The 115,609-nt window shown below is 39.2% G+C and overlaps 8 protein-coding genes across 15 annotated transcripts; 3 read left to right on the top strand and 5 right to left on the bottom strand.

The window, feature by feature from the left end:
* Nucleotides 1-3,378: 3,378 nt before the first annotated feature.
* Nucleotides 3,379-8,692, top strand: spon2b (spondin 2b, extracellular matrix protein). The gene is made up of 6 exons (XM_079479373.1): nucleotides 3,379-3,459; nucleotides 3,884-4,111; nucleotides 4,689-4,912; nucleotides 5,655-5,846; nucleotides 6,073-6,256; nucleotides 7,877-8,692. The coding sequence occupies exons 2-6, from the start codon at nucleotides 3,892-3,894 to the stop codon at nucleotides 8,053-8,055; spliced, it is 999 nt and encodes a 332-aa protein (XP_079335499.1). The 5' UTR covers nucleotides 3,379-3,459; nucleotides 3,884-3,891; the 3' UTR covers nucleotides 8,056-8,692.
* Nucleotides 8,693-9,341: 649 nt separating this feature from the next.
* Nucleotides 9,342-11,256, top strand: LOC306907330 (transmembrane emp24 domain-containing protein 11). Its single transcript, XM_079479379.1, has 5 exons — nucleotides 9,342-9,555; nucleotides 9,767-9,855; nucleotides 9,973-10,098; nucleotides 10,616-10,762; nucleotides 10,936-11,256. Exons 1-5 carry the CDS (start codon nucleotides 9,426-9,428, stop codon nucleotides 11,083-11,085), a joined length of 642 nt encoding a protein of 213 aa, XP_079335505.1. The 5' UTR covers nucleotides 9,342-9,425; the 3' UTR covers nucleotides 11,086-11,256.
* A 337-nt stretch (nucleotides 11,257-11,593) lies between these two features.
* rnf212 (ring finger protein 212) lies at nucleotides 11,594-16,116 on the top strand. Of its 3 annotated transcripts, none has more exons than XM_079480542.1 (13): nucleotides 11,594-11,652; nucleotides 12,149-12,261; nucleotides 12,492-12,553; nucleotides 12,646-12,720; nucleotides 13,656-13,712; nucleotides 13,904-13,974; nucleotides 14,070-14,129; nucleotides 14,244-14,290; nucleotides 14,510-14,579; nucleotides 14,763-14,805; nucleotides 14,904-14,958; nucleotides 15,308-15,380; nucleotides 15,482-16,116. In XM_079480542.1, the coding sequence occupies exons 2-13, from the start codon at nucleotides 12,153-12,155 to the stop codon at nucleotides 15,630-15,632; spliced, it is 873 nt and encodes a 290-aa protein (XP_079336668.1). In that variant the 5' UTR covers nucleotides 11,594-11,652; nucleotides 12,149-12,152; the 3' UTR covers nucleotides 15,633-16,116. The 3 variants fall into 3 exon arrangements, with proteins under 3 accessions (XP_079336668.1, XP_079336667.1, XP_079336669.1); XM_079480541.1 differs by having other exon boundaries at nucleotides 12,083-12,261; XM_079480543.1 differs by lacking the exon at nucleotides 12,646-12,720 and having other exon boundaries at nucleotides 12,083-12,261; nucleotides 15,482-15,865.
* An 11,645-nt stretch (nucleotides 16,117-27,761) lies between these two features.
* On the bottom strand, nucleotides 27,762-72,537 carry fgfrl1a (fibroblast growth factor receptor like 1a). Its single transcript, XM_079479476.1, has 7 exons — nucleotides 72,072-72,537; nucleotides 71,762-71,856; nucleotides 53,777-54,049; nucleotides 34,058-34,138; nucleotides 30,084-30,368; nucleotides 28,918-29,271; nucleotides 27,762-28,718 (listed from the first exon to the last, which is right to left on the bottom strand). Exons 2-7 carry the CDS (start codon nucleotides 71,823-71,825, stop codon nucleotides 28,318-28,320), a joined length of 1,458 nt encoding a protein of 485 aa, XP_079335602.1. The 5' UTR covers nucleotides 71,826-71,856; nucleotides 72,072-72,537; the 3' UTR covers nucleotides 27,762-28,317.
* An 852-nt stretch (nucleotides 72,538-73,389) lies between these two features.
* rnf4 (ring finger protein 4) lies at nucleotides 73,390-78,391 on the bottom strand. Of its 6 annotated transcripts, none has more exons than XM_079479567.1 (8): nucleotides 77,840-77,974; nucleotides 77,279-77,391; nucleotides 77,000-77,120; nucleotides 76,738-76,814; nucleotides 76,607-76,619; nucleotides 75,365-75,488; nucleotides 75,083-75,134; nucleotides 73,390-74,431 (listed from the first exon to the last, which is right to left on the bottom strand). In XM_079479567.1, the coding sequence occupies exons 2-8, from the start codon at nucleotides 77,288-77,290 to the stop codon at nucleotides 74,282-74,284; spliced, it is 549 nt and encodes a 182-aa protein (XP_079335693.1). In that variant the 5' UTR covers nucleotides 77,291-77,391; nucleotides 77,840-77,974; the 3' UTR covers nucleotides 73,390-74,281. The 6 variants fall into 6 exon arrangements, with proteins under 6 accessions (XP_079335693.1, XP_079335694.1, XP_079335695.1 ...); XM_079479568.1 differs by having other exon boundaries at nucleotides 77,691-77,841; XM_079479569.1 differs by lacking the exon at nucleotides 76,607-76,619 and having other exon boundaries at nucleotides 76,734-76,814; nucleotides 77,840-78,391.
* A 1,343-nt stretch (nucleotides 78,392-79,734) lies between these two features.
* selenot2 (selenoprotein T, 2) lies at nucleotides 79,735-83,107 on the bottom strand. The gene is made up of 6 exons (XM_079479740.1): nucleotides 82,795-83,107; nucleotides 82,385-82,495; nucleotides 82,159-82,285; nucleotides 81,466-81,553; nucleotides 81,216-81,362; nucleotides 79,735-80,652 (listed from the first exon to the last, which is right to left on the bottom strand). The coding sequence occupies exons 1-5, from the start codon at nucleotides 82,992-82,994 to the stop codon at nucleotides 81,241-81,243; spliced, it is 648 nt and encodes a 215-aa protein (XP_079335866.1). The 5' UTR covers nucleotides 82,995-83,107; the 3' UTR covers nucleotides 79,735-80,652; nucleotides 81,216-81,240.
* A 1,945-nt stretch (nucleotides 83,108-85,052) lies between these two features.
* rab33a (RAB33A, member RAS oncogene family) lies at nucleotides 85,053-87,445 on the bottom strand. The gene is made up of 2 exons (XM_079480133.1): nucleotides 87,064-87,445; nucleotides 85,053-86,385 (listed from the first exon to the last, which is right to left on the bottom strand). The coding sequence occupies exons 1-2, from the start codon at nucleotides 87,325-87,327 to the stop codon at nucleotides 85,939-85,941; spliced, it is 711 nt and encodes a 236-aa protein (XP_079336259.1). The 5' UTR covers nucleotides 87,328-87,445; the 3' UTR covers nucleotides 85,053-85,938.
* Nucleotides 87,446-88,184: 739 nt separating this feature from the next.
* On the bottom strand, nucleotides 88,185-97,815 carry LOC306907956 (matrix-remodeling-associated protein 5; the record flags this gene model as incomplete). The annotated part of the gene is made up of 6 exons (XM_079480498.1): nucleotides 88,185-90,378; nucleotides 91,912-92,815; nucleotides 93,264-96,533; nucleotides 96,744-97,134; nucleotides 97,249-97,378; nucleotides 97,625-97,815. 6 exons carry the CDS (start codon nucleotides 97,813-97,815, stop codon nucleotides 88,470-88,472), a joined length of 6,795 nt encoding a protein of 2,264 aa, XP_079336624.1. The 3' UTR covers nucleotides 88,185-88,469.
* Nucleotides 97,816-115,609: the final 17,794 nt, after the last annotated feature.

Here is a 115,609-nt window from a genome sequence, read left to right as displayed (position 1 = left end):
ATTACACAGCATAGCTGAGGTTGAATATTCCCATTACAGGGGTCATTTAAGAGTCACATCCTCTGCTTCCACAGGGAACTGGACAAATGAAAGATGTAATTTGCTGTATGCATGTAATGTTCTTACGATCTTCTGCAATAATATCAGCGCATTGTAAAGACATGTAAAGATATTCTGTGAAAATATAACATTTACATTTTTTATGTCAATTGAGTAGTCATGTCAAAAATTGTAATTAATGGTTGAAATCAAAGTCATTATGATGAGATAATGATGCTCATTATTTCATACTAAGATTCTGAGACTATTGCTTGGTTTTCACAGACTGGGTCACATACAGTATTAGCCAGCTGGCAAACTTCCAATGAACACCTGTAATCTTCTGGTGTCTGAGGTAACTTTAACACAAACAGCACCAATATTGTCATACATAGTTTATAATCAAAGTCAGTTTATAATCAAAGTCAGTTAAATAGGCAGGCTATTATAAAAAGGACAATGGCTGAGCACGGCTGCATCTCTCAGTATTCCTCCACAGCAGAATTTATTGGCATTGACCCAAGACAAATCTTAAAGGCAGCGAGTATAGAATGACTATTCACAGGAGATACCAGAGCTGGCTTATCATAAAACCTGGAAGTATACAGGTATGTGCATATAAAAAACATTGAAAACTGTGCTAAGCATTATTGCGGATAGCAGGGATTTTTGTGGTTAACCAACATTTTATTAAATAAGAAAACATTTCTAACACTATACATTCTGTTTATTCTGAATAACCTGGAAAATAGATTTTGCACCATAAAAAAATGTAATAAGTCATGTCAAAGATCAAAAAGCAAGACAGGCTTTCTGTTAACGTTAAAATGCCCCTAAGCAAATCTGTCTTTAGGAAGGGCTCAGTAAGTACCTCCGGTCTTGTAGTAGACGGTCACAATGGGAGATGTAAATGGGAATAACAGAAAAGTTTCACTTTTCAGTCAGTTAAGCTCTTAGAAAACTTTTTAATGAATTTACAGTGTATTACTGGCTACTAGTTGCTTTACCTTCACAGTAGCCTACTTTTTACAGTAAGGCAATTCTACAATTTATCATAATATACTTTATACATGTAAAGACTTCAAAGAAACCCACAATTGTAATTATTTTATAATTTATTCACCCGTATGTAACCGTACTTTTTTCTGCAGAACACAAAAGAACATATTTAGTAAAATGTTGCTAACCAAACAACACTTCCTGTCAAGAATTTCACGAAGAGAATGAACCCAAGTGCAGGCAGCTTTGGTGGTGGGAACACGATGACTTTAATAAACAAACACAAAACAAAAACCCACGAGGGGGTAAACACCAAAGAGCAAGGAATACCAATAACGGACACGATAATCTGACAGGACTAAACTAAACCAACACTTGACCTGAACTGGAACTACACAACTAGAACTGAATATGAACCTGTGGCGAGTCACCCCTGGCGCAATCATGGTCGCCATGGGAACAGACGGAGAGAACGAGGCACAGCTGTCGGTCGTCAAGGAATCATCAGAGCCGGCATAAAAGCCTGCTTCACAGGAAGCACAGGGAGCTACGACTCAATGGTAAGAGTGTATCTAACTGTTGTCTCTCCTGTACCTTTTGCCAGGCTCGGACTATTGACGGCCAACAGCAGCCAAGGATTCGAGAACCCACGCACCCAGCCACTGCGCTACGGACACGAGGGAATTCACGGCCACAAGGGAAATCAGGGATACACGGGACTACACAGGCTCCAGGGATATCACGGACACGGGACTACGCCAGGAACACGGCTCACCACCCCACCTCACGGCACGGGATATCGGAGACGGGCACTTGTGTGTTTTCTCACCGGCTGATCGCCACCCCTTTAAAAAATTCCCCTTCGGGGTGTTGAGAAAACAGGACAGACTGCACGTGTTGTTTCTCTACCCGTCACAGAACCCATAGAGCAAATGACCACATACCTGATCATGTCACAAAACCCCAGTGGTCTCAACATCCTCCTCTCCGACTGCTTTAGGCAGCTATCAAAAAGGATCTTTAGTTTGACCTCACCGAACCCGGCCTCTTTCAGCATGTTTCTCAATATGCGCTCTTCAGCGGCCTTGTGTCCTCATGTTCTACGTCATCAATAACCGTTAATGTCCGGTTCCGATACTCAAGAACACAAGAACAGAGAATGCATGAAAGTACCAGGATGTGTTCTCTATATCAAGGATGCATCAAATGCAACCTTGCGCGTGTACTAAAACCGCTTGAAGTCTGAGAAGTCACTGTGGCGTGTCCATCCAAGTTCGTCCACCAAAATAGAAGTCCGTACTTTGCTTTCTTGGAATTGAGAAAGAGCCCTTGTCTGGTCTCATCCAAGCCTACCACAGACCTGTGAAAAAAAGCCACTTATCATACACACCTGGCCATACCTGCACATGCAAAGACTGTTTATTGTTTATACTGACATTCTCTCTGCTGTTGATATTAAATGACACTGTAATTAACCTGTCTTCATTCACTTTTGTTATTGTTTCATGACCTCTAGTGGCAATAATGACATATTGTACCTTTAAGACTGAGTAAGAATTGTTTTTATAATAAGAATTTTGCCCATCAAGGATCTTCTAGTAGGGCATCACTTCATTAAAGTTACCGTCAAACACATCCATTTGTGCATTCATGCTTACTTTGACACACACGATTCTTTCAGAAACTTCAAACATCCTTTCAGTTAGTCCATTGTGATCAGTGTCCACTCCTTGAACAAACAATCACAGATCGAATGAACAATAAGGGAAATTGACAGTTACTGAACCCAGATCGAGCCAGACATAAAACATATGTGAAACTAATCAGATGTTGCAATCCCATTGGACCAAAAACCCAATTTACAACAGCAGAATATTGAAAACCATTAAAGAAAGCTCTCAAAAATTTTACGGGTTCGTAGGAAACCACATCCAAACAGTATTCAGCCAATTAAGTGTCAAGAAGTTGGAGAGAATTGAGAAGGGTGAGGGCTTAAACGTGAGCATGTGGAAGCAATTACAGGCTGCAGGCGGGATCGCTTCGCTCTCGGCTTGCCGGGCGCTACCAGCCAAGTCTGTTTCTACAATCAACCAACCCCACAATATTACTTCCTCATCTGAGTGCGGAAACCTCAGGAGCTAAACAGTGGTGCTCTCTCCATGGAAATCTGTTTGGGAGGGGATCTCGATTCAAATGATGACTCAGTCGCAGACACCAAAGAGGAAATCCCACATGGAGTGCTCAGCACTACATCTGGGAGGGGTCAGGAGGTTATTGATATTGTTAGACTGGTGTGACTGGTGGAAACGCATAAATAGCTGCAAAAAGCTCAGCTATCTTGCAGTCTTTCTCTGGACGCCCAGGGACAGGTGACCTCCACTTAAGTCTTCTGCAGAAAGCCCATCTGTCTCTGCGAACCCGGTAAGTGCTAAGTTCATACTGTTATGTTTGGTTTGAAAACAAACTGGAGTAAAAATTTGCATGATTATGATCAATTCAAATTAAAATGTATTTCGGGCGTTTATAATGTGGCATTTACATAATAAATCTGTGTAAGTTACCTAATCAGTTATATTTGAATACATTTTTATAATAATAGAAAGTAATGTAATGAGGTCATTTTTATTCTTAGGCAACAAATTCAACAAAGAAAACACAGAAAGGGAATTTGCTTGTTCTGACCCACATTCTTTCCACATTAGTCATTGACAATAATAATAAAAGTCATAGCTAATCCATTTTATCCGACATTTAGTTTAGAAAAGGAGTGGTCTAAAGCATTCAGACCTGGTTGTGGCGGGTATCCACATGTCTCCCATGATAACATTATTCTTTATTCCCTCAGAAACGAAAATGGAAAAGATCACATCAACAAATTCCTGGCTGCATTGTGTTACCCTGATGCTGTCTGTGCTGCCTGGAGTCCCTGCATTGCCGGTAGATGTGGACAGTGTGTGCATGGCGCCGTCCACAGCCAAGTATAGACTGACGTTTGCTGGCAAGTGGAGTCAGACTGCCTTCCCCAAGCACTACCCTCTGTACAGGCCTCCTGCTCAGTGGTCCCCCATATTTGGTGAGTATGCTCACAGAAACCATCATCTTTTAAGAAACCGCGATGATTGTTTGCTTTTAATTTTGACTCAAAAACCGATGTGCATGTGCATGTGTTCACCTCAACCTTTCACATTTTTATACGGGATACAAATTAGTTGGTACCCCTAAATACAATTTATGGAGGGCCTCTTAAGTACATGTTCTCCATTAAAGTTATCGTACCTTAACCAAGCTGTGTACCAAGCTTGCTGGTGCTTTTAAATGGGAACATTAGCAAAACATAAACATTGTCACTTTATTATTCAATTACAGAAATATAGCCCAGAGACATTGACGTTATTTTCCATGTCTCGCTGGGCAAGAAGTGCCAAAAAACAATTTGCAATGTGCAAGACGAGCTGCCGGGGATGCAATGTGCCTTACAAATGTCCTATAAAAACTTATGTTGAATGTTGACCACCCTGAAAGTCATTTTATAATCTGCATGCTGTTCCTAAACCCCCAATCAAGCTAATGATGGTGGTCCTTGGGAACCTTGTTAATTCCAAAGATAGATGAAACTTATATCCAGTGATTAAAGATCTTTATCATTATAGGAATAACTCACAGCTCAGACTATCACATCTGGGAAAGGAACGAGTACGCCAGTAATGGGGTGAGAGAGTTTTCTGAGAGAGGAGAGGCTTGGACTCTTATAAAAGAGGTGGAGGGAGCTGGTGAGCAAATCCAGAGTGTCCACGGTCTCTTCTCAACACTGCCTGTAGTTGGAGGGACTAACCAGGCAACCACAGAATTTGAGGTTTATGCAAGACACTCTTTGGTAAGTACACTGTGGTCTGCAATATGAAAAGACAGAAGACACTATGAATCCTCCTGAGCAAAAAAAGCCATGGTCTTGTTAGTATGTGATCTGTATTTCTGCACCTGGTCATTTAAAAAATCAGAATCCAATTTTTAACTCCAAAAATGCATGTGTTTTCAATCACAAGATATCAACACTTAGCATGCCCCCCCGGCAGCCATATTGCGCCAGAACACACCAGCTTATTGGTGGAGAAGAGACAGAGTTTCCAAGCCAATTGGTATATGGGGATGATTAGGACACCATGATGTATAGAGGCGAATGGGCAAATTTGGCTAGGAAGCCGGGGTTACACACCTACTCTGTTTCAAAGGACATCCTAGGATTTTTAATGGCCACAGAGAGTCAGGACCTCAGTTTAACATCTCAACCAATGAACAGTGCTTTTTGAAAGTATAGTTTCCCCGTCACTATACTGTGGCATTAGGACCCACATAGACCCCAGGGTGAGCACCCCCTGCTGGCCTCAATAACATCTCTTCCAGCAGCAACCTCGTTTTCCATCCAGGTACTGACCAGGCTCACCCCTGCTTTCCTCCAGTGGGCAACCAGTATTGGGCTACAGGGTGATATGGCCGCTGGCCTACATACTAATAGGACCATTGTAAATGATAGTTCTTTTCAAATGAAAATGAGCAAAGAGCAGCTTGTGCTAGCTAACAGGCAATTACAAGTCCCATTGGTGTTCTCATTTTTGCAGTTGTCATTCATTGTGCGCATTGTGCCAAGCCCAGACTGGTTTGTTGGAGTAGACAGTCTGAACTTGTGTGAGGGGGATCACTGGAAGGAGAACATAAGCCTAGATCTTTATCCTTATGATGCCGGCACAGACAGTGGTTTCACCTTCTCCTCACCAAATTTTGAGACCATTCCTCAAGACAAGATCACTCAGGTAATGGATAAAGGCAGACAACAGTAACCCTATGTTTATTCAACTTTGGGAATAAATCTTTGTTGTAGAAAAACTAAACACAGCCAAATGTGGTTTGCTGGTTTCAAATATGGACAAACCAAGAAATTTCAACAGCTGGATTTGTTCATTTTGACCCAACCAGCAAATCACAAATCATCATAAATGGATGTTATAAATTGTGAAACATCTGTCTTTCACTCAACAGATAACCTCATCTTTCCCAAGCCACCCTGCAAACTCCTTCTATTATCCCAGACTCAAGCATCTCCCTCCAATAGCCAGGGTCCTGTTAACCAAGATCAAGAACAACCAGTTCTTCAGCTTACCTATTCATCCAACCCAGTCTAATCAAATTGCAGTTGGGAATAAAATAGACGATTCTCTCATAAGTAAGCATGCAACCTCTTTGCAACATGAATTATCATTGTAATCAAAAATATTGAATACTTTTATGAATGCATGTATTTAATCCTTGAGAAAACACAACATATCCATAGAGAGAAGTTTAGATGATTAAATCACCAGCTTGTATAAAGGTTTATCCATCCCCATGGTAACCACAACAACAAACTGCAAACAAGATAATGAGCACCAACCCGTTTAAAGGTTTTCTGCGCTCAGCACTAAGGAAGTGTTTGTCATGGAAGTAAAATGTGTGCTTTTTTCCATCTTTCTGTTTTTCTGCTTCCAATCCGTGATACGTATAAAGATTTACAAGGTCAAAACTTCTGGAAGACTTTCTTGTAGGAGGAGATCTCTATTCAGGGTAATTTCGAGAAACAGCTAGAATTATAGTTTTGCAACATGGGAGATCATTTTAGTCAAAAAAGAGTGTAAAGAGTTTAAACTTTGTTACACTTAACATTTTTGAATGTAATTAAAGGGATAGTTCACCCAAAACTGAGCCCAAAAATTTCTGTCATCATTTATTCACCTTCAGATTGTTCCAAACCTGTATAAATAGCTTAGTTTCGCTTAATACGAAGGAAGATATTTTGAAGAATGTCAGTAACCAAACAGATCTCATCCTCCAATTCCTGCTATAGAAGGGAAAATAAATACCATGGGAGTAAAAAGGTCTGTTTGGTGTTTAGCAGAACAAATATAGGTTTGGAAAACCTGAGTGTGAGTAAATAATATAATTTGATCTATCCATTTAATGGAAAGGTTCACCCAAAATGAAAATTCTGTCATCTATTTTCAGATTCATGTCATTCAAAACGTGTGTTACTTTTTTACTTTTCATAAACACAAAAGACAAAGAGCAGAATGTCAATGGAAATGAATTGGGACTGAAAATCTCTTCTGCTCTGTCTCTCAAATCTCATTATTACTAAAACATGACATGTAGAAACGCGTTGTGCCAGATCTTAATTGATATTGACATAACACAAGGCTACTACAAGACTTACACCGTGTCTACACTGGACGCAACCGGCGTGACACGACAAAAGAAATTAGAAACGCATTAGAACCCATTATAATTGTAAATTTTGTCCACACTGGATTCTGCCACGTCCGGTGTAGGATATAGTGCAAGTCAATACATTTATGGTACTTTTATTAACAACCTTAGCAAAAAGTGAATGGATTCTCTTTTGCCACCAAAGACAAGTTTTCCTGTCTTTCCATGTTTTCTTTGTTTTACAGTCAATGCAGGGCGCATTTGATATAATGTATGTTCATATAGAAGACAATATTCTGAAGGCCATCAGGTTTGTGAAAATGACAAAAAAAAGGCTGGCCTTGGCTAACAACTTTAAAATGTTGGTAGGGAAAAAGTTAGTGTAAAGAACATCAACATTGTGTTAAAACAACCCTTTTTGTACCCCAAATGATTTAGAGTAATACGTACATTGCGAGCAAAATGATAGATTCCAGATTTATGGGTGAACTATTTATGATGTTTTTCATCATTTTTATTGTGAACTTTTTTCAATTGCGATTTGTGCTCTAATTTACACTTGGCTGAAAAGTCTTTACTAAACCTCTTTACATTGTTCCTACAGATACGCCTCTGGACTGTGAGGTGTCCGTTTGGTCACCTTGGGGTCTTTGTAAGGGTCAGTGTGGTGAGAAGGGTGTGAAACACAGAACTCGCTATATTCACATGCATCCCGCAAACAATGGGGCTGTCTGTCCACCTCTAGAAGAAGAAAAGTCCTGTATTCCTGACAACTGTGTGTGAACATGCGGAGGACATCAAGGTCAATCATATCCATCATGCTCCTTATCTGTCACTCATCCACTGGGCAGAATTCACTGGAATAACAGTACCCGTCTGGTCATGTGGGGTGTAGGGACTGTAGGTTAAGATGAACATCACATAAAAACATCTTAAGACTCCACAAAAGAAATCGAATCAGCCAAAGAAGTAGAGACATTTTCAGTAAGTGCATTACATTTGAGTGTAAAATATGATTGCTGAAAACAGCAATATTTGCTCTAAAAGCAGGAGCCTATGTTGAATTTGCTGTAACTTTATAGACGGATCTCATGCACTGTTCAAGAAGTCGTTCTATGGTGAAACACCAGTGGCATTATCAAGTTAAACAGAGAAGATAAATCACTTTTTGTAAATAAATACTTTGTTCTTGTCAATATATTTTGTATCAGTGAATGGTGTCTGTACATTAAATGGCAAACTGTATATACCATTGTAAATAAAAATTAACTTCAAACTTACGGTTTCATAGACAGAAAAAACATTGGTGAGACAAACCACTGGCACTCATGTATTTTTTGTATTTAAACCCTGTACGGTAAATCACCCCATAAGGTTTAAAACAATTTGAAGATCTTTCCATTAAATTTTAAAACTGGTCACAAGGTCTTTCAGTGTTTGGCTTGGGTTAAACCACAGTTGTCCAATTAATGCTAAATTTACAATACAATTTAATGCTAAACTTACATCACATGAAAGCAGTCTGAAGTTATAGCTGCACTCAGTGACATTATGCCATTATGTTCCATATTTAAGTTAGACCCCAAAAACTATTTTTCTCTATTTATTTATCATTGGAGTTTGGTTCCTCGCCAAATGGCCTTTTTTGGCTTGCTCACCATGAGACTTCATTTATTATTATTTGCTAGAAGGATCCTGCTTGTTCTATAAACACCATGCACAGTGCTGTGTTTTACCTTTTTTGTGTTTTTCTTATTTTCTCCTGTAAGCTGCTTTGGAACAATGCACAAATAACTATTGACTAATGTTCTACTATTGTGTGATAGCCAGAGAGTGTCTAAATACTGTATATATTTATACAAAAAAAATGTATTTAAACAAAAAACAAAAAAGCACTTTTGTATTATGCTGTAAATAAACTGTAGATACATATTTGAGACAAATGATTCCCTAAATAATGGCTATGCAGCAATGCTGGTAATAAGTTAACTATTTCCTTATCTTTTTTACATATTATTTAACCAAGCTTCCACTTGGCTTTACGCAATAACAGCAGCTGTAGATTTCTCACACTAAACCATTCACATGGTTTCTTTTGGTAACTTGTTTTCCTTTGTAGATTATTGACCTATAGAATTAAGTAGTTTACTACAATGAACGTGAGGCTAACAAGTTTGCTGTTCACTTATTTTTTCATTTTGGCTCCGGCAATGTATTTTGATTTGGGAGAGCAGGAGGAAAAGTGTATTATTGAAGAGATTCCAGAGGACACACTAGTGACAGGTCAGTTTTGTGCTACAGCTAGCCACCGTCATAGTCATTTATTGTCATTGCCAATTATTTTTTGTTCTCTTTTGTACAACATAGACACATCATAATTTGTTTGCTACTACAGTAAAGTATTGTAAAAGAAAAGTTGCTATAACACAGTGTACTGTAAAATAACTAGTGAAGTAGGCATTGCAATAGATTTAAATCTTGTTTCTCTTATAAGGCTTCTTTCTACTAGAGTATTGGGATGAAAACAAGGCCAGTAACCCACACCTTGGTTTGACTGTCAGTGTGAGAGACCCACAGCATGAGGTCTGAAATGAAAAAAAAATCTCACTGTACTGTGAATGAAATAATTGAACAGTGTGCACTAAATTATAATGTATCTGCCCGTGGGTAAATTCCTTGTACATGTTCTGTTGTATGCAGGTAATCTTGTTGAAACGCTTCGGGAGACATGGAAAATTCACTTTTACGTCTCATTCATCGGGTCAGCATTTCTTGTGTGTACAATCCAACTCCACCAGGTTTTCTGTGTTTGCTGGTGAACGTTTGGTAAGTTGGGAGACATTATGGTCCAAATATAAAAAGTTCTCCAAAGAGTTAAAAATCTGTCCCTTTTCACACTAACATTGTTACAAACTTGTTTGGCTTTTAATCTTAAAGATGAAAAAAAGCACCATAATAGTAACATTTTCTATATGACTTATGTGCTGCATTCAAATTACTCTGTCTGAAAAACAGTCACATTTTTTACATGTTATTTACTAAAAATAACTTTGGTCTCAATTAAAGTATATTGTTGTGCTGTAAGACAACGACTTAAGATTATAAATGCATAGGCTGTATGAAGTACTTTTGAAATGTAAGTGTTTATAAAGGCAGAGTGCCAACATTTAAAAAAATAAGTCAATAAATGTATCAACATTTCAACATTGGTAATTCACAGTATAAATCAGGAAATACAAGTTTTAAAACACTATGAGTATTAATAAATTATATTTTTGGTATTCCTTTTACATAACATAATTGAAATATGTGGGGGGGCTGTTACTCATGTCCTTATGTACAGAAAGTGCATTTAGATGTCCAAATGGGCAAGCATACCCTGGATCCAAATGCTGCCAAGGCAAAAGACACAATGAAAGCAATGGAGTACAACCTGCAACATCTCATTGACCAGATGTGGTACATTAGCAGGCAGCAAGATTTCCAGAGGGTAAGCAAACACAAGCAGTATGAAGTGCCTGACAACAAAATCTTACCATATAAATGACTGGCCAAAAATCTGAATAAGAACCAGACCAAGTTTCATCCGTCCATGTTTTCCATGCTACACTTACTCTAGGGTCATTATGTGTAATTTGTATCTGTTTACTTTGCTGCAACCAGGAACGTGAGGAGACGTTTCGCCAAATGAGTGAAGAGACGAATGGAAACGTTTTGTGGTGGGCTCTTATTCAGACGTCAATACTTCTCTCTGTTGGTTTCTGGCAAATGAAAAGCCTAAAAGACTTTCTCATTGAAAAGAAGTTGGTTTAGCTTTGTAAAAATTAGTAGATGTGTGTTTAAACAAATGCCACCCTGTTTGAAACATTTGTAATGTAGGCTAAGCGTCTCAATGATCTCATTTGAGGTTGATGTATAATTTTACTCTGCATTGAGGAATGTTTTAAAAACAGACAGGTGTAAATAAATTCATGTTAAATACCTAAATCACATCTCGATTCTCTTTATACTTTCTTCAAAATCTTACATTGTGCTTTTTAAAAAGGTTCATCTTTACAATACCACATCCCAGAAAATGTAGCTTTCTTTGTCATAACTTTGTTTAAAATAATCAAAATGGCAGAAAGTTTTAGAAATGTTATTTGGCTGATAACACTTTATCATGGTAAGTTTTAAACATGGTCCGAAATAAGTTTAAATGTCAATATTATCATGATATGTTCAAAATAGGCACTTTTTCAATTCATTTAGATTTATTAATAAAATAATGAAAAATATACGAGTGAATTATAATATAAAGCTATCAGTTTACCACCATGGCGGCTGCGAGATTTCGTCACTATGACGTCATTTTCCGCTGTACGTCCGTGAGGAAATCAGGTAATTAACATGTTATGCTAACTAGCGAATCTGACATTTAATATGGAAACTTCTGATTAGTTTACACAGATATTGAATTTCGACTTTTAAAATCTATTCAGCACATCATTCGTGAACGTTTCTTAGCAATTATAACTCGAATATAGCTTAAACTCTCTCCAATGCATCGGTTTATCGAGCTAGCTACTTAAGACCTGATTACATCATGCAAGTTAACCGTAAATCATAATTGTGTCGTTTGTTTTCATAACAATAGTTCAAATATTCATGTACACCGAACAGTTTGTTTTCATTTGGCCGAACGAAGCACTTAGAATGACAATCCCATGTCTTAACATTACCAATTGAACGTGCATACCCAGTGCATACTCCGTTATTTGGAAAGCCCAGAGGCACGCCGCATATTGTGTGTTATGATTATTCCCCACAGTCTGTCTAGATTTTGAGACTGATGTTTGAGACACAGCCCGAGTCATGCCATTGTGCTGAAACACAGAACAATGTCTCACTGGATCTGCTGTAACTCCTGCTTCACGCCCTCTGGATCTGAACGTCAACTAGCCGTCACAAACTGCGGCCACATCATCTGTAATGTTTGCTTTCAGAGAGGTACTTTAGTTTGTTCACAAAGCATACTGTATGCTGATACTGTATTTATTAAAAGTGTTTATTAATAACTGTAGTTGCTGTGAGCTAATTCATTATTCCTATAAGAATCATGAGCTCATTTTGCTTTGAATTACAGTATTAAAGTGGCAAAACTACTGTTGTAAATATGTGAATATAGTTCCCTCTGGTGGATGTAATACTGTACAACATGCTGCTTGTATTTCTAACAGGAAAGCAAGGTGTGTGTCTTATTTGCAAAGCAAAATGTCAGATCTCCCCACTTTCTGATAAAGTAAGATACAATACATTTGTTTAGCATACACAATAATCATATCATTTAGTTTGTGTTGTTATGGCCCTAATCCGTGCATCATATTTTCATAGAGCAGCTCAGAAGTTCAGGCACTTTTTTCAGATACAAACACAGTTGCTGCCAAGTACTTCTCAGAGATAAGCAAGGTAATCGTAACTATATTGCAGCTATGAGAATCAAACATGAATGAATGAAGGAGGCATTTATATAGTGCTTTATTTTGTATTGCTGTACGCCCAAAGCTCATGTGAGGGGGGTCTCTCCTTAACCACCACCAGTGTGCAGCATCCACTTGGAAGATGCGACGGCAGCAGCTCACCACACACCAGCAATAGGTGGGGAGGAGAAAGATATAGAGCCAATTCAGAGGGCGGGGAATATTAGGAGGCCATGATTGACAAGGGCCAGTGGCGGGAATCTGGTCTGGAGACTGGGGTTACACCCCCGCTCTTTGCGAGAAGTGCTGTGGGATCTTTAATGACCATAGGGAGTCAGGACCTCGGTTTAACGCCTCATCCGGAGGACGGTGCTTTTTTACCGTATAGTGTCCCCGTCACAATGCTGGGGCATTAGGACCCATACAGACCACAGGGTGAGCACCCCTTGCTGGTCTCACTAACATCTCTTCCTGCAGCAACCTAAAGTTCCAGGATCAAATCTTTTTTTTGTGTTAATTTAAGCCAACAGCTGAGGTTGTCCCTTTTTGATCCAACACTGGGTTGAAAATAACCCAGCATTTTTTGTGCATGTGTTGTTGTGCTACAAGAGAAAAGTGTTTTCTTATAAGGATCTTCTATGGGAGGAAAACACTGAGCATGAGTGTATTGCGTTCATGTTCTGGCCTTATGCTTTATTAATGACGTTTGTGCTAGATGACATATTTTAATCTCTGGTATGCCTACAGCAAGTCTATAGGAACATGTTCTATAGGAAAACATAAAACTGTATTTGTTACTTAATGCTCTATAACATACTGAATTTGGTCTTTCAATATCACTGTATTACAAAAATCTGTCCAGCATCGCTCTTTTTTCAACCACTGCTCATATCATCACTTACAGACCTAATCCTTTCTGTGTAGGTCTTACAATTCCAGACAAGACATCAGAAAAGATTACTGACCCACTATCAGCAAAAGGTAATGTCTTACCCTCTCACCCTTACAATGCTAACAATGTTAAAACAAACCTTATTTCTTTAAAAGATTAGATTAGGAATTTTTGTTTGTTCTTTAAAACATTCATTTCTTATTCATCCTAAGAAACATAATTAAAAAGAAACACATTTTACAGATTGAATGAATTACTGTATCAAAACACTTTACCAAAGGTTGAGAGAATGCAGGAGGCTGGACTGAAAATGCAGCAAGAGATGCAGCAAGAAATGCAGAGAATGTCCAAGTAAGGATGAAAAATAGGTGGGGTGGGCAATAAAATCACAGTAATACTACTGTATATCACAATTGTGTTCTATACATTTTCCTTATGTTTTACAGAAAGATTACAGAACAGAATGCCTACATTACAAAGTTAGAAATGACTCTTCAACATCAAAGGTATCACTACCTAAATTGGATATTAAATATAACATTTGCCAAGAAAAGGTCAAATACAGTATATAGTTAAAGGTTACTTAGCATACAGTATGTAATACATCTTTTGCTTTCAAGACTGACATCACAGGCCAATCTACATTCAGCAAGTCATTTGAGTACAAGTATGTTTCAATTGTCATTTTAATGCATTTATGTCTTTTTAGATTTTTTGTATGAAGAATCTAAAATGTATATTATACACAGTACGTGCACTATTGCCTTACAGCGCAGTGTATTGCATTTGTGTTGTCGCTGTCTACTTAACTTGTTATGTGTCCCAGTACTGTAAGTCTGAAATAGATCCATTTAATTTTAAAGGACTCTCGCTCTGTTTATTTCAGCTTCCGCTGTTACAAAAATTCCCTATTTTTCTCCACTCTCAAAGTCACGGACGTTATCCACCTCCAGCTTGTGAGTATGGTTTTCTACAATAATCTTTCTACGAGAACATGCATATCTGTGATGGTCCTTTAAAAAACAACATAAACATCCTCTTGCAAAAGTCTGTGAAATTGTATCTAGTTTTTCAAAATAGCCTGTATTTCAATCAGCCTGTATTATTGCTTGTAATTTTTCTTTGGATGTTTCTCTCAGAGCTGAAGGCATAGAGATCAACACCAGGGGGCTCTCTCACAAAGTATACTTTTCCTTGCGTGATTCATAATTTACCCGCTTAAGTTCATGTGTTTTAAAAGCTGCTTTTGCTGAACTATAAAGGTCTTTTTCTCAATCTAGCCAGGCAATTCAGGTAGAATTAGTCTCATAAGCTCACAGCAGGATGGACCAACAGGTTTGTCAGCACTGGTGATCCAGTGTTACACTGTTTTCCATATTTTTTATGCTTTTTTGGAAAACCTGACTAAAGATTATACATGTTCTATTATGTAGGATTGGACATTTTCAAATCATTTTGTAGTTGCATATTACATTTTCAATCACTCAAAACTCACAATTCTTCTATAGACAAAAAAGTGGTGAAAGTCATTAAGGTTGCAGAGTTTGTAAACTTCGTATTACATAATGTCCTTATTTAAAAGTGAATAGACAGACACTTATTTTACAGTGATATCAAAGATCCTTTTATACAGTCTTGCCTTGTCATATACTTTGTTCTGTGATGAATGGTCTCCTCCATTTAGGTTCAGTAGCTCACCGAGCATCCAGTCAGAGCACTATGGGTAGCCATTCAGCACCATTCAGAGCCACTGTCAGGTATTTCTTCCACTAAAGAATGACTCCACTGTGTTGTATACTGGAAAACCACTCTATCTTAGTATGGACGCCCGGAGTAACATGAGAAGTATCTCTTGCAGTAGGGAATTCTCAAGTGGTCTACGGGACCCTGTGATGAGTCCATCCCATAATATGGCCTACCGCAGAGAGTCGCCATGGGAGACGCCTGTGTTCAAACTGCCCTCAGCTTACAAATACCCTTCTGTGTCTTCTCTCGGACCCCCACCATAACATCCAAAAGCAATACAGCTTATCGTATGTCAAAATATTATTTGATGTCACAAAGTTGGTCTATTTTAACTCAGTTTGCTGTGATGCTGTAAATAGTACATGTTTTTGGTAAAACACATCAGGCTTATTACTTATATAACCATCTGTTGCACAAAATACTCACAGCCATGGCCTGTAATAGACTCGTTTGATGATGCAATGCATTAAAGCGGCCTCTCTGTGTGAAACAATGGACATCTGTGCTCTTGTTTCCATTAATGTTTCTATGTATTGTCATAATTGATCACAGACCTTTCTTAATTGGTTTGCGAGTGTGAATTTTAATACGCCTTTTCTTGCATGACTCACGTTGTGTCAGCAGCATGTGCTGTTAATCACATCCAGTGTGTTCTCTGCTCTTTATTTTTCCTCTGTGCGCTGATGCCATTTTACTGAGGTGTTCATACCTTGTTCACGTGGATTAAAATGGTGGATATGAGGTCCTACGTTTTAGAGTTTGCTCAGGATTTTTGAAAAGGAACAAGTGTATCTTGGTTATATTTTCTTGGGTTGTGTAGTCAAATTCTGTCTAAAAAATGTTTGAAACGAAAAAGCTAATTATGGAAAACAGTGATATGGCTGGTTGCTGTATAGTTATTCAAGTATTCTAAATGGTTTAGCCAACACAATCTCATGGCAATTTATAACTATTTGACATGATGGATGATTTGTGTGAACTCCAGTTGGCTGCAGCACATTGTACAGTAGCACAATGTGATAATCTGGCTCAAATCAAGAGAATACATGAATTCTCTGTTGTATTCTGGTGTTTGGAGGATATGGCTCAGGTCCTTTCATTTAAAGTCTATGCTTTCTTCAAGCAAATTTCTTGTCTGCTCTACTGAATCCTAATGTAATGCTTCTCAATGAGGGGCTCAATGAGTTTATTACTTAGGCCCAGAGGTTGCTCAACCCCCTTATTCTAATATCAATAGATTCAGAGTAGGGTGTATGATGTTCCATAAAACAGCACGTGAAATCAGAATATTTAAGATGTTAACTGTAAGTCCGGACCACTGAAGTCTAAGAACTCTTATTAAGAGCTACATGAATTCCAGCACCTTCAAATCCCTCCAGCCAGTTACTCAGGTGTTTTATATTTTCTAAAAAACAATCGTCATACATCTAAAAGCTGCATAAGAGTAGATGAACACGTGCCATAATATTTTGTAAATCTTGTGACAGCGTAAAGTGTGTAGTGAAAGAAGAGATGTTTATACCTTTAGGGCCAAGTGTGATCAAAAGACAGCAGAGATTGTTCTAGTGTCATATCTGCCAGGTTACATAAGCCGTCATAAGAAAGAAGACACAGTTACACCCAAATACAACTTAAACATGTTTGCCTTTGATATTAGTAGTACTAATGTTTAAGGGGGAAAAGACAGAGATTAACTGCAGTATGTCTGACAGTATATTTTTTCAGCCTACAAGGAAACCGTGTCACCTAGTGGTAGTGCTTATTAAGATAATGTTTTCAGATGATGTTCTCGGGTTCCGTGTTACAAATGCCATGACATTGTGTTGAGTCACAACCACCTAGTCATCGTATATCAACTGATTTCAAAACCCTAGAAACAAGCAAACAAACACTGTCATGATGAAAAAACAGCTAAAACCGCCTAAGCATGCTGATTTCAGCTGTTCCAGTTTAATCTCATTTTAATTGTTTTAATGAATAAATCCAATGTGAATCGTACAATTATAATAAAAAAGATGGTTATAAAGCGAATGAGATGGTGTAAATGTAAATTAACCACCTTGTGAAATAGTTACGAATTGCCATGAAATTGTGGTGTGAGTCCCCCAGCCTGGTCACAGGTGTTAGCCGGCTGGTTTTAGAGGAATTTTGACCACTTTTTCAGCTGGTCAAAGCAGCAAAAGTTTTGCGGGATAGGAGAAGCAGATTAAACAGCCAATGTTGCCGGCAAATTCACAGCATTATTTGTTTTTGAAAACAATACAGCCAAAAATGGATGTAAAAATAGTTTACAGCTGTTTACTTGGTTTAAATTACAGGCAACGTAGACGACATATGATGGTAATATTTGGTTAGGATTTATCACATTTATGAAAAAGGGTGAAACTTTTTGACTACAAAAGGTACCAAAAGGAAATCCTAACATTCGTAAATAAAATGTATTTTTCTTGAATGAATATAAATGTCTGTGGCTTGAACAAATGAATTAGATGTGTGATATTTGACCTGTGTTTTGACTTGCATAACCTTATATGTTTTGCTTATAGTAAATATTTTCTTGTACAGCTTTGTAACAATGAAAATTAATACTGACTTGGCTTGACTAGATGATTTTTTTTTGTCATTTTTTTTTTAATTTTCATTGTTACAAAGCAGCTGTACATGAAACATATTAAAGTTATACAAGTAAAAAAAGGTGAAAACACAGAAGACAGACACACACACACACCGGTTGAAACACAACCACATACAAAAATTGGACTCAACAACTACACGCACACAGATTCACACGTACTCACACACAGGCACGTGAACACACGTGCACACAGGCAGGCACAGTGGTTATCACAAAGAATCACACATTGAAAAGTATTGAGAGAGAAACACAGGTCAAATAATAAACACACTATAAATTCCTATATGTAATATTAAATATGTTATGTAAAACTTTAACATTTTAGTTCTACAGTAGCCCCCCAGGGCAGGCAGCCAGTGCAAAACAGTATGCAAACTGTGGCAAGGGTACTAAAACTACAATGGGAAAAAAAAACCTTGGGAGAACCCAGGCCCAACCAGGGGTTTCCAGTTCCCCTCTGGCAAAAGCTGCAAGCTGCCGCTTATTCCTTCTTTATCAAGTCGCTGCTTCTTTCTTTTTCCAGCTCTATCATCTCAGCTCTTGTCAGGTCACTGCTTCCCATAGTCAGCTCTACCATCAGGTCTGGGCATGAACTGCATCCTTCTCCCTGTGGTAACCTTAGAACAATGAGACAAGACAGCTGAGAGTACAGTACTGTTCTACACTTTTTGATGCAACAAGTATTTTGATGTAACAAGTATCAGTTATCATTTGAGGTGTTCCTGGTTCCGGTTGATATAAGTAATGCAGCTTAAACCCTCAGAGGATTTATATTATGGAAGTGTGTATGCAAAATTGAAACTGACAGTGTGTCTGCCTCCCGGACAGTACAGGGAAGACTGTTCCAAAGTGTAGGTGCAAGATAGGAAAAGGACCACCGGCACTTCATTTAGAAATTCTAGGTATTACCAACTGACCGGATGCCGGATAGAGTAATACACATGAAGGACTTTTAAAAAGAGAAGTTCACTTAGGTACTGAGGAGTAAAACCATGTAGGGCTTTATAGGTAATAAGCAAGATTTTTAAAGTTAATGCAATTCTTTATAGGTAACCAGTGCAAGGTTGACACAACCGGGCTAATATGCTCATTCTTTTTTGTATGTGTAAGAACTTGAGCTGCCCTGTTTTGGGCCATTTGGAGTTTTTGTAATAAGCCTACAGGGCAACTAATAGTGCGGTACAGTAATATAGTCTTGATGTCATAAATACATGAATTAACTTCTCTGCATCTGATAGTGACAGCATATGACGTAGTTTAGATATTAAAAAAAATTGTTTTACAGGTGTTGGCGACATGGCTCTCGAAAGATAGATTACTATCAAATAAAATGCCAAGATTCTTTGCTGATGACAAGGTTTTTATGTAACATCCATATTGAATCAAATTATATCAAATTCCATTATTTGATTCAACTGTGGTGTTTCATCGGGGCTTCGAGGAAATACAAAGTTGAGTGTCATCAGCATAGCAGCAACTCCATGTCACTCTTTATATCTCCTAGAGGTAACATGTATAATGCGAAGAGCAGAGGCCCGAAGACTGAGCCCTGGTATACCGTACTGGACTTGTAATTTGCATGACACCTCATTGTTTATGGCTAAAAATAATTAAACGGACGGATAGATAAGATTTAAACCTTTTTAAAGCTATGTCATTTATGCCAACGTAATTTCCGAGTCCATGTAAGAGTGTGCTGTGGTCAATAGTGTTGAATGCAGCACTAAGGTCTAGCAGCCCCAATAACAAGATACAACCTTGGTCAGACGCCAAAAGCAGATAATTTGTAACTCTGATCAAAGCAGTCTCTGTACTGTGATGTGCTCTAAATCCAGACTGGAATCTTTCATTGATGTCATTCCTCTGGAGGAAGGAACATAATTGAGTTTAAACTTCTTTTTCTAGAACTTCAGATATGAAAGGTAGGTACGATTTATGTCTGTAGTTAACTAGTTCTCCAGGCCTTATAACAGCCACTTATATTAGGCACATGTTCTAGTGTCAGAGATGAGTTAATAATGCTAAGAAGAGCGTCTATAATTTATGGGAGCATCTCTTTCAGTAGATTTGTAGGTATAGGGTCTAGCATGTAGTTGATTTAGATGATCTAATGATTTTAGATAGTTCATCGTGATCTATGGTAGATAATAATAGCAATTTCTCCTTAGGGGCGCTATAGTTAGTTGTTTGTTCAGCGAATGTCGCTTCTGGTTGCATTGTTATAATTTTTTCTCTAATATCTTAAATTTTATTTGTGAAGTAGGTAATAAATTCATCACTGCTATACTGATACCCAGAATCAGAAGCCACGGTATTAAATAGAAACCTAGGGTTGTGCTGGTTTGCTTACATGTACATTTAGTCATTTAGCAGACGCTTTTATATAAAGCGACTTACAAAGAATTCAGGGAGCAATAAGCGATATATGCTTCTATTAATGATGAAAAGTAGGCGGATCTAGACGTTTTTAGGGCTTTCCTGTATTTTCCAATACTATCCTTCCATGCTGTATGAAATACCTCTAATTTAGTTTTAAAGATGTCGCTTTCTTAAGAGCCTGAGTGTTTTCATTATATCATGGTGTTGGGCTGTCATCTTTTGTAATTTTTCTTCTTTAAGTGTCTAGCAAGCAACTGTCTAGCGTTTCCGAGAAGGTGGAGTAAAAATGTTTAAGTGGTAATGTCAAGATATTCAACGTTATTACTCATGCTAGGGAATTGAAACAATACAGGCAGATTATAGAGAATCGCACCTTTATTAGTTGAAGTTATAGTTCTCTCATGATTTACAGCCATAGGCCAATGAAGCAAACATTATACCAGAAAATGATCCGGAATGTCTTCGCTCTGCTGAAGAATATTAATGTCGTCCACATTTGTACCATAAGACAGTAATAAATCTAACATATGATTAGGAAGGTGAGTGGGTCCTGACACATGTTGGCTAACGCCCATGGAGTTAAGAGTGTCTTTGAAAGCCATTCATAAAGCATTTGTATCGTTATCTACATCATGGATGTTAAAGTCACCAACAACATGGACTCTGTCTGCGGCCAGTACTAGTTCAGGTAAAAACCAACCAAATTCTTTAATAAAATCTGGAGCCCTGGAGGCTTATATACATTTTAAAGATGTTTTATCCCTAGTATTAGGTGTTGTAGTACCATGACTTCAAAATAATTGTGTTTAAAATTAGACTTCTGGGAAATGCTATAAGAGTTATTGTAAAGTGCAGGGACACCTCCCTCTCTTGCCTTTTAGACGAGGCGCATGTTTATAATAATAATATTTTTTTTAGTAAACATTGAAAACAAGTCCTGCAGACCCAACCACCACAAAAGGGTTAAAACGGCTTGGTTTTAGCAGTTTTATTCAGCAGGCTAGTAATCACATAGCAATATGTTGAAAAGTAGCCAGTTTTGCATGGAAACGCACCACTCGCTGAATGTTCTTCAGAAAATGTAAAAATCGAATTAATAAATGACTTGAATTCGGAATAATAGAGCCTCACTGATCCAGGAAGTGGATAGTTTCTGCTTATTGACCGAAGATGGTGCATATCGTAAACATAATCTTGCACAATTTGCCACGCACTTACGCATCACTTCACATTACGCATCTTCCTACTCTATTTTTAATAGTCTGTGTTTCCTCTGCACATTTAGCATTTGCTCTGGTAATAGCACATCTGGTTGCCGTTTTCTCCTGATGTGGTGCTGTACACTCGTATGGGGCACCGTGAGCGTGCGTGTGTTTACAATAATCACTTCCCACAATTACTACAACAGAAGGAAAAAAGTTGTTGGAGGCAGTTAAGTTTCCAGGCGGCTCACCTCTTTGGAATGCGAAAGAAAATTCATGAAAAATTCACGAAACCACACCGGTGAGCACAGTCCCAGTTCTTCTTGAAACTACACAATGACAGGATTGAATATGATTTTTCTTGCTTTTTTCAGGTTAATCAAACCCAGAAGCCTGTAGGGGCAGCTTAAAGGGCCACGTGTGAGGTGGGGTATGAACGTTATAATAGGTACAACTGAGATACTGCCGCATACACCTGGAACTCATTAGCCGTACATGTGCAGAGAAACAGACTATTATGTTGGCAAGGACTAACCTCTCTCTAACTCAATCTTCTGTGTAGATTTCTAGAACTATAATCTCGCACAGCTAATACACCAACTGTAGATGTACCTGTGACAGTCAATGTTCCAAAGCCTTACCAAATGAAATGTCCACTGAAATGTTGGTGGTACGGTGTGTTTCATTACATCACCGCAAATGAAGTGGTTGGGTTTCATATAGTGACTTCAGTTTGACGAAACCCTGAAACGGCCATAATTGAATGCTACCATATGTTTGGCTTATGAAGTTTGTTAAAGCAGTGGAAAGATTGAACAGCAGCTTAATTGTGTTGTACAGATGTTGAGGACACATTTTGCGCTTCATTAAAAGACATGGAGTTGTGTAATTCTGCCATTTGGATAAAGTTATGGTTGACATTGGATGCCAGTCAGATTAAATGTCAGGGTCAACCAGGGAAACTAAGATGTTTCACCCCTGCAAAAAGATGTAGAGTGGGAATACCACAGTGGAGTGATGATATCCGATAGTGAGACTATGGTTACCGATATGCCATAGTAGATGTAGTCGGTTCAGATCCGAATTCATTCTTCATCATTTTGCTTTTTCTGGCACATTTAGCATTCAAAACAAAAGCACGTGCAGAATACAGTAAGCGTAGCGTTTTGTTTACAAGCATTGATCAAATGTCGCATTTTTGTATAGCTAACGCATAATGTATGTACAATGATGAAAGTGTACAATTTCGAAAACGTGGTTAGAAAAAGTCAAAGAAATGAAACTGTCACTCAGTAACCCACAGAAGAAATAACATCATCAGGGTTGTATGTTAGCAAACACGACACTCAAGTACCACATCAAAGGCTTCAACACATGCAATGAATCACCAGACTGACACACAACATGGCAGCCACCAGCCGGAATAAAAGCAGTGACATCAGGCTTTAATTACAGTGTTATTCTAGCCGAAACGCTGCAACGCTCTAATAAATATGGATTTTGTTTTACATTGCTGGATTGGAATATGAATGGAAATGACATGTTGATTTATTTGTTCTGAGCCAGAGTAAACTGAGGGGAATATTTAGATGTAATGCCTGTCAAGAGGCAAATGCATTACCAACACAAACATTAGGAAACTGTATGTCAGACACCATTGAATCACATCATCTAATCCCCTAATGCTTGATACAAACTCGTAAAACCACATGATGATTCTTTATATTTCATGCTACATCATATAAATCAAACACACACAACTCAGCGGTCAAACTTTAACTGGGTGAAAAACCAACCCATGCAGTGGCACTATTTGAGATTCATATACTCATGAATGTATGATGTTGGGGCATAATAAACAGCATAATTTGTTTATGTATTTTAATCAAGAAACAAGAAACATATACAGGTTCACAGTCAAATGATGTATCTACATGCTTTGAAGTAGGGAGTAAAAAACATATATTAGTTTACATTTAAGTTTTTAGAAAAGTGTAGCCTACTGTATAGATGACCTAAAATATTTTATTTATTTATTACATATAAAATTATACCAACATACTGTAGATGAATGAAGCACAATGATATAGATAATCCAAATATGGAGATTTTTTTAAATCACTCTCTTAAATATGTGGCTACATTCTGTATTTTCCTTAAGAATGATCATCAATAACAATAATTATTTAAGTGTCTTTATAATAATTATACTTCAATATAATTCTTTATAACTTTCATCTTTGTACTTTGTAGCAATGGTATATTTATTTGATGACAAAATTAAACACGAAAATTAGTTTATGTTGTTGTTATTATTTACTTCATACCATATTAATTGACTAAAAAGCAACTTATTTTTTGTTTATAATTTATGATTAAAATATTAATGTAAATTTGTATTGGTAAAAACTCTTGCTTTAATCTTCTGCCCTCCCAACAATTGTTTCTTTCCCACCACCTTTCTCGCCCCTCCCTTTTGGATTTCATGCATCATCCAGGACATGGCAGGTGATGCACGCATGTGAATGGTAGCGATTATAATCACTTAGCATGTCACGGTCTGCCCCGACTGTAAACTCGCCGTCTCGTGTGTTTCTTGAGTTGCCCAGTGTGACCGTTTCCAATGTCTATTTTCTTTAAGACATCCAGCTCCTTAAAGGTGTCAACAGATAGTATTGTACATGTGAAATGTGCCTGAACTCTGGGGCTTCAGAGGGATTTAGGGTAATTTCCTGTAACGCGTCCAGTGAGAGCAAAATTCAGCACTCAGGTAAGCTGTCATTGTGTCATGCAGCCTAAGAAAAATATAAATCAGACTTCCTTGTTACAGCCCCGGGGTGTACAAATGAGTTGTGCTGCTTGGGCTAGATAAAAAAACAGTTTGAGAGTTGGTATACTGTATGTCATTGTCAAACGTTTTGGTCCTTTTCTTTACAACTGAGCGTCTCAACAGTAATGAATTGATTTATGCTCAGCGGTCCTGACCCCAACATCTTGAATCAGTTTACCGAAAGCAGGTATAATTTATTGATTTATGCTTTTGGTTTTTAAATAAAGTGACTTTTATTCCTTTCTGTGTACTAAAAGGTTGAGCAAAAAAATATTTCTGCATATATCAATGCAAACATGTGTTTTTTTAAGTGATAGAACTTTTAAAATAGTGTTTGTGAAGATCCCTTAGAAATATTACATGGCTTTAATACAGAAAAACATAATGGTTACTATATAGTTAGACCATTTGCCAATGGTGATCAATACACCAAAAACCTTGGTTAGAGATCTATTACTATAAAAAAGGTTACTTTTCATATAAAAGATTTGCCTAAAAATACAGTGTTAGGAACCACATGCCAAAAAGATAAGCCGATAAGGCTAATTTTGGCTAATTCGTATGAATTTGTATGATCTTATACGTACATTTTAGTACGATTTGCTTTTGCACCAGTGAGGTCTGGGGCGGGTATAGGGGCGGGCATTCTGTATCGCGTTTTTCTTGCAATCATATGCTTTTCTACGATCCACAACGTGCAAATTCGTACAAATAAGCCTCCTCGTAAAATAGTTACAAATTCCTGTGAGATCAGGTTGGAAACATCATCAGTTTGACAACACATGATTTGCAAGTTACTCACAATACTGTTCATGACAAGATAAAAATATTATTATTTTGCATAAACAAAGGATAAAATATTTTAATTTGGTAATATGTTTACTATGGTTTGTTTTAGACTTTATTGAACATCCAGCACATTCCATCAAGCTCATCAATAGTTGTCTGTGGTACTTGCTGCTTGATGCAATGCAAATTTTTATAGCATTGTTGTGAAACTGATATTTGTAGTTTTTTATTATTTTCTTTTTCCAAATCAGCTTTGTTTAAATAACAGATCATAAATATCAACGTCCATTGTCAACAGTCATGAATTGATCCCATCAACTAGTAATACTTGACACAGCTGTGATTAATGATAATGTAATTCTGCAAGTGGGGACAAGGCATGAGGTCACAACCTATGTGAGTAATTACAGGAAATCAGTTAAACGATGAGGATGCCCTTGGACGGTCTTTTTTTAATGCAAACAATGTGCTGCAACACCTGCCGAACACAATGAAAGCACTTCCTCCACGCTCCCTTGAAAACCTCTGGTTTCTTTCAAGACGGTAAAGACAACGTGTATGAATAAGATCTGTGTGATTTCCTGTCTTTTTGTGCCCCTACGTTTGCCGTCACCAGATAAGCATCTGCGTTATCGTTTGGCGGTATTCAAAATGTCCGTTGAAGCTTCAGAGGTGGTCTCAGGGACGAAGATGAACAGGTAAGGGCTGAAAACACTCGTATGATCAAGCGCTCGCACAGATGTCCCACATGCGAGCGGCTTTGATGACCCCGATTTCATCCCAGGCTTTCGTGATGTCAGGAGGGCTGAAGAAAGATTCCTTTCCTCTAAGGCAGCTTGGCAGGATGTGTAAAGAAAGGCAGAAAGACAACACCGAGATTAAGCTGCTTTTGTCATGGTTCTGTGGCGGACTTTAAAGGCCTTGGCTCTGATCCCATCTCGCAGACACGTTTTTGTCTCTCTGCATCCCTCTTTTTGTAAGCAAGGTAAACATTTAAGGAAAACCTCTGGCAACCTGTTTTCAGAGGGGAGGAGGTGTTTTTCATTTTTACTCTTTCAGACTGCCACTGTTGTCAGGCGGGCCATTATGACTGTTTGGAAAAAAGGAGAAAAGCAAACAGAGGCTTCATTCTTTGAAAAGAACAGCCAGGTATTCCCAGGTGTTGCCCTTGCAGACGCTCAGAGTTTCAGAGGCTCAAAGGCACTCACTAGTCGCTACATGAAGAGGATGAAGCAACGTTGTGAAACACCGGTAGTGCTTTGGTAGATGTTTGGAAGCTTCCTGGTTACGTCATGACCGTTTGTGATCATTGTGATTCACATAAGAACTCTGCAGAAGCTGAGAACGAGATCGTAACACTTTTCACGAAAGCATTGTGTATATACATTTTTGTTTCACATGAATATTTGATAAATTATCAAAAACTAGGCATCACTTGAAAGCTAAAACAAAAGTAAAAACTCAACTTGTAAAACTCAATAGTCCTCAAAAATGGCATGCTTATGTAAGAGGTAATTTTTGAACAGGTAGCGAACAAAAATGTCATTATTTTATGACAATGATAAAAGGATTTTAATGTTTCAAAGTGACAAACATATATTTTTTAACATAAAAACAGGTCAGACTGTACAAGATTGTCCATACAAAGATAACTAATTATGACCATTGTGTTATTTTCAATATTTTTCAACAGCACATATAAATATTACACTTGATATATGCTACATAGCTTACACTGCAGCTAAGATGCTATGTTTACTCTTTTTTGGTTTAAAACATCTACATAATGCCCAATTGAAAGCATCAACATATTGCTAACAAATAAATTAACTCAAGTTCGACAAGGTTTCCTTTTTTGGGTTACTATGAATTTAAAAACACTTCGATGCTGAAGTGGCAAACAGATGTCTGGGCTCTAAGTGCATTCCTGTCTTGCCGCAGTGCTTTTAACATTAGTAAACACAAGACGTCAAACGCACGGACAATGCACAATATGTCTGAGTTTCAGTCAAACATTTGTTTTTGAAACTCAATTCTATTCTGTAAATATTAAAGGGGAGCCATTAAAAGAGCAGTCAAAGGCATTTATACAGTCTTCATTATAGTGGTCAAGCTTTTGAAAAACAACATCCCTCCCACACGCACCAATAAAGGCCATAGAGGAACAATGGGATTTCCGAACCTCAGGTCATTCAGAGTAGGCCCTGAAAATAATAGCACAAGGTAATGAGAAACATAAGGAACCCGTTGCCAGAACTTGCAATGCCAAAATCTCTCAAACGTATCTTGAGACACGATATAACAACAGATCAGAATATTCCCCATTTCCATAAAGTGGAATAAAGCTACAATTAGGCAAAAAACTAGATCTTCGACTGATTGAAACTATACCGTGTCTTATTATGAAAGATAAACTCAAGTCATACCATACCTGCAAACTATGCAAAAAAATAACATAAATATATATATATATATATATATATATGTCCTCATGCATTAACTCAGTCTCAAAAGAACCAGAGGTGATCCAAGATTCATTTTTAGATGTAACTAAATTCATAGTAATCAGCAAAACTTTTACTTTGATTTGGTGTTAAACAATGCAATAGTTTTTAGCCCTATTAACAGAATTTGTAAATGGGCTTTTTTATGGTAAAATATGGTGTTCATGTAACTGAATAACAGTTAAAGACAGATGAACTTAAACTGAAACATGTTGAGGAGACAATACATTTACTCAATTCAGTTAATTCTCTATATGAACAATATGTTTAGTTGTAAATGCTTTTCTGTTTCAAAAGACTCAAATATCATTGCTTTTTTGTTGGACTTGCCCTTGTCCACCCCACTGTTCACAATGTCTTTGTGCTCCTATTCAGCACAAGGGATTGGCTAGACTGTAACAACATGGCTCAATTGTCTTTCCATTCTTCAGATTCTGAAAATTAATGTTTGTTTGAGACAGCGCTGCCCACACTGGCCACGCTGCCCTATTTTGGGTTACAGACTGCCATATTGGGTCCAAAAACTCAGACAAAATATGCAAAGGAACTAGAACTGGTTTCTTGTTCAAGGACCGTAACAAGGAAGGCCTCTGAACGTGCAGACAGGGGCTAACATTGGTAGTGAATGTGTTGATGCTGGTGAATTTTTCCGTCCACATGCGAGTGCGTATGTGTATGAATGTCTGAATAGATCTTTGGGTAGACTTTAGGAGCAGCTTGGGCCAGTAACAGCTGCTGTTGCTGTGCTACGTATTCCTCATATGTGATAGAGCTGATGCAGTCTTTATCGGCGGGGGCGAGGGTTCGCTCTCTGGGCGGTTGCCGGTGGCTGTTGGGTAAGGTCTGGGCTGAGATTATGGCTCCTGAAGAACAATGCTTCCTGGACTGGCAGAACCAGAGGAGGACGGTTCCCAGAATGAAGACCACTCCGGCAGGGATACCGATAATGACGGGCCAGGGTAGACTGGGAGGCAGCACAGATGGGATCGGAGAGAATGGTGGCTTTGGATCTGAAATTTAGAAATAGAAATGTATTGAGAACTAGAACCTTTTTTCCAAAAGTCTTTAAGTTACAGTGGCACAATCAGCATAACAAATGTACAGTTATGTAAAATCAACTTTCGAATGCAGGAAACAATGACATTTACATTATAAGTGAACTTGAGGGAAAAAAAGTCAAGAAAAGTATAAAAGTAGAATGACACTGACCAGGCAGAACAGTAAGGTAGGCACTGCGGAAGCTGTAGCCCATGGTATTGGCCCCTAAGCAAATATACATGCCAGCATCCTCCTCCTTAGCCCGGGTGATAAGTAGCTTGTTTAAATAGGAGCCGTCCGGTCGTGACCACACTTCACCGGTGGGCAAAACAACAAAACGATGGTCTCCAACTTCAATGGTGGAGTTGTACTTGCCCTCGTCACCTGGTTCAACCCTTTTTAACCACTGGATAACCGGCTTGACGTCGCTGCGCACTTTGCACTGGAAAGACGTGGTGCCACCGTAGTCTACAGTAGTGTTTACTGGATGAGTGCCAGTCAAGATGGGCTTGGAATTTGTGCGCTCTGTAATGAAAGATTAAATGTTATTTAAATTGCAATCTGGATATAAAGCAGTTATGGGTCTACAATGTTTAGATTGCCTTTTCTCTTTTTTCATAGAAATAGTTTGAACATTTTAAGTTAAGAGAACAATGTCACATATCATTCTTCTAACAGCAAGATGAATTAACTTCGCCCATATTCTGCCTTTGGGGTTGTTGGGATGTGGTTGTAAAGTTAACAGACACAGCTGGGACTTAATAGAGAGCAGATAGCAAATGTGCTGGATAAAATCTGTCTTTTCAGGCTTCGACTGAATTTACTACCAAATGGTAAACTGTCTCATTATATTCAAAGCAGGCTGTTCATTCAAATGGTACTTGATCAATCCTGACAACCAAAACTCTAAACTAGAATCTGTTATCTATTTATAGATTTTGTGTAGTTTGTTCTCCTTAAATTGTGTTTATGTAAATATTGTTTGTGAAGTACGATGCCACAGCTTTTTCTTGCTCTACTGAAATTAAAGTTGAAATATACCATGCAAGCCTACTACAAAGTTTACAGCTTATAGTTTCCATGTGTAAAGAGCCCTGATGTTGTTTGAAAAGCATGACACAGGAAGATTCTTCCCAACACTATGCTTTGAGGGCATGCCAAACAGCTGTTAAACTCCCCTGAACAGCACCTCAGCTATGAGAGAAATCATGTTAAACTGTCTCTTAAACTGTTGATGCATGTTCATTCTTTCTGCTAGAATCGACGCGTATAAGTAAGTCATCAAAAGGTGCATCACATTCCAGGAGAACATCAAAGAGATGCGCTGAATGACTCACGGATAACTTCCACTTTATAGGTGGCGTTGATCTCCCCAGCGCGGTTGGACACATGGCAGGTGTATTTGCCGCTGTGCTCGGGCGTGAGGTTCTTCAGACTGAGGGTCCACTTCTTCTTCCGGCCCTCGCCCACCTCCTCAGGTGTCAGCGGCCTGCTGTCCTTCAGCCACATGATGTCAGGTCTGGGGTTGCCGCTTGCTGTGCACTTTAGCCGGACAGAGCTCCCCACCGGCCGTGCGATTACACGCTTTCTCATTTTTGCCGGCTGTGTGAAGCGGGGGCGCACTACAAAGACAGGAAAAATAAATGATATGAAAAATGTATATAAAAATGATTATGAAGTATAGCAGCACTGCAGCATTCAAGCAGGTTCCACGTTTTGTACTAGAAATGCCACAAAATGCATTCCGCAATGAATTCTAGAGTAAAGAGTTGAAATAAATTAGAAGACCATTGACTCATTATATGCACATGGTAATTTATATAACACGTATTACATTACAATGAAAATAAACCATAAAGGAGCTGACATGAAGTTCTTCAGAAGTATTGAGCAAAGCACCACACTGTGAGGGCAATCGGACAAAGCAAACAGCGGCCCCGCTCTAGGTTAACTCTATATTGTAGTTCCCTGCTGGTCGCTCACAGTGGAATCTGAACAAACACACCAAAAGCAAATAAAACAGTGAACAAAGCATCTCCCACTAGACGCCAGAAAAACAAGCAGGTCAGGCCCTTGTTAAACACTGCTGAGTTTTGCACTCGGACGTTTAAGATATTACAGTAACAACAACAATACCATACTAGTCAGTTATTCATACAGGTTTATATTTAGTGATGTAACAATAAATTAAATACATTAATTACACGACAAATTATTTTTACTATGCTAAAATGTAATGAGGATCTTAGACCGCATGCATGCTCTCGCATGAGCGTGCCCGATTGAATAAAAACTGGAAACAACGTTCAGCTTTCTGCTAATACTTCTTGTATTTATTTTTACAGATAGAAACCAAATATCAAACAAAAAATCAGGGTAAAAATTGTATATAAAGGTTATAAATTGATTTGCATTTCAATCAGTGAAATAAGTATTTGATTATCTACCAACCAGCAAGAATTCTGGCGCCACAGATTGGTTATATGGACCACAGATTACTCCTGTCACTTTCAGAAAGTACTACTAAATCAGCTTGTTATGTATATAAATTCCTGCCAACAGAATCTGTATCTTTCATTTCAACCTCTCCACCACCATGGTCAAGACCAAATAGGTTTCAAACGATGTGTGAGACCAAAATTGACTCCTGTTTTTGGAGGGAGAGAAATGCTGACAATGACCCCAAGAACACCTTTTATGTTTTACTTATAGTCAATGTTTTCTTGTACAGCTGCTTTTTAACAACTAAAATTGTAAAAAGCGCTATATAAATTTGACTTGACTTGACTCTAGAGGTGTTGACTAAAATGTATCCTGACAAATGTGCAAACCTGGTGACCAACTATCAGAAATGTCTGACCTCTATGCTTGCCAACAAGGTACAAAGTTATGTTTTGCTCGGGGATCAAATACTTATTTCACTGACTGAAATGCAAATCAATTTATTTAACTTTTATATAAAAACTATTCCCTGATTCATTTGCGATATTCTGTCTCTATAAGTTAAAATAAACCTACCGTAAAAATGCTACATTTACGCATTCATAATGCATGCATATTTTCCTCGTCTTAAATAGAAAACATATATGAGCGACATGTATAGACTGACATTTTTCTGACGTCTGGACTCTATCAGCAGGAGTTGGGAAAAACTGACTGATGGTTCACGGCAATAATACATTCTCTGAGAAATGCAATAGTAGACTTCATATAAAGTTTCATTTTTTCTGCTTTTTGACTGCTTGATCTGAAGATGGCTGGCTTGTTACAGATTTCGTTGTTGAGATTATCAAGCATATGTGATGGTTAACAGTTTGTTTGTATTCAGATATGGATAGTATTGCATTTAGTAGCTGGTTTTGTAACAAAGACAGAAATTTGTGAACAAGCCAACCCTCTGCTAAACAAACATTGCAAAAGCTAAAATACAATATTTAACTAATATACTTGGCAATAAGAAACCTGTTTTACAACTTGAAATCTGTGGAAATGTTCTCTTGTAAGTATGTTTCATACTACAGAAATACAACTCCTTATCACTGAAAGCAAACAGAGTGTTAAACTCTGTTTATGCATTTATTTATGAATGCTTGTCTACACCCCAGCATAACATTCTAGCACTGCATCGATTCACATACTCGTCACTTCAATACTGCCATCCTTGTTCATAGCCCGGCTTTTAAAAAGCCAAGTGACGGGTGAAAATGCAGGGTTAAAACTGACCTTATCCAGAATAAAATGAGTTGTATGTAAAATGTATGTATCTTATCTTTAATATATAGCTGCTGTCCATCTGAAACCTCGCATCTCCATATTTCTACAATAAATCATCATTAGTCAACCTTTATGTTTGTCAATGATCTTTGCAAATACCCAATAAAATAGTATTAAAAAGTGCTTGTCAACTATGACGACACAGTATGCAATCAATGAAACACTTCCGTGCTTTTTCCATTTCCTGAAAAACAGCAAATTTGCACATGCACTGTTCCAGAAGGACAGCGACGATATATGTCTTGTAAATAAAATACTTCAGGCCTCTGTGAGGTCAGCGGTGCTCTGATATCTCATCAGATTGCAGCATCTGAAAGGAATGGAATGCCCCCCAACCCACCCCGGCACACACTTCACATAAATAGCCTGCTCTTTGGCTTGTCAAATGCAATTACCAAAGCAAATACTAGGCTACAGAGATCGGAGTGTGTGACTTAGGACAGTGTTTGGCCAAAGGAAGTAGTGTGGGGACTATAAGTCTACAGGACTAGCTGCCGGTATTTGGAAAGATTCAGCCACATGTGTGCTGAGATTGGGGTTTGATGGGAAAAAAAGCTGAGAGACCAAAAGTACATCAATCATGGACTACTGGTCCTCTTCAAAGTGCATCGCACAAAGACTCTGTCTACACTAGTTACCTCACTGTCCGTCTATTTAAAACAAACATGTCTTTGCTCCACTTTGCTGCGACATAATAAGGCAGTAAGTAAATAAATGCCTGACAGCAGTGACACATGCTGACGTGACGTGTTTACTCATTAGTTTTCGTTTTCAAAACGCTCTTCGTCAACTCTAGCGTTTCCCAAACGCTATCCATCCACCCCAAAAAAACGTCTGAAAATGCTTACACCCACATACTGCGCATGAGTAAACATGCCACATCAGCATGTGTAATCGATGTCAGGCATTTATTTACTTTCTGCTTTATTATGTCGCAGCAAAGTTGAGCAAAAATAGACATTTTTTTATTAGACGGACAATGAGGTAACTAGGAGATGTTCCTGCCGGTAACCCAACACTATAAATATTTAATAAGACTATTGAATATTCTGTCTTCTAATATGCAATTTATATTAATGCTATCAAACAGGAGAGCAGCTGAAACAACTTCGTCACATGACGAAACACGCACCATCGTTCTTGAACCCCTCAGTTTTCCTCATCCACACTACAATGCGGAAACGCCGTTTCCAAATGAATCCACTTTCAAGTGCATTTTCGAAAGGCTCAGTGTGGATGAAAGGACAAAACTAAACAAATACGCATTAGTGTGGATAGGGTCATAGGCAACATACTGTATATGTATACAAGGCTGTAATATTACCATGAGGATCTTTCATTTTCCTCCATTCTACTACAATAAAAAACCTCTACTATTACATCCAAAAACCAAGCAATATACCGTACATATTAAAACAAGCAGCTTATGAAACATCTTGGCAGCTGCAGTGCATATTTCCAGTAACTTTCTGGGCAGCAATTATAAATCTCAGGAATGAAGGAGATCAAAGGGGGTCAGAGGACTGTAACACCTTACCCAGTTTTCCCGTCAGGTCAGTACTGGAGTACTCGCTATCACCAGCTGGTCTGGCGCCTTCTCGCCCAGCGCTGGAGTCATCTAGAGGGAAAGAGAGAGTGAATGTGCTATTTACATATCAGAATAACTGCATGCTCCTCGCATACTTCATCAAACACGAGTGTTAAAGCAAAGAGGATAGTCTGTGATTTGTGTTCATTTCTCTAATTATATTTCAAATTAGAACAACCCTTCAAGACCTAAACAAAACATACAGCTGTCTCTGGATGATGAGAGAACAAATATGATACTGTTGCTAAAAGCCTTCAAAAGTCAACGCTGTACTTCAGGATTCGAGAGTGACAAAATAACATAATTGTCTTGTGCTCAACTGTGTCTTCAATGCAATTTGCTGCAAGAGGTATATTTGAAATGAAAGCCAATCGTCTACGGTCCGAGGTCCTTCTGCTCTAGTTGCGGCCTCTGCTCATCCGTTCACCACATGACTGGCATTTCAGGCCTGTCAGTTCTTTGAAGCTGTCGGTGGGGCGGTTTGATCTGAGAATGTACACAGTTTAACACTCCTGCAGGAGACTTTCCAGTTGGGGCGAAGGCAAACAGCTCCGTGCTGGACTAACAGCTTAATTACTACGGCTCAAGATCTGCTCGTACCTTTCACTGAGCCCCTTCAGTACGGTCACTCTTCACATAGATCCTTTGGTTGTGTCGGGCTAACGTCCATTTCGAAGAATTGTGCGTGCGTTTTCATTGGCACAATAACAGGCATTCAGGATTACTATCAGCTTGTAATGTTAATATAATTCATCCACGTAGTCGCCAAGTTCAACTCCATGTTTGGGACGTCGTTCCCCAAACTTCCATAACATAAAAAGTGCTCTGTGAACTCATAAAACATACACATTCTTGAAAACTTCACTACATCTATAAAGGTGTCGGCGGAAAAACCTGGTTCATGTAAAGTCAACAAATCTTGGAAGGATTGGGCATGTCAGGTTTCTTAACCAAATAGACTTCTGTTTCCCTTTCATTAAAGCGAAGTGACACCGCAGCATGCCGCATTTCACACATCGACTGGCTAGGCGTGTTCATAATTTTTAAAAAGCTCAATATTACCGAGGTGTTTGCATAACCCTTCCGAGTGTTTGCTTTCATATCTGCAGCGGAGACGGCAGCAAAAAACAGTCCTTTCCATTGGAAATCTGAGTGCTGGGCCTTGCTCTGCTGTTTTTTTTACCAGGTCTGTGGCCTTCCAGTTTTAATGTTCATTGGTGAGGTTCGAGGTGGTGAGTTACGGAGCAGTTGCCCTTTTTTGCTTCTTGGCAAGCCCAACCATGAGTTTCTGTGGATTTTGGCAGGGACCACCGGTCCCTCGCTAAGCATAAAACGTCCAACTTGGCTGTGCCATGTCTTTCAGGGGTAGCAGAAAGCCTCTGGTGTCAATGATTTATTGCGCTTGCATGTTACGCTTGTGACCTCCAGTGCTGTCAAACAATCCAAGTGGTTACATCAATGAAGCTGAACGTCCACGTCCGCGCAGCCCTGTGTTTCTCTGGAAGCAAGGCAACCCCCTTTGCTCAAAGCAAAACAGTGTTTCTGTACACAACATGATAATTATGCTGTCATCCGTTATGTCTTTGGTGAAGTTGGCTCTGAAACCGGAGACGGTTTGGTCTTCTCATGAGCGAAACTTTGACAAGGAACAATGCAGAGCGCTAAAAGTTAGCCGTTACCTTGGCTTTGATTTACTGAATTCCAACACTGGCTTATGGAAACCATTACCGACTGTACTGCTACACAGCTCTGTATTAACAGCCAGCTCTAAACTGTGAAAATTTATGGGCCATGGTCACAGCAGAGACGTTACTACATTACTGACTACGGACTAACCCGAGAATGAATAACATTAAGAGGTTGACAGATTAACTGCCTGTCGTGCATATTTATGTTCGATCGCACAAATGTATCTTTTGGCCAATGCATGGGCTGCAAGAATCTAGCTTGAGTTACCTTGGTTGTAGGATCTTTCGCAATGCAAAAAACAGTCACTATCATAGAATGAATTAATATTTCTGCATTAGGATAACATGAACTTTTAACATTGAACATGGACTGAAATGAGATGAACAACAGCTGCAAGACGGTTGCCTTCACATTAATACCGCTCATAGTACATGATTGATCTGTAATTTTGTCATAAAAACTAAATGTGATCAAATGTAAAGTTTTCCATTTACTTTGGTTTCATCCAGCAGGTGCCGGTGTTCACAAGATAGATCCATAAACAGGCCATTTTTACAATTCAATCAATTCACAAAGGATAAAGTCCTCATTTCTTTCTAATATCCTTAAATATTTTCTTTTACGTTATGCTCCATTTTGTGCCTCCTACATTTGCCCATCTGAATAGTAATTTAGCTAAAAGTAGTCCAAACGTTCTGCCAACTTCCTCAAGCTACAATGTTCTAATTTTATAGTCACCTACAGCTATTTTAACGTTGTTCAAAATTATATAAGACCATCTGGATAGTTTCTAAAAGGTATAAAGGACTATTGAGATCATTCTCTGATTCACTACAGCCAAACCAAATTTGAACTGTTCCATAACGTCAACTTCCTATTGACTCGGAGTCTGCCTGATCACCTACAGTCATTCCTCCTTTGGTGCAATCCCTAACAATCCCGCGCCTGAATCCATACTCCAGCTGTGGAGCACCGGGCAGATTTTGTGAGGCCTTCTTTCTCTAAGCTGAGGACTGAGCCTGCATTAAGTGCTTCCGCTTCTCTTTTAAGGATTACCGGAGCAGAGGGAAAAGCAAAGAGTATAGCTGAGACTGCGTCTACCTTCAGGGGTTTCATGAATACCAGCCGAATTCACTTTACAAAGAGAATTTTGAGCAATGACCTAGATGAGACCCTTTAAAAAAGGTACTAATATGCACAGTATAGGTAAAAATATGTAACAATATGTACCTTTGAGGAACTTTTTAGGATAAAACTGTACTTTTTGAAAGGGTACTTCTACATTGACAGCTTCTGTACCTTTTTTGCTGAGAGTGTGTCCTACACATTGGCAATACATTTGTGTTATTTATTAGACAACAGAACACAGAATTTTTTTTTTTATTGTTCTAAGCTTTTTTAAAGTCCCAGCTGATATAATTTAGGCAAACAGTAATAAAGATAGCACAGCTTAAATAATTTAGTGTTCACAATCTTTAAGAGCAGGCAGATCAGTGAATACCTGAACCCTTTCAGAAATTTCAACTTACTCAAATGTAACCTCATTACTGTGTATTAACATGTGTAGGGGTTCTCAACAGGGGTGGGGGGCCTGCTGACTTCCAAGGGGGCCTCAATATAACCAATATTTTACAATTAGACAAAGAAAGTTTTTATTATTTGGCCATTTTTATAGTTAATAAAGTCAAGTTAATATTTAGCTCTAAAATATATTATTAGGTCGAAATTTTGAGTGGGAGGGAGACTTTGAATATTGCGGAATACAATGGGGGGTCTTGGAGTCAAAATGGTTGAGAACCCATGGTCTATAAGAAACAATTAAGATCTTATTTGCGAATCAACTTTCCAAATGGTATTTATGATGCCTTGCATTTAGAAAGCAATGCAAAAATTTAACCAGAACAATGAATGAAATTTTTTTCTTTTAGTGCACTCATTTGACACATCAGATCTGTCAAGCTAAAGCATCCACGGCAAATGTTTGGGAACTCAAGTCTAAATGAACTAACCTTGCACACTTTCCACACTAAATGGCCTCAGCCCTCAAATACAACCCCATTGCTGTGATTACTTTGGGATCTCAAAAGCAAACTAAAACCTTCTTTTCTCTGTGTATATATGTGTGTCAAGATGTACATGTCAGAGTTTAAATGTACGCTGAGCAGGACTGGCCTGTAACAACATGGGTTTGATGGCATACGATTGGCGGGCTCTGTGATAATTGCGGCCACCTGTGTTGGGATAAAGGGAAACCTGCTTTACAGCTTGTGCTTTGGGGTGGGGGTGTACAAAGAGCTCGAAAAGGTCCTTGTGCGCCAACTTGCTGATAGTTTAAGAACTTAATAACAGATTTAGATATGTACATAAATGTTATTTTGTTGTTATTTTTAAAATGCACTTTTGTATACACTTTTAATATAGCTTTTGATTGTTTTGTCATAAAATGGAAGGTCAAATCAAGGGCATTGCATTGTGTGAAACAGTGGTCCACACAATGTATGCAGGTTGTACACAATATGTAGTAATGTTTGCATTCAGGAAATTATAATACATTGCGCGATATACACACTGCATACTACATTTCTAGTAAAGCTGAATGATACATTGCTTTTCCACCTTCATTATCACTAGGGGGCAACACTGTATGAATACGCAGAGCACACAGAGAGCAGACACTGACTGGGGATACTGGCCAATTTGCTACAACAAAAAAAGTATATTTTGCTGGTGATGGGAAAGTACACACTGTTATTGCGAAATACTATTTAAAGATCATTGAATTGCTGCATCACAGACCTAATTGTTGCATACTGTTTGCATATTTAAAGCTGACAAAATTATAGAACAAAAATATGAGAAGATTACGTATCAAAATTTAAAGAAATGCAAATACTTTGCTTGAAATACTAAAGAGTTGTGGGAATTTCTTTTAAGCATTTCAAGATAAATCACAGTCATGACATCTTTTAAGGCTATGGCAACATTTTGACACTAAAATCACTTAATTACATTTTTTAATCTGCATTTATGTGTACACCACATTCTTAATGTTTGAATAAAATGTATTTATCATTGAATATTATTTATTTTAATTTTAAAATGGGAATGTAGAAAATCCTATCCAACACCACTACCCAAGTATCAATGAGTCAAATGATGTAAAGCTGACATTTCCTGCAATATTGTACCCAACAATTTAAATGATAAAGTTTTCAACACTTCTTTTTATGTACTAGATTAAGAACTGATCTTTGTTTAATTTTACCTAAAAAGCTCAATTTCAATACAGTTACTTTTTACAATCGTTTATATTCCCTATACTCTTCAACTGAAATTTCTCTCATTTAAACTTACCATGACTTTATTCCTGTTGCTTCTAACTTTGTTTACTCAACATAATTATAGTAATGGTAATATTTTTTTGTATCCTTAGAATAAAATATTATATGTGGTCTGTGTTTCAATAGCGTGTAAATTCAGTCCAGCCCAATCTCTGTTCAGCTCAGCACACCAGTTGAACCTAACATTCTTCTCACGTCTACATTAAGCATCTGCTTTAAATCATGTTCACACTTCATTTATACGCCGCAAAATATGAAAGCCGAACAATTTCTGACTTTCTGTCGGTGCGGATGGACTGCTGATCTTCATGGAATCTTTGGGGCGTAAAGAATAACTGTAACAACCGTACACCCACACTAAAGCCAAAGTCAGATTTAACAGAGTCCATCATGCCTTTACGGACAAGAAAGCCTCTACTATTGCACGCTGGGAGAGATAAAGACGTCCCATCCCGAATCCAAAGCTCTGATGTTTGTACACTAGTTTAGCTGGGCAACTAAAAGTACTTAAAGCACTTTAGAACGGCAGCCATGTAACTCTAAAACACATTCATAATGTGCCGCTTTGAAAAGACAAGGACAAGCTGGCATCTATTCTCCGCAGTGCCAGCTTTAAAGCCGCTTAATGGCTTTTCTCCACGCTGAGCTGTCAAGACAAACACAAGGTTGAGTGGAAGACGCTGAAGAAGATCCGTGGTATGTTTTCAGGGGGTTGGCACAAGACCCTGCCTCCACGGTCCACCCTCAATGTCCCAGCTGCCTGCCTGTAATTCTATACATCAAGGACAGGATGAAGCTTTGCTGAATTAACATATCTCACATATTGATCGTGCGGCACTCCCTTTGAAACCGACACCTCCTCCCCTGCACTTTGAACTGGCCTCTGTTCTGCCCAAATTATTCTGAAATAAAAAAGGTCCAACAAGGCTCAGGGTCTCGGTTACTCGTAGACTAAAATAAAATCAAGTATATAGAAAATGTTGTATGCACTCTAAACGATACTTGGAAACAAACTACATTTTCCTGATAAAGGTGATTTTGAAAGGCTAATCTAAATGTACAAGGCTGTTTAATCTCCATCCAGGAAAATGGCTGACTATGTGTTTACCGCAGTAAAATCTGCAACACAAGCCCTGAGGAAATTTTGGAACCGCATTTGGGGAACGACTCCATCTCCTAATTTCAGCTCATTTAATTCTCCAGGCTCTCATGTTTTCAGTTTCTGCACTTGGAAAGTCATATCATTTGTATAAATAAATTCAAGCCTCCTATAAAAGAACGCAGCCAACATTCACATTTTAAATGCCCTCTCCAAAAAAATTCATTATAAACCACGCTTTGTTTTGTAAATAATCTATATTGTAGATTGATGATATGATAATGATAACTGATGAATTTTCCATAAATTCGTTATGTTAGCGATTATATATGTCCAAGAAGAAATGTAAAATACTATGTGAAGGACGCAAGATAATGCAATAATTACAGTAGGACTGCATACGGAATATATGAACCTATTGAACCGGACTTATATTTAAACAGCCTGCGTAAAGTTTTCCTCTGTGTACACATATCTTTACAAGTACAATTTTGGCGGTATCGCTTGTGCCCCCATTAAAAATCCCCCCCAACTGTTAGATGCAATTTACGCCCATGTTAAAATGCCATAAATAGCAATTCTTGATGTACTCAGTCAACACATATTTTTGATGTTAGTCTGCACAATAGCTCCTCACCTTTGAGGCTGTCAGGAGGAGTTGACAGAAAAGGATATGGTGCCAAAACTGTTGAGTTTCTCCCTATCAACAACACATGTCCAAGGCCTCAGTCCATTAATTCAGCCCATCTTCTCCCACTATAGCCCCTTGCAGACTTGCGCTGCGTGATGCAGAGCGTTCACACTGAGCATAATACAGTGTGAGGGGTTGAAACCACATCAAAGCAGACCTTAAAAAACGGGGAGAACATTGGCAGCTCTGGCTGCAGTCCACAAACGGTAAAGTTGGCTACACAAGTCTTTTTTTGTTAACACTTTTATAGGGAATTCTTTAAATAAACTGTCAGTGTGTTTGTTATGGATGTAGTGTAAATAAAAGAATGTAAAAAAACGCTTTTGATCCAAATATAATTACAGCAATCCATCAAACACGTTGCACTTATTTTCTAACCTCTGTAAAGTGTTTTAATTTATTTAAATGTTTGAATGCGACTTTTATAATGACTTGATGACTGTAAAAGGTTTCAGCATTGCAACAAAACTGCAATCTGTATGGTAAAACAATACATTATGAGAGGCCCTCCGTTATATTGAGTTTATTATACAGTTAAGACAGACTAATATAGAAGATAAAACAGAACTAAACTGAGCCTGGAGAAAAAAACATATTGTTAAGAAGTTGCTCGTTCATAGCTTGGGGGATTTCATAAGTTTCTCTTTTGTGTTTCATTTAAGGCGACAGTTCACCCCCAAAATTCTGTTATCATTTATGCTACATCTTCTTGGTTATAACCTGCATATGACTCTTTCTTTGGTAAGACACAAAAGAAGATATTTTAAGAAATGTTTCAGTGATTGTGTGCCTAAATAGTGTGCTGTGAGTTAAAAATGCCAATGTTGTTTGTTTAACAAATATCTTTAAAAAATATAATTTTGTGTTGGATTAAGTGGCCAGTAAAAAAAATTAAGGCATACTAGAAATGTCTGGGTATAATGATTACATTTTGCAGCCCTTTACAGTAACATTCAAGAGCAAAGTAACAAAAAGCTAGAAAAAATCCTCACGTTCTACTTTACGATCAAAGTAAAATGCATCATTTTGATATTTCTAAAGGTCCAAGCGTACAATGAACTAAAACTATACCAAAAAGCAGTGTGCCCTTATGGCAGAATAGAACAAACACAACAAAAGACAGCAAAGACTTCAAAGGGACCCATCCCCGAATGCTGTGTCCTCCCCCAAAAACACGTCTTAACTAATTGGTTAATCTATTCTCTTTGACTTCGGTCTACTTGTTTCATTTATTACAGGTTGGACTACCACAGAGGCGAGGTCCAGTATTCAGCGGTCAGACTTACAATAGTAGGCAAACGGGTGAATGAAAGCAATGTCTAATGAGATAGGATTCTTCCACTACACTAGCTACCAACCACAGAGAAAAGAAAAAGCTATTATGGATCTTTAAAAGAGTGGAAACTCTGGATAGGTGTGCAGACATAGGGCTCAAAAGGAATGAGGCACCTCCCTCTGTGACAGACCTTTGGTTCCTTCTCCGGGAACAATGGAGGAACAAGCTTAATCCTTCCCAGCTCATAATGAGCTATAAGCTTTCCTTTCACGGCAAAAATGTTCTCCCTTTTTGGTGATAATCAGGGACAAATGCCCCGGACACTTTCAAGATTCCTAAACATTCCTTTGCTGGTGCTCTTCTCTCTTGTCCTATGTTTCAAGTGTCCTGGGATGAAGATGAGACGGTTTTGAGATGCGTGAGAATGCTCAGGCTTTGGCTCAATGTATAGAAGCTCTACGTTCAAGAGGCTCTATTGAGAGCTTGTCTTTCCAATTGCACGAGAATGTTGAGGGGTTTCGAGACCGTGAATTAGGCGACAATAAGGGGCCTCGGAACTGCTCTTCAATGCAAAAATAGCTAAAACAGGCTTTTTAGTCATAAGGCTAAAACACTAATCAATTTTTGCACTGAAATGTCTCTGCAGGCTGCAGCGAACCAGAAAAACAGGCAAGGTAAAACAACAAAGAGCCCGAGCCCATTCACACCATGAAAGGAAGAGCATCCGTAGCAGCGATGAGGCATGTAGCACTGGGGCTTTCTTTCCCCTTACCGCACAAGAAGCGAGAGAGGTGTATGAGGAATCTATTAAAGCAAAAATTATGCGTAATCGGCTTACAGGGAATGTTATGAAGGCAGGCAAAATGAAGGATTTTGGGACCCAAACCCTGCATTACAAGCTACACAAAGCCTGGCCATTTCAGCAATGAGGAAACCACAAAGAGCTACAAATGAATAAGCCCTAATCACTCAGGGAAAGTTTTACCCCAAACAGCATGACAAGAAACACAAAACGGCCAACAAGTCTTTCAAACTGTTTCAGAAAAGTCCCTTATACATTCAAAACACCATTTGTTTTGGCACTTTAAGATTTGGGAATATTGAATTCTACATGGTTGCTCTTGGAACGCTTGTCTGATCCATTCTTTACTAAAGATCTGAGAATTCCTCAGAATTCGTTTCCTGCTTTTTGTACTGAAGTCCATCTCTTCCCAATGCTCTTTGCGTTTCCTACGTGACTCATACATCTGGCACACCTATCTAAGGCGCGTCTCACAAATTTTCAACCCTGCGGATCGGAATGCGCTTCCTTTTTCTCCTCTTTCTGGTAGCTGTCTTGGATAGAAGGTGAAGTGATGCAGAACGCCGGTGCAGGATCGGCCCCACTCACCTCGCCTCCCTTTTCAGGACCTTCATAAACAGGGGGGTGTGAAATGTAATCCCAGGCTTGTGCATTCAACCGACATGGCTGCTTCAAAGTTTTGTTTGTGTTTATCCTTTCCCGGTTCTTTGAGTAACTCCCGCTGCCTTTGAAACCCAAGCTCACCCCCACCTGTAGCAGGACAGGCGGCATGTTTTAAAAATTGTGTGTTAAAACAGCATCTTCATATCCTTATACCCTGTTTCCGGAGAAGTCTTCACAGACAATGAGAAGAGGGGAGGATCTGCTTGTGTTGCTTTGGCTATAGAGATTGCCGTGTTCCAAATCAAATTCATCTTGACTTGCCATGAATGAAATGTTGTTCCGAGCCCAATTAAAGTGGATAAGAATGTAGCAGTGCTTTGGGGCAAACGGAAGATAATCTCTTCCTCAGATTTTTTTAGATGGTTTGAAAGGGTACTAGTGTTTGGTTATGATAAACATGTCCCGTAAACCACGATCAAAGAAAGAGATGTTTTGTATCACATTATACATATTCTGAATGGTAACTCAATAGCTATCTTCATTGGAAATTCATAGGCTTGATTTTGAACGACAGCCAGATATTTCTTTTTGCTCTGTTTTCATACACCACTACTTTTCATTCTGTTGCTCCCTCTCTTGCATTCCTTTGAACCACGACTGCCATTACAACGAAGCCTGTTTTTCATCTAGAGAATGTTAAGGGAATGTGGGGCTCCATCTCCACTCCAGTTGCTCTTCTAAGGCCTTGATCCATATTGGTCTTGCTTTGCCATGCATGTCACTTAAGAGTCAAATAGGTTGTGGTGTGTAGAAGCCAATGGTCACATGACCACTGAGGCTTAAACAGAGTACAAGTGATCAACCGAGGCAGTTTCTACAATAGTCTAGAAGGCACATGAAAGGGCAAGAGACCGAGACAGATCATAACATCAGAGGAGTAGCATTCCATCTTTCCATATCTCAGTTTTCACTCCTCATTCCAATGGCTTCTTCCCCCATTAAATAAAACTTGTTATGGACCTTAAGAGTAAGGTCACAAATGCATATATTCTATTCAGAATCTCCATAGAGAAATTTATTTATAGGGATCAAATGTAAGTCCCGAAACAGATCTCCAATGAGGTCTGAGGATACTGTAAAATAATTTTACAAACTGCTGTAGAGACTATATGTTTTAAGTGTGATTATAATTGTTTCAATCATTAAAATTAAGCTTGTAGAGAAAATAAACAACAGAAATAGTGAAAGAAAATTTAAATGTTTGGCTTTTGCAAATGTTGGTCTATATCTCGTCTTTCAACAATGCCTTCTCTTTAATTCACATACAGCCAAGGGCGTCGATTTTTGTAGGGACTACATATTCAGCGAACACTACATGCAATTATTTTTTATTTATATATGTCATGATTCTGCCTTCTCATTACCCACACCTGCCCATTGTTATCTCCTTTGTTCGTCTCCCTATTTAATTCCCTTGTATTCTCTGTCCTGGGCTCGTTTGTTTCTTGTACGTCTCGGTAACCGTATGCTTTGTGTAACTACTCTATTGAGGATTTGTCCCTACGCTTTTTGTTACAGCTGGTTACCCTCTGTGAGTTTTTCGTTCCTGTTTTTGCTGTCTTTGTTATCCACTGTATTTTTACCCCTCGTGGGTTTTTGTTTTCTGTTATTTATATTAAAGTCTGTTACCCCGTATTGCTGCCTGCGCTTGGGTTCTTCTCTCACCTTACCTGTTTTCGTGACAATATATAACCACTGATGTCCGTCTAGGTCTTGTGTTTTGTACTTATTTCTTATTTTATTCAACATTTACGTACACAGTAACCATTAAATTGAAAAAAATCTTTTACAAACGCGTTCTAGAAAAATTTAGCTGTTTGTGGTACACAAATGGTAAAGTTTTATTCTTGGCAATGAGTCCCGCCTCCGTAGCTCACGTCGCTAATAGGATTGGCTTTGCCTTTGAGTCCCACCTCTCTAACCCACCTCGCTTTATGATTGGTTTTACGTCAGCTGTGTGAAGGCTATGTTTTAGTCTATATAAAAAAGTATATCATGAACCTTATATGAATATATAAGTCATGTTGTGGAGATGGCAGGGTCACAGGTGAGGTCAAACAATGACATAGTAGTATGTTAGTTGTGAAATTATGTGCTGTGACAAATGTTAGGTTGAAAATCTACAGTATAGTTTCTTAGTGTATATTTAAAATGAGAGCTTTGGATTGTTTAGATGTGTCATTTTATTAGGTGGCATAAGCAGCTCTAGCCTGATTATGATTGTTATTAGTTGTGCATTATATTAAGGTTGCACTGTTTTAGAGGTCTATTAAGCACTCAGTCATACAGTATTTATGAATATTTGTAGGCATAAATACGTACGTATATAATAGGGATATTATATAGATAGATGTTCTTCCAGAGCAACCCAGACAAATGTTCTCAATAGCCACATGTCTAACAGGTCTCAAGACAGAAAGCATTCAGACAATGCGGCTCTGCAGACCAATTATATGTCCCCATCAATGTCAAAATCAAACTTACACTCTCTTGCATAATTCATCTTTCTTTGTGTAATATGAAAGTTGATTCCTTGGTTTTATTTTACAAGGATTGGGAAGCTAAAAAACCTGTCACACTAGTAAATTAAAATGTTGAGATATTAAAGAGTAACCGAGACCGAAGATATTACTAAAGTGCCAGACAAACACAATCTGGCAAGCCTGCTGTTTGAGAACTGTAACATTGCTTCATTCCTCTAAACGGACAATTGAGGATGAGACACGGATTTGCCAATTAAAGTGATGAAACCAAATACATGCCCTCTTGGTCTATGAATTTCATTCAGTACATAATAAGTAATTTCAGATGGGGTCTATGAAGGTTGTCCATCGGATCTGTTTTCTTTAATTTAGTTTCAAGACAGCTGTGGAATCTGACACTTGTGACACGGCGTGTGTGGAAGACACAGATTAAAGTGCAATTGTTATGGTTTTATTACAGTATACGAATTCTTCTGCTGCACTATAAGTATAAAGTGGTCATTTGAAGCGGCTAAAATGAATATTATTATTTGCTTAAGATGTAATACAATGTATATACACGATTTAAGGTTTAAAAACGCTGTATTTTCCACATAACGTGCATGTTTGTATCTCCTCTTTGCTCCGCCTCTCTGAAACGCGCTGATATTTTACAAAGCTCATCGCTCTGAAAAGCCGGGTGTGCTATGATTGACCAGTTCACTAGTGCGTAGTGATTGTTCGAGTACTGCACGAAAATGTAACGCCTCTTAACAAATAACCATATACATCATACAGAGTTTGTGTGAGATAGAAACAAGCTCGCATTACAGCAGGTGGTAACATCATAAATACCGCGAGTGCTTCGGCCCTTCTTGATCAACCAGTGTTATGCCATGTCTCGTCGCGGCTCAACATAGACGATAAACCCCATTATAAACATTAAAAATTTGTTGCCTCTAGTTGGAACATAATAACTGATTATTAAGATTTTTCCACATTGCGCGCCTGTCTAGGCCTAATGGTTAGAGCGTTGGGCTTGTGATCAGAAGGTTGCCGGTTCTAATCTCAGTGCCAGCAGGTCATGACTGAAGGGCCCTTGAGCAAGGCACCTTACCCCTGATTGCTCTGCAGTAATGTGCCACTGTAAAAAAACTACTTGTAAGTCGCTTTGGATAAAAGCGTCTGCCAAATGAATAAATGTAAATGTAAACATTAAACTCAACTCGCGTTAGTCCGTAACAAAGTATTTTACAATGAAAATATAGTTGCAGTCTGCGAATCTGACGCGCCAGTCAGTCCTTGCAGATTTTGAACTGTTGGAATTGCCCCACTTTTTAACAAAAGCTTCCGTGCATAGCCGGTCTTGATCTCTCCCAGATTCATTAAGCAATCGTTGGTGAAATGCTCTGCACAAACCTGAACATTTGGATTGTACTTCACTGGAACAGTGTTGAAAATAAATGTAACCATTAGTTTTTTGTTGTACCGTCTTTTGGCAGGGAAAACAAAGAGGACTTCTTTCACAACGAAACACGCATATCGTCTCCGCGACATGGCTGCGCCGACGTAGATTCGCCGGTGTGTGGTTACACGAGGCATTTCAGGCAGGTCAGGTTGAGCATTCGCTTCTAAATAAAATATCATTTGCTCCGACACTTACATTTTTGCAATTTAACGTGTCTAATACATACATGGGCAACTTATAACACACCAAAGACAAAGAAAAACAAGTTTTTCCGGCGAATCACCCCTTTAATAATGTACGGATATAATTGACCTCTAAAACATGGCACGTTGAACTGGGTTTTAAAACATAAGTTCTGAAAATCCTAAGCATCCAGTAAAGGTGAGTGTGATATAATAGTGATAGTTCATATAAATATAAAAATGATCTTCTTTTGTGTTCTGGGATGAAAGAAAGTCATAAATGTCCAAAACGACAAGAGGGTGAGTAAATGATGACAGATTTTCCTTTTTGGGTGAAAAATCACTTTAATGTGAAATTTGGAATTAAAGAGGACTATGAGTTCTCTGTTTATCATGTGTACCACATAAGAAGTACAAAAAACTGTAATCCCATTCATTCAACCTGGAAAGTGCGGCCTCAAATTTAGCAATTTGGGTGGAACATATCTGTGTTGTAGAAATGCAGGTGTATGATGTCACTGGAACATGATGTCCCCCAGGAAGATGCAGACAGTTACGGTTCCAAAATAATAATAAAACCTGTTTAGCAAACATTTGCGGAGACAGGTGTTTAAAGCACTGTTAATGATCTTCTCCTTGATAATCATACACCTGCTAAATAAATGCTAGCCTCGCCATTTTGTTTGTCTAATATTATTTCTGTATTCCATTTCCAACAGAACTCTTCATGGTTCAAAAACATTCCCAAAAATGAAAGCCCACGGACAAAACAAACAACACATTTACAACTCATTGGCATTTAACTTGGATAAAGAACAAGCTGAATTGAGTTTAATACACACAGAGCAGTGTGAAGAACCAAAACACACCAAAGACACGAGTCACTTACAGACTTTCAAAAATAATGTTCCCATACCATCTGCAGAGCTTTAAACGCCCACTGCCATGATAGGGCTGCTTGAAGTCCAAAGGGAAAACCAATGCAGAGATCAGCAGATATCTCAAGCTCCACTTTTCCTGTACCGTGATCACTACCAGATGTTGGCTGAACAGGAGCTTCTAGGACCCGAACAACCTCCACAAATCACTATAAATCACCCGCCACTTCCCAACAGCTTCCTGAAGTACATGTCTCAATCCCACAATCACGTCTGCATTGTCATCACAAACAGACAGTAAATCTAATCTCAATTGTTGTGTTGCTCCTGTGATGGTTTATGCAGGTGGAGGCCAACAAACAAAACAACACGGCAACAAGGTTCTGAAACAAAATATGAAATCTGTTCTTTCTATCTATGGTTATGCCAGTTTTTCTCCCCATCACTCTGAAAGCGTCTCATTATTTCTGCCAATGATGCATCTGTTGCACCAATACAGATGTAAATAAATACACGTGCTGTGGCGGTGCACGGAAAAAAAGCTGTCCTGGAAAGCGCAGATAGCAGTGAATGAATAGGTGTAGCCGCTGTGGAGGGAAAACTGGCTTCAGACTGTAAGGAGGGCGAGCTCTTTATGGCCAGAGCAGCTTATGATAGATGGACAGTAATGTCTTTTCCATCTGGTTTGTGGAAGGGAAAAGCCACTAATGAGTCCTATCAACACAGATCTCCTGTCCTCACAGGGACATTTGATCATGGAGCCACACAGGACAGAAACAGACTACACAAGCTGTTCTGCTATGCAGAATAGTCCGTCTGACTGATGACTTAACCTGATGTTATGATACAAGAGTCTAGGATGAAGATGATGTTTAGATTTGGATTAGGTATGATCTCACAATGCTCTTTGTGTCTCGGGTCTTAGTGGTGCGTGCTAAGGCAGGCATCATTGTAACTACTGCTTATATTTGGGATTAGGGAGTCTTCAAAAAGCTTTACCCCAAGTATTAAATTTGGCGTGTAACTCATCCTGTGCTGTTTGTGCTATAGATCTGAATGATAACTTGAATTATGCGGTTTGGTGAGGAGAGGTGTGTAATTACTCTACTAAGCGATCAGCTTTACTGCGTTTTGCTGGCATGTAATAAAATAGGAAATAGGCAAAACCAAACCATAAAGCGGGACCAGAATATCTTTTATGGAAGACTCATTTTGGCTTTGGGCAATAAGTAACGACCTAGCAACCGGCCAGAAAAAGATTTACACTTTACAGTTAGGTTGTATTTGTTAACAATTTGTTAATGCATTTGCTAACATGAACAATATGCAATTATTAAACTTAGTTCCCTTTCTTTCTGTCTCTCGACGTTGTGTCGAACCAACAGATGGGGTTTAATCTTGAAAACCTATCAACTCTGATTGTACTTTTTAAAAGTACACCCCGTACATATGGGTAAAAAAGGAAGATGGCCCATTCATTCACCTTTTGTTCTTCGGAAACTGCAAAGGATTATCTTTATGCTGAGGAATTTATCGCTCTGTACTTACCTACTGGACCATACAACGTATATCAGTGGAATCGCCTCCTGTATACGACTTCCTCTGGCGTTTCGGTTGAAGACATAGGTGTCTAAAAGAGCAAATTTTCTAAAAGAACTGAAAATTTCCTACAGCATGGGCGTGACCCTGACATGTCTTGCCGCTGTAACCTTGGATGCAATCGACTCATACGAGGTATTGCAGTCACGGCTGGCTGTGTCTTCCAGGACGCAGCCACAACATTGCCTGCATACAGCTCCGCGGTAGCTTCTGAGCCGTCTGCAGCGGCGAGTGACGGTGGTGATGTGGGATTTTATGAACGTTAATCCGGCGGCAAAGCCGCAGATCGTTCATACCCCAATACACATTCTGACCGTCCCATAGTGGACAAGAGGCTGAAGAGTAAGAGTTTTTGTTGCGGCATCGGATGGCAACTTTCTGGAATCCATGAGTGCCTAGAGTTCGGGCTGGACGACTCCCATGTGGACATGAGACCCCGGCCAGGCTGCGCGCCCAAAGTACCCACCACTCCCCCTCGGGACCAGGTGGTGAACATGCAGGCGCTCCCCTTTGGGGAGGAAGACCCAACCTCTACCGTGTTGTGTTCAGTAGGAACCTTACGCCTCTACTTGAACCGCACGCAGAGCTTCGGTAGCTCTGAGCAGCTCTTTGTCTGTTTTGGAGCACAGCACAGGGAGAGCTGTCCCCAAACAGAGATAGGCGCACTGGGTGGTGGATGCCGTTTCCTTTTGATTTTAAGGTAGTCCAACGTTCAAATGTCATGAACAGGCAATTTGATTTAATAATTTATAAATATAATCTCAAATATGTTATTAAAAGACACATTTATTTAATTTGTCAAAAATACCTGTCAAAATTATTTGCTGCATAAAGGGCTCGGCATAGTCCAGGCGAATTGCGCTTTCGTTCTGTGTTTTGGGGGTAAATCGAAGCTCGAAAACGTTGAGAGACGGTATAGTGTATTCGAACAATCCAACACCCCTTTGTTTCTGAAGGGCGGGGATTACATGATGTATGCAAATAGCCTCTGTGCACGTGGCCACAAACATAGATGTCTGCAATGACCAACGAGTGTTATCGCAAGCGCATAGCTGTGTGTTTGTTTTTTTCTAAAGGAATGAGACAAATTAAATTTCCTCAAAGCTCATGGTACTGTATATTGCATATCTTTGGCTTCCGTGCAGATATGTGCTTATGTAGCATGAAATAAAATAAAATTGGACATAAATACTTTTGAAACTATAATACACATGAAACATGGTCTGAAGTGGAGAAGTTGGCAGTGTAGAGAGACAGCTGTAATAAGAAAAATGTGTCAATATTTTTCACTAAGGTTTCCACTAGGTGGAATATATAAAACAATAAAAGGGGGACAGAACTGATTACTGAAATCACATGTGTATCTAGAGGAAGACATGGATCAATTCAACGCCCTGATAACTTATCACTTCACGTCAGAAAACATTAATGGAATACTGTGGATTACTTAATTTTCCACATGCAGTAGCGCATAAATACCATGGCGTACATGTTATGACATCCTATACAAGTCTTTCACTAGAGGAATCACTTTTAAAAGCTGAAGCAAATCATGAAACAATAACATTGTTGAATATAAAAATGCCTTATACTTCATAAAAGACCAGCTCAAAAGTTTGTATTGGATACTGCTAGAACCATGACAAAAGATATTTAAATGTTATTCAACATGAATTAAATATGGGTCTTCAAAAGCAACCAAACAACCTAACACCTATCACGCTACACCTCAGCCTCAACTGACACGGCTTGAATTACACCGAAGGTGGGATGTGTCAGAAAAGAGATTAAGAAACATGACTAAATTCAAGGGCCCTGACTAAAAAGCATGTGGAGATGTTTGCGGTGCATCAAAGCCGGCTTGGCACATCTTGGGCGTCCCAGCACAGTGGGTCCAGCTGCTCGACTGAGGTCATCTTGGCAGCTGCCCCAATACCCCCCCATCCATCCGATTATTGTTTTCATCTACAGAGAAACTTCTCATTCATGCTTGATTATTAGAAGACATTTACACACGCCTATTTCACTACACTCACATTTCGTGCTTTGATTCTCCTTTCACGATTTCACACCGTTTTCTTGTTTGTGAAGGAGGGCTTAGATTTCACACATTCTATTTAATAAGACTTTATTGCTTTATCTTTGCTTGGATTTTCTCAAGTACAGTATCTCATTTTCCCATCATTTCCCTGCACGATTTTACCCCTATGCTGGCTGTGTTTCTCTGCAGTTGTGTATTTGCCGTTTAATTCGTTATATCTCGCAAAGAAGGCTCTCACATCAAAATGGAATGTGTTTATTATATATACTGTACACACTACACCTACTTAGCACCATTTTTACAACAGTTGTGTTATTTTAGTTACTAACAGCAGACCAATATGGCTATATTTATACCGCGATATAATCCCAAAACACATAACGACTGGAACTTTGACTAGTGAGGAGCATGTCTGATACATTGTCAAGATTGGTTGCCTTTTGCATTGAAGTTTCTGATCTAAAGCACTTTTTAATGGCCATTAATCTGTAAGGGGACTTGACTGGACTGAACCGCACATATAGAACTAGGATTATGTAGTCAGTACTCTACTAAGCACACATGCAGGGGTCAAGCTCACTAAAGAGTATTCTACAAAATAGTCCATTCACTGCTGAGGATGTTCTCGATTTCTGTATTTTATCTGCATTGTCTTGCATTACACAGGGCTCATCTGGGAGGCAAATAGAAGGATCGTTTAAATAGTCCAGCTAATATAAAACTAACCCTGAGAGAGGCACTCCACCAGGGCCTCCATTTAGACTTGGCATTGCTTTAGATGAACGCTTCATTCTGTACCAAATTACCCCACTGGTTTACATTATCATCTTTGAAGGTTAAGGTGACAGTACCCAGAAGGCACAGTTGATCATTCACAATTTCACAAGTGGTGATTTGCTGACCTGATACCATCTTTGATTAATGTACGTGGAGCAGGGTTATGTCCTCAAGAGCTTTGTAAAGGGGCTGGTGAGATCACGAGACTGGATGTCTCTTCTCATGTAAGCGGACAGATCATCATGTGGAACAAAGCCAAATTAGGCCTAGATTAATTTGGTGATGTGCCAGTGTGCTCATTCAGCCTTTAACTTTACACAAAACAGACCACAGGCACATCTACTGGACATCAAGCCTGAGAAAAGGCGGTCAGGAAGATGTGGATGGCCATTTCTGGAAAGTAGAGCCTTATTTCATCTTTGTAATCTATATGGGATTCAAGCCTACTTTTGAGTGGTTCATAAATATCCAATCCTTTTTTGGGCAAGCAGTGCCACTCAGCTTGACGAAACTGAACATCAAGATATAGCAAATACATGTAGCGAATGCTACCCGACCATCACACACCCTTGCTTTAATTGAATGAAAGTTGCCATCCGCTAAAAATCTGCAGAAAACATACCACCATTGCTGTCAAAATAATGAACTATTTCAAAATATTTAATGAAAAAATAGCTCTACCATCTGAAAACACACTTACCAATGACAATGAGGGTGTAGTTGATGTTGACGCTGCCAAAGCCATTGGTGGCTTTACAAATAAAAGTTCCAGCATCCTCTGCCTCCACCTCTTTAATCCTGAGGGCTAGCGGAAGGACCCTGAAGCGCGTCCACCCACTGTGTATGTTCCGGCCATCTTTGGTCCACATGATGAGGGGGGGTGGATCCCCCTCAACAGGACACTGAAGCCTAATGGTGCGTCCGATCCTCACAGTCTGCCGGTGGGCAACCTTCTGCGCTACACGTGGGGGACCTGTAGACAAACAAATTAGTTACTACAAGCTGTTTTTATGAATAATGTCATTTTCAAACTTGGCATGTTGGTTGGAGTTTTTCCTCCTGTTGTGCTATCATGCTGTTGTTCAGCAATGTGATCGCCTGCAAAACTGAAACTCAAGAAGAGCATCATATAAAGTTGTCATCACAAAACGTAGGATGAATGTCTTTAAATGTGTCCCGGTTTACCTGAAAACGGGAAAATGTTTTACATTGAGATGGATATCAACAACTCTCAACTTAGCAAATGGCTTGTAGATTTCGGAGAACTATAAAAAGGCTATTTCAAACATGCAAGCATGGTTCGCATGTGTGCTTTTGTTTAAAACACAGCATTTATAAACTAACCTTGCTTAACCAGAAAAGAAAAATCCGTCATAACTCACTCAAACTTTACCTATTCTGACTTTCATTCATTTGTGGAAGACAAACGTTTTGGAAAATGTGGACTACTAAGTTGAATAAGCGTAAAGTCAAATCACACTACAGAGGTTTGAGAGCTACGACAAAGGACAATATTTTCAATGGAAACATCTTTATTTGTGGTGTGTGAAAAAAAGAAAGACATGCAGGGTGACACAAGGCAAAGCAAATGAATTTCATTTTTGGGTGACCTATCCCTTTAAAGCATCTCGTTCTAGCTGAGCGCACCGAGGCTTCCCTCTGCCCACGCACAGCTTTGCTTACTCCTGTTAAGAGACTGAAGGCAGGAAATTGATAGTGTCACTGTTTATGTCTGCGGGAAAATTGTAACCGCAGTCCTCTGTCAGCCAGCCATGTCTAGTTGGCATTCTCTACTACCGGCCTGCAACGGACTGCATTGTTTGTGCGCTCCTCAGTCGGTGGCTTCTCTGAGGTTAGAAAGGTCAGAGTCTGTAAATACTGTCCACACTTGCTGCTGTGTTAGTCACCCGAAGGCTTGTTTACGTAAGGCTAATGGAAGACTGGATCCATTTAGCTGCCACAAAACCAGGATTAAGAACATCGTGTGGTAAACATTTCCACATGCAGTCATATGCACAAAGTATATTATGTTTAAATCTTTTCATTCAAAAAACACCATTCCCTGTAATTGCAGGAATTATTGGGACCGTAGAAGAGGAAATAGTGCTTTATTTCACTGACTGACGTCCGTCCAACATTTAATTGTTTCCAAATCCATCTGAACAAATTAGATGCTTAAAGAGATGACGGAATTCAGTAAAACTGAAGCATGACAAATTTTGGGTCCGTCCCAAAACTTAATATCAAGTATATAAGTTTAGCTTTCTACTATAGGATTACAAATGTATCCTTTTTAGCTATTAAACTTGGGTGACAGCAGCTTTGGTACTTGAGTACCTGTCATCGAAAATATTAATATTTTATTTTTATCATTTTTTTGTGAATATTTAGATTGTCATGGTGGTAGTCCCGTGAATCACAGCATTTGCAGTCGATATCATTCAACGAGTTCAGAATGCTGCTAATCTAATGATGCAACATTCTAACAACCATAAAATTACACGTAAAAAAATACAAAGCAACTTTATGGTATTAAACAAATTCAAATATATCCATAACCAATATTTCTCGTTTTGTGCACCATCTCTAATCATATACCCTCTCTATGCAGGATGTGATTCTGCCTTGTAATTTGGTCAAAAAACAGACCCCTTTTGTAACCAGGAAGAAAACAGTTAAATCTTATACAGCGATTTAAACCAGTTGTCCGTGAACAGTAACACCAAATAAAACGTTTGATGTCAAATCAAAGAGACTTCTAGTGAAAAATGTATCATGTGCATGGTTTCAAACTGCGCAGGGAAATGATTCGGTGCCCAGTGGGAGGCTTGTGGAGTCTCTGCAACAGGTATCAGGCCAGCTTGACAACAGGACATTACCATGTCTCACAGAGAGAAGTGGGTAGCTTGACATTTTGATGGATTATCATTGAAAGTGTAAAAAAGAAATTAGTCACAGGCAGGAACTCGCAAAGCCTTCTTCTGCCACTCGGTTTCGAATGGCTTTCTCATCAGAGTAAAACCGTCCTGGTGAGTTGTTCTCACAGATTGAAATCTCATTCTCTCTCGGAAATACTGTACGCCCACTCCTTGAGCAGATTTATGGCCCTCCTGCTCTGGTCCCTTCTGTTCGTGGGTCAGTCCCGAGGCCTCCCCTCCTCGCAAGAGCCCGGAGGCAGACAGCACTGCACGTTTCGCAGATCAGAGGTGCTCGGGAGAAAACAAAGACCTTAAACTTTCACAAGCAGTGCTCGGTTTGGCTTCCAATTCCTCTCCCTTTCGCCCAAAGACAGCCATGATTAATTTTGACATCTCCCACACAACTCACAAAAGCCATACAGTCACGGGCAGGGTCAAGCAAGCATTTGTTAGCACCCTGAAAAGGACGCAAGACAGAAATGACGATTGAGTGTAACGATATTCATTGTGCCCAAATAAATAAATGTGGTCCAGTGTGCGGCAATACACATTTAACCTTTGAAAACCTGTGTGTCTGTGTAAATATTGGCTCTGTTTGTTTGTGTGTGAGGGAATTTGTGGGAAAGGAACTCTGTGAATGGTGGGACGACAGGTCAAACTCTTTAAAAGGCAATCTGTTTTCTCCATTCAGCATAAATGCATTCCCTTCTGTTGCAGCGGAGTGCACCAAACTATACGGTGGCCGGTCTCTCTCGCCTTCTCACCACGGATCTCTCCCTTCAAGCCCCAGTCCTCCATGTCCCTCTTTCCCCTTTACGGCCTGCTTGGCTTAAGGTAGCTCAACATGCATGTCTGGAATGCCCACTAATGACAGGAAAAAAGAGAGGCCAACGCAAGTAGCATTCGATCATATATTCTCTTTCAACTCAAGCGCTCTTGCCAATGAGCCTCCTCAGGGCCCTGTGGAGCACTATTTGTGATCTCTGTAAATGCAGCATTCCCTTAAGAATTCATATCTATCATGGGCTGGCAATATAGGGTGCTTTGGTGCAAAAGAAGTTGATGCATAATATTTTTGTTGGCCTTATTCCGGAAGCACAGGAGGCGATTTGCAACGCAGGAATGATTTTGATTACAATTTCTAAATCAATGAAGCATTTTTTTATACTATCTAAATACTTCAGTTACTTCTCGTAGTTGAATAAAGTTGAATAACTAAATTACTCCCAAACACCATATCATATAAACATCACAATAAGCACTAAGGATGTAATGAGTCTGATAAAATATGGTAAAGTATGAAGTTATTATGGCGGATTTACACCCTTTTTGAATGAAGGTTCATGGCTGACTACAAATGCAAACCGGAATGTAAATATACTGCAGTTATGATTGATGGTATGGTCTCTAAACAGATGCACACTAAGACCTCCCAAGGTGACACAATCACAGATGAATTGTGTGACTTCACTTGCATCAATAGAACCAGTAACAACCGCAAAATTACTGCTGGAACAGGCCAGCAGTAATGTTGCTTATATACTGTATAATATTTCTCATCATAATTGTTCCATACTATCATGTCATCCAAATGACTGGCACGTACCATAAATATTGCAGAGGGCAATTTTAAGTAGTTTGCAGAGCTCCAGATTCTGAACAATCGATTGTGAATAGCAGGCCAAGGGCAGAAAATAAAAAATGAAAATGCTCAGAAAATATTTGCAGGAGTGCGTACGAGTCTCCCTCGGGTAAAACTGGAATGAGAGGTTTTGTGGGATATCGCATGTTGCCACTGTGAGGTTTTGAGAGCCAACAACTACAAAAACAAAAAGAAGATGATGCTGAAAATTTCAAAGCTTTGGTAGTCATCCACAATAAACATTTATAAAAACCCAAATAAAAGTAAACCCAAATAAATGACTGAAGTTAAATTTCTTGCACAAAGATTAAAAACATATACCATAGGTTTTTTTAAGGTAGGAATTTAAGATCCCAAGTCAAAATGCTGATTTCTCAAGTTTAAAAAAAAACATTAGCATAACATAATGCTCCAAATCCAACAAACACTTGATAGGTATATAGATAAATCTCCTTCATTTTAATATATTATTTTCAATGTAGCTTCACACATTGGGACCCCAATGTATCTATCTTTAAGACAATGTTAAGACAAAAACTGTCATTACATGTAAATCTGTTTACATGGCTAAATGCAATGGCATACTTTACAAATACCAGAAGATATAAAGGCATTATTAACCTCACTTTTTAAAACCAAATGTAAAAAATAAATCCACAACAGATGAGAAATATGTAAGCATGACCACCATCAAATGCTTTATATCTGATTTAGTTAACTTCTTTGTTGTTTAACTGTTCCTGTATTTTAAGCACATACAGATACAAATTTCGGCTTAAAATAGCTAAGATTTTAGCATGCATTACAAATAAAAAAGTAAAATACACAATTTAATATACAAAACAATCAAGATGATAATCTCAATATGTCTTCAATGTTAAACAATCTCCATGCGTATCCTAACCAGCCATTCGAAATTCCAGCAGCAGGCCATTTGTCCATAATGAATACAGAAATGCATTCAACTCAACAAAATCACTGCCAATCAGAATCATGCGTGGATGAATTTTCTTAAACTAGAACACATAAAGTACCTTTATTTTCAAGACTTGTGTTATGCTTGTTGCACTTGGTTTCCCAAGTGGATATACATATACAGTAGAGCAAACACCTAAGATTAAAACTTTCAGTAAATCTATACAGAAGTTCAGTAGTGCATATGCTTAGGGGTTCAGAACAACCCGTAATCAGAACGTTATAAAAAAAGAATCGCAAAAACAAAATACAAATACATGGTTACCTTGCAAACACTTTGATTTAATAGAGCTTAAAAACAAACTGTAAATCTTCAGTTACTGTCTCACCTAAAAACCTACTGCTGCCCTTGTTTTTCTGTCATTGCCTGGGGTGACAAGTCAAAGTGAAGGTAATATTCCATTTACACAGACCGTACCCTATTCAGACAGGTAAAAGCAGTCATTTCCCCTGCTGTCAATAGGTCAATTGCTACCAATTGTCAGAGCATGACAGTTAACATTGCCCTGAGGGGGGGTGGGTCTGTTTACATTACTCGCTACACTAAATGTAAAAGATTTTCAAGAGCTCTAGAATGAAGTCTGTAAGTTAACAGAACCAATACATAAAAACTATTAGAGCGTACACTGCTGGCCAAATGTTAAGGATCACTTGCTCATCCAAAATTAAACTTATTTAACCCGCTTTTGAATGCTTTTAATTCACCCTGTGTGATTTCCTAAACTTTGTGCTATAGTACTGTGATCTGGCCCAGTGCATAACCTAGTAACCACCTAGAAGACCTTGGCAAAAGCCACCATTCAAAACACCTTATTAACTGCATATCAATTCCCTGGCGAGCACAAACAACGCCCTAGCACATCGCAAGTTTTAGTCACTTTCGGGCAAGTTAAAAAGGCTCAACGGAAGTTTTAAATAAATATTGTATCACATTAAGTAATTGTGGTAGTTTATTTTAATGAATGGTTACAGTCAGCTGGGGTCTGGTGGTTACAGAGTTGGACTTGTGATCAGAAGGTTGCCGATTCGAATCTCAGTGCCCGCAGGTAATGATTAAAGTGCCCTTGAGCAAGGCACCTTACCCCTGATTGCTCTGCAGTAATGTGCCACTGTAAAAAAAGTACTTGTAAGTCGCTTTGGATAAAAGCGTCCGCCAAATGAATAAATGTAAATATTACACAGGCATTTTATCAATATAACAGCATGCAATCAATAGAAAAAACTGATTCACATATATCACATATTTCTTTTCCAGATGAGATATTAAAACACGCATGGCACGAGATGCCACAAGCTGGAGCAGTGATTGAGTGAGCGGTTGATCTAATGGAGGGGTTCAAACAGTGGGAAAAGAAGAGGTTTGGCTGACTCTCCAGTTCTGCTACTGCAGAGAGACACACTTTTCTGGGAATCTCAGGACCAGTAGCCAGTAGGGTGTTGGGTGCTGAGCGGATAATGTTGCCATGTCGACCAGTCAGCAGATTCCGTAAAGTCTTTAAAGTTCTTTTCGATGTTTTGGCAAGGGTTGGGGCAGGGGAGACACAGAAGCGGTACTGGGATCATGGCATGAGAATTTAATTCCTTTTTAGAATAATTCCAAGATTTTCAAAGGTGAATTTCAAAGGTTTTTTTAGCATTCCGACTGTCTTACCAGAAAAGTGAAAAACATTCACTTTTGCGATTGCACGCTAGTGGTGCCAAAAAGACATGCTTGAGCCTCAAATATTATTTCAAACAAGTGTCTTAACTCCAATCTGTAATTGTCTGCATAGAATGAACTAAATAGGAATAATTTTGGTCACCATGTCAAAGAAACCAAAGGTCCGACCTCAGTCGGACTCAGTCCAGATGCATTTGAATCTGTCAATTCTGAAGAACGTAAACCTTCCTCTCACCCTATATAAAGGCCACAGGTTCACTGGAAACAAAGCCTGGTCTGTCCTTCCAAATTAACCCAGATCATGTTCATTTCAAACAGCACCTGTCTTTCGGTGCAAACGAATTGAAGAACGAAATGTTGCAATAAAGTCTGAAAGCACAGTGCTGAAAAGCTATGAAAAGGACACGTCTCAAAGATGTTGTTTTCGGGAATGACAAGCCAAAAACCTGGAGGAGATTTTAATGGACGACATACTTCCTCTGCTTATAAAGACTTTTATGGGAACTCAATAGAAGAAACTTGGGTCTGGATGACAATTATCCAGATGTATTGGATGTGAAAGGGGAGCCTGAAAAAATATAGCGGGAGCAGAAAATTCCCAGGGCTGCAACCTCGGCCGGTAAGCCAAAGGAAAAGTAAGCTTCTTATTGCGTGCTGGCGAAAAACTGTGTTAAAGGCCACAACTTCAATTACACGTGGCTGCCGTGGGGGCTTTACGTTTCACAGGGGGGAGATAAAAATGACCTCCGCGGGGTGCCACGTTAGCTGTGTGGACTCAATAATGGGGACACAGAGGGGGACTAATGTTTGAGCTAGGAAGAGACGTTTGGATGTGGGGAATACGTTCAAAGAGCATGTGGCCAACACCACGTCTCAGCACTATAGAAACACAGCTTTATGTTAGTCAAACACGCCCAGCCAGTCACACATGCTTGTATGTGCTCTTTGGCAGGACAGAGTGGGCTAATTCCATTTTACCGCTCAGACAAACAACTCACACAGGCACGGAATGCAGGGCATGAGTATATAAGATATCTGCCACTCCCTCCCCCTCGGACGACAAAGAGGAAAAACAGGGCTATAAATGGTCGTTCATCACACACCAGTCTACAAGTTGCACGACGGCATTTCCAATTTGCGTCCTTCAGCCAAACAACTGGTGGTTTTCGAAAACTGAATTGTTGTGAGATGTTTAAAACCTAATAATGTCCGGCTTACAATCCACTGGAATTGATTCTGATTTCGAATCGTGAGATGATCAATGTTTCATAAGTGGGTAGTAAGAAATTGCAGAGTAAATAGAACATGAAATGGCAATGTGGAGCTTAGGGGGGTGTGAACTGTGGTTTACGTTTGGTGCAGAGGTCAAGGTGCGGATTAGGGTAAATGGCAGAAAATGTGTTTGTTGAAAAGAGAATATTGTTTCAGTGAAGAAACACAGTGATCGTATATAGTCTACGGCACAAGCAGGACTTGATATTGAAAGAGTTTATAAAAACCCAGCAAAGAAGAAACTATTAACAGACAAGTGTCCGTTATCTATATGGCTAATATTTAACATTGCCGGCCTCCTGATAAAGACAGAGCCTGTCTGATCACACTGGTTTTGCCTTATCTGCACTTAGGGCACTAACCCCTCTCTTTTGATTGGTGACCAGCACCTGCATTAGCAAACGTTTGTAACCACTTTCTATATTTGTTAACTTGGAGCCATGTGTTCGGTCTCTAAAACAGGTTCCAATGAGTTCCAGTCTATTCTGGGGTCCTTTTGGCTGCATTTTCCTTCATTGCTTTGCATGTTGGCACAATTATATTTTTCTTTTTTAAGTAACTAAAGATAACATTTCAGTGAATTGACCCTAAACTTCTGAACAGTATGCAAACAGTAGTGTTTTTTAATGGAGACTGTTCTCGATTCCTATCCTAAATCATAAATAACAAGTGTTTCCAAAACTAAAATCACAGACAAGCAGGCAAATCCCTCCCAATCCCAAACTATCTTCATTCCCCATTGAAAGGTTGCTGTTCCGGGTCTCTGCCGGAGTCTCCAGCCGCTCCCTCTGGAGTCTGTCTGTGCCCCGTTCCTCCTGCCTCCCACATTCCACACCGTGTCTCAGCCATGACTAACTTAATTTGTTCTGTGCAGGTCTCCATAAGAAAATGTTTTATCTACATGCTCTGTGGGTAACTGACCAGTGCAAACAGGTACACGAGACACCCTGAGTATAGTTGGCCCGTAAAAAAAGAATGACATCCACTACCAAGGTATGGATCAGGTTTTTGTGAACACAACCCTCCGCTTGTTTGGAGAGTTGGTGTGATGGAAGGGGGTGGCAGAACATTCCTGTTTAAGCTTTTGCACTCAAAAAATGGCAGCTGTGAATGAAGTTGCTCTGGGTTGATGCTCAAGCCATGTGCTAGCCGGAGAACTACATGTGTTCTTAATGTGGGCTGTAAAATTGGTTCATAGAGGGCCTTTGTATCATTTTCTGATTGAAAAAAAAAGTGTAAGCTACACGGATAGACTAATGTTGTTTTTGGTTCAGGACTCTTTCGTAGTATTTGCATAACGGGGCCCACATGAAGTACCTGTATAAAATTACAAACGTAGCACTAAAGTTTCCTCGTGCCAATCGCCCCCCTGCTCCCCATCCCCCGATGGCTTGTCCTTGTAAAGCGCTTTAGCCCTGCATTCATCGCGGCGCCACACGAGAAGAATACCCTGACCCTAAAAGCATGGCCAGGCCCGACAAAGTGCTCATTGACAGAAGGGGAACCTCACGTGGCCGGCAATCTGGGAATATTGTCTCAAATGAATCCGTCGTCATATCACTTGTACCTGTCAGTGCACCCTGAATTTAACCCTCGCGGTGGGCCGATCTGTCATCTACTGCGTGGTTATTTTCCTTTCCGCTGCCATCACATGAGTGTGTTCGGCTAGAGGTTCCGCCCCACGAACAACCTTAGTGTCCGTTCTGTTCCTGCTCAAAATAAAATGATCAGGCCCATGGGAGCCGGCTGTGAATCAGCTATCCTACTAAATATTTTTAGAAACAGGCCCTATGTATGGGTTTCAGCTCTAGGTTTCATGTCAAATAAAACTTTCATGTATTGTAAAACCATGAAAAAAGACAAATGCATTACAGACATGCATGTATTTCTAGATTAAGATGGCAAAACACAGAGACTTTAGACACAAATAACAATATATAGTAGAATCTCCAATGGACAATGGATTTGGGGTGGAAAAAAAACGACACCCACACCTGTTACAAAGAGCCCCCATATCCACGTCTAGGTAACTTTATCGGACTTGATCCCTTGAGTGGCTGAGAGACATTTCACAGCCAGCAGCAGATGAAGACTTCCACAGGTGCAAGCGAACACCAAACTACACGAAGACCTCTTGTGGATGGTTTCCTCTGCACTCACTAGCATTTTGTACTGCAGCTGCTATTATTTAAAGTGTATTAACTCTAGAGTGCATGGTAAACTGATGTGAAATTCTCTGATGGTCCAGCGTCTCTCATTCCCAAGACCCGAAACTCCTCCCACATCTGTCACACACTTCACACATTCCAACTGCTGTGTGGATCTCATGCCCAACAGCTGTCTCTGCTTTTCACTGCTACAAAAAACACAACTGCTTAAACCACCACAAAATAACCATTACTGGGTCAAACTGATTTTTTTACTGGTAAAATAACAGAGGCAAATAAAAACATAAAATATATAAACAGCAAGTTATACAAATTTAAGTAGCACTTTTAAGGAGCTCCTTCACAGCTCACGCGACTTAATCCATGAGTCCTAGTTATGCTTTATTTACTTTGAGTATTAACTTTGTTGATGTTTCTCTTAATGGTCCAGATGAGGAATAAAAATATTATAATTTATAGTTATATTATTTACTATTTGATTATTTAGGACATCATCATTTACCATAGTAGAACTTTTTTTATTCTGTTGAACACAAAATGAAATATTTTGAAGAATTTAGCTAAACAAACAGTTCAGTTCTTTAACTACCATTACATTTTTCCTACTATTGTAGTCAATGATGTCCCAGACCTGAACATTGCTAACATTCTTCCAAATATATTTCTCTGTGTTCATCAGAACAAATAAATGTACACAGATTAGAAAAATATTTTTTGGTTGACCTGTCCCATAAACACATAATATTTGACAAAGACCCATCCCCTATCGGCGAGTTTCTGTATAGTTATTAATTTAGCAAAAAGGTCAACCCTGCCTTTCCTCTACACTTTAGACTTTGTTCTATTCCTTAGTAAATATTGTTCTTAGCAGCATTGAGAATAGGTTTTAAGAGGAAACTCTTAACTTTAAAAAACCTTTGTGAATAATTTTTTTATCCTAGATTATTTGGTTTTGGGAGTTTTATGAGATTTGTCAGTTTTCATAATTGAGAGCACCTCCTGAAACATTCTTAACCTCACAACTGAAACTCTGAAAGAGCCATCTGAGATTCACAGGGTCTTTCTCAGCAGACAAATATGAGGTGTTGGACATAGGTAATGTCTAACAAAAACACTATTCACTAAATAACCAGAAAAAAACGTGCCTGAAATTTCATACATGAGATGAAAAAAGCGGAAGTGCTGAAAGGAACAACTAATGTAAACTGGCGAAGAGACCTCCTGGCATCCCACTTAGCGTCCGTCAACTCTGTGGCTATTGTTAAGGCACAGAAAACCTTTCACCTTGAACAGGGTATGCCAGCAGGGGAGGGATGTGTCATGACATTTCAGGGACAAAGAGTTGCCTGGTATTGAGAGGGTCAGGAGGTTACATTCCCAATTGCCCTACAAACAAATTGCAAAAGGTCATGAGTGTGGAATAGATGTAGAGCTGTCCATAGTTGTATTATATTAAGGGTAGTAATCTCGATTTTTGGCTCATTGATTACCATTTGTGTGAAGTATATATGACAAATATCATGATTAAACTATGGACATTGTAGTAAAATTTTATTTGTGGTTAAACTTATTTGTGGGTACTATGGCTTTACCAGAAACAAATCCAAAAAAAGGTAAACATAAGTTAAACAATGTTAATAGTTAATGTGATGAAGTACACCTGTGGTTAATCTGCTAGCACACTTGCATAAACTTTAGGGAAACTGACCTTATACATCCACTAAAAATCACTACTGGACCAGCTGGAAAAAATGATCAACATTTGTGTGCAGATGCCACTTGATTTAATATTAAATGTAGACACTCGTCAATACATTCTGACCTCTTAAGAGCTATTTTTATATTTATAAGTCAATTGTGAAACAAATGTGTTGCAGAGCGAAAAATTTAAATACATGTGTTGTGAATGACCCTTTGCTCTGGACACTGCCAGCTCTTCCAGTCAGGACTGCCAGATGGCATGTGGGGGCCATCGCATGCAGGCTTGTTGAAGCGGTCGATATCTGGAGCAGGTCGGACATAGCAGAGACTTACGGGTTGTACGGTTAAGTGCTCCGCATCGGCTAAACAAAAACGCTTTCGGGAAGCTGATGCATGTTGCGTGTTACGGTGTGACTGTTAGAGATGCCTTCCATCAATCATGTGCATACCTTTATTGTTTAAGGCTGGCGTGGACTTCTGTTGCACGGGGAGCATCAGAGCCTCATCTGACATATGACATATACACAGCTGCTGGTGAGGCACAGGCCCCAACACAAACTGACATGCTAAATCCCAAAGAAAACAAGGGGAGCTGTCTCCAGTTTTAGGATTGCTTTTCAACATCTCATTTGTAATGCAACCAAAAGAACAGCTGGGGATATGGGGGCAGGAGCAGTCCCAGACAGTGAAAAGGAACAAGCCAAGCCAAGAAGTCGAATCGGATTTGCAAAACGGGAAGTGCTCGGGAAAGTGGCGCATGGGCAGACAGAATGGGAGAACTGACATGTTATTGTAATACCTCTGGTGCAGGGTCAGGCATGCGACCCAACCTGGTCCTCTCCACGGTCCTCAGTACTGACCTCTGACCTTTTTTGCAGAACCCTGGCCAAACACAGACCACCAGCCCACAACAATGAGCTATTCAGCCAATGCTGTGACAGGGAAATGAGAGTGAGCATGTAGAACGTGCAGGACTGATTCCAAACTAAGAATGGGACGCATGAGGAATTTCATGATTTTGGCGATGATTAATGATTCCATAATGATACTTTTAGCACTTTTGGGAATACATTTATGGAAAACTGTAAAAATATATTCGTCAGACTATTTAGTAAACTTTTTTTAAGTTCTGATTCACTGATTCATATTTTAGTGTGTTTCAGCATTGTGTTCTCTCCACATTGGCTGTTGAAAATACACTTGGGAACCATTAAATTTAACAGAGTCATGACAATCTTTCAGTTCTGCTATGTCTCAAAACCTGGAATGCTTCTTGGTCCCCAGCCCTATTCCCAACAACAATCAACATACTATTGGCAGACCGCTTAACTCGCTCAGATTTACTGCTCTGGGACGCAGCAAATGTAAAGTTCATCTGTACCATGCACAAGAAATGTAAGAGCCATGTATGACTGACATCTACTTTCATTTGATTTGTACGTGCCACCTTTTAGTAAACCCCCGTAATCTGGATTTCAAATTCCAGTCTGGAATAGTTTACATACTGGGCACAACTGCTTAGTGGGCTCATGCTCCCAGTCACACATTTAACTGAATGTTTGTACAACCCCCAATTCCAATTGGGCTGTTTTTCCTCTTTTCACACTTCCATCATTAAGAGCACCTCCCCCAGTGAGTAACAAGATCCTGCACCAGCATCCAGGCACCGTGAGGCGCCAAGGCCAGCAGAGGACCTCCCCAACCTCTCAGAGCACTGCTGGATCTGTAAACCTCTATTAGCCACCAAAAGACTTGCCATATGCCACTCATCCTGTGACTGCAGACCTTTTGGTCCCTTTTTAAGAGCAAAATCAGATGACATGAGTGATGGATAACATGACAATATGCTCCAGTGGTCTCTGAGGTATGCCAAATATCCAAAACCAGTTTCTGACAGTATTAAAATTAGCGATAGACTGAAATTGCCGTTTTGAATATACTGGAATCATATAATCAGAAAGCTAGCTTTAAAAACTAATTTCCAATTACAGCTAAATGTGCTTTTTCAAAGTCGACTATACTTAAAGAACTATTTCTAAAACTTTCTGCAAAAGGGAGTCTTCATTCCTACCCTAATTTTTCTTCCTCCTTTTCAGAAGAATGTTCTTCACAGTGTATCACAAATGGGAGTAGGTGACACAAAAAACGCCACTTTGTAAACACCATTTGACTTTACAATAACACCTTAATTGGGTCAACTTAACAGCCATTCTTTCTTGCGTCTTCCTCAACATAAAAGAGTTTCACGGTTTCCAGTTATTTTCAAGTCACAGATGACTTATTTGAGCTATTCCTGTTTATCCATCCTTTCATCTAGTAAAAGACACTGTACCATGAAGAGCACAGGGGTCTTAAAAGTTGAGGAAGTTTGACAGCAGATAATCAGCAACTCTCCCATAAATTAAGTTGGTGTAGGATCAAGGATTTCCTGGAATTCATAATCCTATAAACTATAATATAAGAAATAGGAAAACAGATAATAGGGAGATGTAGCTCCTCCTGGCTCTCTTCTTGGATCTTGATTTGACAAAGTTCAGTCTTAGTTTTCGTGGGGCTTTTTCGGGGGAAGGAGATTTGATTTCCATCAGATCGGAGCTTAATAAGGGTGTTTATTTTGCAAGCAGGCCATATAACTGTTTGCTCCATTGAGATTTTGGATCTGACATCTCAGTGAACGTAGACATGTGCTGCAAGGGTGGTCTGCATCAGTGTAAACAAATCAGTGTGTGCATACAAACACTTCAGCCCATCTTCAGATCCTGACCCCCACAACCGCACGGCCACATGTTCCAAAAACCCCTTCTGCAACACGTTATTGTAAATGATTTTTTAAAAGATCCGCATATTGTACAAGCAAGCAAGATTCTTGACTAAAAGCAGATTCTGCATTGTTAATCTCCACAAAACGCAAATACATGTTTGGCTTTGTTTTGAAGTTGAGAGATCATGTTGACTGATAATGTTTAACTCAATTTATATCTGTAAAAGCAGAAAATGGGAAATTGCAGGCAAGAGGGCTTCAGGGATTTCATTACAATATTCTAGTGTCTTACACACAATGTTATCTATTCAAACTATAAAGGGCAATGCAAAAAATAAACTACAGACTTTAATGTTTTTCCTGTGGACAAATTGTTGAAATTCCACATGGGATTGTTAAAATATGCTACTGGCATTACTGGCTAACAGGCCAAAAGTGATTTGGATGGGACCTGATGTGCATTATTTCCAAACATTCACACCGGCCAGCTGGAATGAGAGGTCAGCTGACAGAATTGGATGCTAATTATTTTACGTCGGGGTGCCTGGACCCGTAAACATTGCAAAAGCTGCACACTTCAAGTGTTTTCTTTGGCAGTGTTGAACATACCACACTTCCGTTAACAACGGAAAATATTTATCATCTGATGAAATGTACCCCCTTCATGCCAGGACAGAGGAACCTTTCGCTACAAGTCTCAAATCTACAGAAAAACTGTTCAAAACACACTGGAATAACATTTTAAATTTTTTGTATTATGATCTCATTTCAGCTATGTTATTTAATACTCAAGAAATTCAAGTACCCTTGGGAGTTATCTTGACATCAAAATTTACCCCATTTTTTTGTGTTCCCGTAGCACAAATGGTAGGGGGTGGGTAGGAAACCCAGGGAACAAAATGTATATCTTGAACGCACTGTTTGGATAAAAGTGTCGACAAAATACATAAAATCCCAAATGTAAACGATAAATTTAAGGAAAAGTTAATCTCAAAACCAAATTTCTCTTATTTTTTACCCACCCGTCTTTTGTACACAAATAAAGATATCAGAGAGTTTTGCCAGGCCTCCTTATAGACATCATTGTATCGTAGATAGTTGTCATGGTCCAGAAAAGTACTAAAGACATCGATAAATTGGTCCATCCGCTCATAGTGACTCAACTGATTTTTTTTTAAGTGACCACAATACTTTAAATTGCAAAAACAAACCAAAATAATGATTTTAATCAATATATTCTCCTCTATCTTGTCAGTCTATGGTGCACGTTCACGAGAGCACTTCAACGCATCGGATTCGGTTTGGGCAAAAAAGTGCAAGTCTTCCTCATTATCGAAATCGTTAGACATGTTGCGAAGATCAGCTTATACGGAGAGTTGCGCTTCTGAGTTGTCAGTCTGCCCCCACCGAAAGCGCATGCGTCGAAAGTGCTCTCGTGAACGTGCACCATAGATTGACAAGACAGGGGAGAATATAACAATTAAAATCATTAAAGTAACGATGTCTTTAGTGCTTTTCTGGACCTTGACAACAACTATAACCATGATGTCTATGAGAAGGCCTGGAAATCTCTTGGATGTCAACTAAAATATATTTATTTTTTGTTCCGGGAGGTCTTGAAACATGTTCAATGTCATGTGGATGACATAAAAAAAACACAATTTTGATTTTGAGATGAACTTTTCCTTTGAGATGATATAACTACAAAGAAAAAAAAATATCTGCAATTTTCTACTGAATGTAAACATCCCCATGTTGTCACATTACAATATATTAGACATTTTATAAATTCCCTATAAATAAAATCAGTTTATTTATTCATTGTTATTATATTTACTATTATTATAAAATTTTATACATCTATATTTCTACTCAGCTCAGCTTACTTCAGGCAAAATGATTATGAATGTGGTTTAATGTTGACTTACTGGCCTTGAGGAAGATAGCGCTGCTTGATACATTGTTACACAGTGTGGTACAAAACTCTTTTGTCAGACCGTTGAGTACCCAAGGACAAAGTTAAAATAATGCAGCGTGGTAAGACACCAACTTTTTACGGGGGAACTTTATATATCTTATAGTCTCCTCATTTCCCATTGCTTTGTCTTTCAGTGTGCCCCTTTAAAGGGATGTTCTTTGAACCAAAATAACAAACTTGCTACTACGCAATCTCTACGTTCAAACTTCGAAAATGATCTTCTGATCTTCAAGATAATACTACTACCATCTTGAACAATCTTCCTTTGACTGACCAGTAAAACGCGCAACATCAACCATACCCGCAATTTCGAGCCCCTCGATACGATCGAGGCGGCAAATCGTCTGTGCTTGCAAACGCAAATCTCCAGAATGCTCAGGCTTGGGAGGCACACCTTAGCTATTGCAGAGCAAACAAACATAATTGCCTAATCTAATCACATTGCTTTCTGCATTTCTGTTTACTTTTGGCCAAGCGTCTCCTTGAAGGCCAGGGCTATGTGACCGTGAATGCCACATTGTTCAGGGCCCCTCACAGATGAAATCTGCACAGAAGTCGCTCAGCCTCCCTCTCTCTCTCTTTCTGTCTCGCGCCAGCTCCGGTGACAGGCTGTTGAGTCTGAGGTGTACGCTAACACAGAAGGGAGACTCCATCACGCTTCATATGCAGCCCTGATGGAGTGGAGTCAGTGAGCTGTACTATCTGCCCATCGGCGGCCCCCATTCAGCCCGTACTGAATGGAAATGATGGTTAGTTTCAGTCCAAAAGGAAGACCGGAGAACAGCGAACGTGGGAGGACTGCACTCAGCAAACAATGCGAGAAAGTCTCAAGCTCTGATTCAATGGACAGGTTAAAGGCTGATTGAATTTCAACTCGGCAAATAAAAGAGACGGACTGAATTAGAAGGTTTCAGTCCTTCTTTTGTAATAGATTATTTGAAATGTCCTTTAAATAATACATTTTGAATTAGGGTGAGTCAAGTAAACATGACGTTTCATACATTGCATTTTTTGTTCAACTACAAACGCACAATAGAACAACAACCTTAAAACCGGTTACTTTACACTGCACTAGACAGAAGAAAATACATTGTTCAAATCAACAAAAGCACTGACTGAAACTAAGCATCGCATAGTTTGTAAATGTCACATGGATATTGAAAAATCTTAAAACAGAAGCAGATTTTTTTTGGGATGTTCCACAAATGCATAGAACATTCTTGCAAATTGTTTTAATGTTTGTGACAGGTTACAGAATTTGGAAATATCTGAAACACATTTATAAGCAGATATGTGAAACATAAAAAGGCTTGGTGTAAAGTAAACTGTTGGTACGTATAACTTTTGTTACCGTTTCTTTACAAGAAAATCCTGAGCATACTGAAATGTACGCATGACATGTGACTGCAACATAACTGAATTTATCAAATCAATGTTTAGTCTAAAAATATTGGCAATATTGACTACATTAATTATTGTGTATTGTTAATACAAATAAAAACACTCAAATGGTGAGGTATTCGTTTAGTGTTTTAAAAGGTGAGCAATGGCACCAGCTTATCATTTTTGTGTCTTTTCACACAGTTAAGGACAAAACTTCATTCACTCACCTCTAGCACAGTCCGTTATAAAAATAATATCAAAAATCAACAAAGCAATCCAAATGATTTCCATGATGTTTACAAAGGTTTTCTGGTTCTTCGATCTATAAGAAAAATAAAACCGGGTTTTTAGAATCATTGTGAAAGGTCGCCATAATGTATGCATGCGAATTAAAACAATAAAAGCACAGCTTATTTTAAATTACATGACTGGAGATACAATTCACGGAAAGCAGCAAATGTGCATATGCCGTTGGAGAATAATTTCAAAGCATACACCTCGCAATAAAATAACGAAAGTCACACGTGCAAGACTTACCAACAGCAGAGAAAGTTTATGAAGTTGTTCCTCGCGACCGATAGATGAAATATCATGCTTACATCTGTCTAGAACACTTCACACAATTCGTGCCTGTTTACACCCAGCGCTACATCCGAAAATATTTTGCGCGAAAACCAAATTCTGATCACACGCGACTGTACGCGCAAACTCTCTGACGTCATCTATTTTTGCGCGACGCTTTTAGTACACGCGCTCATCGAAGTAACTTCACGAGATGACAGTCCAAATCGTGCGCACAGTCCGGCACTGCCGTCGAGTCCAAAATACATCAAGTTTATCTCCCAGGAGTCTTCAAACAACAGAACACACCGGACAAATGTTTTTTGAAGGCGTGAAGTCGACGTGTTAAAGAAATACCGTTAGCTAAATATTTCGTCGTTCAGACACAGCGAGCACACATACACACACACTGAGGAGTGCGAGTTGGTCCAACCCTACGGCCAACTTTAGACCAATCACAGTCAGTCTTTTCACTTTTATTATTTAACGCACACATTTCACAATGAATTATCATAATGAGTTTAGTTTTATTAAATATATATGTCACTTATTACATATTATAAATACTTTTATCACGGCCATCTATTAAACAGAGAAACACAACTCTAATGGGAAAGTGACATGAAGAACAAATGACACCTAAAACAACGATAGGCTATGAAAAAATCTGAAGTTTATCAAATAACTTCAATCAAACCAGTTAGCATTAGACTAGAACTAGATTAGAGCCCTGCAAACAATAACGTCTTAACCGAGACACCTTCAGTAAACAAAGCTCAGAGACAGCTGAAAAAACATCTCACACATGGCTTCCCCATCACCGATCACCGATCACCGTAACTGCATATTGGTAAATGTTGAACATTAATCTTGATGGTTTTCACGTTATCTTGTACACACATATGATATATGGGGAGATAAAGGGAAAAGCAACTATCATTATTATTCGGTAAAACATATTACTTGGTGAAACATATTTTACGGTGCTACTCCAATGCTATTGAGAACAGCATGCTGTAATCTATGAAAGTTGATCATGCATTATTACATCATAAACTCCACATTCATCCAAAAACGAGGTTACAGGCTCAAACTTATGTACGTAGTATTGCTGTTAGTTACAAAATCTACTGTGCAGAAGTCCCAGATGCCTTCAAAGCGCTGTTGATCAAATCGTTTTTCATGATTACACTTCCATCTAGTGGTGATTCTTGGTACAAACCAAAATAGCTCTAATGTTAAATTGCATTCTAACGTATAGCTATAAAACTGAAAAATTACGCAAATTGCAATCAGTGATCAAAACATTTATTAAAACAAAACCAATGCTCTTTACACTACCAACATTTAAATTACAAATGCTTTATACATGAAACTATATACAAACATTTACATGTATAATTGGCAAACCATCTTTCTGTTCTTAGAATTGGTTACCATTCAAATATCTGACCACTGCAGCAAATTCAAATGCTTTCTTCAAGTGTCCCTTTGTGTAGAATCACTTTCCCAAGGACAGAATGTGACAATCGACATCCTTGAAACAACAGTATGCTTGATGGTCAATCAAGAACCTGTGTATATCGATGCCAATGTCATAAAGATAAATCACATGTTAACCATGAGTAATAATAACAAAAGCCAATACGGTTGGCACTTAAGCTATACAAATTAATGTGTAGAGGGGGATACATTTTTCCCCCCCAGTTGAATCTGCATTTTATCCCGAACATCACAGAAAGCTCACACATTTTATTAAACAATAACAGATTCATATTTTTATTTTTGTGATGGTTGGTCATTCATTTTCTATTTAAAACTGACACTATAACTACTTAGCTCAGTACATCCAAACTGGGCAGCAGAGTAACCAAAAAACCCCAAACAAAAATAAGTATTATCAGCAAAGTCCTCACACACATCAGTATCGATTCATACTTGTTTACTCCAAAACACATTCACAAATTAAAAATATTGTTTTGCAGGACAAGGTGCCATTTTTGTGCTAATTTGACAAATATTGTTTTTGCCTGAATGCATAAAACATGAGGAAACCAGTATCGCATGCCATATGCAACTTCATGGGAGCTTCATGGGAGAGTGCAGCAGAACTTTGTAAGAGACGAGTGGATTTATTTTAAATGTATGCTGGTTTCAATGACTGCCTCATGGTTTATTTCTTACCATTAGATATATATAGGGTGATACTGTTTATTTGTGAGTTTCTTTCTACAAGTGGGACAGCTGTGAGCTCTACTGAGAGAGTCACGTATGCACAGACTGCAGAAGAGGTGACCGCATTTTGTGGAAACCATGAGCCGCCCGCTGTCAATAATCTGAAAATGAGAATAAGAGCTCACATCATATTCAAAAGCACAGAAGTAATAACAGATGTTTAAATAAATTTAATATTATAGAAGACCTGCTCATATCCAAGCAGGACACGGATCAACATCCTTTAATAAGTCCTTCGCTGGCACACAACTTGATTTTCTCAATTCCCAATATTCAACAAAGGTCCCATTCCCACAATCCTACATCTCATTTTTAAGTCACCATTCCATTATCCCTCATGTTACATGTCGCAAAGCTGTTTATTCTTCTCAGTAAAGACATACAACAAAGCAAAAGAAAAGGCCTCATGAAATTGCTTGAAATTTGGAGATCCCAGTTTAGCATTGCATGAGAGTCTGATCCACCATCATGGGGATGAACATAAGCGGTGTAGCACCTCAACATGTTTTATGTAAATCTATTTGTTTGTGTAAACAAGAGGTTTTCATACTGTGGGAATGGTACATTTATTGACTAGCAATGGTTTTTCCCTTTCCATGTTGTACTTAAATAAAAAAAATCTTACAATAACAAGGAAAATTTTAACTTCTTTATTTTAAAAGAGAGGAAAAATCTATCTGGCCCTAGTTGGAACACTTCCAGCTTGTTTATGATCATAAGCACACTGAAGAAACAGGCACATATGAACTTACCTCTGAATAGGCGTCCATGCAAACAGGACAGCTAACTGCCCCTGGTGTAGACCTACGAACACATGTAATATATAAATCAAGATCATCTAAAGGTAAACATAATACGTACATAAACTTCAAGCTGACCGTTTATAATTTGGACAATCCTCTTTACATGCAATTTGGAATATCATAAGAAAATATGTTTAGTTCAAACTTTGCAGCAATGTCAATTTGCGTAAACTGCCAACCGATGGACCTAAAAACCTTATGAACATCCTGTAATAGGTCTGGTGTGTGCACCTGGCTTGGGAGCTGGCTTGTAGAGAGGAGAGTAAGCCTGGACTGAGTCTTAAACTGGACTCTCCCTCTTCATCACTGCTAAGTACATAACTTTCTGTGCCCTGGGCACGCAGATTTTGCACACCTGCAACACAAACAATTTACACACAATTCAGCAAGAATCATTAGTGGCAATGGCAGATTTAAGATGCAAAAACATAAGCAAGGTGCATTTATATTAACTATAAGTTGTAAGACTAAACTAGTCTTTTATGGGCTATATTAAATAAAGTACCAATAAAACAGCTACAGGATTCATTCCATTACAAAACATTGTCATTACAGTCTGCCATCAACCTGGAATACTCTTCCAATTTATAATGTGGAATATATTTACATTTCATTTAGCAGACACTTTATTACAAGACATCCTACTAATTATTTTGTTTACATTATAGGGGATAGTTCAGGCAAGAAACAACATTTCCCCATTTACTCACCCTTAAGGCATCCTAACTACATATAACCTTCTTCTTCTTGAAGAATACTGCAGAGTTATATTACCACGTATCCTTTTACTTCCAAGCTGTAGAATGGGAGTGAATGGGGGGGCAACTTCTTGAAGCTCCAAAAAGTGCATCCAAAGAACAGCTCTGTGGCCTTAACAAAAGCCTTCTGAAGCAAATTGGTTCATTTGTTTAAAAGCAATATTCAGATTAACAGCACTATTAAGATTAATGTCTAGCTTCCATTATCCCTCTGCCGCACATAAAACAGAGGTTTGTTTTTCGAGCAAATGATGGTGACGTAAACCCCTGCACAGAGAGGACGGCATCCTATTTGAACAAAACGAAAAAAGCTGCGTTCGACAAGCTGTGTCGTTTTCTGGAAAAACAAGTCTCAGGTTCACGCGCAGACGAGGGAAAATGGAAGTTAGACCATAATGTCAATAATGCTGTCAATATGGATATTTCTCTTAAACGGATGCATGGATTCGCTTCAGAAGACCCCTGTTAAGACCACCGAGCCGTGACGAGAAGTTCTTTGAACGATGGATGCACTTTTTGGAGCTTCAAAAAATGTATCCCCCTTGTACAACTTGGAAAAAAATTATACGTGGTATTATCACTTCGACTGCATTATTCTTCAAGAAGAAAGTCATATTCAGTCAGGACGCATGGAGGGTGAGTAAAACATGAGGACATTTTCTTTCTTGTTTGAAGTATTCCTTTAATAAATGGAAGAAAAAGGATGATACATTACCATCTTCCACAACCTTTCTCCCACAAGCCAATGAGAAAACAGAAAGAGGAGACATTAAAAGGCATTCCATCGTACAGTAGAAAAAGGCAACATCAAAATGAAAAACAAACGTTCATGAACTCGGAACTCACCACAATAGAATCATTATTGGTAAGGTCGACAACCGCAGGTTCCAACCCTTCACATGTTAAATCCACCACATCTTCACCTTAGAAAAGAAAGTAAAAGAGAAAGTGATGGCGTATAATCTAAAACCGTTCAAATCGCTTGCAATTGTAAGATGGTAAAAAGTACTTTGGCTATTCGAAGGGTTCCTAGTTTGCTTTTTCATGGGTATGCAACTAAATGAGTACTGTTCAGACCCCTAAACTGAAACTTAGGCACCAAACTTACTGTTTGTTCTTTCATTTTCAAGCACGTCGATGGTTTCCATCACGGACACCTGATTGTGGCTCCTCTTGCTGTTGTTGCGTCTGGAGCGTGAAGTTGAAGCTGTTCGTCTTTTCCTCTGTATCTGAGAACAGAAGGCACCAGTGCTTACGATAGTGCAGGAGCACGATTACTGTTATTGTGTAAGTGAAGCAGCCAGTCGCAGGAGAACATCCAGACAACAAGCTGCCATGCTTTAAACGTAATCAATATAAATCACGTGCCTGGTCATGTGATACTCACAGTATTACTCATGACGATCCTCGATTAGATAAGGATCGCGAATCCAGCTGGCGCGCACACACACCTGAACACAGTGACGTTGAGATTTGAAATGTCACTCAGCAACCGGACACCTTCTCGACGTTGAGGCATATTGAAAAACAAACATGTATTATTATTCATTCGGATACAATATTCTATTAAAACCATATACACATATAAATGCCTTAATGTCTGAACAGTAACGTTAGCTTGCTAGACCGAACACAATGTAACTTGGCTTGCATTATTGTAAATAAGCAGTAAACAGTTAAGTGTTGTTATCTTATCGACTAATTATAAAAATGTCGACACAAATATGAAATACAAGTTATAAAAATCAAGTGAATGTAGTTTTGTTAGTGCTGCAAATCGTAGCTAGCTTGCTATCAACCTAAAGAAGTATCCCATCGAACAGTGAGGTATCAGACTGTTGGCTTGCTTGATTCCTGGTTGGTTTAATGAATAAACAACCCCACATTAATCCCAACATACACTCGATCAACACTTCATTTAAAATCAAAGAAATATCCGGAAACATACTCAACACTATCCGGCTGTCGGCATTAGATAAGCTTCAAACCCAAATGAAGAGCAGAAGAAGAACGGTTCAGTACCACAGCGACACCTACAGGAGCGGAGACTGAATAATCCAGGGGTCGGCCACCCGTGGCTCTCCAGACGCATGTGACTCTTCTGACCCCCTGCTTCGGCTCATTGCGGTCTTTATAAGGCCCTGTTTGTGCCTTCGAAATATCCGATAAAGCTTACGCATTTACCCCGATTTGGAATAGACGAAATACGTGCGTGCAATGTACATATGAGCGCGACCGGAGATGACAGAAAAAAACACGCAGAGAGCAGCTCGTTTTTATGCTTTGACAGATGTGAGACAGCGCCGAACACTGTATGCGTGTTAGAAATTAAATGGTGAGAAAACATTCTGCTTGGTACGTTTTTCGTCTTTAACCAAACCTTCCAGATCTTAAATCAGCGTAGTTTAAATCCCAGCGCGCTCGAACTCTCATAGTTTACTCGTGATGTCCGTATGCGGAGAGTAGGCGCTAGGCGGTTTCTAATGGCTGTTCGTCAAACGCCGAAAAAACAAAAGCCAAAACAAAAGTTCACAGAAAAAAAGATGAAGTCGAATTAAAGCAGCGCGTGCAACAACGTGTTGCAATTTTCTATTGCAACACCCCCACTTATTTGCCAGGGACAAAAATGTATAAATAGCTAAATATCGAAATACAATAAAAATCGCACTATATTGCCACCTTGTGGTGCCACTGGATAACTACTACCTTACATGCGTCAACGTGTGTTATAGTAATTTAAAGGTTACAAATATTTTGCGGCTCCAGACACATTTGGGAGATGGCCCAAAATGTTTCTTTTGGTCGCAAAGGTTGCCGACCCATGGAACAATCCATTCAAAATCGTGCAATGATAGACAGTAGTGCTTTAAATTTGTGTATAACATATAAAATCAACGTAATAGTAAATGAACACGTCAGGCAGTTGTTTTTGTTCTCTTTATTATTTAATACAATAAACTTGAAAAACACAATCATGATGACAGTTTCGGGCATCTAAAGAATTACTGGACGCGGTCAATATAAGACAAAAGCGTCTTTAGTTCTCTATTTCAGGAAACAGTTTAAGTTTGGCTTTGGTCAAATGAGTCTGGTGCAGAACTTTAAGCCGAATCAAACTTCACATCCATCCACACAGGTAGCCTATATCATTCAAGGGCTTTGGACTGAAGCTCTTGGCAATTCTTCCATATTGTCCTCAAAGGAGACACTGCACGTTTTATGAGTCTCAATTATGAATAAAGAATGTTAGCTTTTTGGCAAAGTGAGATATTAACCGTTCTGTGTTATCTTCAGTACTGGAGTTGAGATCAACTGAACCATAACACACAGCATGGAATCGCTTTATAATAAAATGCAATAGCTTTATATATACATGTAAAAAATGGTACAGTAATAATGAAGACTGACAAAGATAGAGTTGCGTGTAATCTTTCGATTAGGGCTGTCAAACCATTAATCACATTCAGAATCAAAGTTTGCATTTACATGATTTATTGCCGTACCGTGCAAATATATTTTGTATTTATAAACACATACACAAATGCATATTTAAGGAAAATGATAAATTAATAAACTTTTATATATTAAATACATGTATGTTTATGTGTTCATTAATACTAAATTAAAATGCCAAGTACACAGACATATATTATGTAAACACAAACTTTTATTCTGGATGCGTTTAATCATTTGATATGCTTCAGATATATATAAATGTAAAACCTTTTCTCATTTAAGTACACTTAAACCAGGGGTTGAGACAAGATAAATAAAGGCAGTACCTTAATGTTAATACAAAATATTATATAATCATATCTTTAAATTGAAAAATAACAATGACAATTTGCTTTTTAAAATCTTTATTTTGCATCACTGTGAAACATGGTCAAAGTTCTTCCACCAATCTAACTTAATTACAATTAATCATCACTTTTGTTACAAACAACACTAAAACATAAGGAGTGCATTTTAACGGCCACATTGGTATGAAGGGAGCTCGAAAAATAGAATATAATTCCAAATAGTTTTAGGAATAGTCATTCACATCTTCTGACATTGCAACAATCACAACTGCACAACCCAGACACTCATTCTGAATAGTTCAGATGATTCAACAGATTATTCTGGCAGTGCTTTAACCTTAATTTCAACAAACAGTCTTAAGAGTTCATCAGAAGACAGGAAGATATATACTTCAAATTCCCAACGTGTAATGGCAAACCTGCTGTTACTAAAAGAATATTTACAATTTCAAGCATAAACAAAAGATTTCTCTCCTTCTAACCAAACTGCACGTTTCTGCAGCTCATTTAAAAAGTCAGATACCCCAAGTACAGTACACTTCTACACCTGTGCAAACAAATAATAATTTGTCATTTTAAGACATGAATGTAAATAAACGGATCGCACTTGCCCTTGAGAAAGATGTAATATCCCATACAATTTAAACTGAAAGCTCTTTTACAAACAGAAAATATAATCCCTGACCAAATTCACAGACTAAAATAAACACCTGAATATGCAGCCAACTTCAACATTTACTAACATATAAAGTGATTTCAGGATTCTCATACTGTGGATGCAAGTAGCTTGGTGTTCCAAAGAGATCTAGTTCGATCCAGAGGTGTTTGACGCTGATCCAGGGGAACGTGTGTGTGGTGGCTGAGCATCCAGCCTGTACCAACAGCGGGTGTTTTCAGCACAGGCCTTCATTATGCCACATTCCACAGTCCCACTGACCAGAGAAACAGCTCCGGTGACCTGAGGAAGAGAAAGTGATATTATATTCTGGCATTGTGTTGAATTATAGATGACGTGATGTGAAGAGCGCTCGTTTGAATCCCGGTTCAAGGTCTCATTTTGGTCACACTTCAGTATAGGGGGCAATTCTCACTTTTAACAAACCATTAACTACGACTTTTTCTACAATAAACTCTTAATTTGTTGCTTATTCATAGTTAGTAAGGTAGTTGTTAGGTTTAGGCATTGGGTAGGATTAGGGATGTAGAACATGGACATGCAGAATGTGTGCTTTATAAGTACTACTATACAGCCAATATGTAGAATATACTGAAGTGTTACCCTAATTTCTTATCTAGTTTTTTCAATTGACCTTATGATTTGAATAGGAAGACCTATGAAAGCAGTGCTGAGGATCCCAAGAACCAGGATTGAGAACCATTTAATTATGCATTTTGTCATTTATAAAAAAAAAGAGTTCATCACATTCGTGAGAGAATGCTGAATGTACCAGCCATGTCTGACCAGAAAATTATGGTGCATGTTATGATAACCACTGATGCCAGTGCAAAGGTACAACTCACTTGTCTCTCGGCAACAACAACTGCACTACGGCGATGGAAAGTTCAGGTTGTCGACCTGATTCATTTTAAGGTGGTTATCCAAGATTTGGAAAAGCTCCTGAATGTTGGGCACATATCCTGCTTGCAATTTGGACCAAATAGGTACATCTAAAATAGAGAAAGGGTGAAATTGCTGTTACACAAATATGGTTCATATACTTTTAAGCAAGCTTTATTTCTCTCAGAGAAGTGTTCATCCAAAACATATTACCATTCAATGAGACTTCAAAAGCTCCGGTGGAGAGGAAATGGGTCTCCAACATGTTACTGAGGAAGAAGGCCATAAGACACGAGAATATCTGCAATACAGACCCAACAAATGTGAAAACACTTTCCCAGGTTAAAACACACTTCCTGCTAAATGAAAATGTGGACAGATTTACGTATGATTGTAGACTAGGCTTGATTTCGAAAATGTGTGATACGCCAATGTGGTTGAAAGTAATTATGTTTCCATTACGTCAGCAAAAAGTAATTTTATTTAATGCACTATATTACAAAACATTGTGTGAGAATAGGACAATTTTTTGCCATTAGCTAAAAACATCTACACCTTGAATGCTAAGTTTAGATTTGACAAATGAAAAAGGCATGGCGACAGGTTTAAAGTCAATGATTCCAAAGCCATTATTTCTCGTGCATTTCTGTAATGTGTCACATTACATTTTTGTTAAATATACAAGTGCACGAGCAAACGAATGGCTCATTTTTATTGATTTTAAAGCCTAGTGTGGACTTATTTTTGCCCTATAGAAATGTCTGTTTTTTTTTAGCAAGGTATTGTAACCAACATCAGTAGCGCTGAATGGCACACATTCCACAAAACCTGCTTGGTCATATTAACCGCTCAAGTCTGTTCCGTTCAACAGCAGTTTACGTTTAATGAAAGGGACACAAACATTACCTTATTCTCTTGACCCCATGACCATAATCTTGGCGTGTTCATTCCAAACATCTGGAAAGGATTTTGTCCGGTCACAATCAAGGCGATGGCAAGCAGTTTCAAGTAGGAGATAAAATTTCCAAGGTATCTGGAGAAAACAGGACTAGGATTACACATAGAAGTTCTACCGTTGGTGTGCGTTCGTAAACGGGCACCGATTCCGTAACCCTTTGTAGAGAAGACTCACTTGTTGATAGGTTTGGGAGGGTAATTCTCTCTCTCTATTCTGATGTCCGGGTACAGCTGGTTGATGGCCTGGGAGTACTCCTGGAACACCTTACTGTACCCTCAGGAAATACTATGAAACAAAGAGAGTTAATTGTAGTAATGGGTTACCAAAGACTGTCCTATCCAAACAGCAATGTAAATTGTCACCTACAACCTACAAAAAGGATTCTTTTTTTATATGATCCATTTTTACAGAAAGACCATTGAGTATTCTGAGGCTGTTCACCACCGTATTAACATGGTGTGTCTATATCTGTTACAGTCATTGAAATAATCCCAGTCGAGCCGCGCCTTAGCGTAAAGGATTTAAACTAAACCAATCGATTTCAACCAACCAACAACACAGTACTAGCTCTCTCTCTCTCTCACCAGAACTGGAACTTGAGAACCGGACCTGTGTAGAGTTTGGGTTTTTGTTTCTGTGTTTGTATGTCGGGCTCCAGAAAGCGGTCGGGGCCTGTGCTGTCCTGTTGAGTCATGCTGCTTCGACCCACATAGATGTCTTTAACTGTGACCACAGTAAACAGCAGCAAGGCTGTTAATATACCCGTTTGACTATACTCGGCCATCTCTGGCCCTCCACAACGACAGAACCGAGCTCCCGGTCCTGATACCTTCGACACCCGCTACAACTGCTTCGAGCCCAATGAACCAGGATACAGTAAGGACGACCCTTTCATTTGCAGATTTCAAAATAAAAGTGTTAATGTTGCTATGGTGTGGGAAACTACGCCATCTCCTGGTTGTGCAATAGGCTTGTCCATTTTTTTCAACGTCAACACTTTGAAACACTTTTTCCATGTTGTTCTTAATGATGTTTTGGTTACCTTTCTAAACCCCGACTGATATTAACAATAATGATCGATTAAAAAAGAGGAGTATTTGAGCGTGAACATACAGTAGGCTATTATTCACAGGGACGTCTCCCTGAATACTGACTTTTGCCTGGACAACCCATTTAGTTCTATTTTTATTGTACATATTTTTTGTCACTTAATATAATAAATATGGGTCATATATAATATACTAATACCTGTGTGTATTTTAAAATTGCAAACGATCACAGTGTAGTTCAAATGATCATAGTAAACAGTATTAGGCAACCTGGCACGATAGTCTCACTAACCAGGATTTAACCATGGTAGATTTATGGTTTTGTTAATTGGTTTGTCAAAACAAACTATATTTTTACTATGATCAAACTATGTTTAATTTTCTAAAGAGTGTAAAGGACCGTATGAATTTAAAAATATGAACATCTTTAAAGTATAGCTATCTGGTTAAAAATGGCTCAAAATTTAAATGATTTTGTGCAACAGACAAATATGGAGAGTGGACATAAAAAGTTTATTAACGCAATTGCAGTGCAAAGCAGAAAGGCATCAAACATCAAGTATTTTATAATCTGTGAACTCCATATAGGTCACAATCATTATTTTCTTAAAAACTCCACTTCCAGTGGTGGAGTGGCCCTGTGACTGGGCCCTGCATATGCAAGAAACTAAAATATAGTTTCAGAATTATGTTAAATTCTAAACTGATCTCTAATAATTTTGTGATTCTGTTACTATAGACGTTTTCATCTTAACAACATAAACAAACGTTACTACGCATATGCACTTTTGATATGAACTTAACTTCCGGAACACATTTAAAAACAATACAGTGCCTGTAGATTCTTTCAGATAAAAAGCAAAAGAAACCGAGAAGAAACTTGACTTGGCTAAACTTGTCTCTCCAATATTTTGAATTTAGACTCCGATACCAAGCTCAATTGCTAGATGTCAATGTACCATACGGTTTCTTTAAATATGACCAAACTACAAGACCCCATCAACAAAATGTTTATTTAATAAAATGAACATTCAACAAATCGTTTAATGAATACAATTATTACACAATAAAATAATAATATAAATTAATTTAAACACATCAAATACAATATAAATAGTTATATTATTAGACACTAGCCAAAACACAAACCGGAAGTTGAAGACCTATAAAACGGTCCATATTTTGAGGCCAAAAATAATCACTTATCTGGCTCAATATCAAGTTCAATTCAACTGTTAAGGTTATGTACTGTATAAAACAGAATTGCATTTAGCTAAAAAAAGGTTTGGCTTTAGTGCTTGCGATTTGATGTGGTGCTTACACAGCATAAAATGGCACAAAACACGACAAATCGAAAGGATAAGGCAATATTATCTTCCGCAGGTATAAGGCTAACAGTGTGGAAACCAGAGAACTCTCTTATGAGAAATCAGAGAAAACAGAAACAGACAAAAAATTTAAAAGTCAAGTTTCCAATATACAATCTCCTATTACAGGGAACATCTTGCTACCTTAGTCTACATTTAAAATACTGCCTTTTGTTATATGTTAATCACGCCGTATGGTTCTTTTGAATAAATGTAAATGAAACATTAGCCTGTTATCATTGTTAAGCATTTGCCTATTAAAGATCCCATTGGAGCTGGTGAACTATATGATGTTAACTATGTAGCTGCTACACAAAATGTATATCATGCTTGATTTACAGATTAGGCATGTGGTCATTTAGAAGCATTACCCGATTATATTAAACATTTTGCTGGATTCCTAATTGATACAGAGAACAAGGAAATATGCTTTAACAGTTTAATCGTTTGAATATTTGTTTAGTACATGCAGTATATGGGTAATGTTCTTTATATGTATTTAAGTTTGTAATCTCTATTGACAGTGGTTTTAATGCATAGAGTCATTTGAATATTCACTGTAGAAGTTTATGTGGAACTGAATACATCGCTAATGCATAAGATTCAGTATCCACATGCAGTTCCCGACTTAGACTGTTAAGGATGTGTTATTGCACTCTTTAGTTTATTGTATGCTGATGGGTGAATCCAAAATATGTGACCGCACAAATGTGACCGAACCAAATGCGCCAAATGTCACATTTTTCAAACCTTTAAAGATTAGTTAAGCATACTCCAGATGAGGTGTGCCCTAAATTAATGAGCTACATGAGCTTTTTTTTTTAAAACATCTCATACAAAACCAGGTTATAAAAGGCCAGTTTTACACTATTTTGCATTGTGACATTACAAATAAAAATAAACCCTAACCCATTTTTCTCTCTATTTCTTGCCTTTTTTATTTTGTAATTTCCAATTATTCTCAATGATTTGCATTAGAACCTCATTATTGTAATATCATAAAAAATGAATGCAGTGTTTTAATCAGCATAAAGGCAGTATAACAAATCTTATGCACTAAAGTAAAAACAATGGGTTCTAAAGTGTCATGGGGAAAAAAAAGCTTAACGGCAAAATATAATATTTTTTTCCTGTGAATATTTAACGACTCAGTTTTTATCTACTGATCGGTAAAATTATAAACACAAGAATACACATAGAGAAACACAAAAAAAGGTCAGAGAGCAGCTGTCAGAAAGTAAAATGTCATTAGTTGCAGGCACATTCTTTCATTGTAAATTATAAGTGTTAATAATTTCACAGTTTGAGGTCCTCAGCATGGGCAGTTGCTCTTAGGGACGGGTTGATGGCTCAGCCTCACTCTGCCATCTTCCCTCACTACGTCTCTGTGGATCAACGACTTCTGTGCTTTCAGACGACACGCCAGGCACATGAATATTGAGTCCACATTCTGATTCTCCTTGGGATCTTTGGCTGACGTTTCAAAGAGCAACATGTTATGGGCATCTGCAAACTTAAGGGCAGTGTTGGAAGGGACTTGGACGAGGTCGACTAAATCACATTTATTGCCCACCAGCACACGAGGTACAGAGGATGAGACCCCGTGCCCGTTACACTCCTGGATCCAGGTCTTTAAGTTCTGGAAAGAGACCATTTTTGTGACATCGTACACAAATACTACAGCATGCACGTTGCGATAGTAGTGCTCAACCATACTCTTCCGAAAGCGCTCCTGTCCTGCCGTGTCCCACACTTGCACCTATTAGAAAAGAAGCAGGTTAAAACAAATTGCAAGATTCTGTATAGTAGTTAGAATCAGAAAGAAACGTATAAGTGTTAGTTACTACAAAGAAATGTATATTAATCCTTAAGATGCACGAGTTCCTCTAATGTGGGCTTCTCATTTGAACTACTGCCAGTGTGTGTTTTTTATTCCTCATTTTGGATCATCTTAGTAATCCTCTGTAATGACAACATCAATTCAAAATGGCTGAACAAGTAGATAAGTAATGACAATTGTAGTATATTCTATTAAAAGTTTTGGTCTTTGTCCTTAAAACATAAATTTGTCTTTCATAGTAGTTGTTCTGTTCACAACAGTAACTACAGTAACCCCTGTTTTTTGTAGTAAAAATATAATGTAAACAAATGACACTACACTTTAAACATAAATCCATGGTTAAGGGAAAATGTCTTATCATAACCGAGTTGAAATAGAGCTTACCACTCTTATTGTAAACTGTATATAACAAGCTGTCATACACGAAACGAAACTGTGGCTTAGCACCACTCGCAATGACCAGTGTCGTGGGTCGCGAGATCGATCAGAATGTAAACATTGCGTGGTATCAGACGTCTGCCTGATAAACATGCTCTGAAACACACAATGCAGCCGCCTAACAACGAGACATCGGCCTAGAAAGCAGCAAAAACACACCTTTATTTTCTCGCCCTCGATCTCTACGGCTTTCTCCCTGAAGTCGACGCCGATAGTAGCTTCTGTCTTACAGGGGAAGGATCCGCCGGTGAAGCGGAAGGTTAAACAGGTCTTGCCCACATTTGAATCCCCGATGACAATGATTTTAAAAATCCGCGTCTGGACGCTGTGATCCAGGGACGTGCTCAGATCTAGGGACGATGTGAGGGTTGCATGGCGTGAATTGGCAGTTCCTTCTCTGTTTTCTGTGTATTCACTTGCCATAACGGTAAGATGATGGACCCGAGTCTTGTGTTCACTGGTCCCCGGCAGCGATGATGGGGGAAGGGATGGCACATCCACTCCCTTTGCAGATGCTGGGAGTTTACACAGAGACCGATAAGAGCACGCAAACTGACCTGATGCAGGTTCTCCCATACTCTAGATTTTTTTTGTTGTTGCAGCAATTTTTATGTTTTAATAGACAAAACTTAATTTTATTCAAAGTGAGACAACATGAGCTTACACTGTTATCTCTCATGGCATATTGTGAAGCCTAGTATTCTAATAAATCTTTGTTACAAGGGCCTGTTGTACTTTTGTTCTGGTGTTATTCAGCAAATACACAGCCAAATGCTTACCGTGGACTTTATCATCAAGAAAATATGGCAGAATATGATATTAAAATGTTACAGTCTCTTTTCTTTTGGTAATTCCCAAAAGTTTACATTGAAAACAGAATATGCATGTATATATTTGTAGAATGTAATGCAGTACACATCACATTACTTGGTATTTGCCTTTGTACAGTATAGTATAGTGTAGTATAGATAGTAAACATATACATATGTTTTTTAAAGTTGTATTCATGACTGATATGGAACAACAGTAACCATATCTAATATTCAGTTGTTCATTTAGGCACAATGTTGTTAGTAGCTTACATAATTGCCTTCTTGTCTATTTTTTGTAAGGCTACTGCATCAATGCCAACATTTGTACCATACAACGCCTCGACACTGCTCTGACTGTGAAAGGCTTTTGTTATGATGGACACGAAAATGCCTGAAATGTGAGAGAATATAAAACATACATGTAGACCTCTGAGTTTTAAGGATTAACACTGTCTCGGGAATTTTTTTGTAAAATTTAATAAAAACATAATGTAAAATGATTCTGTGGAATATATAAATATGTACAAACCAATTATTTCATAAATTAAATACAGATTACCAAATAAATCTTAGCCTTGAGCATTTGGCACCCAAGGCTGTGACAATGTAAAAACATTAATGCCCTTTAACACATTGTTTATATGATCTTAAATGATTTACTGTAGGTGACCAAAACTTGTTTGGGGATAGTAAATAAGTGTCATAGCATTTTGTATGTGAAGCTAGGAGTGCATGCCCTAAAGGACTTCTGATTCAGATCACTTGAAGGTATGTTGCTTTGAAATCCGTTCCCAAGGCATTTTTGGCATTACATTTATAAATCCCTGAGTTCATGAGGCCTGGGTCCTGTATGACCAAATTACCCTCTTCTGTCATGTAAATTCCATTTTGCCCGGTGAAGCGATTATTAGGTACAAGTGTGGTACGTCCAGGGAGAGTCCAAGAAATGTCTGGTTTGGGTATGCCAGCAGCTATACAGTTTAGAATCACAGGAGACCCCTTTCTAACTCTTGTTACTGAAGGGGGAGCATGAGTGATTTGAGGTGGAAACACCATAAAACTCACGGGATATGACAATGTTGATGATCCAAATGTGTTGGTGGCTTTGCAGGTATAAGTTCCTCTATCAAATTTGGAAGTGTCTTTAACCTGAAGTGTACCATTAGATAAATATGTCACTCTTCCAAAAACCTGAGGCTTATCCAAGAACAGGCCATTTGGAAGAGTCCATGTAATTACTGCCTGAGGCCACCCTTCCACTGTACATGGCATGTTTAATGTCTGTCCAAATGAAATCTTCATAGTGGTAGCTGTATTTCTAATTTGAGGCTTTTGTCCAAGTTCTAAAGCGTAACGCTTTTCTGCTTGTCCAGCTATATTTTTGGCCAGGCAACGATATACGCCCTTGTCGGTGACAACTGGGTGCATGATGTGTAAAGTTCCATTTCCCACGTAGTGTGTAAACCTTTGAAGTTTCATGCCTGGGTTTAGCGCTGTCCCATTTGGCAGAATCCACACAAACTCTGGCTTTGGTTTTCCAGCTGCTCGGCACTCCAAAATGATGTCATCACCATCTGGTTGGAGGGGAAGAACCTCAATGTTTGGCACCAGAAAGCTTGGCTTTTCAGCAAGTGATGCAACTTCCAGGTCAATTGCTAGACTTGCTTCCCCTAAGTAATTTTTGGCTATGCACAAAAACTGACCTTCATCAGTTTTTCGAATGCCCCTCAGCTCAAGACTGCCATTTCTGTGGACTTGAAATCTGCCTCCCAAATATGGTGTGGGCAGTGATATACCATAGGGTGTGGTCCAGGTTATTTGTGGCTCAGGCATACCCTCAGCTTTACAGTCCAGCAGTAGGGTTTGGTAATACACAGCTAAAACCTTCTTCTCTGTTCGTCCACTTTGTCCATCGATTTTCAGCTCCTTAATCTCAACTAGAAGCTTAACATTCCTAATGTGATCTCCGGCTGGGTTCCGTGCCACACAGGCGTACTTTCCCTGGTCAGCCAATGTCAGTTTTTTTATTATTAGAGTTCCATCATTAATGATTTGGTATTTGACCGAAGATGAGGTTATTATCTCATTTCTTGGTGATATCCAGACTATTGTAGGTTGTGGCACACCTGTAGCTTCACACTTTATTTCAACTGATTTACCAAAAGTACCCCAAATGGATATCTGATCATAAGGAGATGTTTGAAGTGAGTTTGGCATCACTTGTACACTTACTTTCATTGCATCTTCTCCCAGGGTGTTCTTAGCATAACATGTATAATTGCCCTCATCATTCTTTCCCATTTGTTGCAACAAAAGTGTTCCATTGCCAAAGATGATATAGCGCCGATTACGGATCCCACTGTCATCCGATTGGAGCGCATTGTTGATCATGGTGCCATCTGGGAGGCTCCATGATACCTCAGGGTCTGGAAGGCCAGAAGCTACACAGTCCACTAGGAAGTTGTCTCCATTAGCAACTTTCTTATGTTGCACCCCAGTGTTTTCTATCTTTGGTGGACTCATGAGAACATCTACTTGGAATAGCTCCATGTCTTCACCATTTGGTCTTTGGTACATGCACAGATAATTGCCAACATCTTTCTCAGTCAGTCTCAGAATTCTCAAAGTGCCGTTGGGGAAAGCAGTAATGTGTCTTTGTGGACTGGGAACAAATAGAAAAGAAATCGTTTACACATTTATATGACAGTTGAACATAATTTACTAATGATTAAATGGGTTCATGAAACTCATGTGCAGTAATTTTAGTCCTTGTCTTAATAATAACTAAATAAATTGTTGTTATCAAAATTAATGGACAAACTCTCAGTTACGGTATTGTCTAGATCACCAGCAGTTGTTTGGGCTATCTAGTCTGAGAAAGATGCTTATTTAATCTACACCACACATTGTTTGAGTTACACAAGTGATGAAGTAAGGCTGCTGTGAGTTTGACAGAGTACACACTGTGGTAACAGTGTGGGACAATAATTGCTTAGTGGAGAAACGTGAATCTTTTAAGGTACGTTTACGTCAAACCTCAATGATATATGAATATCGATTCAATCTGCTAGCGATTCATAAATTTCAAAAATCTATTTTTTTAAACGTTACTAAATATAATAACGTGACGTCTTTACTGCGAGAGAGGTGCAGCACCCAGACCTTTTACAGAGTGCACACATCACGCACAAACACGGAGCACACAAAAGCTGTAGAGAAAGAGAGAAAATACATTCAGCCCTTTAGGGCTAAACAGTTCTAAGAGTAGAAGCCAAAGTACCAACTCTACTCTGACCGCAAATGTGAAGCGATGACATCTTAAATGTGCGAATTAGTCCATCAATAAACGACCAAACGATTCCCACCCCTAATGACGAAAGCTGTGCCAGCTTAATGCCACGAATTTACGTTTATACATTTGTGTTTGTTCTTGTTGACAGTTATTTTCTACTTTTTGAGAATAAATAGATTAATTGAATGTCTTATATAGCAGTGTTTTATTTTAAATATATTAAGTAATTTTATTAAATGTTATAGTAAATAAACGTGGCAAACTTTTTTTTGTTCCCTTTAATAAAAACGAATACAATTAATGTGACAAATGATGTAAAAATGAACTTTCCAATTTTACAAAATAATCCATACAGCCACACAGAACGAGTAATGTAAGCATTATTAGGAATGTCTGCGAGAGTACTGTCAGACTCAGGATATATCACGTCAGTGTCTGATTTTCATTCACTTCTTCCCCATATAGTGGACTGTTTAGCATCCGATATATAGGGAATAGTGAACAAGTGAGCGAATTCAGATGCAGCTAAAGGAATGTCACCTGACTTGAATTATCTGATGGTTGTGGTATAGAGATATTTTGATCATACTCTATCATTCTATACTATTCTTTTTTTTCTAGCTCAATGGCAAGGGTCATGGTTTTGATTCAGAGAGCCTGCATACTCATAAATTGTGCCACCTGAATGCATTACACATTACTTTGGATAAAAGCATCTGCCAAATGCAAATATGTACATTTAAGATTTGTTTCATTTTATTGAATTTATTTTTATTTTGTCAACCAACATAGGAATAAGCAATTGTCACCTTTTTATCTTTAATTAAATATGAGTTAATGATTTTTCAATTCAATGTTTATCTTTAAATACATATATTTATATGTTTAAATATGCCCCAATACCTGTAGTGATGTTCCAGCAAGATTTTAGATGGCAGTCTCCAGACTGTGCCTCTGTGGGAGCCTGTGGACTCCGGACAGTGCAAATAAACTATGGATCCATAGGTTGCTGTAACACTGTGTTGCTGAGATAAGCCTTTCCAGGGATCTGGATCCTCTTGCCTTATGTCCATCTTCACCATTCTTTTAGCAAAGCCCACTGGGTTCGTAGCTAAACACTCATACCTCCCTGAATCAATGGGACTGGCATTCTTTATAAAAAGTGTTCCATTTGGGAAAATAAATAACCGCCTTCCAATGAACTGTGTGACCTTCAATTGTGATCCATCAGGGAGAATCCACTTAATGAGAGGTGATGGCTCACCTTTAGCAGTGCAATGCACATATATGTTTCTGCCAACATTTATAGATATACTCTCAGATGCCATTTCAGCAATTGTCGGTGGTAAAACTGTGACATGAATGTGGTACGTTAGTGTATCGGCCCCTGCTGCATTGCTGGCAATACACTTATAATCACCGTTACTGGAAATATTTGCTGAGTAAACACTCAACGATCCATTTGGAAAAAGGTATACTCTTTGATCATGGGTACCAACATCTCGCACAAATGTCTTATCTGGAAGTATCCATGAGATCTGAGCTTCAGGCTTACCAACAGCAATACAGTCCAAGCTGACTGGTTTTCCCAAATATACAGACACGTCTCTGGGCTTTAAACTCATGATTTTTGGAGGCTGAGTCTGCACAACAAGTGTAACTACCATACGGTCCGAACCAAATTTGTTTTGTGCTGTGCAGAGGTATTGGCCTCTGTCTTGCAACTGTACATTCTTTATCCTAAAAGTTCCATCTGGAAGGACTTCAAATCTTTGTCCATGTTTTGTGTTGGCCTGAATGGTTGCACCTGTAAAAGACAAAGAATCAAATTTATCGACAGATTAAAAATAAAAAAATAAATGTGAAATAAACTCTATTTTTTATAATTTATGTTTAAGCCTTTTTCACATTTTAAGCAATATGTTATTTGTTTAAAGCAGCTCCCATAATGTGATGTGCCCATTGCCAGAGGAATGCAAAGACTTGAGAGTATAGTCTAAGATTTCAAATAAAAAGAAATTAGTTTGAATCGTCTAGATCTAATCAAATTTTATATGTAAATGCATGACTTCTTGACTGCATGGTCTTCTTGATGTCACACATGTCAATGTTTCATTTACAATAAAGCAAAATTAAAAGAAAGCAACATAACATTAACATGCTGTTTCTTTTTATGTCGAGGGTATACAAGTTGTTTTCTTTCATTCAAATGCATTTCTTTAACAAATACGTTTTCCAATGAAAAATTTACCAACCTGTGGAAACTTTGGTCCATGATACATCCGGTTTTGGGTCCCCAGATGATTTACAGGACAGGTGCACATCTGCTTCTGCTAGAGCAGACACAGTTACAGATTCAGTTGTGATACTGGGTTTGATGCCCCTTCCCATCAAGTTTGGAAAAGGAATAGCAGTGCTCAGTTTCTTTGCTCCAAAATGACTGTAGTGCCATCGGCCTCCAAATGGCACATTAGCTGTGGTGGGTGGTTTGTTTGTATATGCCAAGACAGGTGCAGGAGTCACAGCCTTGTAGATACTTGGGAAATTTGGTGCTTGGTGAGGCTGAGGGGTGGACTGACATGTCTTTGGTTTAGAGGTAACAAACTTTCCCAGCTGGGCCAGTCTATATGCATTAAGCTGTGATTGTCTATATCTGTTTCTGAGCCTGTTGAAGAGCAAGTGGTCTCGTACACGAGACAAGGAGCTGACATGTGGAGCTATGGTCCTTGAAAAGGAAGCTGTCGCTACCCCCAATGTTGTGGGCTTTGCTGTCTGAGCAGTGATTTGAGGTTGATTAGTGACCCCTAGACCCCTGCGCCCTGTCTGTTGAAAATACCATGCTTTGTTTTGGAAAGGATGGTGTCTTGATGTATGAACTGTTGGCCAAACTGGAATGCCATGGTTGTTGGCCCAGAATTTAGGTGACTGAGTGACTGAGATGTTTTTTGGTGTATTCTTTGGTATTAGCCATGGGTGGATAGGCACATCTTGCCTCTCAGGTTGTATTCCCCAGCTATAAACTCTCTGTCTTTCTATTATAGGTAAGGTTGGTTTCTCAGTCACAAGGGCTCTTTGTGTCATTGGAGAATTGATGTTACTGCTTAGAACTTTAGTAAATGCGGTTGCTGTTATCTGCAATGTCTTATCTTCAAGTGTCTGGCTGTTAGTTTTTAAAATAATTTCTCTGTTGTCATTTTCATACCTTTTGTTGGGTATGGGGGCAAGTGTATTGGACACTTCTTCAGTTTCTTCCAGAGCTGTTGTAATTATGTGTTGACCTGATATGTGGTTTTTCATCTTGCCATCAAATCTATTTATTCTGTCCTCTTTTCTCAATGTTGTTTTGGCTTCTTTAAGAGGAACTTCTGTGACTGGCAAAGCAAAGCTTGCAGTGACTGGCTCAAGCGGAACAGAAACTGCTAAAGTCATTAAAGCTGTGGTTTCTGTGTTTTGGGTTAAATAATTAGAGTCAGTCCTCATCACAGGACTTTTCTTTGAGAATTGAGTCATTGGGACAACAGAAGTGGGAACTGGGGTGAAATTTGGTCTTTTAGGACGTAACCGACGTAATGGAGGCCTACGGTGTCTATATGGGAATCTCCGCCTTTGGTTCCAGATAGAATTATTGTTAGCCCTTATTTTATCCTCTATAGTGTGTTTTGCCAACTGGGTTTCATTTTCAGGTACTGTTGTTGAGTCTATGTGTTCTAAGGTCAAATCTGAAATGTTAGAATCACTTGACTTTTGGTTTGATTCCTGTGAAGTATCCTGTTTTATGTGCTCACTGAGGGCCGGTAGTTCCAGCTGTGTCACATTAAAATTTTGCACACTTGAATTTGTGCTGACACTGTAAACTTCTGTTTTAGTTTCTTCATTTACATCATCTAACAAATGGCTGGTGTCTATAATCATTGAAGTGTCTGTCACTATTTTTAATGTGCTTGTAATTTTTGAACGTGTTATACCTGGTGGCATGGTTGAGACTCTTGCTTTAGAAAGAATCTGTTCCAAGCGACTTGGGTCAACCTCTTTGACAGAGTTGTTAGGTTTCCCTACACGTTCTTTGATTTTCACGCCTTTTGCATTTTGTCGGAGAACACCACTTCTGAGTTTTCCGTCCACCCTTTGAGGTTTAAGTTTAGGAGAGTGTCGTTTGATTTCTTCAAATCCCGACCCTTCGTTGTCCTCAATGCCAAAAAGTGGTAATTCACGCTCGGACATTGTAATACTACTTTGCACTTCCTTTTCACCGGTTACAACAACTAGATGAGACAACATGTCTGCCCCATAAAGGTTAGCTGCCAAACAACTGTACTCTCCGGCATCCTCATAAGTCACTTTTTGTATTATTAATGTGTTGTTCTGTGATACATAGACCCTTCCTTTAATGCTTGATGCTTTGAGAACCTGATGGTTTGGCAAGTACCATCTAGTCTCCACTGGCTCTGTGGAAGTTACTAAACATGGAAGATTAAGAATGTCCCCTTTTTCTATAGATATCTTCTTTCCATTTAAATCACTAGGACTCAGAAGGCGCATAATGACTGTGAGTCTGTAAGACACAACGTCCACATAAGTGTCTGTTCTCACAAAGCAATGATAAAGCCCGGAGTCTGCTATGCTTGTGTTTTTAATAACCAATCTATTATTTTCCATCGTTGCTTTATGGGAGTCAGTTTGATCCAAAGTTGTTAAGTCTGGAAGCATCCACTCCACAGGCTGATGCCCTGAGCTGAGCACGCCACAGTCCAGACTGACCTCTGAGTGCTCTAGTACTGTTTGAATTCTCCCTGGGGCTCCTCTTTGGATGATAGCCCAGGTGGAAATCTTATCGTCCTCATCCCCTCTTCCCATACTGCGCTTGGATACAAATGTCGAAAAATTCATCACAAGTTTTTTTGTTGTGGTTTTACGCCTGTTAAGCTGAAGGGTGACCCTTGGTTGTAGAAGCCAAACAGGTTCAGCCATTAAGTGTCCTTTAAGTTCTGTAAAATATGGTGAGTCCTCATTTGTGGCTTGAGAGTACTGAAAAGTAACCTTTGAAGAATTTCCAAGCCTGGATCCTCGCTCCAAAATAGCAGGGCTCTCGTAGTAGTAGGCAACCAACCTCCACAGGTTCTGTAAAGCATCCCTGTCAATCTCACACTCCAGGAAGGTTCGCAGAGTCACATTGACAACAATCTCATCTGTTCCGTGAACTGGCTCCCACATCATAGTGGTCCCTTCAACCGGACGTGTTACATCACAAGCCACATGGGCCTGATTTCCATGGCTGTCAGAGAGAATGAAGGTCAGGTGGCCTAAAGGATGTTCTAGGTCCTTAATGTATGGGGAATCTGGCTCCTGGTCTTCCCAGATGCTGCTTTCCCCAATTTTCAGTGGAGACTGGAGGGCGGGTCGGTCACAGGTGAGCTGGTCGGTCGAAAGCTGGGAGATCTGACTGTTGTTCAGGGACTGTGGTGAGGCACATACAGCACAGCTGCCACTATCTGCAGAATCACGGTCTTTTTTGCACTTAATAACTCCTGGAAAGAGAGAATATTTCAGAAAGAAACATTCCTTGATCACCTTGTATGTCTTTGCAGAACTGTACTCTTTCATCCTCGATATAACAATACAATGCATCCAAGATATAGATGAAAAATTAAACAATTTTGAAAACTCTCATTTTCAAATTCTCATGAGGTGGTTAAAATAGTTTAAAAGGTTTGAAAATGCAATCAAAGAAGATTCACCTTCATGGTTCTTGTCCCACTCCAAAAGCCACTGTAAGTGGCAGTCACATGTCCATGGATTTCCTTGTAGGGAGAGAACCTCCAGCTTGCTGAAGTGTTGCAGAGTATCAGGCAGTAGGAAATTCAGTTGGTTGTCTGCCAGATGCAGGTGCCGGAGACCTGAGGTCCAAAATGTGCCCAGAACTGACACAGTAATAAATGTGTGTGGGTGGAGTTCTCGTAATCGGTTCGCCTCCAGTTGCAGTAGCTTTAATGAGGTGAGTCCATTAAAGGAAAATGGCTCAATAAAGTCAATGAGGTTGTGGTCTAGGTGCAGTCGTACGAGACTAGTGAGGCCCTCAAACAAGCTTGGGTCAACTCTTTTCAGTTTGTTGTAGCTTAACTTAAGTATCTGTGGCAATGAAGAACAAAGATTACACCAAATATGTTTCATGTCAGCAGAAACAATGAAACACTACAGTATCATATATGCTTATGCGGTAATTAACCTTTTTTAGGAATGTACCTGAAGGGAACGGAGATGGTAAAAGGATCCTGAAGACACAGAGGCAATGTCATTTCCATGCAGCATGAGCATTTCCAGTTGCCGCAGATTTGCAAAATCTGAAGACCCAATATTTCCAATGCTGTTATAGCTTCACAGTAGACAAAGTAATGTTGTGAGTCGCAGAGTAATCATCAGAATTTCAAATATATCTTATACAATACTTCTGGTTAATATCATTTATACCATTGGTTTTCAATTGTTGTTTTAGGTTATCTTCTTCATTTGTACATTTCCAAGTATGGTTGAGAGTCAAAGCTTTTTGGGAGTGGGATCACTGCATCTTTATGTTGACAGTTTGGTCTGTTAGCTGAAAGCTTTCAGTAAAACATCTTACCCTAGGTTGAGCCTTTCTGTATCTTTGGGTATGTTGCGTGGGGCTGAGGGGAGGTGACGGAAGGTACAGTGGACCTCCTTAGGGTTGGGGCAACTGCAGGACCTCGGACAGGCATACAGGCATGGTGGCAAGATTAGCAGCAGGGAAAAAGCTGCCAACTTTAGGACAGCCGGTACACCCACGAGAGCCATGTCCCTCTTATGCCATTATCTGATTTAAGACCAGTGAGAGAAAAGGAGAGTTGTTATACAGTAACTTGTTATAGTAGATCAAATAATAATATTATCGTTTTTAAATGAATATATGTATCAAAGCTAATAATAACAACGTATAATTCAAATAGTGAGTCACTGTACATTTTGAGCTTTGTGCATTTCATGTTTTGTATGTTGACAGTTGTCAATGTGATACTGAAACTCATGAACCCTAAGAATGTCATTCCTATTCCTGACTAGGACAAATAACAGTTTGTGGCCTGCTGTTGGTGTATCATGATGTTTAAAAAACTCTGAATACCTATTTTTTGCACATAACAAAATGCATTATACTTACAGCAACATTGTAAAATTACACATTGTTTGACTGGATAATTGCATAAGGTACTTTTCAGTTAATCATAAACTGTAAGTGTACACTGTGGCTGAATTTAACAGCATTTGTAATTATATGTAAGATTTAGGATCTAAGCCTAAAGCTGTTTCTTATAGAGTAATATCTGTCCCTCCCCACTGAGCTGCTGAACCCACACATAATAAATCATTGCTCAAGTATTTGTCTCTGGAAGAGCTTTGCTTGGGTGCTTACCACATGCTGGCAACTCATCCACAGCCCAATTATACTAACAATCTTTAGGAGGTAGGAGGCGAGTGCATAAATACAAAAATATTTATATTTCAGGGAACGGAAACAAACGATTAGCAATCAGTTTTGCATTTTTGTTTTTACTTTTCTGCAAGCTTACTTTGAGCAAATGTCTGCTGTATAGTTCAGAAAAAGTGAAACGCCAGACATGATTTATTTATCTGTCAGATGCCCAATAATGACCCATGATGACTCAGACCATTTTGGACAATTTGAGCCTTTCTACATTCTTGTCTCTTTAATGCTGCTTCCAGCTGTTGCCAGGATAACTACACCATTTAACAACTCAATGAATATTTACATGGAGTTGTAAACAATCTCAACAAGTTAGCCCCGCTGTTTTCTGGTTTGGTACAGTATGTGTTATACAGAAAACTACTCTTCTATAAAACAATATTAAACATTTCTTGTAGAAAAGCTGTAGATTCTGTAGATCATTAAATGGCATACATCAAAATACAACATTTTCATAAAAAAACTATTATCTGGGATTAACTCCATGACAAAGCTAAGTTTCAGAAGTACATTCATGCATTATTTGTTTTTTCTACAGAAAATATTTAGTGGCTGATGTAAAATACTAAGTTTCTTGCACATTTCTTGCACAAACTTTTACACAAATTAGTTCATTCTTTACTTTTGAGGGCATCATTTACGTTAAATTATTTATAGATCTTTTTTAATCTTTTTCAAGTTAGAATGAACTTAACTGTGCTCGTGTGCTCAGACTGGTCATAGCTCTTAAAATATTAATATGCATACATAATGATTTCAACAATGTTCAAACGATGATGAAACCTATATGATTCTTTTGACGTGTTTTTGCAAGCGTTGGTTAAATTTCATATGCCATCCCATAATTTATCTATAGTGTCTCCCATATAGGGGAACTAACATAAACGTTTCAGTAAGCATTGGAATATTTATGAGCAAGAAAAAAACATGACATGCTTCTGTTTCTGTGGTTATTAGAGGCTTAAACAGATCTCAACTTGAGTACCTTGGAACAAATATTGCGTCTTACCTCAAGGTTCCGGTTGAGAAAATGTTACAAGTGAAGGCGAAGTGTGTAATTGTTTACAGATGACAGTCACGCTATTTTGTTTGTCCCTGTAACCCTTGGCCATGCAGGAACTGCTGGGAGCTCTGGGTGATGGAGGTTTAGCTGGAGAAAGTTAGACTCTAAGAGCAGAAGTAAACTACATCTGGAGAAGTGCTTAACTCCCACCTACACTCCTCCTTTGAGCTGCCCTGTACAGGGGGAGGGTTTGCCGGGAGACTTGGCCCCCATCCATTCCTCTTTCCAAATATTTCTTCCTCCAATACCTGCACCTCCTGATCTGTGGGTGTAGCTGTTGCTCCCCCTGTGACTGCCTTATGCTCGCTCTCTATTTCTCTTATTTTGCCCAAACCCCTCAATTTTCCTCTCCCTCTTTCTTCTCTGTTCTTTCTCATATTTAAACACAGGAATAACTGCAATAGCTGTATGCTGGTTTTATTAATATTTTCAAAATAAAATGTGAAAGTTTTCATTGTTTTATTGTTTTTGTTATAACTCTTATGTTCAAAATGTAATTGCATGTAAATGTTAAGTGCAGGGTTGGGGAGTAACTGATGACACGTAACGGGATTACAGTCATCAGGATACAAAAATTTGGTAACTGTAATACGTTATACAATTGCATGAAAAACAAAATAATCAGATTTAAATTACAATTAGTAATTTTTTTAATTAATTTTAGGATTACAATTGTTAAAAAACTAAAGTAAATGTTTTAAAACGTGGAAGTGTAATGTGTATTTTTGTGCTGTGCAACAAATTTCTATATTCAATGTTTTCTAATGCATAAAACAGCAAAAAAAACTAAAACATTACTGAATGCTTCTCAGCTTGTTTTATCTGCATAGCCTATAAAAATATGACATGTATGCTGTTGTATGTTGTGTTAACTGACATTAATAATCATGATTACAAAGGCAAAAATCAACAGTGACTTAATTTTAATCTCTTATAAATTCCTGTTTTTCCTTATATTCTTCTTTGAGCCCCCTCAAGACTATTCTGATGCTGTTTTGCTTCTGTGTAAATTAAAATTTTTAAAATCATATTGCTTTTCTGTTTTATTTACATATGTGACCCTAAAGTAATCCAAAAGCAATCGGACTACATTTTTGGGACAGGAATTTTGGGCCCCATGACAAAAAAATCGAATTTTGCCCCCTCGGTGCAGCTGTTGGCACCACATCTCTAGGACCTAACTGTCCAATCAAAAGCTTTAAATAACTCTTATCAAAGGCTTGCAACGGTCTTGATTCCTGTAGTTCAATACTAGTACTAGCAAAATATTTACTCCTGGTGATTTGTAAATGCAAGTCTACATACAGTATGCAGTTCACTATTTGATGCAAGATTAAAAGCCACCATAAAAATGTCCATTCTCAATGTATTTTTATTGTAAAAATATTGACAGATTTAAAAAAAAAGAAATAACCTAAATATATTAACTTTTTACTTAACTGTACATATATGCCAACAACAAAATAAAGTTGACGTGTACAATGGAATTTCCACATCAGTGTTATTATTGTCATGATTCCGCTATCATGTCATGTTTATTTTTGGTCTTGCAGCGGAGTCATGGCATAGCCTTAGGTTTTGTGTGAGAAAGACATGGCTTTGTTTTGATTCTGACATGCCATGTGCTTTCTCGTGTCTCGTCAGTGTTTCCCGCCCTTTTGTCTCGTTAGCCTTCCCATTAGTGTCTCATTACCTACACCTGCCCCTTGTTCAATTATCCTGTGTTTGTTTCCCTTTAAAGCCTCCTCTTGTCTATTGTCCTGTGCTCGTTCATTGTATTTGGTATCTTGTACTTTGTTCCTCTATGCTGTGTCAAGTACCAAGTTCTCGTTCAGTGTATTTTGGTGAGTCAGTTTAGTCTTGTCCTTAGTGTTTATTTTTCTAGTTTAGTTAGTCCATGTCCTGATGTCCTTATTATTTGTCTAGTCTTGGTTTTACTCCATCGTGAGTCTTTGTTTTGTGTTTATTGTGAATTAAAATTTATTGTTATCTCCTTCACCCCCGAGTCTGCCTGCAATTGGGTTCTTCTCTCCACACAGTCCTAACAGAATGAACGAGCCACAGAGAACCCAGCAGGCAGCCAGGGACCGTGAGCAGTCCTCTGCCAGCCAGGACCACCAGCATTGGTGGCAGTCGACTGCTGACTTAATTCAGCGGGGCGATGGTCCTTTCCAGCCTCAGGGAGATAGGTCCCTGAGTGAGTATGCTCGAGCGTCTGTGGCAAGACGGGGTTTTCTGCCAGAGACGCTCATGAATGCCTACTTCCTGGCAGGCCTCGTTAAGCCTCCACCGTTGGAGGAACGGGAGAGGCTGATCCGGGGGTCCTTTCAGCAACTGGTCAGCAGTCTTGCCTCCAGCTGCCCCTCAGCTTCGCACTCTCCCCTGCCTCCGATCCCAGAGAGTCGTTCCCTGAGAATCGGGGCCGTGGGCCTCTCCTCACCCTCTGCACCCTTCGACTCTTCCAGCACGGAGCTAGTCATGCTCCCCACCGCTTCTCCGCAACCGGCTACACCCACCGTGAGCCGGTCGAAGAAGAAGAAGAAGCCGAGGAGGGGTGTAATCTCCAGCCCGAACTTCCAGCCGGAGGAGAACACCGGGACTCAGCCCAAATATTTTTTGGGGGGGCGTCATACGGGCAGGAGGGCCCCGTCCAGCGGGCCTCCTGATGTCCCGTCAAGTCCGGTGGTCCCAAGTCCGGTGGTCCCAAGTCCGGTGGTCCCAAGTCCGGTGGTCCCAAGTCCGGTGGTCCCAAGTCCGGTGGTCCCGTCAAGTCCGGTGGTCCCGTCAAGTCCGGTGGTCCCGTCAAGTCCGGTGGTCCCGTCAAGTCCGGTGGTCCCGTCAAGTCCGGTGGTCCCGTCAAGTCCGGTGGTCCCGTCAAGTCCGGTGGTCCCGTCAAGTCCGGTGGTCCCGTCAAGTCCGGTGGTCCCGTCAAGTCCGGTGGTCCCGTCAAGTCCGGTGGTCCCAAGTCCGGTGGTCCCGTCAAGTCCGGTGGTCCCAAGTCCGGTGGTCCCGTCAAGTCCGGTGGTCCCAAGTCCGGTGGTCCCGTGTCCGGTGGTCCCAAGTCCGGTGGTCCCAAGTCCGGTGGTCCCAAGTCCGGTGGTCCCAAGTCCGGTGGTCCCAAGTCCGGTGGTCCCAAGTCCGGTGGTCCCAAGTCCGGTGGTCCCAAGTCCGGTGGTCCCAAGTCCGGTGGTCCCAAGTCCGGTGGTCCCAAGTCCGGTGGTCCCAAGTCCGGTGGTCCCAAGTCCGGTGGTCCCAAGTCCGGTGGTCCCAAGTCCGGTGGTCCCAAGTCCGGTGGTCCCAAGTCCGGTGGTCCCAAGTCCGGTGGTCCCAAGTCCGGTGGTCCCAAGTCCGGTGGTCCCAAGTCCGGTGGTCCCAAGTCCGGTGGTCCCAAGTCCGGTGGTCCCAAGTCCGGTGGTCCCAAGTCCGGTGGTCCCAAGTCCGGTGGTCCCAAGTCCGGTGGTCCCAAGTCCGGTGGTCCCAAGTCCGGTGGTCCCAAGTCCGGTGGTCCCAAGTCCGGTGGTCCCAAGTCCGGTGGTCCCAAGTCCGGTGGTCCCAAGTCCGGTGGTCCCAAGTCCGGTGGTCCCAAGTCCGGTGGTCCCAAGTCCGGTGGTCCCAAGTCCGGTGGTCCCAAGTCCGGTGGTCCCAAGTCCGGTGGTCCCAAGTCCGGTGGTCCCAAGTCCGGTGGTCCCAAGTCCGGTGGTCCCAAGTCCACCCACCCCAGTTTCAAGTCCTGCCCTGCCGGCCCTCCAGCCGGCGTCAAGTCCTGCACCAAGTCCTGCCCTGCCGGCCCTCCAGCCGGCGCCAAGTCCTGCACCAAGTCCTGCCCTGCCGGCCTTCCAGCCGGCGCCAAGTCCTGCACCAAGTCCTGCCCTGCCGGCCTTCCAGCCGGCGCCAAGTCCTGCACCAAGTCCTGCCCTGCCGGCCTTCCAGCCGGCGCCAAGTCCTGCACCAAGTCCTGCCCTGCCGGCCTTCCAGCCGGCGCCAAGTCCTGCACCCAGTCCTGCCCTGCCGGCCTTCCAGCCGGCGCCAAGTCCTGCACCCAGTCCTGCCCTGCCGGCCTTCCAGCCGGCGCCAAGTCCTGCACCCAGTCCTGCCCTGCCGGCCTTCCAGCCGGCGCCAAGTCCTGCACCCAGTCCTGCCCTGCCGGCCTTCCAGCCGGCGTCAAGTCCTGCACCCAGTCCTGCCCTGCCGGCCTTTCAGCCGGCGGCTCAGCCGGCCTTCAAGCCGGGAACAAGAACAGTTCCCCCGAGGACTTCTCCCATCAAGTCCCCGGGGATTCCACGCTCGCGAGCGCCCCCGGGAACTAGGACTGTCCCACCCTATCCCTACCCTCTTGGACACCCTCCCGTGAACTTTGTTGTTCCCCCACCCCCCCCTCCCATGTTTATTATTTTTATTGTCTCACCCCAACCCTGTGATTTTGCTTGCTTGTTTGCCCCTGATATTGTTTTCTTTGTTTTGCCTTGTATTGTCGTGTTCCCAGTCTGTCTTGTCTTGTTAGTCTACCCCTTGATGAACACCTGGAGGTGTTCATTTAAGGGGGGGCTTATGTCATGATTCCGCTATCATGTCATGTTTATTTTTGGTCTTGCAGCGGAGTCATGGCATAGCCTTAGGTTTTGTGTGAGAAAGACATGGCTTTGTTTTGATTCTGACATGCCATGTGCTTTCTCGTGTCTCGTCAGTGTTTCCCGCCCTTTTGTCTCGTTAGCCTTCCCATTAGTGTCTCATTACCTACACCTGCCCCTTGTTCAATTATCCTGTGTTTGTTTCCCTTTAAAGCCTCCTCTTGTCTATTGTCCTGTGCTCGTTCATTGTATTTGGTATCTTGTACTTTGTTCCTCTATGCTGTGTCAAGTACCAAGTTCTCGTTCAGTGTATTTTGGTGAGTCAGTTTAGTCTTGTCCTTAGTGTTTATTTTTCTAGTTTAGTTAGTCCATGTCCTGATGTCCTTATTATTTGTCTAGTCTTGGTTTTACTCCATCGTGAGTCTTTGTTTTGTGTTTATTGTGAATTAAAATTTATTGTTATCTCCTTCACCCCCGAGTCTGCCTGCAATTGGGTTCTTCTCTCCACACAGTCATAACATATTATAGTGCTACAAAAAAGATCAAGTGATCACTAAATCAATAGGTTTTTAAGGTTTGGAATATGGTCATAACAAAACTAACAGTACCAGTGACATCAAATTAAAAGGTAAGTTAACATGGTACAAATAAGAACAATGAAAATATATACCAATATATGACACTAACACTACAGAACATTGACCCAAATTACCTATAGTTCTGTATTATCATCACTTGATTACATACATTGTTGAGGTGAGCTACTCATTTTTTCTAAATACATATAATACAGACAAGAGGTTCTTTTTTATGTCATATTGGTCATTATGTGAGAAAAAAAATTGTGTTTGATTTTTGCCATTAATAAATATTCCACTTTCTTTTTTGTTATGGTAAAAAGAGCAAGAGAGACAGAGAACCCCACACAGACTCCCTGGAATAATGTTAAGTCATTAACACAATGTTGCTCACCTTTTTCACTGGGACAGGGAGGGGTGCAGTTATGGGGAGACTGGGGTGCTGCTGACTCATCTGTTGTTAAGTCTGTTTAAAGAATATTAATATTAAAGAAAATATGTTTAAAGAAACCCTTTCAACCCTGGTAAATGTAAGAGTGGTAGTGAAATCTGCCAACTGCTGCTGTGCTTTATCCGCTCACACATGTTACAATCCAGAACCTGAGATGATCCGTTATTTAAATATCTTCTGTATCACACACGATGCCTTTTTTCCTTGTAATAATGAAAGTTAGACATTTGGTGTAACAAAATGCTTTGCTTTGAATTGTTTGATAACATTTTCAATTCATATAAATTATACACTTTTGTAAAAATGTGTATGTTTTTGCATTGTATAAAAACATTTGGTTTGTATTTAAAAAAAAAGAAAGAGTGTGATGTGATGAGCTACACTTGTTTAGCTACACCAAAAATTCATATGAAAATAAAATTAGCATAATTTCCTTTCCTTTCGTTTGTTTTTTCACGTGTCTTAAATTTCCCAAATCTTGGTGGTGCCGCTAAATACTGTATAAGAATAAACTGCATAAGAAGTTTTATAACTGCATGCAGGACTTTGTTTATATTTTCTGAGCATGATCAGACTTGCTGTAAGTTTTTGTAGAAACCTACACTACTCTCATACAGTAGCACAAACTCAGCACACACACACAATCAAATTTTACAGTTTGACACAGTTTTTCTCTGTATTCCTCCGTTCCTTGCACTCTGCATCCTTCCTTTTTCTTTCTCTTCACGATTCTCTCCCACCTCCTCCAGCCGCGAGAGGAAATGCATGCTTTTCATCATTCCAGCCTTGTCTTCCAGCCACAGCTGGCGAATTAATTTATCCGCTTTCTACGCCGACCCTCAGAGTTGCATTTAAACACAGAGCGTGGTGCCAAAACAAGCAGTTATTGGACACCTTGAGAAACCTTCACCCGAGGACACATTGAAACATGATGCCTTAACAGATACAGTCGTATCAAGTATGAAATTTATCAGAACACTCAACCCCTCCCGCCCCAAAAGAATTACAAAGTAGTTAAACTGTTAACTGTGAGTTATGTTGAATTCAAAAAAGCATTGCTTAATACTGTAATTGACATATTTTTTATTGCTCCTGCACATTATTTGGCTCGGTTTTTTGGCACAATTGGAAACTTATGCTAAACACTCCAAAGGAATAGTAATTATTAAGCTCCGGAGGACAAACAGAAGAGAGAGAGAGAGAGAGAGAGAGAGAGAGAGAGAGAGAGACGGGGATGCAAAATGATCTGTGCATCTAAAGTAAGTCTTGTCAGCAATGACAAATAACCTCAGGTCTTATATTAATGCCGTATTGTGATGCTGCTGCTGACATCACAGGGCCCAAGAAGTTTGCATTGATTGCAATTGCAGAGTTTCATTGTTCTGTAATAATCTAAAACACAACGTTGACATGGTATTATAGTGTTTTTCTATGTTAAAATAAGATTCGTTTTTTTTTTATTTGCTTGGAGGGCCCTGTTGGTGGAGAGGCTTTGCATAATGTCTCATTATACAAGACATTATGCGCCCAAATAGAGGCAAAGAGTGTTGTGAAATTTTATCACAGCTAAGTGACTTTTGAGAGCAAATGTGCAGTTTGTGGTGCACTTTTTTATCAGACATGCAGTGAGATAACTTAGCTTTAATTAATTTGTTGTATTTTCTTCTCACATATTACTTAATCTACATGCCTTGGTTGACTTGTACAGTAGGCTACACCCTCATTAGTGGTGTTTTGCTATGTTGTTATTGGTAATAAGAATGATAATTTCAATTGTCTGGCTTCCTCAAGGCGTACTATTTCTTGCCTAAATGGTCGACATTTGGTGAAAAAAGTGCAACATTGACGTTACATTGTAACATTACATGAAAGGAGGGAACCTCAGGCTAATATCTTACTGTCTCAATATAAGGTCTTTTCACTTGGGTGATTGAACAACGACATAGCAACCATCCAGAATGTCACAGCAACTGCAAAGCATCATACTTTGAACACCCGATACCTCTTATAACACCCTTGGATAGACAGTGAGTTTTGCACGGGCAAGCATCACCCAAATTCTCACATTGTCAGAAAATGTAAAATTCAAGTTTGTATTTATTATTTAGCAACGCAGAAGTGCGTTAGTAATTTCCTTTGTGGCTAATAAGAGCTGAGGATCTCTGAGATTATTTAAGAGTGTTATTCACAGTGTGGGTGGACAGCGTAGCCTCAGGCTGCCACAGAACACAGTTCTCCTTTACTGGAGGAACCCAGATTTCTCCAGACTTCTCGGCTCATTAACCAGGGCTTACCATGATGCCCATGAGTGCTGAACTAACACCGTATCCATTCCCGAAATCTTTGAGATATGGCTGAGCTGATCACAGATACAGTATATACATTATTTCCCAGAGGAAGCTGACTGTACTTTTGTGCTGAAGCTGACTGTATATTTGTACTGAAGGTTTGCCAATGTGCTACGGTGTGCAATCACAAGCTGTCTTTCTCTCCTGGCTCTCTGATATACTTTCTTATTAGTGGTGGCACTGAGATCTTAATCTGTTTTAGCACCATCTGTTATATGCATCTATAGAAGCTTATAAGTGATTTTTTCATCTCTAACACAAAATCAATGAACCTTGATTTATTATAGTGTTTAGAGATGTCGTGGGAGAGAAGTTTTTATTTTAGACACGAAATAAAGCAAATAGTATATAGTAGATATCCAACCATGAGCTAGTCGCTTGTTACATTTAAGCAGATGGTTATTTGGGTTTTCGAAGTTGCCAGGTTAGCAATGGAAGTTGGTTGTTAAGGGTTCTTTGTGGTTGGTAAGTCATGACATACTGTCTCTTTGTGATATTCTGGTGTTCAAGTCCCCGCTTTAATCTAAAGAATTTATAAAAATGTTTCCTTCCAGCCAAAAAACACATCTCTTAGAAAAGCAATAGCACACCTTTTCTAAACTGATTATAATTATCACCCCAGTCTGACACTTCCCTTTATTTGAAATGTATCTATTAAACTTTCCTGGAGGCATTAGAGACTTGTTGAGAGCCAGGCGAGAACACACAAATAATCGCCCTGCTGTGAACAAAACTGAGAATCCCTGTGGCAAAGTGCAGTTATTTCCTGTTTGCTTGGTTTTAAGGTAAGATGCTGTTTCAAAGGGTTCATTTTAGTATTTATTCTGCTAATAACTTAAAATTGGGGACCGGATGTGTAATTTCCTCCAAGTCAAGGCCTTTTTTGATTACTTGAATAGTTTTAATATCTATTCATTTTTTATCAATACGGATGAGAATAACAGCAGCCATATTTGATCTCATGCCAAATTACCCAAATGTATTCAATACAGCATTATGCGGATGCTAATATTTCCATTTATTTATTGTAATTTTTTTTTGTAATTATAATTAGGTCTAATGAGAATGTGCAGATGTCAGAATCAAATTGTATTCTAAGCGCAATGCCAGTCTTCTCTGAAAGGAATGGGAAATGATCTCTAGGGTGTTTCATGAGACACCTTTAATTTGAGCTTTGGTCTCACTTGTCACCAGCAGTGGAAATTCAGAGGTTTAATCAACAAATGCCACCAGAGGCTGCTGGACGGTGTTATTGAAGCAGACATACTCTGGTGTTTGTCAAGACTCTGGGGTTGATGGCTTGGCATTGAGCAATAAGCACTGATAATTCACAAAAAAGGCCTGCTCACCGAGGACTATTCATTACACTCTTACCAGACCCTCATTTATTTCCATAGAACTGATGCATGTCAATTCTGTCTTCTCTCAAGTGTGTGGCAAGTTCATTTACAACCTGTGGAAGTGTGGAAAAGAAAGATCTCAGAGTGGTTGATGGAAGCGGCAAGTGTTATTTATATCTATTCAAACAAAGGGCTTGAACGATTAATGAAGATGTTGTGGGCAATTCAATGTGATAAAGAAGATGGAGGAACATCCTGAGGGAAAGGCAAATTATTTCAATGCTCTGCTTGTTTGTTTTCAAAAGACACATGAAGGTTTTAGAATGAAGACCTCTGAGGGGTTTTCTTCATTTTCTCCTCTTATTTCTGGTCTCAGATTGGCGTTGTTTTTAATAAAGTTTAAGACTTAATTTATTTGCACCAACACAATTGAGATTTATAATGTTTTATGAAAGCAAAAGGGTATGAGATGCTGTGCTTTATTGTGAATAAGTCACAACTTATTGTTGCAACCCCCTAAACCGTGACTTATTTATGATAAACTACTAGCCTCAAGTACCTTATTGCTTTTATAAAACAGTTACAAATACAATACAAAATAGAAATATAAAAAATCCACTGAAATCTAAATGATGTTTTTCCCTTTTATTAAAAATGTGTTAGTCTTAGATCATGTTCACACTTGACACTTGAAAGGTGCTAGCATTGGATTTACATTATAATGCTATAGTGTAAACCGTGTCTTTTCAGAAAAAGTCCTGAGCGCTTTTTTAAACACCAGCGGGCATAGTTTTTTTCTGCAGTTCAGAGCCACTTTTGAGGTTGAAAAAAGTTAAACGCCAAAAAAAACGTCTACGTCAAGCACCTTTTTCACAGCAAACCAATGACAGAGAACTGTCATTTCCATAACAACAGGCGAGCAACATGATTGGCTGAGAAGGCTGGAAAAAATGCAATGCCGGCTGAAATGCCAGTTGGTTTTACCAAAAACGAGAGATAATAACCCAGCAAACACAACCATGTGGGGCCCAAATGGGTTGCACTTGGGCTGATATCTGGGGCCCACCTGGGCAACCCAACTGGGACCCAGCTAATTTTGTCCGCAGTTTCCATGGTGGCCCCACATGTGTTAGCCCACATGGGCTTATGATGGGCCCTTAATGGACACCATACAGGCCCCACTTGGGTTAACCAGATAGCTCCCATTTGGTGTCTACAGGTGTATGGCTAGATGGGTTAATGATGGGACCCAGCTAGGTCTTATATGGGTCTCCTATGGGCCACAGTTAGTATACATATGGGCTAATTTATTTGTATATACTGTATAGTTTGTATGGGTTAAATTATTTTACGCTAAATCTAAACATTTATCTTATAAAAATCCTAAAGGTATTTAGTGAATCAAAACCAGCAGTGTATGCTTTTAAGCAAAGTTTATTTCAATTTACAACTTCTTTTGAATCATACATACATACATAATCATACATACATCATTCATACATAAAATATAAATTCAAACTTTATAAAACACATGTACATTTAGAATAAAAAAAAACATATGTACATTTACAACTTTGTGTATTATAATCGTAGAAAAAAAACTGTGCAGCTCCTCAGTCCTCGTTCCTCTCTCTCCCAACAGCCCTGTGAAAAGACAATAATTACTCAACCATGATAACACTTTTCACAGTTAAAACAACGGGTGTCAGGTTAGCATTCTGGCGCCAAACATCAAGATTTAAAATTAAAGAGTCTTTTACCCATCTTCTCCATGTGCCCTTGCAGAACGATTTGTTTGCATGATAAATATGAAATAATGTTTTATTTTTATGTATTGTTAAAAGTTGTTAAAGCCTATTTGTTAATTATTGACAGAGATCGGTCCCAAGCTGCTTTATACACTAGCGTATACTAGCTTCTCTGCTATGAGCCCTTTCATCTAATTATAACGCTAATCTTCCTCGATCGTGAGCACACCGCATGGTGCCAAACTTGTAGTTTAAGTATAAGCTTTTTCGTGTCTTGAACTATTAGATGGCGTTGGGAACAAAGGCATAATTTACAGCATTATCGTTTAGCATTGGCGCCAGAAATGAGAAAAATATGACGCGATATTGTCTTCATTCTATCATGACAAGTGTCAAAACTAAGTTTTTGAACCATAATGAAACAGTATTTTCATACTTAAAGAGTATATACATTGTGTATATATATATATTTGTTTAACTTGTAATTCTTACCTTCTATAAACTGCAGGCAAAGTTCAGCCAAGTCTGTGGACGTGCAGGTAAATGCTGGCGGCGCGATTCAAATACTTATAGGGGGAGGGGAATTGCTAAAGGAAATCTCATCGGATCTTTCTGCGGCTGCATCTCGCGGTACTTTGATGACATACGCCAATGGTTCTGCGCAGTGAAGACCATTCTTTTTTTATTCAAATATAAATGTTGGGTACATTATTCAAATACATAAAAAAACCAAACACAATATTTAAATTATAGCAATATCAAAATAAAACAATTAAAATGTTAAATTAACACTAAGTAACAAAATACTTTTATATTTGCTAAACATTACATTGAATTAGATAGGATTTCCGCCTTAACACCTATATAGGTTTGTCTCCTCGAAATGTACATTTGTGGACACTAAATTTGGCTAGAAAAAGAAACACATTAATTAAATAATACTCCTTGTGAAAAGACATAACTGTAGCCCATTTTAAACCCATGCACACATTTCCCATGAATTACCCAACTAGAAACCACATGGGGAGCCCACCTGGGTTCACCCATGTAGGTCCTATCTGGGTCGCCCAAGTGGGCCCCAGATAAGATGCCCATTTTGAGCCCATGGCTATACCTACTAAATTTGGCTAGAAAAAGAAACAAATTAATTAAATAATACTCCTTGTTAAAAGACATAACTGTAGCCCATTTTAAACCCATGCACACATTTCACATGAATTACCCAACTAGAAACCACATGGGGAGCCCACCTGGGTTCACCCATGTAGGTCCTATCTGGGTCGCCCAAGTGGGCCCCAGATAAGATGCCCATTTTGAGCCCATGGCTATACCTACTAAATTTGGCTAGAAAAAGAAACAAATTAATTAAATAATACTCCTTGTTAAAAGACATAACTGTAGCCCATTTTAAACCCATGCACACATTTCACATGAATTACCCAACTAGAAACCACATGGGGAGCCCACCTGGGTTCACCCATGTAGGTCCTATCTGGGTCGCCCAAGTGGGCCCCAGATAAGATGCCCATTTTGAGCCCATGCCCAGTCTGTACCCCTGTAGCCCATTTACAACCCAAGTGGGCCCTAGATAAGATGCCCATTTTGAGCCCATGCCCAGTCTGTACCCCTGTAGCCCATTTACAACCCATGTGGGCCCCACATACACGTGTTTGCTGGGAAAGCTCTCAAGCGATATGTCATACAATAAAGCGATATGTCATACAGGAGCAATAATACAATAGGTGCTAATACCAAGTTACCAGTTTCCACAAAATCTAGACCACTACCTGTTGAGAGAAAGAGAGTTTTTTTGCATTTGCCTGTCAAGTATTCACAGAATCGATTCACAGGTCGACCAGACTGAGTTGGAAAGAATTTTCCAACAGGAAGGAGTTATGAAGGAAGATGAGCAGGAAAGCGATTTACTACCCTATTTAGAAGGCAATACAAGACGGCGCTAGTATGGGCAATAAAGGGTGTAGGAGTTCAAGACACTATGAAAGTATGCCGGTACAGATCCAGTGATAGTCGTGTAGGCAAGTATTAGTATCACGAATCTGATTCAGAGAGAGGAGAGAGATGAAAAGGGGTTTCTGCATTCTGAATAAGTTGGAGTGGTTTGATATCCTTTGAAGGAAGACCAGGAAGGAAAGCATTGCATTAATCCAACCTTGAGATTACAAGAGCCTAGACAAAGAGTTGTGCTGCATGCTCAGTGATATACGGTCTAACCTCTCTAACTTTAAATAAGTCAAATCGGCATGACCATGTTGTCTTTGCGATGTGATCATTGAAGGACAGCTGTTCATCAAATATGACAGCGAGGTTCCTGGCTGTTTTGGAAGGAGTGATTGTGGTATTGCAAAGTTGGATGATGAGATCGTGTTGCACCGTGAACACAGAATTTCCCCTTATTTCATTTTTGCTATGAAACTACAATAAGAACCCCATACGTACAGTAGTTAATATCCACAGTAACTTATTTATGGGTACATTGTGATTTGAAAATACTTACAGTAAAAAAAAAAAAAAATTCCTGACTTCTTTATTCCCCAAACTTTGCATATAGTTCCCCTTTACCTACAAATATGTACTGTAGCTGTACATTGTTGTTACAATTAGTTATGCTGTAAATTATTTTTCATTATGCGGTACAATGTGGGCCGTAATCTAAAGCGGTACCGCAGGGTTCAGCTGGAGGGGGTGCTCTTTCATCCAAGCTGAGATGTTTTCTAGACAGGCTGTAATGTGAGCTGCTACAGTGGTATCGTCTGGGGAAAATAAGACGTAAATCTGGGTTTTATAGGCATAGCAGTGATAGGAGAAGCCGTGTTCCCATATGATGGGTCCCAAGGATGTAGTGTTGATGGAGAAAAGGAGTGGTCCAAGTACTGACCCCTGAGGGACCCCAGTGATCATGTGGTGAGCAGTGGATAGCGAGCCCCTCCATGACACTCTGAAGGATCTGCCGGAGAGATAGAATTTTAACCAGCGGAGAGGGGTGCCTGAGATTCCTAGTGATGACAGGGTTGCAAGCAGTATCTGGTGATTGAAAGTGTTGAACGCTGCAGATAAGTCTATTAGATAATGTTTAAATGTAAGTTTAATCACTTTCAATAACTTTTAATTGCGTTTCAAGAGATAAATTAGTATTGTAGTTTTTAAATGTGTGATTGGTTATTGCAAAGACGCTCTCTGTTTATAATTCAAAAATAATTCCATAACGCTGCATATGAAGCACGTCTCTCTAAGCTGCCTTCGTACACAAACGCTATCTTTGTGATGAGCGCCATTGTCAACTTTTTCTTGTAAAAAAAAGGTTTGAAGTGTGAACACGACCTTCAGGACTTAAATAAACTGATATTCTCCTAAGAGCTAACAAAATTCAAAGTAAAAATATTTCTGGATTCTTGATATGGTTTGGGTTCCTCATTCAATGTAAACAATTTTTTCACACATTTCATTATCTGTAAGGTAACATTTTTGAATACTTGGAAATAAGGATTTGATCAAATCACAAACCCTTTGTATGTGCAGTAGTCAGAGTGGGGATTGGAAAACCAGATTGGAAACCATATGGTGACTCAAACGCTGCAGAAATGACACACATTACAATCAACTACGATCATATGTGTGTTACAAAACTTGTATTAATCACTTTTTTGCTATTTATGTTTTCCAGTCTCAGCACCTGCCCTGTGTTGACCGCCAAGTTTGAGATCTTGGCCACCAAAACAAAACATTTGACAGAGATTACAAAATTCCTCATAAGAAGCATATGTTCAAAACTGCCCGCAAAGACAACACACATAAACAAAACCTCCCACATCTCATTTGCTGCAACATACTCTAACCCACATTCAACAGAGTGGTTTCCTCTTCTGAAGAAAGGGGGAAATGGAAAAATGATCAGACGAAAACCAGCTGCCTGTTCTTCTGGCCTATGGACCCCAGCCAGTACAACAGTTCCAGGCATCAGAAGTCTGGGCAGCGCGGGTGTTTGGTTAAGCAGTTCTAGAATAAGATAAACCACGGCCTGGTGAGACTGCTAGGCTGTCATGTTCCTTGCCACTATAACTATGCTGCTGCCATGTCTTGTGGCAGGATCATGACAGACTCACATGTTTAGCGTGAGAGAGACATGGCATTGTTGGTATTGGCATGCCATGCGCTCACTCTGGTCTTTGCTTTGTCCCCGCCCTCTCGTTTCCTCATTATTGATTGTTAATTATTTCATGCCCCGCACCTGTACCCTCTTGATTTGGTTCCCTATTTAATGCCCTTGTGATTGCTGTCCTGGGCTGATTTGTTATGTCAAGAGAAGTGAGGGAGAGAGAAACCAATTGCAGGTGCAGGTGCAGGTGCAGGTGCAGGTGCAGGTGCAGGTGCAGGTGCAGGTGCAGGTGGTAGGTGTCATGATTCCGCTATCATGTCATGTTTATTCTTGGTCTTGCAGCGGAGTCATGGCATAGCCTTAGGTTTTGTGTGAGAAAGACATGGCTTTGTTTTGATTCTGACATGCCATGTGCTTTCTCGTGTCTCGTCAGTGTTTCCCGCCATCTCGTTTCCTCGTTAACCTTCCCTGAGTGTTTCAGTACCCGCACCTGACCCTTGTTAATTATCCTTTGTCTGTCTCCCTATTTAATGCCCTCTTGTTCATTGTCCTGTGCTCGTTCGTTGTACATGTTTCATGCTTTTTGCCATGTCATGTCTTGGAGTATTTGTCTTAGAAAGGTTTTGCTAGTCTTTGTGAGAGTTCATGTCAGTCTTAGTGGTTTTTTGTTAAGTCCTCCTTCAAGTCTTGTATGTTCTTTTACCCCATTGTGGGCTTTGGTTTTGTTCCTGTTTTTTGAATAAATCCCTTGTTAACCCCTTCATCTCGTTTCGCTGCCTGCAATTGGGTTCTCCTTCCACGATCATAACAGAACGAACGAGCCAGATCTGAACCCAGCAGGCAGCATGGACACTGACCGGTCCAGCGTGGCCCGTCGCCTCTGCAGTCTTCGCCAGGGA

This window comes from Barbatula barbatula (genome assembly GCF_947034865.1).
Source record: "Barbatula barbatula genome assembly, chromosome: 18".
Taxonomy (NCBI): domain Eukaryota; kingdom Metazoa; phylum Chordata; class Actinopteri; order Cypriniformes; family Nemacheilidae; genus Barbatula; species Barbatula barbatula.
This window is presented reverse-complemented; position numbering and strand designations above follow the sequence as displayed.

What these genes read in the sequence shown, in the direction of transcription:
- rnf212 (XM_079480542.1), top strand. Translation starts at nt 12,153, where the DNA reads ATGTCTCACTGGATCTGCTGTAACTCCTGCTTCACGCCCTCTGGATCT. An exon ending in ACTTCTCAGAGATAAGCAAG is followed by an intron (nt 12,721 to 13,655) that starts GTAATCGTAACT and finishes CTTTCTGTGTAG; the next exon opens with GTCTTACAATTCCAGACAAG. An exon ending in ACAGCAGGATGGACCAACAG is followed by an intron (nt 14,959 to 15,307) that starts GTTTGTCAGCAC and finishes TCCTCCATTTAG; the next exon opens with GTTCAGTAGCTCACCGAGCA.
- fgfrl1a (XM_079479476.1), bottom strand. Translation starts at nt 71,825, where the DNA reads ATGGAAATCATTTGGATTGCTTTGTTGATTTTTGATATTATTTTTATA. An exon ending in TGACCTGACGGGAAAACTGG is followed by an intron (nt 30,369 to 34,057) that starts GTAAGGTGTTAC and finishes CTGTCTTTGTAG; the next exon opens with TGCGCCCCCGCTTCACACAG. An exon ending in CTACCTTACTGTTCTGCCTG is followed by an intron (nt 28,719 to 28,917) that starts GTCAGTGTCATT and finishes TCTAAATTTCAG; the next exon opens with ATCCAAAGCCACCATTCTCT.
- LOC306907330 (XM_079479379.1), top strand. Translation starts at nt 9,426, where the DNA reads ATGAACGTGAGGCTAACAAGTTTGCTGTTCACTTATTTTTTCATTTTG. An exon ending in TGTTTGCTGGTGAACGTTTG is followed by an intron (nt 10,099 to 10,615) that starts GTAAGTTGGGAG and finishes CCTTATGTACAG; the next exon opens with AAAGTGCATTTAGATGTCCA. An exon ending in GGCAGCAAGATTTCCAGAGG is followed by an intron (nt 10,763 to 10,935) that starts GTAAGCAAACAC and finishes TGCTGCAACCAG; the next exon opens with GAACGTGAGGAGACGTTTCG.
- rab33a (XM_079480133.1), bottom strand. Translation starts at nt 87,327, where the DNA reads ATGGCAAGTGAATACACAGAAAACAGAGAAGGAACTGCCAATTCACGC. An exon ending in TCGAGGGCGAGAAAATAAAG is followed by an intron (nt 86,386 to 87,063) that starts GTGTGTTTTTGC and finishes CTTTTCTAATAG; the next exon opens with GTGCAAGTGTGGGACACGGC.
- rnf4 (XM_079479567.1), bottom strand. An exon ending in CAAGCCAGCTCCCAAGCCAG is followed by an intron (nt 75,135 to 75,364) that starts GTGCACACACCA and finishes ATGTGTTCGTAG; the next exon opens with GTCTACACCAGGGGCAGTTA. An exon ending in GCATGGACGCCTATTCAGAG is followed by an intron (nt 74,432 to 75,082) that starts GTAAGTTCATAT and finishes TCTCATTTTCAG; the next exon opens with ATTATTGACAGCGGGCGGCT.
- spon2b (XM_079479373.1), top strand. Translation starts at nt 3,892, where the DNA reads ATGGAAAAGATCACATCAACAAATTCCTGGCTGCATTGTGTTACCCTG. An exon ending in TTTATGCAAGACACTCTTTG is followed by an intron (nt 4,913 to 5,654) that starts GTAAGTACACTG and finishes TCATTTTTGCAG; the next exon opens with TTGTCATTCATTGTGCGCAT. An exon ending in CTCAAGACAAGATCACTCAG is followed by an intron (nt 5,847 to 6,072) that starts GTAATGGATAAA and finishes TTCACTCAACAG; the next exon opens with ATAACCTCATCTTTCCCAAG.